General features: G+C 40.4%; 5 protein-coding genes and 1 long non-coding RNA gene across 13 annotated transcripts in view; 2 read left to right on the top strand and 4 right to left on the bottom strand.

The window, feature by feature from the left end:
• Positions 1 to 7,644, top strand: part of crip1 (cysteine-rich protein 1) — a 9,037-nt gene extending 1,393 nt beyond the window's left edge. The window contains exons 2-5 of the mRNA XM_066694905.1: positions 3,528 to 3,622; positions 3,833 to 3,890; positions 6,296 to 6,348; positions 7,402 to 7,644. Of these exons, the coding sequence (XP_066551002.1) occupies positions 3,528 to 3,622; positions 3,833 to 3,890; positions 6,296 to 6,336 (194 nt within the window). The 3' untranslated portion in view covers positions 6,337 to 6,348; positions 7,402 to 7,644. The remainder of the gene's footprint in view (positions 1 to 3,527; positions 3,623 to 3,832; positions 3,891 to 6,295; positions 6,349 to 7,401) is intronic.
• An 8,981-nt stretch (positions 7,645 to 16,625) lies between these two features.
• Positions 16,626 to 19,583, bottom strand: LOC136717219 (uncharacterized). Of its 2 annotated transcripts, XR_010805202.1 has the most exons (3): positions 19,249 to 19,583; positions 18,734 to 19,008; positions 16,626 to 16,892 (listed from the first exon to the last, which is right to left on the bottom strand). It is a non-coding gene; the product is annotated as an uncharacterized LOC136717219 (long non-coding RNA). The 2 variants fall into 2 exon arrangements; XR_010805201.1 differs by having other exon boundaries at positions 18,734 to 19,583.
• An 8,618-nt stretch (positions 19,584 to 28,201) lies between these two features.
• LOC136717370 (uncharacterized) lies at positions 28,202 to 30,027 on the bottom strand. Its single transcript, XM_066694988.1, has 2 exons — positions 28,792 to 30,027; positions 28,202 to 28,678 (listed from the first exon to the last, which is right to left on the bottom strand). Exons 1-2 carry the CDS (start codon positions 30,025 to 30,027, stop codon positions 28,202 to 28,204), a joined length of 1,713 nt encoding a protein of 570 aa, XP_066551085.1.
• Positions 30,028 to 49,537: 19,510 nt separating this feature from the next.
• Positions 49,538 to 98,284, bottom strand: mideasb (mitotic deacetylase associated SANT domain protein b). Of its 6 annotated transcripts, none has more exons than XM_066694837.1 (13): positions 98,170 to 98,284; positions 87,347 to 89,024; positions 81,191 to 81,478; positions 78,198 to 78,531; positions 77,327 to 77,393; positions 73,447 to 73,622; positions 71,460 to 71,563; positions 69,619 to 69,694; positions 65,990 to 66,078; positions 63,273 to 63,422; positions 61,994 to 62,134; positions 60,631 to 60,851; positions 49,538 to 52,405 (listed from the first exon to the last, which is right to left on the bottom strand). In XM_066694837.1, the coding sequence occupies exons 2-13, from the start codon at positions 88,772 to 88,774 to the stop codon at positions 52,183 to 52,185; spliced, it is 3,297 nt and encodes a 1,098-aa protein (XP_066550934.1). In that variant the 5' UTR covers positions 88,775 to 89,024; positions 98,170 to 98,284; the 3' UTR covers positions 49,538 to 52,182. The 6 variants fall into 6 exon arrangements, with proteins under 6 accessions (XP_066550934.1, XP_066550933.1, XP_066550932.1 ...); XM_066694836.1 differs by lacking the exon at positions 98,170 to 98,284 and adding an exon at positions 97,867 to 97,972; XM_066694835.1 differs by lacking the exon at positions 98,170 to 98,284 and adding an exon at positions 94,482 to 94,937.
• A 1,533-nt stretch (positions 98,285 to 99,817) lies between these two features.
• Positions 99,818 to 113,257, top strand: ptgr2 (prostaglandin reductase 2). 2 transcript variants are annotated; one of them, XM_066694605.1, is made up of 9 exons: positions 99,818 to 100,027; positions 100,134 to 100,252; positions 100,801 to 101,020; positions 101,744 to 101,914; positions 106,131 to 106,340; positions 107,818 to 107,939; positions 111,724 to 111,811; positions 111,915 to 111,954; positions 112,800 to 113,257. In XM_066694605.1, the coding sequence occupies exons 3-9, from the start codon at positions 100,838 to 100,840 to the stop codon at positions 112,874 to 112,876; spliced, it is 891 nt and encodes a 296-aa protein (XP_066550702.1). In that variant the 5' UTR covers positions 99,818 to 100,027; positions 100,134 to 100,252; positions 100,801 to 100,837; the 3' UTR covers positions 112,877 to 113,257. The 2 variants fall into 2 exon arrangements, with proteins under 2 accessions (XP_066550702.1, XP_066550701.1); XM_066694604.1 differs by having other exon boundaries at positions 99,823 to 100,027; positions 100,829 to 101,020; positions 112,800 to 113,251.
• A 225-nt stretch (positions 113,258 to 113,482) lies between these two features.
• On the bottom strand, positions 113,483 to 143,600 carry tmem62 (transmembrane protein 62). The gene is made up of 14 exons (XM_066694053.1): positions 143,111 to 143,600; positions 142,807 to 142,918; positions 138,464 to 138,601; positions 131,827 to 131,872; positions 130,457 to 130,598; positions 129,898 to 130,022; positions 129,046 to 129,168; positions 125,654 to 125,809; positions 123,278 to 123,437; positions 121,116 to 121,229; positions 119,779 to 119,863; positions 119,335 to 119,439; positions 118,548 to 118,666; positions 113,483 to 118,119 (listed from the first exon to the last, which is right to left on the bottom strand). Exons 1-14 carry the CDS (start codon positions 143,426 to 143,428, stop codon positions 117,793 to 117,795), a joined length of 2,070 nt encoding a protein of 689 aa, XP_066550150.1. The 5' UTR covers positions 143,429 to 143,600; the 3' UTR covers positions 113,483 to 117,792.
• Positions 143,601 to 144,179: the final 579 nt, after the last annotated feature.

Below are 144,179 nucleotides of genomic sequence, written 5' to 3'. Positions count from 1 at the left end.
TTGCTTGCTTTCTTTCTTTTTTGTATATGTGGCGTTTTGAAGTCACAGTTTATTGAGCTTTGCCCCAAACACACTTACATTTTATTTTCAACATTCCTATGATGCTTTATCTAGGTACATTCAATCTACAATTCTACTCTACAGAATATTCACAGATGGAGTAGAAAGATGAACTACAATACTATAATAGTTATTTAGGTAGATGATGCTATACAGTTTATTCATATGACCAAATGTCAAACTTCTATATAAATATAAATACAATTAAATCCTGTTATAATGAATGTCTTGATCCTTTCCTTTTCAGTTTTTGAATAACATGATGCAACTATATATACATACACAATAGATGTATACATATTTATTCTATTACAAATATATCACATTGCACTCTGTTTTTAAGGTATGTCTTCTCTCTTACATTATATCACATAAGACAGACAGTGTGGTGTCTTACGGGATATAATTATGCATTTTTATTCTTTTATAGTTTTAGATGCTCAGAAATACTACTTAAAGTAAGTTGTTGTTTATTTTTTAATTATTTATTTTTTATCCAGCCTTACCTTTCATTTAATTTTAATTTGCCCTTCCCCTCCCATAACAATCCACACCCCCATACAAACTATATTACAGCAAATATGCATCTGGAAATAATTCTGCTACTGCATCAACTTCTGCTATAGGGAGCTATCTACAGTCTAAAGTCAGAGGCCCTTAGAGAATAGATGTCAGACCCTGGTAATATGTGAACAATAGCACACAGTGTAAGCAATGAAAGAAAAGTACCACAATTCTTACCACAAGATTTCTAGCCTTTACTTGGCAATGCGCTGTAAATATTTCTGAAATTTCCCATTACACCATCAATTTAAAATAAAAATAAAAACATAAGCCTTAGAGAACTTTTTAAAAGATATATATATATATATATATATATATATATATATATATATATATATATATATATATATATATATATATATTTTAATACATTTCATTGTAAAGCAATATTAATTTAGGATATTGAGTACAATTGCTGCTATATATCTTACTGATCATGGATGTAATGTTTATATTTGTACAGAAAAACAATGCAAATAATGAAAACAAATAACATTTGCTAAGTCAGCTAGCCAGTTATATGTAATAAACAAACGTGTACCAGTTCTTTAGTTAAGTAGTCTCAGTGCTGTTATTATGTCTGATAATATTGCAGTTTCGCCAGATCTTTTTTAACGATCTTTATGCAAACTGAGCATCTGCTTTCTTAATCAACATTGAATAAAGCAGATTGAATTTAGAAAAGAAGGAAGTCTTGTGAATTCCTTATCATTGAGTACATAAGCCCATCACTGAATAGGCTGCAGCAGTGCATGTTAAACTTTAAAACACAGTCAAAGAATTGCATTTTGTAGTATCAGTAGTGGATTATATTACCTCATCCTGAAAATCTTGAAGCTCAAAATATTTCTGAATTATGCTTCACACTTCTGTTTATAGCATTAGTCGCTCTGTGGATTTGTGAAGCCTAAGGGGGGTTAAATGGTTTTCCATTTGATTTGGGTAATGTCACTTTTGATAAGGTTCTGGTCTGATTTGGATAACAGATGCATTTCTTTGCTGTGTCTCAGTGTCTGTCATCCACTCATGTCTCAATAACAACCACAATAGGACCATTGTTAAGAGAATGGGGAATGCCACTAAGGAAAGAAGATACCCTTTCACATTCAATTTTCCCAACAAATATACAAATTAGATAGAACATGGAAACATCTGTGTTTAATGGCAGTATTTGAATATGTTCAGTATGGAAGCAATTGGCCACAGCCATGAAATTACACAGATGAGCTCCAGACTGACCAAATTACAGCATAATCGATACTTTTAAAACAACAAATTCTGTAACTGTTTGGTAGCACAGAAGAGATTTTTCAAAGTTGATGAAACTTTTGCACCATGAATCAATTGTCCTCGCCTTGTCAAATATGTTAGTATATTACATTACTTGTCATTTAGCAGACGCTCTTATCCAGGGCAACTTACATTTGTACCCATTTATACAGCTGGAGCAATCTAAGTGAAGTACCTTGCTCAAGGGTACAACAGCACTGCCCCACTGGGATTTGAACCCACCTTCGAGTTATGAGTCCAGAGCCCTAACCACTACTCCACAGTGCTGCCTATGTTAGTAGATTGAGTTGGAACCATCTGGGTGTTTGGAAATCATTCCAAATCAATCAGTCTCCTCTGAAAAGCCTACTCCACCCTATATTCTTCCATAAACGTGTGGTTAAACTGTAACCAGTACACATGAGCAGCCAACCAACATAAGGTCAATGGTATTCAAAGCCCTGCAACACTCAGCACAAAACAGTCAGCTCCTGACCCTGTACACTTAGTTTTTAACAGAACAGGTTCAGACTAATATATATCAATTTACTGATTCTGACAACCAGGTCACAACTGTACTCAACTGAGGAAATCAAAACATTTGAGGGTTATATGCTTATGTAGTGATAGGGGGCTAGGTGGCTCTGTTGGTTTGAATATGGTGCTATAACCACCAGGGTCTGGGTTTCCCTCTCCAGTGTACTGACCAACAAGTGTGGCTAATGTGGAGAGCAATGGCTGATAGAAGCAATTAAGAGACTTACTGGTGGATTTACAGTGGATGGAGATGTTGATATTAAACAAAGAGTGATTGCTTCTAAGCATTTTCAAGAAACACTTCATTCAGTACATGGTCACATTCAGTTGGAGCCGGGGCACAGGGGGCGCTAGGCAGGGTAAACCCTAGATGGGAAGCACACGCACAAACTCAAACCTACACACCAGAGAAAACCAACACAGCCACAGGGAGGCACAGGCACATACCCAAGGCAAGAATCAAACCGGGATCCCAGCAGCGCTAAATAGTGCACCATCGTGCCTCCCTATTTTAAAAGGAATAAAATACATTTAGATCACTTTCTATTCCACTTTATAAGTGCAGACGCATGAGAAATTGTCATGTCTTGCTGATCGCCAAAAACATGAAATGAAAGCCTCCACCCTCTTCCTTATCAATACATTTTGAAAGCTTTGCAAATCTTAACAGGACAAGATTATTACATAGATATGTATACATCTATAAAACAACAATTTTTTTATTATTTGATTACAACTTCCCATGTTATTAAATTATGTCATAATGGCAAAAGCCTTCTTTTCAGTACCACACCACTACATTCCAGGCTATTAACTGAAGTACAAAAGTAAATAAATTAACAAAGAGGGTGATAGCAAAGGATCCCACCAATAAGTCACAAGAGTGATGCTGTGAATTAATTAATGTTAAAACTTTCCAACAGCTTATCAATTTCAGTTTTAAATATATTGTCATGATATTCATTGCAACATTATGCTATTTAATAGTCCACTAAGTGTGTCCTATTACATACAATTAACATTTTTCTTTTTTCTCTGGACGTTTGCAAGGCAAAGTCTATTAAATATTAATCTTAATTCTTGTTATGTCTTTTCAGCTGAGAGAGTGACTTCCCTTGGAAAAGACTGGCACAGACCCTGCCTGAAATGTGAGAAGTGTGGTAAGACCTTGGCAGCAGGATCACATGCAGAGGTAGGCCTTCAGAATCCCAGACATACAGCAATGAATCAGTGTCCAACCAACAATATAACAAGTATATATTATACAGTACAAGTATTTTTTATGTAACAATATTTATAAAACAATGAATCGTTGAATATCATTGTTTCAAATTAAGGTTGTGAATACTTTATAATGTATAATGTTGAGAAGATGCTCATTGCTTTTTCAAATTTCTTCTAGCATGAAGGAAAACCCTACTGTAATAATCCATGCTACTCTGCACTTTTTGGACCCAAAGGTTGGTTGTTATTCTTATTATTAATTTATGAAAGAATTAATGCTTCAGCAAGTAAGGCTAATTCAGATGTAAAACGTTTAATTTATAGATGTATTTTAAAGCACTGAAAATACACCTGGTATAATATGCACCTGGTCTGTGTTCATAAACTGACAATTATTGCATTCCTTTTGTGAAATTTCTGTATGAAGTGCCAAGTTAAACTAAAGATCAGGTACTGAAAAATATGCGAGTGGAAGTTTCTATAAGACTGGTCGGTCAGTCGACTGTCTGTCTGAGTGACTGACTGTCATCACAGCCGGTAGAGAAATCTTTCTGCTAACTGTGATGTTATAGAAGCGCCTGAGAGGACAATCCCCCTGTACATCTGTAAGCTGACATCTTGAAGGGGATATGTTTGAAAACAACTCAGGATGTGAACAATGAAAGGAAAAAAAATGTGTTGCTTTGGCTTGTTAAGCAACATGACAAGCGGATGGTATGATGCTATCGCTTTTCTCAGATTTTCACTGTACTTTTTTTTGCATGTTTATAAGCATTTCCTCAAAATGTGGAGGAATTGTAGGAGCTCCTTCACTTTTTTTGGTCAGGATCTTTTTAATGATAAATGCAACCCCCTACCCCCAGCTAGAGGGGGAAAAAAAACAAGAACAAATCGTTTTTTTTATGTGAAGTAATCAACAGAATAGCTGGCAGCCTTCTGACACCTACACTTCCTTCAGGACATAACAGAGGCATTTTACAGAGGCTGCAAATAAGCAGCTAATGTGTTAGAGTTGCACTGTGGGTAGAATAGACAGAGGCTGATGGTTATTGTGCAATAGGCCTTTCAGTAAATACAAGAATCCCACATACATGTAGTCTAGAACTGTGTAGCCCAACATAGGGTTTGATGTGCAGTAGAAAGCATGACAGATATGACTGTTTAGATACTTTCAACATTCCAATCTAGGGGTAAGATTTCAGCTCAACGTGATCTTCAATTTGAGAGTAGGCAGAAACCAGATCATTGTCTTCAAGTCTCAGTGTCTATCTGGATTATTTTCAGTCAGTGACCCCCTATCCCTAGATTTCTACCAGCAGACTTCTTAAGCGCTTGGTCAATCTAGGTCCTAGGTTGCTCCAGGGTACAGCAGCAGTGTCCCCCACCTGGGACTGGACTTGAGACCAGAGACCTTACCACTACTCTACACTGCTTCACGACTTTAAAGAATGATTTCACTCTGCAATCTCCTTTAAGAGTACGTGTATAAATGTTTTGTCCCCTATATTGTACAGTTGTGCCAGGGTAATTCTCCCTTGAGCAGTCACTCAAATACAGTGTAATACATGTACTGCAATACTAAGTAAGCTAATATGAAATAAAAACGGCATATATTTACATGGAATGTGAAAATTCTAGAAGAATGAAAACCCACAGAACACTGCCACTTGCCAGAAATCAATAACATCACATTAACATCACATTTTCTTCCAACCTCCATTACTGGCTACCTGTAATAGACAAAAGCAGAAACTAAGCAAACCAGAACATAGTGACCTGGTTATCCGAGTGTGCCCAACACGGATTATAATTAGCTGCAATTGTCAAAGTCTCCAGTCATTATATCAATAGATATTAGTCTGATAACATGACATCACCTCTCTAAATGTGCCATTTCCCCAGTGCTCTGACTGGGAATTATGACTGTTGGGGTTCTGAGTGCAAAGAACCATTCTTCTAGTCCAATGATAACGAGGTCAGGGAAAGGCGCCACCATTTATTCAGTGCCCAGTATATTTCCAAAACAATGTGACGTCAGTGAACTACCATCATACTTGCTTTTTTCCACACCTCTGTAGAGCCAGACTGAGATTAACAGGACAGGTGGAATAGCTAAAAATACACTAGAGCATCACATGCTTTTGGATCCCCTTCTAATGCAGTCTGATGCCCTGTTAACACTCACTTTGTTATGGGACAGTATTGCTAGACCCATGTAGAAGAAAAATACTAAATAAGTTAGGATTACAATTGAAAGGTAATAGGCAATTATAGAAGGTGTGGGAGCTTCATTTTCAAGGACAGGAGTTAAAAGTATAGCAGAAATGTGTAAAACAATGAAAGGATGTCTTGACAATTATGGGATTGTACGCTTCATAAAGAATGTGAGCATTTTATTTAGAATTTGTGATATTTCAAGTGTGTGGGTATAGGCTAACATGACTAATGGTGCCATGGTAACAGTGTTGTTGCCACCACAGGACTGCCATTTAAAATAATTCCAATGACTGCCATGAGGAAGCAACAGAGTTTCCATTGTTTTGGGTGTATTTAAATAGCAGGCACTTAGACATGAAGCAATACCCATAGCGTATTTTGAGTCCAAAAATATATAAATGTAACCTCTTGGTTTTCTTTTCAGGATTTGGACGTGGAGGAACTGAAAGCCACACTTTCAAATAGATTACAATGCAGGTAATAAATGGGTTGTGTTATTAACAGGCTATGTGCCTTTCTTAAATTATTTGTTCTGTGGGTCATGTTTATAGCAAGACCACAGTATCAAACTCACTCATTCATTTCTTCTCAATAACCACTTCATCCATCACAGTGCAGCACACACAAGTTAGAGTAGCCAATCAATCTAAACAGCATGGCTTTGCATGGTAGGAGGAACTGGAGCACCAGAGAAAACCTACACAGACACAGGGAGAACAGGCAAACACCGAAGGCCGGAATCAAACCTGGGTACCAGGAGCTGTGATGCACAACCTTGCAGCAGTATCAAATTGCTTAGGTCAAAAGGAGACATTTGCAGAGTTCTTATACATATCTTGCACTCCACAGTCTTTATTACAAACATGGTTTATAGTCAAGGTTTCACCACATAGATATCTGACAACCTAACACAGCAAGTCAAACATGCATATGAGCTTTGCACTAAAGTTAGAATAAAAATCAATGGGAAAGATTTTAAAGTGACGAGGGCTGATATCAGAGAATGCAAGATCATAACGTATTTATTTTTTATGATTAAATAATAATTTATTTGAGAATAATTCTTTAACCCAGGTCTGTATTTTGACCAGAAATAAACAGGCAACAAACAGATTGCAAAGACAGCAATAGTTATTGGATGTCATGTGAAGCACAGAGGACATCTCCAGAAAATCCTGTTCTTAACTAAGCCTGACCAACAGCACACTCATTTACAGGGTAACGTGGCAGTGTACATTCAAACATGATCAACCTGTCACATATCCTTTAAATCATAGACCGCTTTTTCCAAGCTCATATGTAGCTACCATCTGGTGTAAGCTTTACAAGTATCTTATATGGACTGATTTCCACATACAAAGTGACCACAGATGCACATAAACAAAAGGACATTTTTTTAGGGTCGACTCATAATTGATACATGATACAGAATGTGATGAAGTGTTTGATTTCCTTCTGACACAGAACACACTGAAGTAAAACAGATTTGTAGTAATGCACTCAATGTTAAACATCCTTCTCTTTCTCCAGGTTATCCATCTAACATGTAATGGAGGAGGAGAGAAGGTGGCATTCATGAAGCCTTTTGTTTGTTTTATATACCTAGTAATGTAATGCTTTTAATCTAAAACACCAACAATAGTTTTGTTTTGTTTTTTGTAATTGAAATATATCCCTCAACTTTACAAAAACATAACACTGCTGTATCTCGATTACCATGAACTGGTTTGAAGTGTATACAATAAAGCTTTAACTTTTTTTTTTTCCTGTAAATTGAGTTTTTAGACTGTTATTGTGTTTTCCTTTTTCCTTTCTGAAAATTGAAAAGAGATTCAGACTACACCTGGATATTAAACAACTGATTTTGAAAACGGTTGCTCTAGTGAACAGTGAGAGCCTGTTGTCATTTCACATGCTAGTGTTAAATCTACTTTAAACCACCTAAGAATGCTTTTAAATCCTCTTTTCAATACAAAGGGACTGCTTTGTTATTTGCAAATGGATCATTAATTGTATTATAGAAGAAACCCCACTGTTTACTCCCACCTCAGTGGCATTACAAAATAGCTGAAGATGCTAGTGCCAGACTCAATCTGATATTTATCCATCCAGTGGTGTCTTACATAATTACTCAAAGAATTAAAGGTACCAAGTACACCTGCAGAAACCCAGCCCTGCTGTAGACTTAAAGATACAAGATACCTAATGAAATTATAACTTTTCAAATACTGGGCTTATTCCTTAAGGACAGATAAATGCAGAAGACAAGACACACAATGGGAGAGGGGAGTAATGCACCCACCTTCCAAAATGTGCCTTCCATATTTCTTATATTATTTGGTTTTTACAATCTCAGTCGTCAGAGGTATAACACATTGTGTTTTCTACTGTTTATTCTGAGAGAAGCATCAGTTTACCTTGTCCCAAATGTAAACCCAGATTCCCATTATTTCAATGGGTGTATGTAAGAATGCCTTAATTAGCCAATTTATCCTCATTGTGGAGGCTGAGAATAAGACAGAAATACATGTGTGAATCAACTCAAATGCAAAACGTGCACAAGTAAAACATGAAAACAAGAGTACTATGATTGTTACATTGCTACAGTATGTATTTTCTTCTTTACAACTAGAAACATGAATGCCTAAGCGTCTGGACGTGTCCGGACGCGTCCGTGTTTTGTGGACGGTTAACTTGCTGGTGCTGGACGTGTCCGTAAGCGTCCGTCCCCACTGAGGACATGATTCACTTTCAGAATTGGAGGTGTGTGCTTGACTTGTAGACACAGGGAAGAGATCAGATACATTGTGTCGGAAGATATAATCTCAAGTGCCGTGTGCGATCACGAAGAAATTACAAGTTTATTAGCAGCATGGAGTGAAATCCACGTACAGAAACAATGACTGCTTACAGTTAATATCCGAGTGTATTAAAAACTTGGATTTCACAGGACCGGTGCAGTGCCCTGACTAGTTAAAATAAACTGAAGGATAATAATCGGAGCGGTAGCAGCCGATGTTATTAATATTTTATGGACAGCTGGACGTGTTTCAGGCTGTGTTTTTGGAATGGTGTGCAGGACAATCCGCAGAGACAATTAGTATGAAGGCGAACACGATTTAGTTAAAATGCATGTTTACAAGTTCAATTAATACATAAATAAATACAGCAGATCTGGGTTTCCCTCTAAAACATTAGGGACTGGTTTAATAAATGCGTCCATAACGCCATGACTGAAACGTGCACACTTCAGTTAAATTATAACCTGCTATATTGTATCTGGATGATTAATCATGAAACGTGTGTATTTTGTTTCAATTGTAACCTGGTTAAGGACGTCTGCTAAGTAAATTATAAATAATTCGGCAAAAAGTGTCGTTTGCAGTTACAGATCTGTAGTAAGAGTAATAAATTAAGGAGTCACGCTGTGCCGTTTAAAATACATATATACTAGCACAAATTATAACGATAATAATAACAATACATATTCGCTATTTATAGTATTATTGTTGCACATGGAAACGTATTCTTATGGGGACGTGCTTGTCTGAATATAATGTTGTCTACACGTTTAGCTCTTCCTAATATCTCTCAACAGAAACGTGTGTTTATTACGCTGTCTTCAATTATGTACAGCACAAAGAATAAAACACACACAAACTCCACATCAGGCTGTATCGCTCGTAGTGTTTCGTGTCTGTTTTTAAAACGAAACACAAACCACACCCACAGTCGCTGCTGCTCCCATCAGAGGGACGGACTTCACATCGGCCTGCTTTTGCAGAAAAAGCTCTGGGACGCGTCCGGAATGGCATGGCACGGCAGGACGCTTAAGCCAGTGGAACTGAGGCATTAGTTGTATATCACTACTTTTAGTGATATAACCCAGGTTTAGAAAACCAGTCAATAATGAATGCCTACTCAGGAACAGAAAAATAACAGCCCATGAAAATACCATTTTGTACCAAAAAAAGAAAAAGCCAAAGGGGAAATTGACAAGAGACCTACGGATCAATGCAGAGCTGAGTGTGTTGCTGTGCAGTGTTGCTGCTCTGTTTGTACACACAGGACACAAGCTGAAAACAAAATGATAATGTGCCAATACTATTTTTATAATGTAAACATCCATCCATATTCAATCATTGTTTCATCCAGTACAGGGTCGCAGTGAGACGGAGCTGTGACAGAAGCTGTGAGGCAGATAGATAGATAGATAGATAGATAGATAGATAGATAGATAGATAGATAGATAGATAGATAGATAGATAGATAGATAGATAGGTAGGTAGGTAGGTAGGTAGGTAGGTAGGTAGGTAGGTAGGTAGGTAGGTAGGTAGGTAGATAGATAGATAGATAGATAGATAGATAGATAGATAGATAGATAGATAGATAGGTAGGTAGGTAGGTAGATAGATAGATAGATAGGTAGGTAGGTAGGTAGGTAGGTAGGTAGGTAGGTAGGTAGGTAGGTAGGTAGGTAGGTAGGTAGGTAGGTAGGTAGGTAGATAGATAGATAGATAGATAGATAGATAGATAGATAGGTAGGTAGGTAGGTAGATAGATAGATAGATAGATAGATAGATAGATAGATAGATAGATAGATAGATAGATAGATAAAGTAGGCTGAGAAAGCCATTCTGCTAGGGTTATAAGTGGTCAGTATTTCCAAAGCATAATTTCTGATGTCAGGTGTTTAGCCTGTCTAGTGTGTCATGTTGAAACTATGAAAACCCTAAAACCGGTTCAGGTTGCTAAGAAAACACCCACTAATGGAGGATTACATGTCACACCCATGTTCTCATTCTCTTTGAACCAGGTTTTTTTAATTAATTATATTTACTTTTTTACCTTAGAAAATGTCTTAAATGTATCCAAATCTATAACCAAACCTTTGCATCTGTACCCTTGAGACAGTTCAGCTGCCCTCAACATATTTTAATTCATGATTTGCAACTAGGACTGAAATCTGTCAGCTGGGGGAATTATCACACACTGCTTTTTATGTATCAGTCTGAATAATATTCAGTTTGGGAAATTCAAATTAAACTCCACATTGTTCTGCATAAAAGAGGAGTCCATGTTCACAAAAAATGATTGAATCTTGCAGCTCATTTCCATAGGTCATGCCCCAAATTTCTATCAGTTAAGATGCACTTTACTCAGCTAAGTACCTTCAAGTAAGGCAACTCATTAGTGTACTCCAAAATGAGTGGTTTGTAAAACAGTACACCACCTACAGTTCGCAATAACAAAAGGCACAAGTTGCTCAATGGCAGTTTGAGGTATTTCAAGTTATGTGCCATTACTAATGCCTGCTATTACTGAATGTCGTTTAACTGGCCTCCTGTTCTCAAAACATGAACCGCAGCTGTTTCAGTTCTCGAAGAAGCAAAATACCCTGCAATCCATAAGGTCTGTGCTTCCGTTCCCACTTCATTTTCACTCCTGATTGAGCTCAGAGTGTGAAGGCCCTTGACAGTTCCTGCTAGTGGCATGACTGCTCGATCACGGGACTGTAGAAACCATGGTAACAGACCAAAACAAGGCTCAACAGACGCACTGCTGTCCCCCGATGGTGACATTATATACACATACACATTATATAACAAAGCACTGCACTGTGTGCGCTCCTCCAGTTGAAGAAGATGAAAAACTACAATGGATACCCATGGAGCATAACATAATAGAATTCAGGAAACTAACTGTCATTACAGGATAAAAGGCTCTCTTACCACTCTTACAGGCAATGTATGTAGTCAAATTTTAAGCATAGACTGAACAAAACTTGATCTGTTGTAAGGCAGTATTTTTGTAAGTTTCATCGCATACTTATAAATAGGCCACAGTGTTACAGGAAACAATACAACAGCACCACATTCTTATTAGACTTTATAGTAGTGCTAAAAAATAAGTAAAGTGCTTATACTTCAAGATATTCCTCCACATGACAGTCTGCAACAATCTGCCTATCAATTTCTGGAGCTACACCTCAAACAGACTGTAACATGATTACATGTACACAAAATGGTCATTGCTATGCAACTTCACTATATATATATATACACCGATCAGCCATAACATTATGACCACCTGCCTAATATTGTGTAGGTCCCCTTTTGCCACCAAAACAGCCCTGACCCGTCGAGGCATGGACTCCACTAGAGGTGTGCTGTGGTATCTGGCACCAAGACGTTAGCAGCAGATCCTTTAAGTCCTGTAAGATGTGAGGTGGGGCCTCCATGGATCGGACTTATTCCATTGCTCCATGGTCCAGTTCTGATGCTCACGTACCCATTGTAAATATCTGGGAATGAGTGAGAGTGTAATAAACTGCTAATAAACTCTGCTCAGAGGAGTGAGGCAGAACAAAATTAGAATGTTTTATAAAAACCCAGTGAGGTGCCTCTATCAGAGATCAGGGATTAAAAAATAAAGGATGCTATACAAATGCAAGGCTACACATCACATTTAAAAACAAAACTGCTTATTTCAATTAAATGGTTGTCAATGATATTTATATACATTTGAAAATATCCCAAAGGCCCCTCAGCATAATACCTTATTTTTATGCCTAATTGCCATTGCGAACAGGGATGGCAAGATATATCAAGCCATATAAACCACTTGTCAGCTAATTTAATTTGAGCTAAGAACAGAATTCTCAAACAGTTCAACATATCAGTAGTCTTCAAAAGCTGAATTTTCTCCAACAAGTTCTGTCTCCATTATAAACTTTTTCCCAGTGCTGAGCTCTTAAGATAAGTGATATTTGTTTCAGAAAAATAATCACACTCCAGCTCTTTATTTGCACTCTAGGCTTCACCCCACCTGGTGGTGCAAATACCCGACCCAGCTTAGGCACACTGATAAAATAAAACCAGGTATGCATTCAGTTTAGGCCAAGGACACCCATTAATCCCCAATTCCCTATTTTCTATGTTAAATCTTAATAGCTTGTTACAATGTAACTCCTCACATAAAGCATGCTAGACTTCTACATTGGATTCTCAGTAATAAGAAGAACATAAGAAAGTTTACAAACAAGAGGAGGCCATTTGACCCATCGTGCTCATTTGGTGTCCATTAATATCTAAGTGATCCAAGGATACTATCCAGTCTATTTTAAAATGTTCCCAAATTTTCAGCTTCAACCACATCGCTGGGGAGTTTGTTCCAGATTGTGACAATTCTCAGTGTGAAGAAGTGTCTCCTGTTTTCTGTCTTCAATAGCTTGAAGCCCAATTTGTGTCCCTGGGTGTGTGTGTCCCTGCAGATCTGGAAAAGCTCCTCTGGTTTGATGTGGTCGATGCCTATCATGATTTTGAAGATTTGAATCAAGTCCCCACGTAGTCTCCTCTGTTCCAGGGTGAAAAGGTTCAGTTCCCTCAGTCTCTCAGTAGGACATTCCCTTCAGATCTGGAATAAGTGTGGTTGCTCTCCTCTGAACTGCCTTTTTTATTGCTTCCCCACATTGTTTGGATGGAGAGTGCATTGTACAGTCTGAACATTACTGCCCTTGTTCTCGATTCTACACTTTTGACAATATACCCTAATATTCTGTTTGCCTTTTTATTGCTTCCCCACATTGTTTGGATGGGGAAAGTGAGGAGTCCACGTAGACTCCTTGGTCTTTCTCATGCGTTACTTCATCTAGTTCTATTCCTCCCATAGTGTAATTATAGTGGACATTTTTGTTACCTGCATGTAATGCCTTGCACTTGTCCACATTGAATTTCATCTGCCAGGTGTCGGCCCACAACTGAATATTATCTAAGTCCCTTTGAATAGTCTGTGCTGCCACCTATTTTAGTATCATCTGCAAATTTGACAAGTTTACTAACTATCCCAGATTCCAGATCATTAATATAGATTAGAAAAAGCAAAGGCCCTAATACTGATCCCTGTGGAACTCCACTAACAACCTCACTCCAGTTAGAAGCAACTCCTCTAATCAACACCCTCTGTTTCCTATACATCAACCAGTTCATAATCCATCTACTTACATTACCCTGAATGCCTACAGCTTCCAATTGATGATCAAAGGATTCACAATGCAGATAATCGATGCTGCCAATCAGACGAGAGAATTCTCCCCTTTATTTGTTTCTGTGTTCGGCAATAGATTCCTGCAAAGCAAAAATGTCTTTAAATGCTCAGTAGAGAATAATCATTAGTAGAAGTGTGTTTTAAATTACAAAAAACTGTGCCCTGGGACTTGTAAGTAGCAATAGTAAAATAAATTATGTTGACACTGCCTTTAAATGTGCAGTTAACTGAAAAAGCGTATCAGCTTTACATATTACAAAAACAATATCTGAATCAATGGGGAAAATTAAATAATGTATCTAAAGTTATTTAAAATGAAGTATTAGTCAATTAGCCCTAAAAAATATGCTTTACATTGAAGTAAATCGCAAATTGTTATATTTGTGTGGATGCCTGATCCCATTATTATGTGAATCCCAGCATAATTTGTATACATATAGTGTTTATAGCAGTTCTTCAAGATTAATCTCGCTGGGAACAGTGCTATGTTAAACCACAAAATGTACTCAGTTGGAAACGTGCCTTTACTGTGTTGAGCAGGATGCAAAGAAACACCAACTGTGACCTGAGAATACACCAATATGCCCTGTATATATTCAGCTCCTAAAATCATAATTAAAAAAAACGTTATTTTCCACACTTTGTTACAAAAATAATGTTTACATATACAGAAGGCCTTGTCTCCATTCATACTCCTGATTAAGCCAATGCTTGATATAGCAATGAAGCACAGATGTGCACTTAGTATCAAACAAATAAATCAATCAGTAAATCATTGTATGACTGTGTTTTGTTTGAATTAATAGGACATCTGTCAAAAATACAAAAATTGTTACATATATTACTAAATACACACTTCTTTGGCTTTGATAACACGGAGGAGGAACTTTTTTTTTCCTTCATCAACTTATCAGGATGAATATTCAACTACTGAATAGCAGAAATAAATACTTCACTGAACATTTGTCCACTGGTAAACAAAACAATTCCCATCCCAAGTAATTAAATATGGCGAGAAAAGCTATTAATTTCCCATGATTGTATCAATGATGCTCTGGCATCTCATTCTGGGATTAATAAGCTAATAAGAAAGCATTGAATTGATGGTATTGCATGATGGATACGTATCTGCCTGTACTTCTCAGCATTGAGGAGACCAATAATTCTGACCAAATCCCCAACTCCATTTGCAGAAATGCAGCCCCAGACTTGCAAGGAACCTCTACTGTTGCCTGCAGACACTCATTTGTGTACCGCTCTCCAGCCTTTCAGCCAACAAACTGCCTTCTGCTACAGGCAAATATTTCAAATTTTCACTCATCAGTCCAGATGACCCCAGCTCCTGTGTTTTCGTGAATAGTTGAGTCACTTGCGGCCTTGTTGCCACATCGGAGGTATGGCTTTTTGGCCGCAAGTCTTGTTGCTGTGCTCAGTCTTGCCATGGTGTATGACTTTTGACAGTAAACTATCTTCAGCAACCTCCCCTTGTTAGCTGAGTTTGGCTGTTCCTCACCCAGTTTTATTCCTCCTACACAACTGTTTCTGTTTCAGTTAATGATTGTGTTGCAACCTACATATTGAATTGATGATCATTAGCACCTGTTTGGTATAATTGTTTAATCATACACCTGACTATATGCCTACAAAATCCCTGACTGTGTGCAAGTGTACCTAGAAGAATTGATGCTGTTTTGAAGGCAAAGAGTAGTCAAACCAAATACGGATTTGATGTAAATTTTTCTTCTTGTTCACTCACTTTGCATTTAGTTAAATGATAAATATAATTTATTAACATGTCTATTTTTGAAAGCATTGTTACCTTACAGCATTTTTTCACACCTGCCCAAAACTTTTGCACAGTACTGTATGGAATGCCAACTATTGTCACACATATCATGCAAAATACATACATTATATGTACAATCTTCCAAATATAACTAATGAGTTCTAGGGTAAAAGTGGAAGTAATAAATAAATTAATTAAAAGTAACATAAGAAACCTTTTTTTTTTTTTTCTTTTTTTTTTGTCCTTTAGCTCATTGGGTGTGATACTAATAACTTATACAATATCCAAGGATTTCATTCAGTGGTTTCCTGAAGGATGCTAGTGTTGTACACATCAACAGGGCATGGTAAATTGTTCCAGATTCCCCAAAATCCTTTTTGTGTTCTTTTTTCAGTCTTAAAAGCTCTTCCTCTAAATTTGCAATTGGGTAATTTCAGCCATGTCACTTTTCATTGGAAATAAAATGGGTTATATTAACACAGAGTTACAGATTATGTATTCATGCCTTTAAGATATGGTGGTTGAGAAGGCTCAGTGATTTAGCAGGCAGGTGCCCTGCCAGGACAAGTGCCAAAAGTGGCCCTCTCCTTCTGAAAGGGGAAAAGAACAAAAGTTGCATTCCTTAAACTTCTCCCAACCTGTAAGTACCCGTTCATGTATGAAGAGTGTGATCACAGACCCACATGTACAGAAAGGAAATAGTTTAACAAAATAAAACAAATTAAAATAAGATATTCGTTCATTGATGGGTGTCACGGGACGCTCAAAATATTTGAAGCCAACTACACCACCTAGTGGTTAGGGGCACTAGGACCCAAGACACCGGTCTACAACCTACTGATGTTTCCACGCTCACAGGTTCTTTAAGACAGTGGGATGTAAAACCAGCAACCAGCATGACCCAGGGACAGACAGCACCAAGTTGCAAGTATGAAAGACAGGTTTATTGCTCGACAATGGGGTTAAACAATTGTAAACCCATAAGTAATTAAAAACAACACTTAAAATACACCCACTACTTTGCTAGGGTGCAAAGTAGCAAATAAAATAAAAAATAAAAAAAACAGAAGGGAGAAAAGTGTTGCGGGCACGTTGTCCGATGCAGGACCAGGATCGCCTTCCAGGGCTGCAAGGGGAGGGCTCACGTCAGACTCTGCAGCCTAATGGTCTGGTCCTGCGCCTCCAGTAGCTATATAAAAGAAATTACAACCGTGATAAAATCCTATATATTAAAATCAGCCTTGCCTCACTCTACCTCGTCCTTATTTCCCCAACGATAAAATGCTACTTTAAAATAAAAGCCAGATTAAAAGGTTAAAAAAAAAAAAAAAAAGTTTAAAATACTAGCAATTAAACCATAAAAGAACTGGGAAAGCAGTGATTTGAAAGCAATCTCTTTGCGGGTGAAACCAGAAAAGAGAATAAACGGGGTTATTCCCCTGTGTAGATTTTTAGTTCAATGATGTGCCGTTCAGCGACCCGTCTCCTCCTGTGGATATTGCGGTCGTTTTACAATGGCTGATCCAGTCCTTTTCTTCTACCCCTTTTGCCCTCTGATCCACAGTCCGCACTCGTTTCCCCTCACTAACGCTCGCCTTCTTATCTCTCTCTGGCTCCTGCACTGTAAGCTCTCCTCCGAGCCTTTCCCGCAGCTCTGCTCGATTGTGCTGCATGTCCACTGCACAAGCCTTCCTCAGCTCTCTCCGTTCTCCTAGTCACCCCGTTCTCTCCATTCTTCTCCTATAAAAGGCAGAGATCCCCCCCCAACCTTTTCCCTCAGTTATCCAACCACAGGCGTCTTCCAATCTTTGGTTTAAAGGTTATTAACGGGTTCTAAATCAACTAATTAACTGCAGGCGTTTGCTTCTTCCGTTCTTCCGAGAGACCAAAGACTATGTCTAGCTCTTCGGGTGGACCGGCGGCTGCACCCGACTCTTCCAAGGGGCCGGGATCCACGTCCGTCTCATCTGGAGGATCAGCGACACTGGGGACTTCAACCTGAGGGAGAGCAGAACCGTAGGTACCTCCAAAGTGCATTAACAATGGGTCCTGGTTAATTTGAGGTTGTACCTGCCCGTCTGGCTCTATAGCTCAAGGGGGAAAGACGCATACCCGGAGTAGATTACGGTGGATAGTCTTTATGGGCTCGTCACTTCCTTCTAGTCGTACCTGATAAGTGGGCATATCAGGTCGGGTCTGGCCTACTGCCACCCAAGGCCGGTCGTAAAGTTTGGGGCACAGTCCAATCTCACACACTGTCCACCTTCTCATGATCTGGGGAAACACCTTCCGCACCCACCATGTCCCAGGAACTTCACCTACTTCTGGAATAGGCGGCACTTTTCTGGTTTCAGTTTTAGCCCATACTCCGACAGCCATTTGAACACAACAATCGCGGAGATGAGTCTTAGAATCTGGGGAGAACACAATGTCATCCAGGTAAACCAACAATGTTTCAGTCACTAACCCACCCAAACAGCTTTGCATGAGCCATTTGAAAGTTGCATTGGCATTACATAACCCGAATGGCATTCGGTTAAACTCATAAACCCATGGGGGTGGCAAAAGCAATTTTCTCCTTGTCATAATCATCCACCACGACCTGCCAACAGCCACTGGCTAGATTTAGGGTCGTGACCACAACACCTATACCAGGAAGTTTAACTTCCCCAACCTGAATGTCCATAATAGCATACCCCACATAAGGAATATCTACACCATTAGCAGCTCTCAAGGACAACCAGCCTACATCCCCCTTTGAACCCAAACCCTGTTTAGGGAACACCCTGTGGTAGTATCTTTCAGTCACCCAGTGTCCAATAAACAGCACATTCTCTCGCCATTAAACTGTACTTATAAAACCTGGTTGATTAACATAAGGAGGGTCCAAAATGGGGCTCCCAGTCACTTGACCAACAGTGACTGGCCCCTCCAGTAGGACAATACCTAGCTATGTCCCACATTGCCACATTTATTACATACTCAAGCGACCTTGATTATCCCATTGGAAGATAGAGGGTCTAGAATTACCTGAGGGGCCATTTCTGGATGATGGTTCCGCTCTCACCTCAGGTGTTGTACATCTCCTACAGTCCAGTACAAGTTCTTGCCACGTGCAAAGCCCTGCCCACTACTTTGCTAGGGTGCAAAGTAGCAAATAAAATAAAAAATAAAAAAAAACAGAAGGGAGAAAAGTGTTGCAGGCACGTTGTCCGATGCAGGACCAGGATCGCCTTCCAGGGCTGCAAGGGGAGGGTTCACGTCAGACTCTGCAGCCTAATGGTCTGGTCCTGCGCCTCCAGTAGCTATATAAAAAATTACAACCGTGCTAAAATCCTATATATTAAGATCAGCCTTGCCTCACTCTTCCTCGTCCTTATTTCCCAACGATAAAATGCTACTTTAAAATAAAAGCCAGATTAAAAGGTTAAAAAAAAATACTTAAGTTTAAAATACTAGCAATTAAACCATAACAACTGGGAAAGCAGTGACTTGAAAACAATCTTCTTGCGGGTGAAACCAGACAAGAGAATAAACGGTGTTACTTCCCGTGTAGATTCTCGGTTCAATGATGTGCCGTCCTGCGACCCGTCTCCTCCCATGGATATTGCTGGCGTTTTACGATGGCTGATCCGGTCCTTTTCTTCTACCCCTTTCGCTCTCTGATCCACAGTCCGCACTCGTTTCCCCTCACTCACGCTCGCCTTCTTATCTCTCTCTGGCTCCTGCACTGTAAGCTCTCCTCTGAGACTTTTCCGCAGCTCTGCTCGATTGCACTGCCAAAGCCTTCCTCAGCTCTCTCTCCATTCACCTAGTACCTCCGTTCTCCTAGTCTCCCCATTCTCTCTGTTCTTCTCCTATAAAGGCAAAAATCCCTCACCCTTTTCATCCAACCACAGGTGTCTTCCAATCTTTGGTTTAAAGGTTATTAACGGGTTCTAAATCAACTAATTAACTGCAGGTGTTTGCTTATTCACACACAGACGTGCCCAACTTAAACTCGCTTTTTGATAGTGATAACTCAAAGTGTCAAAATAAAAGTGCAATACATAAAGTTTCAAAATAGGTATATAACAAGTGATTATACAAAAAAGTAATTAGGTATAAAAAAAAGTGATCAACAGAAATAGTGCTTATAAAAGCTGTGCGTGTGCAGCAATTGGTCATCCTGTGACATCTGCACAGTTTAAGAATTCCTGTGTACACAATTTTAATAATATATTTTTTTAATTCATGACCACGCTGTAGTCAACCATGTACACAAATTATTTTATTTTTAATGGTTAATAATTCATAGGCACTGTCTATGTATTAGTGTGTATGGTTTTTTAAACACTGGGGTGTATGGACTGGTAAACAATGTGCAGGAATTCATCTTGTTCATATTGTTAATTTTTCAACAGTGTAATCTCTTGAAGAGTTCGCTTTTTTCTCTAATTAAGTGGGTTTTTCGAATAGGGCAATTTCTAAGCACAAAGAGAGACTTAAATGTCCAGCATTCTTCAGAAAATTCAAGCCATGTCAAGATATTAACAGACTGAGATATATTCAATTTCCTCAGATAAACAAGATTCTTGTGACCGTTACTTACTCCTCAAGTAACCAAAATCTCAAGATTAATAATTTTACTTACCACAGTTTTATAACAGGCTATAATACAATGTGAAAATTAAGGTTAAGCGGGAAATAAAAAGAAACATAGCACTTGGAGCTAAAACTAATGCAAAGAGCTTTTTTCAATAACAGTAAGAGGTCAATAAAGGAGGAAGTGAAACGGGTAAAGGTTTAAAATGGAATTATCTTCGAAAAGGAACAAGATGTGGTAAATGTTCTAAATGAGTATTTTACAGTGGTGTTTACAAAATAAAAAACAGATAACACGCCACAGGTTAACAACCAGTCCAGTCAAACTCTAAGAGAGATCAGGATAAATGAGGAGGAGGTATTAAAGGGACTAGCAGAATTAAAAATTAACAAATCACCTTGGCAAGATGGTATATTTCCAACAGTACTTCAAGAAATGAGGGAAATTATTTATAGGCTGCTAACAAAAATATTCCAATTGACACTTATAACAGTGGATGTGCCAACTGGTTGGAAAACTGCAAATTTCATACCAATCCACAAGAAATGGGACATAACTGAGCCAGGAAATTACAAACCAGTCAGTCTCAACTGTATTACTTGTAACGTTTTGGAATAAAGGATTAGACAGAAAATAGAGCAGCATCTTAATGAAAACCATATTCTTGGAGATGGCGGGAGTGAGGTTGTTAGTGGAGTTCCACAGGGATCAGTATTAGGGCCTTTGCTTTTTCTAATCTATATTAATGATCTGGTCTCTGGGATTATTGCAAATTTGTCAAATTTGCAGATGATACAAAAATAGGTGGCTCAGCAGATACAATCTCGCCAGCACAGGTTATTCAAAGGGACTTAGATAATATTCAGTCATGGGCCGACAACTGGCAGATGAAATTCAATGTTGACAAGTGCAAGGTATTACATGCAGGTAACAAAAATGTCCACTATAATTACACTATGGGAGGAATAGAACTAGATGAAGTAACGCATGACAAAGACCTAGGAGTCTACGTGGACTCCTCACTTTCCCCATCCAAACAGTGTGGGGAAGCAATGAAGGCAAACAGAATGTTAGGGTATATTGTCAAAAGTGTAGAATCGAGAACAAGGGCAGTAATGTTAAGACTGTACAATGCACTAGTTAGACCTCATCTGGATACTGTATACAGTTCTTTGCTCCACACTTCAAGAAAGATATCGCTGCTCTAGAGGCAGTTCAGAGGAGAGCAACCAGACTTATTCCAGGTCTGAAGAGAATGTCCTACTGAGAGACTGAGGGAACTGAACCTTTTCTCAGTGGAACAGAGGAGACTACGTGGGGACTTGATTCAAGTCTGCAAAATCATGATAGGCATCGACAACATCAAACCAGAGGAGCTTTTCCAGATCAGCAGGGACACACACACCTGGGGACACAAATGGAAATTGGGCTTCAAGGCATTTGTCACGGTTGCCTCATGAGAGGACCGTAAAGCTAATAGAGAAAGGACCCAAGTGCAGAGCTACTACACTGAGTGGACAGAAACCAAGGAGAATCCAATAGCGAGTTCGAGGTCACAGGCAAAAGGTCGAAGTCCAGGAGGTCAATAGAAACAGGTACAGGACAAGGGGCTAAGGAGAACAAGGAACCAGGAGAACAAGGCTAGGTGAAGCAGGTAGAACTGACAACACTTTGCCCAGAGTGAGGGCAGTGAGGGGTTTATAAAGGAGAGCAGAACCACTTAGAACAAAGGACAGAAGCAGAAGTGCACAAGGGTGAGGAGGAATGTTAATTGATAGAATGAAAAAAGGAAAGCAGTGAAGGGAGCAGGAAAAGGCAAGAGAACATTGGCAGCCTCTAGTGGAGGAAGAGGGTCAGGGCTTGGGAACTGTGACAGTACCCCCCCCCCCTCCACGCTCGGCGCAGCCGAATAAGACTAGATACAGCGGGGAAAGCCACGGGACAGAAGTAAAATACTGTTTTATTGTTTGTAGTATTTTACATTACATAAAAAAAAAAATTCAAATTTTTAATACTGATGATTAAAAACTTTTAAAATACAATTCTTAAGATCACTTAAAAATTTTAAAAATCTTTGTGATTTAACAAAACCAAGAAAAAACGTAACTTTAAATAAACAAGTGCACAAAACAACAAAACAAACGTGATTAAAGCAAAACTGCTAACCAACATAAAAGTCAAATACATTGAAATAACTGAAAATGCATTGGACAAAATAAAGAAACAATTAAAAAGGTAAAAATAAAAAACAAACAAAAAAGGTCCAATGCATTTAAAATTAAATCCAAAACGGACAATGTATTTGACAAAAATATATAACAAAACTAAGCCAAAAAACCCCTAAACAATTTGTGTTTTAAAACCAACTAAATCTTTAAAAACACTTAAAAATTCATTCTTAAAAGTCATTTTAAAAACAATCATCCATAAAATGGTTAAAAGATCTTGGACTCGGGCTCCAGCAGGGGGAACTGACCATCCCCGGAGGTGGGTCCCATCATGGGATCCTGAGCTCCCCCAGATCTTGTATATGCCAGTTCTTATAGGCTTCCTCCTTGCCCCTCTGATGGACCTCCAGATTGACGTAGTCTCTCACTAGCACCATGCCCCTCCGCGCGATGACAATCGGGTCCAGCTCCTGCTTATTGAATAAACAGATATTCCGTCCCTCCCACAGGGCCTGCTTCACTGCGCAGACGACACGCCACCAGCACCTCAGGGTGGAAGATGTTAGTCCCCTGGCAGGACCGTATAAGATCTGCTGGGCGGTCGCCCGCGCAGGAACGGCAAACCTGTGGAGGAACGGAGAAAACAGGAGCCAGACCCTGTAGGCGGAGGGGCACTCTCTAAAGATGTGAGCCTCCGTCTCCTTCCCCAGGCAACCCTTATAGGGGCAGGTGTCATAAGGAGCTATGCCCCTTCTGTGCATGAACACTCGGGTGGGGAGACACCGACTCACAGCCATCCAGGAGACATCTTTCTGCGTATTCGAGAGGCAAACGTGCGTAGCGTTAGCCCAGATAAACCGGCAGGTTTCGGGAGGGAAATCTTCTATCCGGCTGGTCTCCTGGGTAGATCTCATCTGGCTACAGATGGTCTTATAATCCCAGGAGGCCAGCACGACTTTATGGAGGCCTACTTCGAGCGCAAAGGCTCGGAGTGCCCTGTAGAACGGCGGGGGATCCCACGAGTGCGGCCTGGTGTTATCCATGGTGCAGAGGCCGAATGGTCTCAGGCTGCTGGCAAAATAAAAGCGGTTCATAAAACTCACTTTCTTGCCAGAAAGTGTTCTTGACCACATAGGCCAGCCGCACAACGTCCGGGACCCCCCTGCCTCCATCCAGGGTACCCTTCACCATCTGCACTCTTTTCAGCCTCTCCATTTTGCTCCCCCAGACAAACCGAAATATAATTCGGGTCACTAATTTTGCGATGACCTTGTCTGGGGGGAAGATCATTCCTACGTAGAGGAGTATCGGGAAGAGGATGGCCTTTACGACCAGCACCTTACCAGCCATCGTCAAGGTGCTTGTGCTCCAGCCGTGGATCTTCTTTTGGACCTTCGATATGGCCTCCTCCCAGCTACGGGTGCCCGTGTTGGTCCCGTCGATCGTGATCCCCAGAACCTTGATAAACGGCTTCACAGGGAACACGGTCGGCGGGCCCCGGCCGACAGGCCATGCCCTGGAGAGGTAGACCTCGCTCTTGGCCTTGTTAACAGCGTCCCCCGTCACCCTGCAGAAGCCGTCCAGCAGTTCCTCGACCCTGGCCACGGACGGAGCGTCCGTGCAAACCACGGCCACGTCGTCCATGTAGGCCAGGGCCTTCAGTTGCTCTCCGCCGGAACCCGGGAGATGGAAACCTGTCACCCGGACGTCCCGGCGGATCGCCTGCATGAACGGCTCCAGACAGAGGACGTACAGCAGGGCCGACAGGGGACAACCCTGCCGGACCCCCGACCTGACCGGAAATGGTTCGGTCAGGTGGCGGTTCACAAGGACCCTGCTGCTTAGACCGCTGTAAATGATCTTAACCCATTTCCTCAGGCCAAGAGCGAGACCCATCCTCTCCATGACGAGCTGCAGGTATTCGTGGCCCACTCTGTCGAAGGCTTTCTCCTGGTCCAAGCTGATTAGGACCAGGGGAAGCCCTCTCTCGTTCGAGTAGGCCACGACATCCCTGAGCAGCATGGCGTTGTCGGCCGCCGATCTCCCCCGGGCACCACAGACCTGGTCGGGACCCACGACTTGAGGGAGTGGCCACTGCAGCCGGAGCGTCAGTGCTTTGGCCAGTATCTTGTAGTCGGTGCACAGGAGGCTGACCGGTCGCCAGTTCCTCAGATCTTTTTGGTCTCCCTTCTTGTGAAGAAGGGAGAGGATACTCTTCTTCATAGACGGGGCCAATCTGCCCTCTCTGTACATCGACCCCAAGACCTGGGCCAGATCTTCTTTAAGCACCTCCCAAAAGATCTTATAGAACTCAGCAGGGATCCCATCGGGACCCGGTGTCCTTCCAGAGTTAAGACTCTTTATCACCTGGGAGAGTTCAGTGGTGGTGATCTCTGGATCCTCCTCCTCCTCCTCGTCCCCCTCATTGCGGGACTCCAACAGGGACAGAAAGTGATGGATCAGATTTTGACCTTCTGATCGTACACTCCCTGTAGAAATCCCGCACCACTGTCTCAACAGCCTCTCTGCCCTCCACCTCTTGCCCCGAGGAGTCGATCATGGAGGACATTGCAGGCCGCCTCTCCTTCGTTTTCTTGAAGAAGAAGCGGCTGCATTTCTCATCGTCCTCCATGATTCGGACCCTGGAAAGGACCTTGATCTTCTCTTGCTCCTCCCGATAGAGGGCGGAGAGACTCAGTTTGACCCGAGCCACCTCCTCAGCTAGGTCGAAGCCTCAGCTGTAAAAGACTCAGGCGCTGGAGGCGGGCGTTTAGATGTGAATATCTCGCCCGCCTCTCACGAGCTTTCCGTTTCCCTAGCTGGATGAAGTAGCCCTTGGTCCTTTTCTTCACCATCTCCCACCACTCTATGGGAGAATCAAAAAGGTCCTTCAGGGTCCTCCACTCCTCGAGGCGTCTGCTAAAGGTCTTAATAACACGAGGGTCATCGAGCAGGGAGGTGTTGAGCTTCCAGACCCCAGGCCCCGACTCCCGTGTGCTCGGGATGAGCACCTCTGTCGTCAGGAGCCTGTGGTCTGAAAAGAAGACCGCCTCCGAAGACATGGCGGTCCTCTCCAGTGGCTTACTGAGGAGGACGAGATCTATCCTGGAGAAGGAGGAGCCAGAAGAACTCACCCAGGTGAACAAGGGGACCAGGTCCCGACCTGCGTCGCAGAGTTCAAAGTCCTCCACGAATGCAGCGAGGTCCCTGCTGGATCTATCGTTGCGGGGCTTACTCCGGTCTACATCCCTCAGAGCACAGTTGAAATCACCTGAAATGATAACTGGTAAGGTGCCGATCAGGAGCGGGTGTAGCTGAGGGAGAAAGAGGACTCTCTCTCTCTGGCTGGTGGGGGCATAGACATTGACCAGCCTCAATACAGCCCCCTTGTATTTAAAATCGAGGCTGGCCAGTCTGCCCACCTCTATAACCTTAAATGCTTTTATCTCTATGAAGGGGTTTTTCAGGAGTACGGCAATCCCGTCCGCTCGGGACACAATGGACCCCGACCAGAAGGATTCTCCTAGGGTCCAAGTGTCCCGGAGATCTTTATATTCCTTTTGGAACGGGATGCCGCACTCCTGCAAACAGATGATATCCGCCTTCATTCCAGCCAGAGAGTTTAAAACATCGGTCCTCTTTTTCACCTCAGCAATGCTCCTCACATTTATTGATATAATAATTAATGCCATGATGGCTGTGAGGGCAATTACCCGCTCCGTAACAATGTAAAGAAACCTTTCTCTTCCCCACTCCTCTCTTCTGCCTCACCTAGCTTAGCACTAGCACCCATCATTTCAATAATTTGCCTCACCGCTTGATCCTCTAGGAAGACTATGGGGGGGGCTCGGCTCCCGCCACCCGATAAGGCTGGCGAAACTCCACTGGGCTCAGGGCCCGTGGTGCTGGAGGTTCTCCCTGGTTCCTTTGTGGCCGAGGCCCGACGAGCAGATGGCAGGGCAGAGGCTTTGTGTACAACTGGGGAGAGAACTGTGTAGACCCCGCTAGTTGTTCTTTTAACTAATGGTGGGGGAGGGGGTGGTCTCTCCCTTCACGGCTGTCTGCCGCCGCAGGCCTCCTCCCCCAGCGCCAGTGACCTTGCCATTACGTCCCTGAGGTCTTTATGGGAAAGGACACTGGCGCCGATTCTCCTCTCTTGAGGACCTGCGGCTCTCCCACTACTGCCGGGAGGGCATACCTGACCCCTCCCCTGGGAGAGTCTCAGTTGTGGGGCAGGAGGAATGTTATTTCTAGGGGGCCTCTCATCCACCAGGCTGCCCACTCGGGGCAGTGGAGAAGGCCCACTGCTCTCCTCTCCGGAGTCAGAGTGGGGCGTGTAGAAATTAGAGGGAGAGGTCTCTGCAGCGGGGGAGGAGCTGGCAGGGGGGGGAGAATCTGCAGAGTGGATCCTTTTATTCATCATACCCCCCCTACCCATGCTCCTCTTTTCTGCTCTCCTCCTCTTCCCCGCTACCACTGTCCACTCCCCCTCTGCCTCCACTTCTGACCCAGAGTCAGAGAGGGAGCCTATGAGGCTCCTGAGGACTGTTTCCTCTCTACCCCCATCTTGGGGTATCACCTTTGCAGGAGCCTCCACTTGATTCTCTCTCTCTCCACCACCCCCGAGGGCCCGCGCCCTATTTGCATAGGAGGAGGGACAATTCCTGAAGAGATGCCCTCCCCCACCGCACAGGTTGCAGGCCCTCTCCTGCTTGCAGGCCCTGGTCAGATGTTCTCCGCCGCAGACCTTGCACTTAACAACAGTGCAGGCTGCGGCTAAATGACCCATGCCTAGGTCCAGGCAGTTTTACCACACAGTTCAGCTCAGAAGGGGCAAAGCACAGGCCCCTTTGCAGCACGGACCTGCTGAACTCCAGCCGGGTGAGGGCCGCGGTCTCGGCTCCAGCCTCACGGCTGAAGCGCACCGCATTATGGCGCCTCACACCGGCGGTTCGCTGGGCCATGCTGCGCTTTCCTACCTGGGAGAAGGGTCCAGAGGCTCTCAATCCGGAGGTCGGGGCAAGTCCACCTGGCTGGGGAGCAGCTTCCACCTCCGGGGCTCTTGCAGGGAGCGGGCCTTGCGGGGAGAAGTCCGGGCCCTGGCTGCAGGAGGCCTCCCTCAGGGACGTTGCCGATCGGCCTGGTCGGTCCCTGGGATCCGAGGCCTCTCCTGGATCCTGGCTGGTGACGTCAGCAGGGAGCAGTCCTGGTCAGGCCGGGCTCCGGGTAGATGGTCGTCCGGGCTTCTGGATGGGACCCACTCCGTGAGGAGTCCGCCGACTCCTCTGGCTAGGTCCCCTGTCGCTCCCGGTCCGTCCCAATCTCCACTCGCCTCGGCCTCCGGACCGCTCCAAGGACCCAGGACTCTGCAGCTCTGTCAACCGGCACCTCCCCGTCTCGTCTGGTCTGGCCTGATGGATCAGCTCCCTGCAAGAAAAAGAAAAAGACTGTCAAATACAGTTCGATGCCCCCTGCTGGACAAAGGTTTCTCTCACTATTGGAGGGACAGAAGATCAGGACTAAAGGTAGTGGGGAAACAGAAGACAAGAAGGAGGGAAAAGGGCAAGATTTCTATAAGGTGGCCATAAGGCATGGTCGGGAGGTCTGGGAGGTGGCCACAAGGCAGGGGCAAAAGGTCTGAAGGATGGCCATGGGAAGGGATTGGGTTCTGGAGGTCTTGGAGGTGGCCACAGGTAAGGAACGGGATCAGGAGGTCTGGGAGGCGATCTCAGGACAGGAACAGGTTCAGGAGGTCTGAGGAATGGTTTCAGGTGGTCTGGGAGATGGCCACAAGACAAAGACAGGGTCTGGAGGTCTGAACGACAATTGCAGGACAGAGGTGAGATCCAAAGAGCCGGAAGGTAGTTTCCGGACAGCTGCAGAGTCTGGAGAACTGGAAGGCGATCTCCAGAAAGAGGTAGGGTCCGGGTCAGGCAGAGGAGGTGCTAGAGCTTTGGTGGACGGAACCGATGAGGCCACAGAAGCCGGGACCTGGGAAGGCGAAGCCATGGAAGCTGTAGGAAGCGGAGCCGTCGGAGGTGGAGTCTTGGAAGGCTTGGGAGATGGAGACAGGGAAACTGTGGAAGGCGGCGCTGCAGAGGCCTTGGGAGGCTGAGCTGTTGAAGCCTCAGAAGTCTCGGGAGGCGGCGGCGCTTTGGTAGTCTTGGGAGGCGACGCCAAGGAAGGTGGCACCACTGGAGGCAGAGCCGAAGGAGTTGCAGTCTCAGGGGACGGCAACCAGGAAGGCGGAACCACAAGAGGTGGCGCCAAGCAGTAGAAGCCTCATAAGGCAGAGCCGAGGGAGGCGCAGTCTCATGAGGCGATACGGTTGATACCTCGGGAGGTATGAAAGCCTCAGTAGGCGGAGCCATAGAAGATAGGGTTGTAAATGTCTCTGGGGGCGGAGCCTGGGAAGGTGGAACAGAAGGGACCTCAGGAGGCAGAATTTCAGGAACCATGGACAGCACAATTGCAGGAACTGTGAAAGCCACAGAAGGCAGTGCCGTGGAAGCCAGGGGAGTCTTGACGGGCGAAGCCGTGGAAGCCATAGAAGGCGGAGTTGTAAATTCCTCTGGGGGCGGAGCCTCGGAGGGCAGAACCGAAGGGACCTCGGGAGACAAAATTGCAGGGGCCGTTGACAGCATAATTGCAGGAGCCGTGGAAGCCAAGGAGGTCTTGATAGGCAGAGCCATAGAAGACTGAGCCATGGGAGGCGAAAGCGGCGACCGCTTGGCACTCGGGCTGGGTGGCGGCGACCGCTCGGCACTCGGGCTGGGCGACGGCGACGGTGAAGGCGGCGACAGCTGGGCACTCGGGCTGGGCGACGGCGAAGACGAAGGCGGCGACGGCACTCGGGCTGGGCGACGGCGATGGCGAAGGCACTCGGGCTGGGCGGCAGCGGCGGCGACGGCGAAGGTGGCGACCGCTGGGCACTCGGGCTGGGCGGCGGCAGCGGTGAAGGCGGCCGGGATCTGGAACGGGACCACTGGTTCAGGGGCGGCCGGGTCTGGGACCGGGATCGGGACCTCTGGATCGGTGGCGGCGGCCGGGTTCGGGACCGGGATCGGGACCTCTGGCTTGGCGGCGGACGCGGCCAAGGTCGGGACCTCTGGTTCGGTAGCGGACGCGGCCAAGGTCGGGACCTCTGGTTCGGCAGCGGCGGCCGGGTTCGAGACCAGGATCGGGACCTCTGGCTCGGCGGCGGCGGCCGGGTTCGGGACCGGGATCAGGACCTCTGGCTCGGTAGCGGACGCGGCCAAGGTCGGGACCTCTGGTTTGGCAGCGGCGGCCGGATTCGGGACCGGGATCGGGACCTCAGGTTCAGTGGCGGCCGGGTTTGGGACCTCTGGTTCAGCGGCGGGCGCGGTCGGGACTGGAGCAGGTACTTTTTTCTTTTCACTTTCTTTGGAACCTCTGGTTCGGCAGCGGGAGCGGCCGGGATGGGACCTCTGGTTCAGCAGCGGACGCGGCCAAGGTCGGGACCTCTGGTTCGGCAGCGGATGCAGCCGAGACTGGAGCAGGTACCTTTTTCTTTTTTCTTTTCCCTTTCTTTGGGACCTCTGGTTCGGCATTGGGAGCGGCCGGGATCGGGACCTCTGATTCGGCGACGGACGCAACCCAGGTCGGGTCATTCAACAAAAGAACAGAAGTAATAAATGTAACCAGGGACCAGTCACGTCTACCATAAGGGATCTGGTAGGATATAGACTTGTTGAGTCCAAAACGAAAAATGTCCTTTAGAGCGACCTCGTCAAATTGCGTCTGGTTGGCTAAAACGCAGAATTCCTTAACATATTCTACTAAGGGACGGTCTCCCTGGCGTAACTCAAAGAGGAGATCTACTGGGTCCATGATTAGGCAAAGTGTTCTGTCACGGTTGCCTCGTGAGAGGACGTAAAGCTAATAGAGAAAGGACCCAAGTGCAGAGCTACTACACTGAGCGGACAGAAACCAAGGAGAATCCAATAGCGAGGTCGAGGTCACAGGCAAAAGGTCGAAGTCCAGGAGGTCAATAGAAACAGGTACAGAACAAGGGGCTCAGGAGAACAAGGGGCTCAGGAGAAGCAGATAGAGCTGACAACACTTTGCCCAGAGTGAGGGCAGTGAGGGGTTCATAAAGGAGAGCAGAAACTTAAAAGACAAGAGCAGGACCAATGAGAACAAAGGACAGAAGCAGAAGTCCACAAGGGTGAGGAGGAATGTTAATTGATAGAATGAAAAAAGGAAAGCAGTGAAGGGAGCAGGAAAAGGCAAGAGAACATTGGCAGCCTCTAGTGGAGGAAGAGGGTCAGGGCTAGGGAACTGTGACAGCATTCAAGACGGAAAACAGGAGACACTTCTTCACACAGAGAGTTGTTACAATCCACACAATTTGAAAGAATGAAGACCTTCTAAATGCATCTTAAAAAATTATGTTTTTTTAGAAAGTGAATTATTTGCATGTCCCATTTAACAATACTTGTACAATTACTAATAATGGACAATGGCACACGATAAGCTGCAGTACTTATTTGTAGCCATTGAATACTGGGTTTACAATTTGCAGTTGGCATCTGGGTTGTATTTAATGTATGATGAACCCAGATCATGTGTACCACTATAAACATCTACTGCACTACACCGTAAAACCACAGTAAAGAACATTGAAATCATGCTAAAGCATGGAGAGGTATACCATGATACAAACTATAAAAAACTATGGCAAATGAAAGCTAATGCATGGTATTAACCATGACTGCAGTTTTACTTTGGTAAACCTTCATAATGCTTTGCGTACTTGAATTTATTTCCCAACTTATTCTTGAACACAGACCAAAACTATTTATTGAAGCATTTTCTATTGTTCGTTATCATCTTTGTGTTCACATCTGTGTGCTCACCACCTGGCATCAATTAACTGGTAGCCCTTTAAAGCTACGGTATACCTCTCCATGCTATATGTACAATCACATACCACCAACAGGTTAAATACTGTAAGTCTAGTCTTAATTTTCCATTGAGGTATTCGCAATAGCTAGACAAATCCTCATGGGCAATGGAAGGAAGAAGTCAAATCATGCCCCAGTTTTAGTATCCTATTTTCTGGCTGCTTCATGACATATGTAAGTGATTCAGCAGATGCTTTTATTCAAAGACACAGTCAGGATCTAGCGGTTAAGCAACTGTACTGTCAACACAACACACAGCTGTACTGTCAACAAAACAAGATCCTCTGGTTTTCCTACACTTTAAACTTTATACAATTACTACCATCTCATATTCCATGTAAGCCCTTATTGTCCTTTTTAATGGCAAAAGGGAAGTGTTTTGAAAGAGTGCCAGGGTGAAAGTGACAGGGAAATAATGAATACTGGACGAGGGAACAAGACTGTCTCTGCTGTCACTGCCATAACAGATTCAACAAACAGTAAGTGATGTAAAAAACTGAAATATGAGGGATAGGTGGCTTTCTTCCTTTGCATTGCATTTTGCTGTGCTTGGTTTCTTGGTTTCAGGGACTCGCCCATGCTTTGGAGCCAAGCACTACAAATCTTGGTGATGTTTCCACATGTGATTCCAAAAGCTTTCACTAAAATGGAGAGTTCAGCAAATGTAGATGTTTGAATAAGACTTGGCTGCTGTGCATGGGAGGGGTTTATTTAAACCCTATTACAAATTATGAAGCTCTGGGACAGATTTTGGTCTGATGTAGTCAATATACAGTATGTTTCTTTTAAGGGGGTTGGGTGGTATTATGAATATTATGATTATGATGATGATGATGATGATGATGATGATGATTATTAGAAGTAATATTAGTTGTAGATTGATTTTGTTTTGTTTTAACCACCTTAATTGAAGTTAATTCAGTACAGCTGCTGAGTTGGTGAAAGTTAATAGGTTGAAGGAAAGGTGATTTAGTCTAGGACTAGCAGGATTTCAGTTAAGTGACTAGCAGGATTTCAGTTAAGTGAGTTGTGCCAGGTGGATCCAGTTGGAGCCAGTTAGGTGTGAATTGGGGGCAGGTAGACAAAAGGGTACTTAAAGTTGCTGTTCACAGAGCTGTGCTGTTTCTCATGACAAAAAAATACAAAAAAAATAAAACATAAAAAATAAAACAAATTGTAAAATTTTGAAGCATGTGGGAACTGCAGTGTTATATTTGCTGAATGATTGCCTTCCTGGATGAACTCATCCAAGAATATTTCATGTGTGAAACGTTGTCAGCATGCTGAAATCCTAGAGATTAAGGTCTGTGATCCTGAGGCTTAGCTTGTTGATCTGTGCTGTATTAGTGATATAGAAGAATTAGTCAATCAGCCCATTAGGAGAGTTGAGACCTTAGAGCAGGAAAGTGTACAGAACTGCTGGGTTACAGTAGGTTGTAACAGCAGAAAAGAGCGGCGCGCACAACCCTTAGAAACATCCCTACAGGTTCCAACAGCTGGACACCAAGTTGGACAGTGACAGCTCCGAGGGTGATGGGAGGGCAGTTGAGCACCAGAGCACCATGGTGTCCACTCCCCCCCAGAACAGGGAGGTAGTTATAGTAGGAGACTTGATCCTTAGAGGTGTAGATCACACAGTGTGTTCTAGTGATAAGGAGACCTGCATGGTATCTTGCCCGCCTTGTGCTCAGGTTGCAGATCTCCCTAAACTAGTAGACGGGCTTCTGGCCAAAGCCGGTGGGAATCCACTGGTCATGGTCCACATTGGAACCAATCACATAGGAAAAGGAAGGGCAGAGGTTCTGCAAGACTAATTTAAACTGTTAGAAAAGAAACTAAAGAGCAGAACCTCCACAGTAGTTTTCTCTGAAATACTTCCGGTACCACATGCATGGCCAGGGAAACAGGCAGAGATTAGAAAGTTTAACATGTGATTAAAATCTTGGTGTAGGGAAGAGTTTTAGATTTATGGAGCATTGGTCTTTCTTCTGGGATAGATGGGACCTGTACAAACAGGACGGTCTACATCTAAACAGAAGCGGGGCTAATGCATTGGGAGAGTGTGTGTGCAGAGTAATTGAGAATCTTTTAAACTAGGGACCAGGGGGGCAGGGAGCTCTGACAATGGGAGATGTTCCACTAATGAAAGAAAACAAAGGGAAACTGCTAGTAGGAAAGTCCTGAAATGTTTGTACCTCAATGCCAGGAGTATAAGGAACAAGATGTTAGACATAGAAGCCACAGTGCTGGCGTGTGACTATGATGTTGTAGGAGTGACAGAAACATGGCTTATAGAAAATGATGGGGATCAATACAAGTTGAAAGGATACAGTTTAGGAGAGACAGGCACAATTGAAGAGGTGGTGGGGTAGCATTGTATGTCAGAAATTACATTAAGGCAGAAGAACTCAAATTAGATCCTAGTAACGAAACAGAATCTTTGTGGGTTAAACTTTTGAATAAAAGAACCTGAACCTTTTCACCCTAGAACAAAGGAGACTATATGGGGACTTGATTCAAGTCTTCAAAATCAGCTTTTCCAGATCAGCAGGGACACAAGGACCCGGGGACACAAATGGAAATTGGGCTTCAAGGCATTCAAGATGGAAAACAGGAGACACTTCATCACACAGAGAGTTGTCACAATCTGGAACAATCTGGTTGAAGCTGAAAATTTGGCAACATTTAAAAATTGACTGTATGATCCTTGGATCACTTAGTTATTAATGGACACCAAACGAGCATGATGGTTGAGTGGCCTCCTCTTGTTTGTAAACTTTCTTATGTTTCGTATGTTCTTAGTAGTAGTTATAGTAGTAGTAGTAGTAGTATCCATCCATCAATTTTCAATAATTGGTTTATCCAGTACAGGATCACAATGAGCCAAAACATAATTTGGCAGAAGAAGGGCACACATTATTTGGGATAATGCCTCCCATTCTGCACCACTCTGGAAGTATACTGTTAGCTGCATGTGCTGGCTGTGTGAGCATATCGCTGCATAAATTGCTGATATAAGAATACAGCACATAGTTGTGTCTTAATAAACCAGGCATTCGAGAACTAAAACTATGGCGTAGTCTCATTACCAAGAGAACCACTATCATATTTAAGTCTGTCATCCATATATTTATTTATATGTTGGAAATGTATTGCAGAAACAATTATACCTCACCGTATATTTTTGACATAGGCACGGTCTGCTGCAATAACTTGTACTGTGTCTAGGATTTGTACAGATTTATGTCACTGTATCTCCTGACAAACATAACCAGATAACAACCAAGCACAAAGAATCAGGAATTGACCCAAGTTCCACACATTAATTTATCTTAATGAACATCTTCACCTACAAGTTTAATTGAGTATTAACATCATTCAGTCAGTGGCTCAGTATGAAAGTCGTCTTTGTTGGATAGTCACATCCCCTAGCAAAAGTCTATTGATTATTATATAATTTCCTCTAGGGGAAAGGTGTCTGGGGCCACAGTGGCTCCTGGTTTTGTAATTAACTTCAGTGCAAGGCCCCCTGTGCATACTCCTTGTCTTTTGATGTAGAGATGAATGTTAACAACAGTGAATTCCATTCACGTTGCTCAATCCATTTATTTTGTGATCCACTTGAAACACATGGAAGGACATGGCTGATGCACAGTAACGTGTGATATAATAATAAAAAAGGTGCTTTGAATTCATTTCTGTTTCACACTTCATATGCACAAGAATGCTTTAGTTCCACATAGAGCCCCATTTATGACTGTATTCACACATTTTTGCATTAAAAACAAAAAGGTTCATGTGCTGAAGTGCCAGGTCTTAGTGGCCCAATATACCCAAGTTGTCAAAAATGGAATGAAGTCAAACTGTTATGCAAGAAGGAAAATATGTATATATTTATTTAAAAATAATATTTATATATTTACACTTTTGTTTGCCAATCATATTATGTTGCAGTTTGTGTTATTTCTTACTTGCTGCACATTGTCTTATATAGCATCCTCAACAGTATTGTTGCTATACAATCAATCGGTCTGATAATTTTTATAGCACCCTTCACAAAGGGATTGCCACAGATTGCTGTAATGAATGGCACTTTAAGATATTTCAGCAATCAAACTAATGACAATAATTTGTACTTCTCATCATCATCACCCCCTCATCGCTTCCCATGGTTTCTCCAACCACTTCTACGTTGATGATGCCCAGATCTTCCTGTCTTTTCCCTCTTCTGACCCTCTCATCCCCTCTCGCATCTCTTCCTGCTTGTCTGCTATTTCCACCTGGATGCACTCACACCACCTCAAGCTCAACCTCTCCAAATCGGATCTCCTGTTTTTCCCCCACTCTTCCTCACCTTCTGCTGACCTCCCCTTCTCGATCCCCTTGGAATCCACCACACTCTCTCCTTCTTCTTCCGCTAAAAATCTAGGAGTGACCCTCGATCCTGCGCGCTCCTACACCCAGCACATCACCACGCTGACACGCACCTGTAGATTCTTCCTGAGCAACATACGCCAGATCCGTCCCTTCCTCACCAACTACTCCACTCAGCTGCTCGTCCAGTCCCTGGTCCTCTCCACTGCAACTCCCTCCTGGCTGGCCTGCCTGCATCTACTACCCGCCCGCTCCAGCTCATCCAGAACTCTGTGGCTTGTCTGGTATTCTCTCTGCCACGGTTCGTGAGAATGGGCCGAATGGTTTGGAGTCCTGCTGTGAAATGTCTGGAGAAAGGGGCCTGTAGGTGATAAAAACTCTTTGAAGTGGACGAGAGCCGAAATCCCGACATAGAGCTACGAACCCGGGCCAACCGGCATTTCCAAAAGATGGCATGGATTGACATTAGTCATAAATCAAGCCCCCCTCCAATAGGACACTGGGGGCTGAATCCGAAATCCAATCTCAAAAATTCAAGAACCAATCACCTATTGATCTGACAGACTTTAAAGAACAGCGCACGGCCTTTATCTCTCTCTCTCTCTCACCTGAACCAGTAACTCGCTGCCACAGCTCAACCTGTAGCTCTGTTGCCAGAACCAGAACCAGAAACCAACTAAGTCTTTGCCGGCAACAGAAGAGTTAAACTGGGAGAAGGAGATTGAGCCGTACGAAGAATTCTTTTAAAGGACTTTATTAAATAAAGAACTTTACAGACTGCGCATGCCCGCCTGTGCCCACCTGATCAGTGGAGTTTTACAGCTGGACAATTGACTAAGTCGACTGTATACGAAAGTGTTCAGTCATTTAAATAGCTATTGAGTCTTAAGAAACTTGACCCTTGGAACAAACAGGGCCCTGCTTTCCTCAAAAACTTTGTCTTCAAGTAACTACGGTGGAACCCTGCTTACAAAGAAGATTTTGTGCACAACCTTGGAGCCTTCAAACCAGTGGAAAATCTGTTTGGAAAAGACTCTACATTCGCGAAACCCCAACTTCCAGGTGCATCGACTGAGTGGAAGTTCTTGGACAAAGCCGAACCGGACTGCCTTTGTTCCAAACCACACGGACCTCATGCCGTGTGCTGTTATCTGAGCCCGAAGACAGAGAGGCCTCTCTGCGACGAAGTTCAGATAAGTTTAACAGTTTGGAGTTCATGATTCATGACATTTGAGAAATCAATTAGAAATGTTAATCTGTGATTCATAACTCTAGAATGTGTAATATCATTTAGTTTTCTTAAATATAAATGTGTGTTGCATTAAACTGTTTTGTTGATAATTTTAGAAATAAAATCTGTCAACGCCGAGAAATATCTTCTCATTCCTGTTTAACTGTTTAGTCTGAAATTGACACAAGTTAATAGACATTAGATTATTGGTGGCCCTGCCTATCCTTAATCATTGAATAATAATCAGTTAAGGGAAATTGTGGTAACAAGTAATGATAGGATCTTTCTCGGCACCTAAACGTAAATGAGACTGATATATATATAACGAGAAGTTACCTGACATAAATACTAACCTGCGTAGTTATTTAATGTCTGACTAACAATACTAATGAGAGACTCACCTTCGTCTTACTAACCGGTATTGTAGTCAATGTGTTTATAACCTTTTTTGTTTAACGATTTGTGTTATCATATGCGATCCCATGGTCTTTGATTTGGTCACGGAAGTGATTTGTCTTTGATTTGTTGATCTAGAGTTGAATTTTAATTAGTTTTTCCCTTTTGTATAATTAGTGTAGTGCTACATTTAGTCTTTGTTTTTGAATAAATTTGACAATTTATATCTTTGGAATTGGTGTCTGTGTCCAATTATTACAGAAATTGAGTTCTACAAGATTCCAGGATTTGTGATAAGGTGATACTATAAATTCACTTCTTAAATTGAAATTTATAAGTGTACCTTACGCTACACTGGCATGCATTCAGTTCAAGACATTGACCCTCACCTACCGCTGTCTCGACCACACTGCACCAAGCTACCTTCAGACACTCGTCTCTCCATACATCCCCTCCAGACCACTGCGCTCCTCCAGTGCCAGAAGACTAACTCTACCTCCTCTCCACTCTCCTTCCTCCAGAGCCCGCTCCTTCTCATCCCTGGCCCCTAAATGGTGGAACGACCTGCCCACCGAAGTCAAAACAGCAGAGTCCTTGACCTCATTCCAGCGCTTACTCAAGACACATCTTTTCCGACAGTACTTGTAATATTAGTCCTTTTATCCCTGCTAGATAGCACTTCACAGTTTTTATTATGCTTCTTGCATTCTTGATTGTTTTCCTCCTTGCTCCCTTTCCCATAACCCCTGACTGTGACCCTACATATTGACAGCACTTAGCTTTCACCGTCCAGGATGTAGGACCTCACTTACTGTACTTGTGTAAACTGTAAATTGGAATTTGTAAAATGTATTATTTTGAATTGCTATGTTTTAGTTAAATTGAATTTGTAATGATTGATGCCTTGTACTTACTGTATTTTTGCACTTATGTTGTAAGTCGCCCTGGATAAGGGCGTCTGCCAAGAAATAAAAATAATAATAATAATCATGTGGACCCTATATGAAATATAACCATTATCCAACATCTACAGTTAGGTCCATACATATTTGGACAGTGACACAATTCTCATCATTTTGGCTCTGTACACCACCACAATGGATTTGAAAGGAAACAATCATGATGTGTTTTAAGTGTAGACTTTCATCTGTAATTTGAGTGTAGTTACATCCAAGTAGGGTGAACAGTGTAGGATTTACACCCATTTTTATATGTGGTCCCCCCAATTTTAGGGGCTCAAAAGTATTTGGACAAACTAACATAATCATTAATTAAATTGTGAGTTACAATACTTGGTTGCAAATCCTTTGCAGTCAATGAGTGCCTGAAGTCTGGAACCCATAGCCATCTCCAGATGCTGGGTTTTTTCCCTGGTGATGCTCTGCCAGGCCTGTACTGCAGCTGTCTTTAGGTGTGGCTAAATAATGTACTGGTGAGCTCAGCAACACCAAAAGGCCCGGAAGACCACAGAAAACAACTGTGGTGAATGACAGAATAATTATTTCCCTGGTGAAGAAAAACCCATTCACAATAGTTGGCCAAATCAAGAACAACCTCCAGGAGGTAGGCACATCTGTGTCAAAGTCAACAATCAAGAGAAGACTTCACCAGAGTAAATAAAGATGCCTTACCACAAGATGTTAACAGGAAACAGGAAGACCAGATTAGAGTTTGCCAAAAAACATCAAAAGAACCCTGTACAGTTCTGGAACAACATCCTATGGACAGATGAGACAAAGATCAACTTGTACCAGAATGATGGGAAGAGAAGAGTATGGAGAAGGGAAGGAACTGCTCATGATCCGAAGCATACCACCTCATCTGTGAAGCATGTTATGACATGGGCATGTATGGCTGCCAAGGGAACTGGTTCTCTTGTATGTATTGATGATGTGACTGCTGTCAAAAGCAGAAGGGTGAATTCTGAAGTGTTATGGGCTATCTTATCTGCTTAGATTCAGCCAAATGCTGCAAAACTCATTGGACGGCGCTTCACAGTGCAGATGGACAATGACCTGAAGCATACTGCGAAAGCAACCCAAGACTTTTTTAAGGTGACGAAGTGAAATGTTCTGCAATGGCCAAGTCAATAACCTGACCTGAATCCAATTGAGCAGCATTTCACTTTTTGAAGGCAAAACTGAAGCAAAACACCCCAAGAACAAGCAGGAATTAAAGACAGCTGCAGTACAGGCCTGGCAGAGCATCACCAGGGAAGAAACCCAGCATTTGGTGATGTCTATGGGTTCCAGACTTCAGGCAGTCATTGACTGCAAAGGATTTGCAACCAAAGTATTGAAACTCACAATTTAATTCATGATTATGTTAGTTTGTCCAAATACTTTTGAGCCCCTAAAACTGGGGGGACCACATATAAAAATGGGTGTAATTCCTACACCGTTCACCCAATTTGGATGTAACTACCCTCAAATTAAAGATGAAAGTCTACACTTAAAGCACATTGATTAACACTTGATTTGTTCGTTTCAAATCCATTGTGGTAGCATACAGATCCAAAATGATGACAATTGTGTCACTGTCCAAATATTTATGGATAGTAATCGATAATTGATAGTAATTAATCAATATGTATATGACAAATAATAAACAAATGCCATCTATTCAATTGCACTTATTCAGTATTGAAAAGTAATACACCTCTTAGAGTTCTATGGAGTTTTTGCATTACACTTCCAGTTCACACACACAATTCACTCACTCTTTGCCAGCAATGGATTGTAACACAGGTCACAAGCTGTGACAATCAGAGTTTGGTTCTGGCATTCTTCTGAGAATATTAATCAACAAATAAACCTTAATCAGGAATGTAGTTGTCAACAAACTTTCAACACTTCAACAGTCTGTATAAAAGGAAAAGTAGGTATCAAAACAGTGATATCTTGATTTTCTAGTCTCCCTGTACAGTATAAACATAAGGAACACATTGGCCTACAATATTACTGCTCAGCTATGTTTTATGTGGACTTCACTTGAACTAGAAGGAGCCGCTACTGCGATGGTCTGGTGTTTTCTTAATTGGAAAGATTGCTTTTCAACCTTGTACAAAGGGATATGAAACAAATAAGAATTTAAAAAGGTGTCACATGCAGAATCTATAAGCCAGTGTTTTCTAATCTTATTATGTCTAATCATTTCTTCTGGGCTCTTTATGGCAACATTATACCCTCAGTAAAAGGAACAGCAGCAGAGAATGGTTCCAAATCTGGATGGAGTTAACTTGCAAGGAGTGTGCATCAGCTGCAGAGTCTGGCAACGAGCACTTACTAGAATCAGCAGCTGAAAAGAGTTCCAGGTAAGGTGTCAAGAGTCAAATGCCCAGCAGCAACAGCATGGATGTGAGTGGAGACTTAATGATAAACTGTAGACCATGTCAGATCTTGTAAGGCAGGCCCTCTCAATTTGGATTGTGTGAATGACTTCTGGGAGAGAGTCTTTGCCAGTTGCACCACTGACTATAGGTGTTATACTATAGGTGTAACTATAAGTGTTGCTATATGCATATGTTTTTAATGTTTCACCCTTCACATACACTGATGTCTACACTTGCCTGGAATGTTGTATAAGATAAGTAACTTGGTGGAGACATGGCAGAGAATCATGGCTTATAACAGTTATAATGTTTGACTCCTTTCTGTTTTAATTTCTGCTTCAACAAGTTTGGGTGAACCCTGGGGACATGGATAAGAAATCAGGTAATAAAATAATAATAATAATAATAGCTCCAAATTCAGAAAAAATGAAAATGCATCAACAAAGGATCTCTAAAATGGTGCTCTGTGTTTATAGTCTGTGCAGTCAAAGCAGATCAAAGGATCATCACTTATTTAAATATTCATGATCTACAAGACCACAGAATACAGCATATTGCTAAGAAGTATGATGTTCTGATTAGAGAGTTCAAGGAGGGGTTCTGCTGCTGCAGAACTTGGTCCATTAACAAAACCCCTGTTTATGAATTGCTGTTCTAAATCATATATTCCATGTTAAGAACTACTGCTTTAAAACAACAGTCACTCAATACATCAGCCGTAGCTGATTAAATAGTTTTTTCAATACTTTTTTTACAAAGCAAGGACTTTAAATTAATTGAAATTTAATTTATAGAAATACAGAACTTTTGTGTTTGCCAAGAGAACATTTGAGCTGTGTTTCAAATTTGATTCCATTACAGTGAGCAACAGCCCTCAGAGAAACTGCACTGGCAAAGGCATGGGCTTGCCTGAGCCACTAAAGTATCTCACATGTGAAAGAAAAAGAGACTGAATAATAAGACAGGTCTATTCATGGAGACCAAGAGGTCTGGATTTCATATCAGCCGCTGCATATTTAATATTTATGGCCTCCCATCTCTCACTTGACAAAGGAGAATGTTAAATGATTAATCCTGATAGATGCATCTGGAATATATATATATATATATATATATACACTCACCTAAAGGATTATTAGGAACACCTGTTCAATTTCTCATTAATGCAATTATCTAACCAACCAATCACATGGCAGTTGCTTCAATGCATTTAGGGGTGTTGTCCTGGTCAAGACAATCTCCTGAACTCCAAACTGAATGTCTGAATGGGAAAGAAAGGTGATTTAAGCAATTTTGAGCGTGGCATGGTTGTTGGTGCCAGACGGGCCGTTCTGAGTATTTCACAATCTGCTCAGTTACTGGGATTTTCACGCACAACCATTTCTAGGGTTTACAAAGAATGGTGTGAAAAGGGAAAAACATCCAGTATGCGGCAGTCCTGTGGGCGAAAATGCCTTGTTGATGCTGGAGGTCAGAGGAGAATGGGCCGACTGATTCAAGCTGATAGAAGAGCAACTTTGACTGAAATAACCACTCGTTACAACCGAGGTATGCAGCAAAGCATTTGTGAAGCCACAACACGTACAACCTTGAGGCGGATGGGCTTCAACAGCAGAAGACCCCACCGGGTACCACTCATCTCCACTACAAATAGGAAAAAGAGGCTACAATTTGCACAAGCTCACCAAAATTGGACAGTTGAAGACTGGAAAAATGTTGCCTGGTCTGATGAGTCTCGATTTCTGTTGAGACATTCAGATGGTAGAGTCAGAATTTGGCGTAAACAGAATGAGAACATGGATCCATCATGCCTTGATACCACTGTGCAGGCTGGTGGTGGTGGTGTAATGGTGTGGGGGATGTTTTCTTGGCACACTTTAGGCCCCTTAGTGCCAATTGGGCATCGTTTAAATGCCACGGCCTACCTGAGCATTGTTTCTGACCATGTCCATCCCTTTATGACCACCATGTACCCATCCTCTGATGGCTACTTCCAGCAGGATAATGCACCATGTCACAAAGGTCGAATCATTTCAAATTGGTTTCTTGAACATGACAATGAGTTCACTGTACTAAACTGGCCCCCACAGTCACCAGATCTCAACCCAATAGAGCATCTTTGGGATGTGGTGGAACGGGAGCTTCGTGCCCTGGATGTGCATCCCACAAATCTCCATCAACTGCAAGATGCTATCCTATCAATATGGGCCAACATTTCTAAAGAATGCTTTAAGCACCTTGTTGAATCAATGCCACGTAGAATTAAGGCAGTTCTGAAGGCGAAAGGGGGTCAAACACAGTATTAGTATGGTGTTCCTAATAATCCTTTAGGTGAGTGTATATATATATATATTCATTTACAGATGGTCTATGTGTAAGAATAGCTTTGTAAGCACTAATATGAGAAACTGTAATAGGCATTGGTAAGAGTTTGGAGCTTCTGAAGTGAAATCCAACTTTCCCTAAAGGGTAATTATTGTTTGGTGTAGTTTCATAAAGATTGCCATCCCTCTTACTTTTATTTTTTTTAACTTCAGCCGTATTTCTAGGGACAGTTCTTGCTGTTTCACAAGGGGGGTTAGTAAAGACAGGAGCTAATACAAAATAAAAATGAATACAGTCAGTAAAAGATAATATCCCTGAAAGATTTGATTTCAGTATGAAACGTCCATGATGAATAAGAGGCCAAGCCAAGGATGCAACTTGTAATCATCACCCTTTGAGGTTAAAAGTCTTTCCCCTCCCTCTAAAACACAACACACTCCCTCCCACTTGGTACAATTTCAGTTTATGGCAACCAGTGTAGACAGGGCTGTAACCGAGTTAAATCATTAAGCAAAAATCTCCACAATAAAATATAAAGATCCAATGCAGCACTTGTTAGATTATTACAGTGCTAAACAGAACATGTTTTTATCAGCATGTAAACATAGCCTACGCTGGACATTGAACAGATCTGTATTCATTTACAAATTACCATGGGTACTGTAATAAGAGAATGTTTTTCAGATATTTCGGCAGACTGTACAATACTGTGTATGTTACTATTAATCTTTTCTCTTCTGATGATCAAATAACATTAACTTTACAGACCAGGGCAAAGATCACACCACACCACTTAGAGTGGTGCTGGGGAAACCTGGATCTAGAGGAGCTGCCGTGTCTTCTGTTTTTTGAGCAGTGTTAATTTCGTCAACGAAAACTATGACGAAAAATATTCGTCAACAACCTATTTTCAGTAACGATAACTATGATGATAACGACAGGAAATACTGTTAAAATAAGGATAACTAAAAATAAAAATGTCTTCTAATTTTAGTTGATTAAAATGTGACGAAACGAAAATTCAGCACAAGGACTAATGGACAAAAGTTGCAGAATTTTGTGAAGCGGCTGGACAAGGAGCTGTTTCATGGTCTAATCATAATCGTGCATGCATTGACTTGGTCATTGAGTTAGTGGATTCTGCAGATCTGCAACAGAACGCGAAACGATTGTACCCAAGCATGTGTTTCGCTAAACATTGAATGCGCTTGATGTGGTTTAATGTATTGGGCTTAACGTGAAGTTGATACAGATTGTGTGACGTTAAACGCCTGTTCTTTTGTGTATAGGACTGGTAAGTGCCAGTCTTGTAATTAGTAAAGTTAGAATCAAATTGGCTACAGTACAGAAACCTTCAAAACCTCCAGACCTGGCCATTCAGGACCAGGGTTTCCCATGCTTGATGTAGAGAGTCAAGGCATCAGAATCCTACCTAACCAATCACAAGACAATGCATCTCATTGAGCAGCTATGGACTATTCTTGACCAATCCCTACACAAAAGCCCCCTTTCCAGGATCCCGACCATATCGAATTTGTGCCGGTAGTGGGCTGTGGTCTCACACACCCCAGCTGCCCATTTCATCCACAGAATATTTTAGCACATTGTTGCCTTTATATATTAGGCAGTGACTGGCAATGACTGGAACTTATTAAAGCTGAGTGTGTCTCATATGAATCCTACCACAAATTGCTATATTTATAATTTAGATCCAGAGCTTTATTAAATGAGAGTGGGCTCAAGATTTTCAGGATGCCGGCCAAGTAAATCAGCGCAGGCCATGCAGCTCACAATCCCCAGCTTGTTTGTGATCTTGTGATGGTCTGCCTAGCATGACTAAACTTGCTAATTAAGACAGGCCGTTACTCTGCACTATAAAGCAGGGCTATGAGCTCCAGGCTTTTTGTGCGGTTAGCTCTCCTTTAATTTGCCAACAGCCCTGGAAGCATAACCCGTAATTCTACAGAATAATAGCATGTTAAAAGCAGATCTATGGCAAGGCAACAGGACCACCTACCCCTATAGTGTATTTACTAGTATTACCCCAGAGCTGTGTTGCGGGGTTCTTTACAAGTATGAATGGGGAAAATTTGAAATGATTTTGCTCAGCCTGCCACCGAGTCAGGGTCTTCAACAGGAAGTTGCTGAGCGATGTTTTGATTGTGCTCTGTCTGAGGTTTACAGTCTCTCCAATCACCTGCATCTTAAAGCCAGGATGCTGCCCATACAAATGCCAAATTTGTTTTCTTTTTGTGCCAAATATTTCAGGGATGAACTTGATGTTTGTGAATGCAGAACAGCCTGAGGATATTTCTGCTATAATAACATTAATGTTATAACATTAAACAAAACTAAAGAAGATGGGCCTTTTTGTCTCTTTCCCATAATTGGGCATATTATTTTTGGTTCCTAAGGAGAGGCACCAGTCAACTGTGCAGGTGATCAATATGTCTTCAGGGATCATGATAGAGCACTGAATTCAAAATCTGGAATTCAAAGAAATTGGTGCTGCAGCCTGAACAGAAGTATCTGGGACAGTAGAGGGAGTGTCATGACTTTGGTACGGTGGTACGGCTAGATTACAATAGAGCATTTGGGTTAAAACTGTATTAATTTCACAAATTCTTGCTTTGGACCATTGTTTTGATTTAAGTTTAAGGACTCAAACGTAAACCAAATCCATTTAAAACTGTAAGCAGCTATATAAACTTTACCTAAGTTATGATAGTATCCTAAAAGTCATGACTTTTATTGGCATGTATAACATCGTAGGGAAACCTGCAGAAGTCCACCCTATGATGTTATATGTCTGCTGTTTGCACCGAGTGGTCATGTTTCACAAATTGCATGTTAGCTGCACAGTATCAGTACAGTTTACAATGGTGTGATATTTTGTTCTGAAAACTGAAATGGTAAAAAATAGGAAAGAAAGGTAAGCATTTGTATTTATTCCTGTGCTTTAAATTACTTAAGTAATGTCATTTTCTATTCTCAGAAACAAGACACTGAACTACAGGCTACAGTCAATAGCCAACAGTTAAATTACTCCAGGAGTCAAGCTGATCTGTGCTCTGTGGTTGTTAAATATTTGCATTGGAAATCACACTGCACCCTAGAAGGGAGTGACTGTGCTTTTTGTGCTGTAGTGGTGTATTGGTTTCAATCAGCCTTCACAACATAAAAGACCACTGCACGCAATGTACACAATGTTGACACTGGCTCATGCACCACTGCTAGAAACTAAAAGGGATATATTAATTAAATTATGCAGGTCTATTCATTTTGTTTGTTTATTGGAAGGTTTGGATGCTTTGTTTCATACTTTATTATGACTGATGTCTTGTAAACAACTCAAGCCTACTTGGAACATTTCAAAAACTGACAGACAAGTGCTCTCTCTCTCTGATATAAATCAAACCATCTTACGCTATAGATATATATTTCCAGCAGATATTCTCACAAAATCTTCAGGAAGCTTACTGTCTCCCCCTTCACAGTGTGATTGGAGGAGCTCCAGGGTCTTCATGACACTGAGGTAGAATTATCATTATAAGGTATTATTATTATTATTTTTATTTCTTGGCAGACGCCCTTATCCAGGGCAACTTACAACATAAGTGCAAAAATACAGAGAAGTATAAGGCATAAATCATTACAAGTTCAACTTAGCTAAAACATAACAATTCAAAATACATTTTACAGATTCCAATTTACAAAATACACAAATATTAAATAAGAACTCTAATGGTGGCCTGCAGGTTTAGCTGACCTATGTCTGTATGATACTGATGGATGCCAAATTATAACTGGTCAGCTTTTCTCTCTCTCTTTCCTAGTACCTTGTTACTATATTTTTCACAAAATATTCTTTCAGATCTCTGTTTGTATGGAGTCCATTATGCCTGCCTCATATACCATATCCGTGAAAATTGATAACTTGACTTTGTTCAAAACTTGTGACCTTCTAATGTTCTTATGCAGTGTTAGGTATTGTGTTGGAACCTTCCACAGCCTTTTAAGATGGTGTTACTTTTGTTATTTTTCACATCAGATTTATAAACTACTTAAAAATAGGACTCGGAATGGTGCATTTATCATAAAAACTCCTCAGTGCCTATTTTTAGTAAAATGTTTGTCCATTTTGTAAGGTCATCATACAAGTGGAAAAGCAGTAGAGAATACAGATTCTCTACTAAACAAAGTGAAAGGATTATCACAGACAACATACTAAGAAAAATACACTTTCACAATACAATCCACATAAAGATAATGTAAAAAAGTTGTTTTCTCAATGTATTTCAGTGTGCACCAAAAATTATTCCTGAGAAAATACTGCCATCTTGTGGAAGATTTTCTGGTAACACTATTTCCCACTACAACTATACACACACACATAATAAAATTAGTGACAAAAAAGTAAAATTATAACTAAGAATTTCCCTGTACATTTATGCAAGTGTCAAAGACTAAAAGCTGGTCAGCCTTCTTGTTAATGATTACCTCAATATTATATTAATTTAGTAAAGTGCTTTTCCTAAGTAGACCACAAACGTAGCTTTTTTCATTTTTTTTTTGCAGAATTATTTAGCCTCTGTTGTTATAAAGCAGCATCAACAATAAGTAAAACAAATGCAGGCTCTAAAAAGAAATGAAACGATGTTGTTTGTTTTCTATTTAATGTAAATTACATTATTGTTCTGGAATGTGTCTGCAAGGAAAACATGATTTGCATGATTCATAAATAGTTTGCAGTCTGTATAATTTTAGTTCTTCCTCTCTCCTGTGTCCCTCTTTAAAGCAAGTTATTGCTACCCAGGAGGCATCACTTTCTATTTTCTGAATGCATTTCCATGTATACTTTAGATTTTTTTCCTTTCAATAAAGATAACCGTAATTGTAACTGTTAGTCAGATAACAGATCGAACTACACATTGTAGACATTAAAATAAAAAAACTTATTTTATTTTTTTTATCAAGTACAAAAAACCTGCTCAACTCATTCTTTTCAAATTATTTAAATTGCTCACAATACCATCAGCAATACATTGACAAGTACAGACCAGAACATCTGGCAGATGGTAAATACTTCTATTAAGTGAACATCAACCTGACTGTTGTATAGGATCATCGAGCACAAGAAAATACCCCACATCTATTCCCTACAAAGCCCCCCGTTGAAACAAGTGCTTACTGAAGAGAAGCCGGCCCTCTGTGGGGTGAAAGAGGCAGACACAAGTCAGACCATAGAGACAGTGTGGGCAGGAAATGCACTTTAACCCTAACATCACAGGACCTGCTGTGGAAGCACATTACCTCTTTCTCCTGAACTTGAAATCTGTTGGAAAGATGGGAAAGAAAAACAAAAAACAGAAGGAATGCTAAATGCTTTAGGTATTGTAGACACTATACTAAAACAAGACTGGAATTTCCCACAGAGCTGGGTCGTACTGTGGGTCCTACCTTTCTAGTTGACTGCAGAGCTTTGATTTTGTTGGATATGCATTTGTTGCAATGAAAACAAATGGAAATTAAGCAGACCACAGCCCAACAACAGCCACAACTGGCCAAGCACATTTTCCCTGGCTTTATGGCACAAATGTGATTAATAAATACATTAATTAATAAAAAATAATTAATATACATATATCTATAGGATCTTCAATCTCTGCCATTCTGATGCAATATGGTCTGCAAAAGTCCACCCACCCTCTGACTTTTTATTAATCTCTCCTGCTGGAATAAATGTTTATATTCTAATGTGCTTTATCACTAACATTCGACTATGTGAAGTGCTTAGTGGCAATGTTTAGCAAAGGGCACTATTAACTAAAGATTAAATTGGATGATTTTAAGTATAACAGGACTGACAGTGTAAATGAGGATGTTACAGCAACACCATTCCCTCTTGCCTTGATAGAGCATTCACCCCCTGAGCTTGTGAACCAATCTTTTGGTGTACTTGGTTTGTTGCTCTGCTGGTGAGGTTGTGGGCAACGGGAGTCACAGCTGTTCAAATCCGAGGAGCCGCCGACCACACAAGCTTCACGGGAAAGTGGATGGGTGTCTCTAGTTACTTTCCATAAGATGTTAACAAGAAATACTTGAAATAAGATTGAGATGCTAACCTCTCCAGGACAATTCAGTCCCAGATATAAATTTGCTGCAAATCAAGTACAGAGCCCTGTAAAATATTAGGGGCAGATTGAACACAACAGTGATGCAACACAAAGCACACACGATGCACACAAACAAATGTTTGGATAGCTTGGCCTGGTACTCATACAGGTCCTGGTGCAAATGATCGTGAAGGTACTATACAAAAACTGAACAATTGTAACACTTTGTGGGCACTGGTTTGAGTGTGGCTGGGATGTGCATTACCATCAATGTTAAAGGTTGCTTCAGTTCATTTTAATGGCTGTTCAACAACCACTGAAATGATCACTGACGAAAACCTCTTGCGTGAAATGGCTGAACAGAAAAGCAACACAGCTTAAGAATTTCAAGAATTTTAATAAAAGTGTGTTGGTTTTGTGTTTTTCAAAACACAAGTGAAAGAAATCAAATAATTCAAACATAAGTTACACTGTAGTAAATGCACTTGAGAAATTCATTAACATTAGTGTACATCTTTGTTCCTTATCAAAATAATATAGAAAATGTGAATATATTTTATATATATATATTTATATAAACCTTTGACTCTCAAATCCTTAAACTACTGTACAGAATGAAAGCTTTTAGCGTTCTCAGCTTAGCGTTCATTGCATTATTCGTTTTTCTTCTCTCTTAAATAAAAACAACTACGCTACAGTCCAACAATTTCATCACAACACGCCTTCGGGCGTTTCGAATTGTTCAATATCATTAGAGATTAAAACAGAACAAAAACTAAATATCAAAAAACAAGAATAAAATATTAAAAAAAAAAAAAAAAAAAGTCAGGCAGTTTCTTTTTCTCAAGTGGCTCTGAATTTGTTGGAAGAGGTTGGGCAGCATCGGGGTAAAGAGACAGACACACACTGTGCATAGACACTGCAGCAAGACAGACAATACTTTATACTGTTGCATTTGGATTCAAGCCCTCACCTACTGCGACTGACCTTAATTCCCCAGCATGATAAACAAACAGTGCAGACTGCAGGGGGCTCCTGTTTGAGTACCCATGGAAACAAGCACATAGGAGCCGCGGGCTGAAGAGGAGGAACTGGCTGGTAAAGGCCTAGTACAGGTCCCGAGACTGAAGGAGCATGCACAGGCCAAAATGCCATTACATAATTCCGTACAAAAGTGAAGCTCAGGGGATTGAGGTGTATTCATTTGTGGTGGGATAGCATTCAGAATCAGAGTGCAGAAAACAAACACAAATTTGAAGATACTAGGTTTTTTTGAGGGTGGCGTTTGTGGAAGTGTGTGCATGGCACTGTGACTTACTTTTTTTTTTTTTTTTTTTTAAACCACTGCATTCCCATTTAAGAATAAATTAAATCTGTAACTTTTCATAAAATACAATATGCCATGTCGTTATTTAATTTAAATAGACATAAAATTACAAGCAATACCATAATCATGTACACGCTAACATACACCAAGTGCCCGCTGAAAGCTTGTACATCAATACCGACATTGCTTTCGGTTGGCCACCTACGTTCACAGGAAGACCAGTTTGCAGACATCTTGTTCAAAAGACTCATTTGCAAAGAGGCAGACTCATATAATAACACCCACAAATCAGCTGAAAAATCAATATTTCAGTGCCTAAAAGAGCACCAAGATTAAGGGTGGGCCTATAGAAGGAACCTACATATACTTTGCCATTTAATTAGAGGAAACACAGATATGTTGTCTACTGGGAAATAAGTAAAATATAGTGCATGGGTTTGATTTTTAATGAACCGTTTTGGTACAGCAATCATATCAGGAACAGAAAGGGTTCCGTTTCTAATTCACATTTTAATTGGTTTTATAAAACAAGGGAAAACTTAAAATCTCACCATTCCCTAGATATCACATTGGAAAGATGGTGATGGCATGAATCCTTATGAATTACAAATAATAATGAAAATAGTAACAAAAAAAAACAAAAAAAAAAACACAAAGATTTGTAAAAAGGACACACAAAAGTTATATTGCACTGAATGAGTTTGATTCAGTTGTGTTTGTTTCCAAATTAAATTTTCAAACCTGTTTTCTTTAAAAGGAAAAAAAACTGCCTGATGAGAAAAAACTGTTAAAACAAATTTCACAAAATAACAATGATAATAGAATAACAAAAATAATAACAATAATAATAATAACAACAACAACAACAACAACAATATTCTTGGATATAAAAGAGCATTCAAAAATTGATTGTCTTATATAGATAAAAAGCAGTAAAAACATCCAAGGCATCGACAGTGAAATTAAATTAAAAGAAAAGCATGGCACTTTTTCAGAACACCAAATACATACTTTTTTTTATTATTTGTTGAACAGTTATTTTTGGCAGTCTTCCTGTAGAATGGCCACATTGCTTTTCCCATTCACTCAATTTTTTGTTGTCGTTGTTGCTTTGCATTTAAACGGGGGGGGGGAAAAAAAAGCAGCTCGATAGTCAACGAGTTACACTGTGTAGTCTAGTGATTTTTCCGCCAATGGGTTTGTCACATCTCCTCAGAAGGAGGGTCCAGCTCTGAAGATCTCGTTGGAGTAAACCATTAATTCTGTGTTGACGAGCAGACCGTGTCAAAGTGCTCAGTGGAGTGAAGGGCTTGTTATCTCTGGCTTCAAAGTCTCAGGAAAAGGGTGCAACTGTACCAAGCCCTATGGGAAAACACTGGTGGGGGAAGGGGTTTGTATGTGTGATTTGTTTGGTTTTTAAACTGCACAGCAAAAATGCTGTCCTGAAACCTTTATCTTCCAGCAGTAAGTTTGGAGAAGAGCAGGGCTGGAGGGCTTATATATATATATATTTTTTTAAATCCCCTGAACACCTGTGTTGGGAAAGTTCCACAGAAAGATAAATAAATAAAGCTTCTGGAAGAGTCAGCACTGAAAGTAGAAGCAACAGGAGGCAGGTATTCTTTTCTGTGTGCTATGTAAGAGAGGCAGATTCTCCGCATGGAAGCCACGCCTTCATTCCCCCGCCTCCCTGGGAGTCTCAGTGCCAATCTACATCATCCTCGTCTTCTCCCTCTTCAGAGGAGACCTCGCTGCTGCTGTCCTGCTCCTGTGCACCGTTCTGTCGAGCCGCAGCTGCCACCGCCGCCGCCTCCTCCGCTGCCTTCTCCTCCGCCTCCTTCTGCCGGAGTGCGGCTGCCTTTTTCTCTTGCTCGGCGTGACTCTTCATGTGGGCGCTGCGGCTCTTCACCTTGTAGAACACCCTGCGGAGAGAGTACAAATCCAGGCGTCATGCACACAAACACCCTGCAGCAACTGACTCTCAAAGCTCACTCCGTCTATCCCAACAGCAGAGCCTTCCAAAAGGAATACTTCACTTTTTAGTTTCACAATATGTCCCTTTTTATTTTGGACAATGAGAATCTTTAATTCAAGATCAATCATCAAATCAATCTTAACTGTATATAGTGGAACACCTTTCCAAAGCAGGTCGCAACATTAAAGAATATGTGCACATACAATAGATACATCATTTGAATGCATGAATCACATTTCATGACGCATTCAGTTTGAGGATTATAATGCTAAAGTACATTAAAAAAAAACCTGTGGAACGCGTACCCAGAATGGCACGCAGAGCCGTATACATTGGCACGCCAAGTGAGCGACTTATCTGCGTTTTTTTTTTTTTTTTTTTTTTTGGCTACCTGCAGGGGGCTCTAAACTGATTGGCACTTTACAAAACCAGTCAGTATATGTGGTAGTGATGGCACTGCCCGCAAGTAATTGAGCACTGCTCACGTTATTTTCGGAATATGCATGGTTAGGTTGGGTTCTTCTGCGCAGATTTTCTTAGGTTCTTAACAGTAACAATACTCACAGCATGCATATTGTAATCCTGACTGAGATACAATTGTAGTGTATTGTATTTGTTGTGTTGAAAACCTCCAGTTTCACATTGTCTGGTGGACAATATTTTTCTCCAAAAGGTGAAGAATATAATAAAATTGTCCGTTTAAAAAAAATAATCTAATATTAATAAAAGGATTTGTTTTTTTCTATGCATTTATGTATCACTTTTATAAATGGGACAACCAACTAGTAGCCAGTTGCATAACGCTGAAGTCAGAGCGTTTGCTGAAGTCAGTAGCAGCAATGAGGAACAAGACACAGTCGTATTCCTTAGAAACAGAAGTTTTGTTCATGAACAAGCAAACCGAAATCTTAGGCCTGTATCTTATCATACAAGAAACTTGAATTGGAACATTTTATGCTTAACTTGAACACCCCCCTTTAAAATGATTGGAAGGCTCGGATCACGCAAATTATTAGTTCAATTAAGTAATTGAGAGCTCAACTGGAACAAGAAACAGAATAGGTAGGGGGTCCTCCAGGATCAGGGTTGAGAACCAGTGGCCTAGCTACATGACATGTTTTTATTTTGTTTTTATTGCTAATTTTACGGTTAATGCAAAATTGTATTAAATAAATCCTTCAAGTGGTGTGCTAATAGCATGGTTTAATTTAGGAACTTAAAGTCAGACTTGCAACATTGATATGATTGATATAATCTTATACAGAAGTCAGAATCTGACGTCAGATTGTGGTCATATAATGGTTGTATGTGAAAGTTGGAATGACGTCAGATTCTAACATTGTAACAACGACATTATTCTAATGTCAATCCAACTTTCATATACAACCATCATATGACCAAAATCTGACGTCTATGTAATGTTATTCCAACTAACTGTGCCGGCTGGGTTGCTTTTCATTACGGAGCACTCGGAGTGGCCTGATTGGAGTCCCCCCCCCCTCCCCTCCCCCAAGTCCAACACAAAGTCCCACAGATTCCCCCATTGCCCTGCTATGACAATACAATAAGTAGAAGTTTGTTCATTTGGCTGCATTAGTAACCCTTCCATATTGTTTTGTTTTTTCGTTTGGACTTGCACTCAGTCATTACTAGTATTATCAGATGGAGTGGTTAGGATGGCATCAGATCAAAGCAGGAAAGGGCATTCAGAACTAGATGGTAAGAGGTCAAAGCAAAGGGTCAAATCACTAGTGAGAAAATATTCCAATAAGCCTTCTTATATATGACCATTAATAAGAGTTTATTTAATTTATGTTCACTGCTTATGTAACAGACAGACATCAACCAAAAATGAAGCTTGCAGCATTGGTTGAACCAGGGCATACTTTTTTTTTCTTTTTTACTTTTGAAAAAAATACATTTTAAAAAGACTAACCTTCCCCCCCCCTCCCCTAAGAAAACATTTTACCTTTGGGGAGGTTTAGACCGAATACTGTCACTGTGACATTGCACTTCCTCCTCCTCTTCACTCTGCTTAAAATAACTGCCTTGTACTACTTATACTTTTCCTTTAACCGTTTGAGAAGTTATGGGTCTCCAAGCTCTGCTGAGCTTGTATTGCAGACAGTGCAGTCATAACTTTTGTGTAATGAACTTTGACAGCAAAGGGAGGAATCAGACTTCTTTAAACCTAAGCAATTAAAATGAGTCAGTTTAATCGGTTTGAAATCTGAACAAAACTGAACTAGCTGCTGGAAACTGTAGCCTGAAAGTGTCAGGATGTAGAAAAAATACCGTCTAGTTGAGGAGCCACGTTACTTTAAAAATTGATCCCTCTCAGCTTTCACAGTTTCATTACGTTTCTTTCAATTAATATAGCCAGCAAAGTGGCTGTGCTGACATGCCATCCGGTTTCCTTCTTATGTGTTTGGGTTGCTAGGAAACTGATGTTAATAACAGGTTTGGTGCCCAGTGCTGGAACACCAAACACTCAACACGTCGTGCTCTATTCTTACAATGTTCTCTTCCCTCTGATAAAGGGGAACACAAACACTTTAACTTTAGCAAAGGAAGTGTCCTATTATGCGGCATTAGGCAGTGCTTTATAACAATATTAACAATGGATAAAAAGACAACTGCTTTTTTAAATCACTATGCAGCCTGATTCAGGGTCTTTTGATAATTATACATCAGAAAAGTAACTGACATTTTTAAAGGAATGCACTTCTTTTTCTCCTGCTGATCTAATACTAATTTACAGTGCATGCGGAAAGTATTCACAGCGCTTCACTTTTTCCACATTTTGTTATTTTACAGCCTTATTCCAAAATGGATTAAATTAATTATTTTCCTCAAAATTCTACAAACAATACCCCATAATGACAACGTGAAAGAAGTTTGTTTGAAATCTATGCAAATTTATTAAAAATAAAAAACAAAAAGCATATGTACATAAGTATTCACAGCCTTTGCCATGACACTCAAAATTGAGCTCAGGTGCATCCTGTTTCCACTGGTCATCCTTGAGCTGTTTCTACAACTTGATTGGAGTCCACCTGTGGTAAATTCAGTTGATTGGACATGATTTGGAAAGGCACACACCTGTCTATATAAGGTCCCACAGTTAACAGTGCATGTCAGAGCACAAACCAAGCCATGAAGTCCAAGGAATTGTCTGTAGACCCATGAAGTCCAAGGAATTGTCTGTAGACTGCCAAGACAGGATTGTATCGAGGCACAGATCTGGATAAGGGTATTGAAAAATGTCTACAGCATTGAAGGTCCCAATGAGCACAGTGGCCTCCATCATCCGTAAATGGAAGAAGTTTGGAACCACCAGGACTCTTCCTAGAGCTGGCCGCCCAGCCAAACTGAGCGATCGGGGGAGAAGGGCCTTAGTCAGGGAGGTGACCAAGAATCCGATGGTCACTCTGACAGAGCTCCAGCGTGTCTCTGTGGATAGAGGCGAACCTTCCAGAAGAACAACCATCTCTGCAGCACTCCACCAATCAGGCCTGTATGGTAGAGTGGCCAGACGGAAGCCACTCCTCAGTAAAAGGCACATGACAGCCCGCCTGGAGTTTGCCAAAAGGCACCTGAAGGACTCTCGGACCATGAGAATCAAAGACTGAACTCTTTGGCCTGAATGGCAAGCATCATGTCTGGAGGAAACCAGGCACCGCTCATCACCTGGCCAATACCATCCCTACAGTGAAGCATGGTGGTGGAAGCATCATGCTGTGGGGATGTTTTTCAGCGGCAGGAACTAGGAGACAAGTCAGGATCGAGGGAAAGATGAAAGCAGCAATGTACAGAGACATCCTTGATGAAAACCTGCTCCAGAGCGCTCTGGACCTCAGACTGGGGCGAAGGTTCATCTTCCAACAGGACAACGACCCTTAGCACACAGCCAAGATAACAAAGGAGTGGCTACAGGACAACTCTGTTAATGTCCTTGAGGGGCCCAGCCAGAGCCCAGACTTGAACCTGACAGAACATCTCTGGAGAGATCTGAAAATGGCTGTGCACCGACACTCCCCATGCAACCTGATGGCACTTGAGAGGTCCTGCAAAGAAGAATGGGAGAAACTGCCCAAAAATAGGTGTTCCAAGCTTTGTATCATCATACTCCAAAAGACCTGAGGCTGTAATTGGTGCCAAAGGTGCTTCAACAAAGTATTGAGCAAAGGCTGTGAATACTTACGTACATGTGCTTTTTTTGTTTTTTATTTTTAATACATTTGCAAAGATTTCAAACAAACTTCTTTCACGATCACATCTGCAGTAAATACAGAACACTTCCAATTAGGGCTGGGTGATATATCAAGTTTTTGCGATATACTCAAGGTTTTATTTTGGGCGAAATTCAAAATGCTTATATCATGAGTAGTTTTTGTAATTTTTATGCAAATTTATGTATAGATGCAGACCCGGAAACCATGGGATGTGGGAGGAGTAAATTTGTTTTATGCAGCCAATCACTTTGCAGGAAATGCTTGTCAATCTTTGTGGCCAATCACTTGCAGGAGACACTTATCAGTAATTTTTTATTTGGCCAATCGCCTACTTCATTTCTAAAAGTAAATAAAGGAGAAGGAATGAAGAGGAGGATGTAAATGTGTGTCGTGGTGTGTTACTATCGAATAATTTGTGTTGATGTTAGTAAATGAGTAGTTCTGAGGTCCTTAATCAGGAGATGCAACTGCTTATAAAGTTGCATGTTTATTTTACAAACAGAGGGGTACATGAAATTACGATCTTGAATGTTACACTCGCTACATTTAGATTTTTTTAAAGCAATGGAAATGAATGAAATAATAGTTATTAAATGTTTGAATTACACACCAAGAACAGAAGTGAATGTGGAGATTATATATAATATATATATATATATATATATATATATATATATATATATATATATATATATACACACACATATATACATACATATATACACATATATATACTCACCTAAAGGATTATTAGGAACAACATACTAATACTGTGTTTGACCCCCTTTCGCCTTCAGAACTGCCTTAATTCTACGTGGCATTGATTCAACTAGGTGCTGAAAGCATTCTTTAGAAATGTTGGCCCATATTGATAGGATAGCATCTTGCAGTTGATGGAGATTTGTGGGATGCACATCCAGGGCACGAAGCTCCCGTTCCACCACATCCCAAAGATGCTCTATTGGGTTGAGATCTGGTGACTGTGGGGACCAGTTTAGTACAGTGAACTCATTGTCATGTTCAAGAAACCAATTTGAAATGATTCGACCTTTGTGACATGGTGCATTATCCTGCTGGACGTAGCCATCAGAGGATGGGTACATGGTGGTCATAAAGGGATGGACATGGTCAGAAACAATGCTCAGGTAGGCCGTGGCATTTAAACGATGCCCAATTGGCACTAAGGGGCCTAAAGTGTGCCAAGAAAACATCCCCCACACCATTACACCACCACCACCAGCCTGCACAGTGGTAACAAGGCATGATGGATCCATGTTCTCATTCTGTTTACGCCAAATTCTGACTCTACCATCTGAATGTCTCAACAGAAATCGAGACTCATCAGACCAGGCAACATTTTTCCAGTCTTCAACTGTCCAATTTTGGTGAGCTTGTGCAAATTGTAGCCTCTTTTTCCTATTTGTAGTGGAGATGAGTGGTACCCGGTGGGGTCTTCTGCTGTTGTAGCCCATCCGCCTCAAGGTTGTACGTGTTGTGGCTTCACAAATGCTTTGCTGCATACCTCGGTTGTAACGAGTGGTTATTTCAGTCAAAGTTGCTCTTCTATCAGCTTGAATCAGTCGGCCCATTCTCCTCTGACCTCCAGCATCAACAAGGCATTTTCGCCCACAGGACTGCCGCATACTGGATGTTTTTCCCTTTTCACACCATTCTTTGTAAACCCTAGAAATGGTTGTGCGTGAAAATCCCAGTAACTGAGCAGATTGTGAAATACTCAGACCGGCCCGTCTGGCACCAACAACCATGCCACGCTCAAAATTGCTTAAATCACCTTTCTTTCCCATTCAGACATTCAGTTTGGAGTTCAGGAGATTGTCTTGACCAGGACCACACCCCTAAATGCATTGAAGCAACTGCCATGTGATTGGTTGGTTAGATAATTGCATTAATGAGAATTGAACAGGTGTTCCTAATAATCCTTTAGGTGAGTGTGTGTGTGTATGTGTGTGTGTATATACAGTTTCCCGCAGCACTATTCAAGATAACCCTACTAACACACAATGTTGCCACAATGTTGTAGCAATGCTGTGTGTTAGCTGGGAAGCGGGACCCCTGGCCAAACATGTATATGCGTGAAAAAAAACGAGAAAACCCCACCCCCCCACTCTCACGGGAGAAAACTCCTAATAACTATTTTGCATTGTCACATTATACAATGCTGTATGGTAAGCAGAATCGAGACGTGACAGTCAGATAAGAAATGTCCCTGTCTAGCAGATGTTAAATGTGCCTCTATAATCCCGGCTGTGCTAAATCTACCTGAATCTATACCATTTTACAGTGCATGTGTTGCGTGATTACTATCACTTGTGTTATTGTGATGTGACAGTAAATAAGTGTGTGTGTGTATATATATATATATATCCCATAACAACAACAACACAAGTAATGGTAATCACTCAACACGTGATGTAATGGGTTGCATTCTGCATGCTTCATGAAGTCTATTCAGCAGGCTTGAGTGTATTCCACGCTTTTTCGTCAAAATGTAGTTTGACAGCCAGTATTTGTTATTTTGCACATTGTTTATACAGGCATAATAGGCATTTTTGTCTTGTTATTTATTTATTTAATTTAATATAGACCTACTCAGGTATGTAATGTAAGTCAGGTAAAACAAAAATCATATTTACCATGATAGCCTGCATGTGATATTTGTTAGTTTTGTATATTTAATGATTAAAGACAGACGTTGTTTGAATGTCTTTGGTCATATTTTATAGCTTGATTGGAGAAAAACAAAGAAATATAGATATATATCGTGTATCGCCAAAACTTCTAAAATACCGAGATTATTTTTAAGTCGCATCACCCAGCACTACTTCCAATTGCTTCCTCCGTTATATTCTAAAGCACGTGAGGTCTAACCTCTTTTTCCTACACAAGAGCCTGACTGGTGCGGTTGACTTAATTTAATGATCAGAGCAAACTGAAACTTCTATATATGTTGCACTTTGTTTAGTAAGTCAGATTTCTGTTGCACAATGCCATTGATTTAGTCAGCATCTGCCACATATTTCTTATAGCTATAGAGCTCCAGTCCTGAACATTTGAGTTTAAATGATATTCTGTCAGAATGTATACAATACATCTAAATACATACAGGTCCAAGTCTTATTAACTTAAAAGTTGTTCTGGAATAGGCAAAAGGCAGAATTCCAACATTTAACACTGTTCATGTGAAAAGTGCCCATTTCTACACCAATGAGTTCCACAGGATTCCAGGATAATTTCCATTATTTTCCAGGAAAAAACTTAAAGTTCACACTAAACATTTTCTATATGGCAAGATAGTTTCCTGTTTGAGATATTCAGTCAATGCTCAAAAATAGCATTAATAATGTGCATAATCATCATATTTGTAGGCCGATTAACTGATGCCATTACTAAAGGTCTATGTAAATAGTTCTATGTAAGGTGCATGTTATTGAACTGATGCCAATACTAAATCTCTCCACCTCCACCCTACCAAATTACTTCAAAAGTACAGTAAGTGGGTCTTTCCATGTCAAATGAACACAGAAAAGTGGATTTCGACCCTCATCATCTCAGAGTTATGAAATTGATATTATAGATTTCCAGGTTTTTCCATGACCGTGGGAACCCTGGATGAGATATCCATTTTAATGATTAAAAACAGAAAAAAAATTGAATAAAAAATAGTGGAGAGCAGATATAAATCAATCTGGTACCTGCATTGAAAACAACATCGAACTTACATCTGTGAGTAAATCAACATATCAAAAAGTGCAAGCTTTGTTCCGATAATTTAATTTGCATTTTTGGACTGAAACATTTTATCTGCTCTACCCATTAACAACTGATATTAACTAGACATGAGGGAAACTGTGTGACGAAACAGAAGGCTAACTCTCAGAGAATGGGGACTCTGGGTATTTGTAGATGAGACGCTTACCTGCCACATTTTTTACAGGGGAAGATATTATCTTGTTCTTGGCCTTTGTTGACAGTGGGCGGGACTGGCTTCTTCTTGTCGCTTGTGGGTGGTTCCTGGCGGGGTTTAGGTGGCTGAGGGGGTGGGGGTGGCTGAGGCGGCTGCCTCACTCTTGAGGGCATCTCTCTCTTCTTCTCCTCGGGTCGCAGCTCTTGACTCCTCAACACCAGCATTTCACTAGACTGAAATGTGCAATACACAAAACAGTCAGACACACAGGGAGGTCAGGGGAGAACACTTACTCAAATTGTATCCAAGTAAAAGATCTTGTGGTCTCCTAAAATCAGGGAGTGCCGGATGTGACTCTGGACTTCACAAAGATCGAGTTCCAAGAAAGCAGAAGGGTCATGTGTGTGCACATCACTGAATATTGCATGCAGCTGAAGTCCATGAAACAAACAAGGTAAATTATATATAACTAAGGATAGGCCATGTTAACGTGAACTCAGCAAAGAATTGTACTTTAGAAGTGCAGGTGTAACATTGTGAGCACCTTGCGATCACTGCAAAAAGACCATCTTCAACCTACACATTCTACCACACTTTTGACTGCTCTACCTACTGCAGTTCTGAACAGCCAGCACCAGAGGGCAGTATCCTTGTGTATACAATAGCCAACACCATGAAATGTTTTCAGGTTGAAATTACCACAATGGCCAAGTGGCAAATTCAGGTGCTGACCAAATAATTTAACATACAAGTGCTTGCAGGCTTTTGTAATCGAAGAATATCAAAAGATGCAGAACAGTCTTCCCATGTCTGGCAAATAACCTTAGTGAACTGAGACTGTGTGATTTATACAACAGAGATTTCAGATTAAAGGACTGTGAAGTGTTTTATCTAGTTTAGATAATCGTTTCGTATTTCCCACGGAATCCACTCATATGGATGTCAGCATTTTTAATCACTGACAGACAATAAAAGGAGGAGCTCTGTATCTGCTAGTGTTCATTCCAACTGAACTCTTCATTGAACCTTTCATTCCTTATTTCAATCTTATCAGTCATATTCAGCTCTTAAATGGGTGGAGATTGTTCAGGTAACTAGCTCAGAACTGGACTGTAATGAACACCTGGAGACACAGGGATCACACCTGGAAATAGGAGTACAACATATATCACAACCTGTAAAGTACTGACAGCATAAATGTATTAAGCACGAATGTTTTGTTTTACTGCTCAGTATTCAGGCATGAACAAAAGCACTTTTCTTTCACCATTTGTTAATGATTAAATTATTTTTAGCAACATTGTCATGGTATTGGTTGCTTTTCATAGTAGGCTCTCTGTGATCCCTGCCCTCCAGCACCTGAACTCTCACTCACATTCTCACAGGCCTCCATTGTCTGCTTCACCTTTGGAGGACTGGGGCCCCGCTTCCTGTCAGCTGGCTCCTCCCACTTCCTATCGTTCTGTTCCTGTTCGTGAGGGGTATCCCGGTTGTCCGGTTCAAACCGCTGGGAGCTCTGTAGGATGCACACCATGAGGAAGCTTTTACAAATCATATCAAATTTACACAGCTGTACAAAACACATAATCCAACTGACATCTAGTTCTGCAGCATAAAGGAGGACAAAGTAGTAACAGTTATTCTCCTATCCAGCAGGTCCTTTACACTGGTCTGCACTTGATTACAAGTGTTGACTAGGTAGGAGACCAGCCTCCAGAGGGATGACCTGGTATCCCATCCATAGCACTAGAGGGACCAAGACTGACAACATACAATTATAATTTTTGCATCTTTTTAAAACTTGCACAGCTGTAACATATGTAACAGAGCTCACTGCATAGAAGGGTGACACAGTGATGGTACTTCCCTATACTGCAAAGAGTGAGGGTTGCTGCAACAACACCGAGCAGAATCAGAAGCAAGCACAGCAGTATCTGGGTGCCTGTTCTTGTGCATTTAGACACTGCAGACGCTGACTCAGGAAATGAAATGGGTGCATTGTCACAATGTCTATAAAGCAACAAACAGCAGACCACACACTTTTTAAGTGGTATCGAATAATTTATTTCTGCATTTAAAAAAATTGTAGAAAGCAAGTAACATTTGCCCAAAAATATACTAACAAATATCTAACAAAAACTGGCATCAAAATGTTTTGTTTCGTTTGGTTCCCTGGTCTTCTAAATGCAGAAAGTTTTCTGAACATGTTTAAGGCAGTGGTTGGTATTTGTGGAAAACACCTCAAAGTGTTCACTGCAATCTGGCAGGCCCATATATTTGTATTGAAGCTGCATAAGAAGGTTTTTTTCAGGGTTTTCCACCACAATTGTCCATGAAAACGACAAGTCTTTACCCTTATAACCTTTTCAATTTCTTTAATTAGCATATATTAACATATGAACCTGAGGTGTCCAGCTCAATTCTTGGTGGGCCACAGTGTCTTGTTTTCATTTCAACTGCAGTACTGACATGTATTTGTTACCTTTTGCATACTGGCTAAATGTGGACTTTTAGTCTCATCTGAAGTTATGACCTGAAACTATTTAAAAGTCATTTCTTTTACAGTTGATAGCTTAAAATGCGCTGTTGACAGCATTATTGATGGCGTATGTGGCCACATTACTCGTCATGCTGAAACTAGAGTGCAGACTAACCTTCACGTTCACCTCCACCTCGTCGTGCAGGCCCCTGCCCTCCTGAGGCTCCGTGTCCCCATACAGGAGTGTGCCATTGCGACCGATCTTCACCTGCTTCTTATAGGTGTAGTAAAACTCCACACACTGTGCCACAGTCTTCGTCCTCACCTGAGCAAGGAAAAATACATTCTATTACTGCCAAATGAAGATTCCACTTAGAAGCTTTTAAATTGGTGCAGATGCTCGATGCATCTGATCCAAAATGTGTTTTATTTCTTTTTTTTAATACTGCTCAAAAGCAAGTCAGTATAACCATGAACATCTATACAATCTGTCCCTAATGGGTGTATTGACTTCACAGGTCATAGTGACTTATACAGTGCATCTGGAAAGTATTCACAGCACTTCACTTTTTCCACATTTTGTTATGTTACAGCCTTAATCCAAAATTGATTACATTAATTATTTTCCTCAAAATTCTACAAACAATAACCCATAATGACAACGTGAAAGAAGTTTGTTTGAAATCTTTGCAAATGTATTAAAAATAAAAAACAAAAAAAGCACATGTACGTAAGTATTCACAGCCTTTGCTCAATACTTTGTTGAAGCACCTTTGGCACCAATTACAGCCTCAGGTCTTTTGGAGTATGATGATACAAAGCTTGGAACACCTATTTTTGGGCAGTTTCTCCCATTCTTCTTTGCAGGACCTCTCAAGCGCCATCAGGTTGCATGGGGAGTGTCGGTGCACAGCCATTTTCAGATCTCTCCAGAGATGTTCTGTCAGGTTCAAGTCTGGGCTCTGGCTGGGCCCCTCAAGGACATTAACAGAGTTGTCCTGTAGCCACTCCTTTGTTATCTTGGCTGTGTGCTAAGGGTCGTTGTCCTGTTGGAAGATGAACCTTCGCCCCAGTCTGAGGTCCAGAGCGCTCTGGAGCAGGTTTTCATCAAGGATGTCTCTGTACATTGCTGCTTTCATCTTTCCCTCGATCCTGACTAGTCTCCTAGTTCCTGCCGCTGAAAAACATCCCCACAGCATGATGCTTCCACCACCATGCTTCACTGTAGGGATGGTATTGGCCAGGTGATGAGCGGTGCCTGGTTTCCTCCAGACATGATGCTTGCCATTCAGGCCAAAGAGTTCAATCTTTGTTTCTCATGGTCTGAGAGTCCTTCAGGTGCCTTTTGGCAAACTCCAGGCGGGCTGTCGTGTGCCTTTTACTGAGGAGTGGCTTCCGTCTGGCCACTCTACCATACAGGCCTGATTGGTGGAGTGCTGCAGAGATGGTTGTTCTTCTGGAAGGTTCGCCTCTATCCACAGAGACACGCTGGAGCTCTGTCAGAGTGACCATCGGATTCTTGGTCACCTCCCTGACTAAGGCCCTTCTCCCCCGATCGCTCAGTTTGGCTGGGCGGCCAGCTCTAGGAAGAGTCCTGGTGGTTCCAAACTTCTTCCATTTACGGATGATGGAGGCCACTGTGCTCATTGGGACCTTCAATGCTGTAGACATTTTTCAATACCCTTATCCAGATCTGTGCCTCGATACAATCCTGTCTTGGCAGTCTACAGACAATTCCTTGGACTTCATGGGTCTACAGACAATTCCTTGGACTTCATGGCTTGGTTTGTGCTCTGACATGCACTGTTAACTGTGGGACCTTATATAGACAGGTGTGTGCCTTTCCAAATCATGTCCAATCAACTGAATTTACCACAGGTGGACTCCAATCAAGTTGTAGAAACAGCTCAAGGATGACCAGTGGAAACAGGATGCACCTGAGCTCAATTTTGAGTGTCATGGCAAAGGCTGTGAATACTTATGTACATATGCTTTTTTTTTTTTTTTTTAATAAATTTGCATAGATTTCAAACAAACTTCTTTCACGTTGTCATTATGGGGTATTGTTTGTAGAATTTTGAGGAAAATAATTAATTTAATCCATTTTGGAATAAGGCTGTAAAATAACAAAATGTGGAAAAAGTGAAGCGCTGTGAATACTTTCCGGATGCACTGTACGGTCTTTGTTTTGTCTTTTGTCTAAGTCTATGAATTTGTGCAAGTGCAGTTTGTTTACTTAGGGTGCTATAGCAAATAGAAATTGATTGAATGATTTATACATCACTACGTTCCTGCAAGTATTTTCTAGTGTTCATGCCCTGACAAGTTTTTTTAAAGCAGTTCAAATTGTGATTCATTCCTCAGCTTGCATTTGGCCATAAGGGGTTGTATTCTGCAGGCTGCTCTGTCTCTGACATCACTGGCAATTGTAGGAGAAACACCCCCCCAATAAAATCATGATGCAACAGAATCACCTATTGCCTGCATTTCTCTAGCATGTTGCACATGATGTCAGAGACAAAATGTTTTCAATGGTTTTCGGCTTGAGCCCACTGTGTGACGAAGTCTAGGTTGTGACATGGTGTGTTATGTTAGTATATGTACATCATCTCAATTCTGGCACTACAATGTTGTCCACAATAAAGTATGTAATTATGCATTGATGGGCACAATAATCTATATATTCACGCCATTATTCCATTTCTGGCCATTTGTTTCTTGTCATATTACTTTTGCCAATAGAATGCATTTTCATATATACACTATTTTAAGTGGTAACCAAAATACAGAAAGAATTGGTGCAGAACATAGCAAAAACAATGACAAAAGATGGGGTAATTGTATACAATTATGCATTCTTTAAATGCAAGTGAAAAGTTCTGTCCAGCTCACCAATTTCTGCACCATGAAGAAGTCTTTCTTGTATGCAGCGATTCCTTTGTTGAAATACCACTTTTCTGTGGACGTCCATTTGTCTGACCCTACAAGGAGATGGATCACACATCGTGGAGTTACATAGTGTGCCTGGTCCATTAGTAGAACACATGGCATAGTCAGGCCACACAGACCTTCAGCTCATCTGTGGAATTCACAATGCAGTCATTGTGTTCACTGCTGCATGTCAATTCAGCTCAACTGCCCCCCCTGCCAGCCTGTTCCCTTATCCCAACAGGGTTCAATAGCCTTTAACACAGCCATAACAATTAACAATTCTTTCACAGTGACACAAAGAGCCATAGAGCTTTGCCATGTTAAAATTAGCAACCCTGCTATAAACAGTGAAATTATATATTTTTTTTTCCTTCCCCAATCTAACCCCCTCACCCCACCCCACCCCACAGCAGTATTGTCACCATGGTATAAATGTCAGCCTTCTGCCTGAGCGTGTGTGTCAGACCCTGTGTGACGCATGGTGCCAAGCTAGAAGATACCACTGTGTTTGTGCGTCTGCTCCATTTGTTCTCGGTGATGATGGCATATACATCTTTCTGAGCCAAGGCATGAAGTTTTGGGACACAGCAGGGCTCTGTACTGAAAGACTGACGAAAAAGGAATGGATGCAGCCAAAGTCCCATTCTACATTGTGGTTGGGAAGGGAGTTGACTGCATAAAACTGATAACATTTCTCTGGATTGTGATACCCAGACTTTAACTAAGTCTTTCATGCAGTTCAGAAAGATTTTCTTGGGGGGTAGTGGGGGGCATGGTAGTTTTCCCAATAAGATCTGAGTCCAGAAAACAATTGCCTTCTGATGTATGTACTGCAGAATATTCAACAAGCCTAATGTGATCAGCAAGCATGTAGAACAGAAATGCTTTCTATGCCCAACTTCCTTATCTACATTTCTAGCCTCGATTACGTTTCTAATTCTTTACAATCAGATATGCATTTGTCCCTCCCCAACTCTGCATATATTTCTATTCATGATCAGAAATTCCACATGCAGCCAGTCCAAATGTACACAATATGTTCTGCACTTTTGATGGTAGCTTTTCAAGCTGGCTTTAGGCGGTTCAATACTTCAATGATTTGAAGGGTAATTCGATTTAAGGGATTCTACTTAACCCTCTGTTCTATTCAAAAGGAGCATACAGAAAAGCCATTAAATTTTAAGGTACACCAAAAATATATTTAAAAGGCAACAATGCAAAGATAATACTAATTAGAGCTGCCAACTTTCGGTTATTCCTATAACCTTGCCTTTAAAAGCATCTTGGACAACTTTACAATAAATCTCCCTACTTACTGTGCGTTTACATAGTGTGTACTCAGTAACTACATCTGTCCCATCTGCTCCCAATTTTCAAGCTTCAAGATCTCCACCCACTGGGGCATCTGGTAAGGATACCCACCGGGAGGCTACCTTTGACGCAATACCAGGCATGGCCCTCTGAGCAGAAAGCTCAAGGCTGACCCAGGAATTGCTGGAGGAATTATATGTCCCGGCTGGTTTGGGAATTCCTGGGAATCCCCCAGGTGTTGGAATCTGTGGTTGAGGAAAGGGAGGTTTGATTGACCTGCTTAGTTTGCTGCCACCTAGACCCTCTCCAGGATTAGCGGGTTTGAAAATGCATGGATGGATCGACATTTGTTTACATTTTCCATTCAATGAAACCACTGTTATACAACCGTAGTTCTCATTCTCAAAACATATTTCGTTTTTTTAAATGGAAAATTGAGACCAGACTATTGTAAAGGGTTACCATATCGTGCCAACTAATAACATCTAGACTGACTTCACATAAGCCTGAATTAAAAAACTAAAATTGTCATACCTAATGACAAACTGCTCCAACAGATGCATTTGTGACTAATTTAAGTTTAATTATGCAAATATGCATTGTCTGCAGGTTTTAAAATTGCCGTTTAACAATTGTACCCTACTATTGCAGTATATTATAAAAAAAACACTAAAATAATTGTAATTCAGCAAACTAAATTATAAATCGCTGCAGCAAACAGGTGTTTTGCTCACAAATGATACTGTAAACTACTCACACAGCCCTTGCAAGTAAAGCATTTCTTGCAAATGAAACAGAAAACCTTTACTTTGTCTTCAGTGTTTACTTAGTTGATTAATAGACCCGATTAAATCGAGGCAGCCCTGATATTTACCCAGGAAATAACAGTAAAATTTGATTGTTAAAGGTTTACTGTACTTTTTGTAACTAATTTGTAACTTTTTGACTCCATTACATGTAGCACTGATGTAACTAAGAACATTTTTTCTGCTCCTGCAAAATAGAATAGAATTGTGCTCTTTCTGTATGGTTTCCTGAAATGTATTTATTTTATGAGTTGCCCTGGGTAAGGAAATTAATAACAACAACAACAACAACTGGAAGCAGCTGTCTCCAGACAACACTGTTACTCAATTAAAAGAGTTCTGATTACATTCCCCGACAGGAAGATTAATTGTTTGTTTTATAATGAATGCACAGCGGAATAAATGTGAGATGGTTTCATCAATCATCACAAATAACATGATTTAATTGAGAAACAGACATGGTTTAAGGATTTTAATTACAGCTTTGAAGGCAAGAGACCAAAAGATAAATATTGATCATTAGATCATAATATAACCATAATTCTGCACGATCAGCAAGTTTGCATAATTTATGATGTCATATTAGCTACTAGTGTATAGATTTGAATGAAAATCCTTCTTTCAAATAATGCATATTCAGGTAATCCATATAAACAATATAAACAACTACAAGGGGATGTTTTATCTCAAACAGTAATCATGTTTTTATTTATATTTACAAGCACATGGTTTATGTATAGGTATTGATTTAACTTTCATGAAACATGTTAACCTTTCAGGAAAAGCACCTTACTCATAATAAACTATATGCATGTACACACAGGTCTCAGGAACTGAACACACATACCAATTCGTCGTTCTGCCTCAATTCACCACTTATGCCCTCTCCCTACTCTCCTCCCCACTGCACTGCCATTACCGCATTAACCCTTTTTTGAGTGTGGTGGCACGCTACTGTATTCAAAAAAGTGATTGTTCCATTTCATCCAAAATATCAGCGGAACGTTTTCATCCCTGTTACAGAACCCAGTCATATTCAAATCACCTGACATAACACAATTTAGACAACTCCCAGCATAAAATGGAACAAAGTTAAACACACCACTTATCTGGTACTTCAAGCCTTGTGCTTCATATAGGTTGAAAGGTCTAGCCGATACATTTACACCATGGATACAGGCGTCAGCTATTCTTTCAGATGTATGTTTAAACGTAGTTGGACTTTCTGGTTTATCCTGACTGTAGCGCCATGTGCTTTATGTGGTCAATCCCAAAAAACTTTCTAAAAACAATAGAAGTATTGTGTAAGATTAATCAATACACAATTGTATAAATCCATAATACCCTTTTTATTTGGCGGAGGCCAGGCACTATTCTTCAGTCTCTACTTTCTACTCAATCCTTAGGCAAACCAATGTTAAAAACAAAAACAAAATTAAAGGACTGAGTTAGTAATGAGTTTGGCTTCCGTACCTGAATAGTGATAGTCCCCCAGAGGGTGGTTCTTGGAGAAAATAGGCTTCTTCAGCAACAAATGTGCCAGGGCTCCCTACACAAAAAAACAACAACAATGGTTGGAAACAATGAGTGAAAGAGAATCCTGCAGTCTATGAGGAAGCTGTCACTCAGGCAAGTCACTCCTTGGGATTGTAATGAATGCTTCAAAGACCAGCTCTGACCAGCATTTAATGAAGAAAGTATACTTTGAACTTCTCTCAGTGATCCATACCCTCCTGGGTTTGAGCATTAATACATTTTAAAAAGCATGTGTAATCATTATAGAGGAATTGAACCAGTAATTTAAATAGCGTCTGCCAATATAAAATATCTTGTTTCCTGTACACCATAACTCCATTCTCAGGGCAAAATAATGCAGTTAACATTTCATTTAATTGCCACAGCCTATAAGTCATGTCATATTTGTACAATACAAGAGACAGGCACAAAGACAAAATAATTATAGAACACATGAAGGCCGGGTCCTATAGCCCATATTCAGCACCAGTTCGAATCTGTAATTAAGTACTCTTATCAGGATTCCCCGGGCAAACAAAGCAATGCCATAACACAGCAATCTCTCCAGTTTACTTGATGTCTGGAAACTCTGCAGTGTTATTGGCGAGAGTCGCCTCAGTCCTCCTTACAATACTCTTGGTGAGCGGTTTGTGCTGTGGACTCACAGCGTAGAAAGAAACTGATTGCCTAACAGCAAGTGATTCAGAGTGAGAACATGAATTCAGAGTGCAACATCGCTAAGCTAATTTCTGCTAAGTCATGAATCATATAGGAGCTAGACAAAATTCTTCAAGTAACAAGTCTGTTGAGGACAATGATGCAGCTCTTTTGAATTCACAGGCCCATACTTGTTAGAATTGAAGGGACTTAATGGACAAACATGGATTTTAAAATCTTTCAGGAATTTTCAAACCTAACAATGGACGTCTAAATGACTGAAGAGAGTCGTTTTTTCAAAAGGTGGGCCTAACATTGATTTGCGCTCTTCTACTGTACGACAGCACTGTAATTATATGGAGTCAACTCGAGGTTTCTTTTTGGCGAGATTTGAATGGAAGGCAGCCTCTGGGCAAAAAATCTCAAACTCTGCTTTAAGTTGAAAACTAGACTTGAGTTGGAGTTTGCCGTCACAGCACCTGGTGTTTTAGTTTTTTGGTTAGTTTTTTTTTTTTTTATAAACCTGAGACAGAATCTGCATCCATATATGAAAACCATTCAATTATTTCTGAAGCACCCTCCTTCGAAGCATCCCAATGGGATCTCCCCAAAAACAAAGCCTTATTATGTTGCACACAGACCAGAACTTTTTTAGTATCTGTAATCATAGACTTATCATAGAGTTATCAAATTCTTCCATAAGTTGCAAGCAAAATTACTATTTCTGGAGAGAATGCATTTCACTACAAATTTAACACATTTAATCCCCAGCATCATACTGGGAATCAGCATTATGGCTGTAGAATAAATTTTAACAAACTTTAAATCATTCTTGGATATATATTATTGAACACAGACTTTGAAAAAACATTTTCTTCTCCTCTGCATTATGACTGACATTTCTTGATACTGAGGCTAAAGGGTGAAAGCGTTGGTATACAACTGACCTTGGCTGTCTTGGCCACCATTTCTCATGTTTTAATTACACCCGGGTTCTTAACTACCTCATTTTCACCATTAGTTTAACCGAGACAAAAACAAATAAACAGCCAAAAAAAACCAAAAAAACATCCTGCAGTTCTACAAAAGCTGCTGGACTGCGTTGGACAGCACAGGGTTGAATTCCAGCATGCATCGCTCACCAGAATGTCTCCCTTGGCTTCATACAGGCAGTGCAAGGCCAGCTCTTGATTAGTTCCCCCTCCGCACAGCACACTGGAACAGGCCAAATTCATGAGGTTCTCCACTGCTGACACACAGGGGGGGAAAAAGCAATGCTGCCATCAGGACGCATCAAAACAGACACTTGGGGTGAAACCACCAAGCTACAGATAGAGGATGGAAGGCTGTTTAACAAACTTTTTATACTTGGGAAATTAAACTGCAGTACACAATAGCTTTGTATCAAACGCTGAGCCTTTTCAGTAGTAGAAGCTACCATCAGGCCCTGATTGGCCAACTGGTATAACGGTATTATCGGTGGACTGTTTTGGCTGCAGTTCTACAATTTTGAAAAATGCAGCTAAATTCCTTGCCAACTGAGCAGATTCAAAACTTAAGGACAATACACAAAGATTGAATATTCAGCCAAATAAAATCAAAAGTTAACCACATTTTCTACTGATTGAGAGAGGAAATACTGCAGTAGATTGACTTAGAATGCCCTATTTTACTGTCATGAGTGAATATTGTAGAAAAATTCCACACTAGTATTAATAAAGGTTTGCAAGGCCCCACAAAATGATGCTGTTTACAAAGAGGTGGCACTCTAATGAAGCGAAGGAATCAGAATGCATGACAATTGCAGTCAAATTTCACAAACAACTTTTTGTAAAAACATTTTGTAAACCAACTGGCAACTACACAATGTAAACAATCCCCTTCCCCTATAACTGCAAAGTTTGGACTTCTTTAACAACTGAACAGCATGCAAAGGCAACTTGCATAAATATTTAAACAAATAAATATCCTCCTGAAGCCATCTCTCTCAACGGTATTAAGCGGGACCATGTCTTTGGCTAGGTGGATAGTGACAGAGTTTGTAATCTCAATCCACCATTTGCTTTTCTTGTCGTAGGCAGTCCCTCTAGCAAACGCGTCTTCAAGTGACATCTGACTCGACTTTTCTTTTTCTTTTCCAGTGTTACCTGCTGATGTGGAGGATGCTGATCTTAGAGTTTCATGCATTCATTATATTCCAAGATATGTTTGCAGCTAAGGTGGTGGAGCAAATTGCTCGTGTTGCCGCCTCCAGCGACAACTTTAGCCCGACAACATTTGCAGAAAAGAGTTGTTTGGTCATAGTCGGATTTTTTGAAACCAAAGAACCTCCAAACAACAGACACCGCTCCTCTTTTTGGCACAAATTCTTCTGCGTCATCACGTTCTACTTGTTCTACAGCTTCAGTTTCGGAACTTTCAATGTCTATCCTATCCATCTTCGCCCTCACGCTTTGTAACACATACAGCCTGTGCCCTCACCACAGTGCAACAGTGAAAAGGGACGCCGCATTCCGAACGTTGTTTAAGCGACATACCCGGTATTGCGGTATATTAAAAAATCATAACAAAAATAAACACCGGTATTCGGTATGAACCGGTATACCACCCAGCACTAGTGCAAGCCAGTTTTCCATGACATGAAAAACCTGTCAAAATACCTGTGAATGAGATAACCACAACCAAACCTACAGACATATGACCTTAAAAATTTGTCCATTTAGTGTCAGAGCAAGAAAAAAAAAAAACGAATGTGACTATCATTTCAAAATTATAGCACAAATCCATCACATAAAAAGTCTCCTACACCCAGTAGCCTACACCTAATTAAGGGGGAAGTGTGTGTGTCGGGGGTAAAAATCTCCTGAAAATATAACTAAACAAACAGTAATAGTTCCAGCTACAATTACTTATACCTAGTAATTTCAGCTGTCAAGAAACCAGAAACCAGTAGTACAATAGCCCCCAAATGCAGGCCAACAACGTGTTCTAATACATTAATACCACCAGAGCCCTTCATTACACAATTTATTAGAAAACAAAGCATGAGGTTAAAGACCAATAAACCTTGCTAGGCCACAAGAATGGGATCTTGAGAAGCAATGCACTAGTGTCAAGACCATAGTTTACCTTTGATGTAGAAAACCAGCAGGCGTTCCTTACCGGTCTCCCGATGCGGTGGTGCTGAATGCAGTTCCTCCAGGGGCTTCCACACCAGATCGGCCTTGTGTTGGTCACGCTGGGTCGACCCCCGGTCTCTTAGCTCAGGGACTTCTGCCTGGTACCGTGGCCCAATGTTGATGCGTCTGTACAAGAAGCAGTTGATTAGTATTCATTAATTTTGGTTGATGCTTTTATTCAAAGGGACCTGCATGGGCAAACATTTATACAGCTGTGATTTTACTGGAGAGACCTGGGTTTAAGTAACTTGTATCACTTTAAGTATCACCTTGCTATGGTCATTCAGAATGGTGATATTAAACTGAAAGCTATCTTGATGAGGTGGGAATTTCTATTCCCTACTTTTAAAAGTGACACCTTTTGGAATTAGAAGTTTAAAACTCCAACATGGGTTGAATTGCTGAATCGAATACCGATTGCTTATGTTCTTATTCATGTTAATAAGTGAAATAGAGAAGAATGTAATGTGTTATTATTAACAGCTTGTTTGGAATAAATTGAGATTATTATTTCTGGAACGCAAACAAGGGCAATTTGCATAAACATAGGCTAAGTCTTTGTTTTAGTATAATTAGACGTCATACTAACAATAGACACGGGGATAAAACCACTGCATAAAACAGACTTTCCTTAGCCTAGTCTTACTTAGTCAATCTCGCAATGCATTCTGTGAATTGTAAGACATTTGAAGAAAACATGGCAGACGCTTCTCTAAAATAGCAACAATCCCAGTTCACAGTAACTGAAACTGCTTGTTATTGGAATATAAATGCAGAAAAATATACACTACCGGTCAAAAGTTTTAGAACATCCCCCATTTTTCATTTTTTTTTTAATTTAAGCAGTTCAAGTCCAATGAATAATCTGAAATTGTACACAGTTAAGCAGTAAACTGACACTTTAGGGTTACCAAAAACTGAAAAATAAATGTACATTTCAGAGTTCTATACTGTGTTACTACACCCTCTTAAGCATTATTTGGCAGTGTTATGCACAGCTCCTGTGCATAGAAGTTACACTGTATTCCTACTATGCGCACATCGTTTGAAAGCTTATTCACTTGACTGCCATCGCGTTTCATTCTCAAACAGAGAAGTTCAGATACAATTATGTAAAATCGTTGTGTATTAGTACACTGTAAACAGTTTTCGATCTTGACATTTTGAGCGCTCTATGGGTTTTTGTTGCTTCTACCAAAATGTGGAACATCTTGTTTTGATCAGTAGACTGTCTGGTTCCGTTCCAGAATATTGAGATTTTGTATTCCTACTCAGACCAAGTATCCCCCCACCCCCCATTCCAGAATGCAGGTGGGGGGGGGGTGGTGTAAAAGCGGGGGGAAATAATTGGTCTTAGAAGGAATACAAAATCTCAAAATATTCTGGGGGGGGGGGGAAATAAAAAACAGATTTTCACAGAAAATAAATGTGATTAAATAGAAGCGCATGGGTTTGTCAGTTTAAGAGGTTACATTTTGTAAAACAAAAAACTAAAATCGATGATTTATTTTTTGATCTCCAATTGTTTATTTGTTCTATGCTTTAATTTCAGAGTACACTGAGACATTAAACTGCATACAGTTCAATAAAAACTGGAACAATTTAAATGATTCCAAAACAGCCTTTTAATCAAATCCTACAGACACCTACAACACAAACACAGCCATTCTACACATTATCTGATCATTTAGCCAGTGAAAGCTGTTTCTGTTCAGTATGACTGAAGTCTGCTTTGCGCACCCACATAGCTCAAAAGTTTTCAAAACTTCAATGTGTGAGATTTGTTACATGAAAAAATGACAGAAACTGGTAAACCTGAGCGTGCATGTGTAGCCTAAAATGATCTAAATAGAGGATTATAATAGGAAAAATATGTCCTAATGTATTTTCCTGTTTAATCAGCTATAAGGAGTATAACTTGCGCCACAGTGCAGAGACCTTACTGCATCACTAAATGGTGAGCATTCATAGTCACTACAATAAATTATAAAAGAAAAGCTGGTATTGGCGGTATACTGTTCTCCTGCATAGTCCTACATTTCTTGGATGTAAAAACATCCTTTTTTTTGTATATGGTTTTAGAATACAAACCTGGAATATTTGGATTACAAACAACAAATGGAGCTTTACTGCATCATAAAATGGTACCGACACCCCCTAATGGTTACTAAAGAAATTCATTTTATTTTACTTAAGTTGTCTTATCTGTTGGGTACATTTTTTTAATTTTTTACATTTCTCTTGTTGTGAAGCAAGGTCATTTTAAATTTAAGGCCGTCTTATATCAGGACAATACAGTATACATAGTGAAAAAACACAGACAGGGAGTTTAGTGACATGCTTTTACAAAAACATTATTCTTGACAAAAGATTGTTACAGCACTATAGTTAGACTAGCAAGACTGTGGAATCATATGACCTGTGAGACTCCTTGGGTCTTTAAAACTGAGCGTCAACCAACCACGTCCGCTGTAAGGCCAGAAGCACAGTGACAATGCACGGTAGATTGAGCAGTTTAAATGGGATAACTAGCTTCCTATTGAATAAAACTATCATGATCCTAATTTGAATGACCTTGCCTGAATGACCCGAGATGTTTTTGCTTTTACACTGATTCCTGGCATGCAGTCTCCTTCATTCATGCCAAACACACTTCTCACATGACTGTCCAGAATTACCAATAAATAAAATATTCCCCACAAGCCAAAAATGAAATAAGGTTAGCCTTGTTGAATTACAGCAGCTATTTGTTTATGCTAAACAGCAGTAAGCTTGGAACCTTGGCTTACTTTTGTGTTCTCTGACAGCTCCTGTAGAGCTAGCGAGCTGAAGCTGGATGACTCAGAACACTATTCTGCACAACACATAGGATCAAACATGTTTTAAAGCCACTCCAGAGCTCAGTAACAATGGCTTGCAGGATGTGTCAACTGCCCAATAAATACATGTAGAACTTGTCCAACCTGATTGGTGCCACAAACAGGTTTAAGAGGCTAATCTATTTAGGTTTGGTTTTGCAATTACAGCAGTCACCCATTGAAGGAGTGAATCAACAAAAAGAAAAGCAGAAAATGCACAATTGGGTCAAACACGTGTGACTGGAGATCAGGTACACAGTTTCCACTGCTTCAATGTGATTTTGTGAGGCTGTTGACAGGCAAATAAGGGTTGCAGTGTTTTCAACAGGGAGTGCCCAAAAACCCAGATCAAAACTTTGCCACATGTGGGTTTCATGTCAAAGAGGCTGGATAGTGAAGCCATGTACTGTGGCAAAGCAATGTGCAAAGAATTAATCCATTATTAGAAAGTTAAGTGGCCAAGGGGCTGCACTTAAAAGCCAAAAGGCAGGGAAGGGTGACTAATCAAACGATTCCCGCAGAGTTTTTGAGACCCATTGAGAAACCGATTCATCTAAGAAAAAAGATTGAATGGAAAAAAGTACCACAAACAAGATACTGGAGTCTGACTGGTTATTAACATGTAAAAAAAAGCCTGTTCCTCAATCAAAACCCATAATACCATAGTTATTACATATCTAAAGTTGTTTACCATTGGTATTGAGTTACAAGCTTGTGTTTTTGTTAATTGAAAAAAGGAACCTTTGTCATCTCCTCAGGAAAGAACAGGCAATTTGACCTGTGGGAATAACTAGTTCAATTAAGTATTTAAGATGTAAGCTGGGATCAAGAAAGAGTGGATCCTGCTTTCGTTTAGGTCTAGATGTCAAAGGATATCATATACAAGTTACTATTATGATTCCTTGCTGCTATTGTGCATTAACCAAGCAGTCACACAGATAGGAGAGTTTAGATTTTTTATTCTTCACTTACGGTTCTATGCTGACAGGTGTGGCTTCTCCTATAGGAGGGAGATCAGGAGGGGTGATATCAGAGCTGTCTGCAGACAGGCATAAAAGGGAAAAAAAAAAAAGAACACATAAAACCTAATTCGTTCCATTCTGATCAATGAAGATGATCAGATAATTTTTGCTGAAAATGTTGAAGGAATACATCAATGGCCATAAATAGGACAGTTTCTAAATGGGTTCATTTCTAATACTGTATAAAAACTTTCATTATACTGTATTTATCTAAATACAGCTTTAAACATAAGACAAATGCTCATGTATACCAGCAGGCGAAAAAAATATTTCAGACAATTCACATCAATTGAGACATTGAGACTATTTAAATCCACAAGAGAGCCCTATAATAAACTATATACATAGACTGTCATATTTAGTTCTGACAAGGGTTTGAAAAGAAACCTTTAAAAACAACTCTAATATTAATTCAATACATCAATGCTTTTGAGAGGACAAGGGCAAAACAGGGAAATTGGAATTAAATGTTTCATAATCATCTTGGTTTGTCTCTAAAACGAAGGCTGATGTGCACAAAAGAATAAAGGTAAAATTGCAAACAATTTATCTAATTAATCTCTAGAGCATGCTTTTGTTTATAGCAGCACTGACTATTACAGCAGATGGTGCCAAAACAAAAGTATCTGGGGGGTGTAATGAACCACCACGCAAACCAAGACACCACATTATTTCAAACTCGATGGCTGGCATAACTTCCTAACTTCATACATCTACAAAGATAAACAGCTTCTCAGAAGGGGAAATTTCTGTTTCAGCCTTTGTTCCATTGTTGCATCTGAGGGCACACAGTCTGTTCAAGAACAGGAAGAGGTGCTTACTGGATCTAAGCAGGCTGCGAGTGGCTGACTTTGGGGTGATGGGTGGGGGTCCGGAGAGGCTGTTGGAGGAGGAGAGGAAGGTGGAGAAGTAGAGGCCGGAGCCCTCGCGCACAGGGCTGAGGATGGGTGGCGGGGTGTAGGGCGGCATGGTCAGGGGGTTATCGGCCAGGCGCACTGGGGAGCGCAGGTGGCTCTGGTAAGGGGTGATGTTAGAGTAAACTGGTGGAGCGATGAAAGTTCCCGCTTTTGGGGGAATGAAGAGGGGCTCAGGGCGCGGGCGGCGCTTGGACTTGGCCCCTGCCTTCCCGTCATCCTCCTTGATCCCATCCCCATCCTGGAGCAAAAGAAAAAAAACATATATAACAAATGTGATGCAAGACAACTCAAGTATTATTCCTCCCACTGTTTGCACGTTTTACAAAAGCTGTACGATATGAAACAAAGCTGTGCGGAGCTTTGGTTTATTAGAATGAGCAATCTTCACAGAGAAATGCAGTCACAGAACACCAAACACTTTGCCACTTTTCCACTGGCATATCCGAGCCGTGCCGGAACCTAGCCGAGCTGGTCTGGCACGGCTCAGGTGTGTATCCACTGCAATAACCAAGCCAGGTGAATGAAATCAGATGCTGTGGATGTCGAGAGTTGTGTGCCTGACGCTGAAAGATACTCCGGATATGCAGGAGTGTGATTGTACATGTAACTTTGGGTTTTTATTTTTTTTACTAAACGGAAATGAAAACCAACTAGCCTGGCTACCAAACAGTAATAATGAAGATGCAAAGACATCAATTAAAAAAACATGTGAAAGACTAATGATTTAATTTCATTTCTAGGCTACAGTATCGAACCCTGATACCATTGAACCTTGATAATATGGCATATTCCAGCATGCACTGAAAGTCTATTTATATAATTATGTATAAGTATATCGATCTATATATAACATTGTGAACATAAATATTAGCTTTTAACGGGAGAGTCTAAAACGCTTAATGTAGAAATTTCTTAACATGCCTTACTGTACATAAAATGTAACCATTATATCCAAACTTCACAAATTAAAATACTGTCACCATCAAGACTCATACACTAAAATTAAATACAAATCATAAGTATGTTGTGTAGCCAAGCTTGTGTTGGGCTTAAGTTTGAATGAGCTTGTTACTATATTGGGCTTAACATGAAGTTGATATTGATTGTTTAGTCAAATTGGTTATTGACAATAATCATCTTGCAAGTACAATAAACCACATAAGCAGGGCTTTACATCATTATTAGATTGTTAATGTCACTTCATAGGCTCCATCTTTTAAATGTAACATTAGGATTACAAACTTTGACAAGTAATGGTTATGTTTAAGCACTTGAAGGTACGTTACACGATACATTAAGCGTTTTCAACTCTTGCTTATTAGTCATATTAAAACAAATCTCTCACAATTAGGAAACTATGTACATATGTCCAAGTCCCAGCCCACTGTCAATAGTAACACATACACTTTAAACATTTCAGTACAATTAAATATTCTGATCTTCCCTTGTAGGTGGATTTGTCCTGTATTATTAGTTTACGTGTACAAATAATTGTGTTTTAAGAATCCATTAAAAACCTGTCTAACCAACGATGCACTGACTATGAAAAGAGCAGAGAAGCTTCTCAGAAAGAGAGACCTCACAATTTACAACTTGTCATAAACAACAACAGAAGGGAAGGCTATACATATTCTAATCTTAGTTATTTAAAAAACTGTGTTGCAACATGCAAATGTTTGGACTTATCCTTGTTACCATGGTTAAATTCGTAATTAAAAAGCTATCAGAGTTATGTTATAAACAAATGTATACATCATGAGAGGCGAGAAAATGAGTTTAAAAATGTTATAGGATGTTGGAGGTTAAAAACCTAATTTACAGATGAAGAAGGGCTATCGCTCACAACGCTAAAAATAAATAGCAGTAGTAGTTTGTTCCAGTCCAGTTTGTATCCATGGTGTATTGTATTAAATGTATTAATTATTTGTAATGTATGTAGACCTAGTAATCGGGTAGACCGACGCTACATGAAGACGAGTTCAGTTAACTCCACCGCCCCCGGCCAGCACAAGGTAAGTAGCAGGGCCGAAAATTCATGGCTTGGTTCCGAGTCAACTCGACAAAATTGTCAGTGGGTAACGTGCTGAGCTGCGCGGCACGGTTCGGATATGACAGTGGAAAATGGGTAAAAGTGGAGTAGACAAACTCTTTGCATCTAATAGTTTGGCCTTTTTACAACTTGCAGGACCCGTGTAAACAATCATGCACATTTACACCACAGGTATTCAAATCTAAATTTTAGGGATGCTCATTGTAATATAATAGTGTTTAAATGTGCATAATATCATAATATAATAAAATAGGCACACAAAAATATAATTTCAAACACAGTACATGAAAGTGCTTTTTTTTTTTTTTCAAATTCTAAATACGTCACTTAACAATACCTCTCATAATCCAGTATTCCTAAGATTATATTCAGTCTCTCTCAGAAATGTATGTACAATTTATTTAATTTTAATCTCAACATAAGAGGATAAATCATTTTGATGGTAGAACCACTTACAAGGCTATAGCATATATACAGCAGTTGTTTCTAACACTGCTATATTGAGATGCTTTCCCAGTAAATTAATTCTAGCACAAAGCCACAACTTCAGCTATGCTATGCTAAAAATATTCCACCCTTAAATACAGCAGGACCAAAATAATTTGCTTATCAGCAATTAGATATTTTTTGTGGTCCCAGAAACACAAGGTTGAATGTAATGAATGTCTCTACAGGTTCCAGGGCTGGTAAACACAAAAACAACACAAAAATAAAGCTGGATAAAAAATGAGCTGAAAACAGATAAAAGATAAAAACAGAGCTAAAGCAGGAATTATAGCAAAAACACTAAACCAGTGAGGGATTAACCAGTATTCCCCAAGGGGAAAGGCCTTTAAGTGGGTCAGACCTGGTTGTTGCTCTCAGAAAGGGAGTTCCTCAATGATCGCCGGCGGGTGACTATGACCGAGGGCTTGTGCTCAGGCTGGGCCAGCTCTCCTGGGCATGTCCTCTGGGCCCAGCCCATCTCTAGTTGCTCCCGGCTGGGGGACATGCGGTCAACTCTCCTGACTGGCACCGACACTGGGATCACCAAGGGCACCAGACTTTCATCTCGGGCCCGTTTTGCGTTAACAGGCTCCCCATCAGCCTTGACAGTGTTGGCCATAATAGTGGCGGCTCTGCCTCTCTCATCAGCCTGTGTGAAATAAATAAATGTCTAGATATGAACAGACATTGAGCTTCAGAGGACCAGCAAACATACATACATACATAGTATATTGGGATATTTCTGTCACGTCTCTTGCTTTTACATTTACATCATACTGGGTTCTTATAGGATTTAATGGGGACTTTTTTTAACTCGCTTAATACAAAACACATGCAGCTACAAACCATTAAATAATAATAATAAAAAAAAAAACTACCCCCCCCTACATACACCACTTCAATAAAAAATAATATTTTCAAGGCATTTTCTTGAAATATTTGACTCTGTTTTAACAAGTAAGCTTGGCTGATTTGCTCCAGACTCCCATAATTCTTTGGGTGAGGAAGTGCCTCCCAGTTTTAAGTTTTCCCAATTGTAATTCCTGTTGCTAGCAATTAAACATTATTGAAAAATCAATGTAAATAAACCTTTTCAGGCCATTGGTTTGTTTATATGAGAAGTAAACACAGACCAGGGATAATCTAGGACACAAGGCACAAAATTACTCTGGTAGGCCTCAATTTGCAGGTATTGTGTCTATTGAAATTCCATTGAAAAGTGCAAATGTATGGGTGGAATCTGATTGCTTCAAACCTTACACTCAGACTATAGAAGTAATAATTTAAATACTGGTCACTAAGGTACGAATCGCAACAGGCTTTATAATGTAATTATTTTTCCTCCATTTTATTGAATGTTTGTTTATGCATTATTTAATTTATATTACCTGTTTGTTTCATAATTCTATTTTGTAATTGCACCCTCTTGTTCAGAGGTGCACATTAGCGATTGCTTATGATTTGCACTTTATAAATAAAAATGATGATGTACTGAGAATATATTGGAAGGCCGCATTTGATTTTGAACCTTTTATTGCTTGAAGAGCAAAACACTAAAGTTAAGGCAAGGTCAGCAAGACGGGCTGCAAGTCCCCCTTTTGTTGTGCTGACTTGCATGAGAGCTGCTATGATTTACAGCAGATTATTAACATTCGCAATAATCCATTCTGTCTTCCAAACGATTTCTAGCCACTGGTGTTTGGATTGCACAAGGATATACTTCGTTCCATGTTTTGCTTTATTTTCTAGAAATGTTAACATTTCAAATGCAGATGCTAAGGAAGTTTGCAGAGTTGTTTGTTGTAAATTCCACATTTCTGCATTACACATTTCCCATTTTTATGAAATGGCTGATATGCTGTATGATCCATGCACTGATATACTACGTGAATAGTGTTATAGTGCAAATCCTTCTGTAGATAAACTGAAAACAAGAATGATAAATCTATATGTATACAGTAATTAGAAGACACCTAGATCCAGAGACAGATAATTCTGTCCTTGAAGATTATTTAATTCTGAAAAAGGATTTTGGCAAGAATAACAATTACAAAAAAAACTGACATGCTTCTATGTGTACAATACATTTTGAAGAAGTCTCATTTTTCCACAGTCTCACAGGTAGAGGGAAATTTTTTTTAAATAAAAGTACAGAGAGCAAAATCATTGTTGTGACTCATAAAAAAAAAAAGGGATAACTGAAAGTGAAAGTCACAAACTAAAAATGTAAGCCAGGTTCACTGACTAAACAATGCCAAAAAAACAGGAAAGAAAAGTGATTTAGTTAAAAAATGTAGCACATTCAGGTCTCAACTACACACCCAGATTCCACTCTGCACAAATTCGAGTCATGGGTTGAAGCCATACGAAAGGCAAACAGTCAAATGGAATTTCTGAGTGTGCAGACATGCTCTGCACTCAGTATGCAATGCTGCAAGACAAGCTTCCACAGGCCCATGCTTTGCAAAGTTAGGTTTTATCTGATTTGTCAGTTTTATCAATAGAAATTGAAATACTGTTAATAACTAATTAATTGGGGGATATAAAAATATGCATTTAATATATTAAATTAGCAATCATAAATAACTATTGCAGAACTAATAACCATTACTAACTAAACTATTATTTCAGTTTCTGGAGTCTAATACTGCACATTTCCACATTGTGGTAGAAATGTATCCTACAGTTAAATTAATTATGTTCCTTCTTAATGTTTCTACTTGGAAGCCCTATAGGGATATGGTATAGTCTAATTTTCATGAGGAAGATCTGTTAATACAAACTTTTATGACACAATATCTTTTAGTGCACTCAGTCTTACTATGAAAGGGGAAAAGTGTTAAAAATTTGACAAATGGTTTTGTAAATCAAGACTGCAATTTAAAATGCATTTCAAGAAAGATTCACTGAATATGGCAATACATATTTGAAAGTTCAAGAAACACGTGGAAACTTCCGTAGGTGTTATTAAGTTTAGATAAGTTTAATACAGACATATTAATATGTTGTATCAAATGTACTTGTGTATCATACACTTAAATGTTTTTATCTTTCCAAACTTTTTTCCTTATAATTGTTCACTCATTAGTAATCACCAACTAATAATGTGTCAGGGCACTGACAGAACTAGTTCAGGCTGTAGAAAAAATAATGCCCAAAAAAAGCCTTTATAATCCAAAATATGTTTTATTGGAGTTTCGGGGCTACCATGTGTAATGCAGCAGATTAAAAAAGCAAAAAGGGATTCCAAACTGGGACAGAAAGACCTTGAGAAATCTTATTATAAATGACCTGGTTTTCACACCTTGTCTTGGAATATTTGTTTATAGACCAGTGGTATTAGAATGGAATGGAATACTGTAGCACTTGAGGAAACGGCAGTACTTAACTGCCCCACAGTGCAGTTTACTACCTATATCTCAGTAATCTACACTGTCTTGCCTTACTTAGCACTAGATGTAACTGGTACACACCTGCTTGAACAACAACCTACAGATACCTCAACATATTTATAAACAATAAAAGAGAGAAACTGCCACACCTTATGAATGAGCAACAAAGATAATGTTATCGGCATTGTAGTTAAACAAATACGAAAGCTTATATGAAAAATAATGCATGATCAAATGAATAGACAATTAAATATGCGATGGCCATGAAAAATGCTTTTAAATAATGCATAAGCATAAGTTCTTGTCATGTAAAGGGGGATTGTATGCGATATGACCATGTAACATCCCTTTCATCAGAACAAAACAAAAATTCTGTCTGGTGTGTCAAAAAATGGATCAACAGGCCAGTGGATTACTTTTCATTATATAGGCTAGGGCTGGGCGATATGACTTAAAAGTAATATCTCGATATTTTTAGAAGTTTGGGCGATAAGCGATATATATCTCGATGTTTCTTGTTTTTATCCAATCAAGCTACAAAATAAGACCTTCAAACTACAAGTATTTCGTTAATCATTAAATATGCAAAACTAACAAATACTACATGCAGGCTGTCTTAGTAAATATATGCAGAATGCAACATATTACAGCGCAAGTGGTGTGTGATTACTATTACGTGTGTTATGTTATGAGATATATAAATATAGACACACATAACAACAATAACACAAGTAATAGTAATCCCGCAAGACATGAACTGTAAAATGCTATAGATTCAGGTAGATTTACCACATCCGGGTTTATAGTGGCGCATTTAACATCTGCTGGACAGGGACATTTCTTCTCTGACTGTCGCGTTTCGATTCTACTTTTCGGTACAGCATGTGTTAATGCAAAATAGTTAATATTATTAATAATATTATTATTATTATTATTAATAATAAAAGCTGTTGTACCATTTCACCATCTAATGAAACTTTGTTTGCATTGCTTTGCAATTTATTAAAATGCAAACAAAATATTATTCTTTAATTTTTATACAAATTAAATCCGTCTAAATTAGCTGGGGTGGGGGGGAGCGATCACGTATTGTCGGGGGTGCCTGCACATCGAGTTTAAACCGGCAAAGAGAGCGGTGCGGAACGTGTGCGCTTGCGCATTAAAGTTTCTTTAAGTTTGTCTATGTTGGTTATTGTGTGTCAAGTCACTCTCCCTGTCTGTTTGTGTTTCTGATGCACATTTCTTGTCGCATCCGACACGTGCGGAAGAACCGGGAAGAACGCAAAGCGTCCTAATGACGAAAAATACTTCCGTGAGTGGGATTTGCGACACCACGACATAAAGGATAGAGCATAATATGAAACGATAGACGTTTTTCCATCATCATACGATATATATCGTCATATCGCACAGCCCTAATATAGGCTTATAAAAAGGGACAGCAAATTGACTGCATAACTACAGAAAAATCTACAAGAAATGCTGAACTTCCTTTTTGGTTTCATGGCTGCAGACATGCTGTACCATGTATTTTTAATTTCTTGCTGGCAAATTAACATTCTAATTCCACTCACTGTGGAATTATCCGATATAGTTTTGGCACCATAAAAAGGGACATAATGTAACTGCCCAGTACATGTTACTGTAAATCATGAACGCGAATTCTGCTTGTTTTTCTGTTTTTTACAGTAATGCTAAAAATTATTGGCAGTTAATTCAATAAGTTAAGTTAATAATCAGAGATCGATTATAATATTTGAGGAGCCCTGTCAAATTAAAACAAGCAAGTCTTGACAAAGAATCAAATCCTGTGGAAGAAATATGAATCTAGGCAGTTTAGCAAGAGATAGTGCACTCTGGTACACAGGCTACTGCTCTCTCTCTTTAAGTCTGACATATGGTTTACTGTAATATTACAGATTTAAGAAATGAGATGAAAATCTTTATTTTGTTGTTGTTTTCTTACAATATCCTGGAGACAATGATGAAGCATTAAGCATAACAGCAGCCCACATCATCATCTTGTATTTTTGTTGGAAACTTGCACATTTCTGAAGTCAGCTTTGGGAACATGCAAAATTTCAGATTTACACTTTCCACTTTCACCGTCTTTAAGACTAATAAGTACATGAGCCATCACAAATCAATGACATTACCTCCCCCACAAAAGGTATTGAAATCAACAAATGCATATATACACCCTCCAACTATACAGCTTTTGTAGGTTGAGAGTCATATTCCCATAATACTTGCGAGAATGCTTCCTCTTTGTATAGCATGCTCATAAAGAGAAGAGGGTAATCATCACAGAAAACGTGATAACTGCCTAGCCAGAGGCTCACAGTGGATAATACCAGGACCATCAACATTCTACAGTCTTCACAGTTGTACCTTCCAATGGTCTACCCTGTGTTCACATATATAAACCTTTATTATGGCAACGTTCCCCCCACCAACTGCGAGTATTGCATGGTATTCCAATTTCATAATTATATAAACAAATCTAAAGCTGCAGTATAGTTTCATTTTGAAGTAGGATAGCCAGGTATACAAACAAGCATGTTGTCACACTCATGTTTACAAAATGCCTTATGCACAATAATCAATGTTTTGAAAAGTTCACTACTGTAATGAACATGTAATTTTTGCATAGCTAGAAAAATCTGAAAATCAGTCTAAATGCTTAACCACCTACAAAAGCAGATACTAGTTGACATCATTAAAGTTGATATTTTTAATGAATCCATGTTACAAACAAAATGCATTGACAAGTGTATTTTATGTGAAGATCAAGAAATCCTTACAATGACGACACATTGCAGGACAAAGGCCCAAGTTGTTGTTTTTTAAGCTCAATATTATTTACATTATTTATGAAAGATGCATCTGTGTTTACTAATCTAAATAATTGCAGAAAGAAAATGTCCAGTTTGCAAAGGATCAGAGAAAAGGCTGAAAACCATTTAAAGTTACCATAATCCCCATCACACTGAAGTATAGATTTTCCACAACAAAAAATGTAACAAAGATTTTATATATGGCCAGGATGAAACTAGATTTAAACATGTGATATTACTACAAATTAAACAATAAAATAATATATATAAAAAAAAGGAAAATGGTACCATGTCCACTCTTTGAGGTAAGGACTCCATCTCAGAAGCCTTCTGGGCCAGCGTCTCAAGGTTGACCTCCTGGGAGACTCTCCTCTTCCTTCGAGTGCTCTGGATTACTCCGGTGGTGGCTGCTGGGACATCTTCCTGCCCTGCAGCCACTCGGACATCAGGGGCTCCATTTTGGGGACCTCCGGAACCACCAGTGGGACCCTGGGGTCCCTGGGTTACCTGGTTCCAAGGGTTAAGGTTGCCAGGCTGTTCCCCCACCGGAAGCATACTCTCTTTAGACAAACGTCGTGATCTCCGAGGTAGGGGCTGCTGGGAGGAGGCCTCTGCCTGTCGGAGACTTGCCGAGTACTTCTGAAGGTCAAGGTTCATGCCTCCTGGCTGAAACTGGACAGTCGGCCCCTGCTGGTGAGACTGGGGTGCCAGGGATTGGGGGGCCTGTTGCTGCTGTTGCAAATGATGGTGGGGGTGATGATGGGCATTCTGGAAGTACGTTTCTAGGTAATGATGACTCTGTTGCTGTAGCTGCTGCTGTTGCTGTAATTGCTGTTGCTGTAACTGCTGTTGTTGCTGCTGCTGTTGCTGCTGCTGTTGTTGTTGCTGTTGTTGTTGTTGTTGTTGCTGCTGCTGTTGTTGCTGCTGTAGCTGCTGCTGCTGCTGTTGTTGTTGTAGCTGTTGCTGCGTTTTAGGCTGTCCACTGAAATTTAAATTTGGCATAGTCCTGTTGGTCTGAAAGACTGGAAAATACCCAGATGAGAGGTGCTGCTTCTGCTGCCCAAATGCCAGCTGGAAGGGCTGCAGGACTGACGCCGACTGCGTTAGAGAGGCTCCTTGCTTCTGTCCCTGCTGGAAGGCCTGAAAATGGGCCTGCTGTCGGGCAGCCGCAGCCTGTTGTTGCTGCTGCTCCCACTCCATATTCCGCACCTTGGCTGGGTCTCGGTAGACCTCAGCCGGGTTTGGCAGCTGCTTCTCCTGCCCCCTTTTGGGCTGCTGCATTGTCTCCTGACCAGGTTTGGGGAACACATGATTGCCATAATTCTGGAGGCCAGTGTCCATGTTAATACCACCAAGGAAGGGGCTGAAGTTTTGGCCCCAGTTCCCGATGGCGACCCCCTGAGGCCAGTTGGCAGTCCCCTGTTCCTGGTGTGGCCACTTCATGGAGACGGTCTGTTGGTAGTGGCCCCGATTCTGATCGCCCTTTTCAGGGCTGAAAATCACAGAGGAAAGGTACCTAGTTGGGCCCTCTGAGCTGGGAACCGACCCCAGTTCGCTTCGGGACGGATCTGGCACCTGAGGGCCAAGGGTGTAATAGGGCCCTTCTATGTGCTGCAGGGGCTCTTTCTGTGGAACTTGGCCACCTTGCTCATTAAAGAAAGAGATGCGCTTTCCTGTCCTTTTGGCTGTAGCTTTCGGCTGGGGTGGCAGGCTCATGGCTGGAACATGAAAAGAGATGCAGCTTCAATCAAGTCAAGATCCCGAGTCGGTTTTGTTTTGTTTTTCTGGAATAAAAGCTGACTGGCTGCCCACTGCAGGGGGTCTTAGGAGTTATCAAAAGAGGGGATCAAGTACAGATGGGAAAGGAATTAAAAGCCCCCCCTCTCTGACTGCCACCGAGATCCAAGGGCACTGAGGGATTGAGACGTCTGGGAGTCAGTCACACCCTCCATTCATGACTGGGATCCTGCAAGGAAATAAAAGACTGGGGTGAAAAGAATAGCCAGTGTGTACTTAGGAGACAGTGGGTGTCTCTTGTCTTGTGCTATTAGAGCTTGTAAAGATAGCACTGTTGGTTAATTAAAAGATGACATATAAATTAGGTGAATGTAATAAGAAATTGAAATGCTGCACTGCTCATTATAGATAGAAGTAACACCAGAGTCTGCAGCTCCACACACAGGATGCCCATACACAATGCACTGTAATTACTAATCAAAGCTTTATTAGATAGATTGTCAAAGTGATTAATTCACAGATAAATCACAATGCCCTAGTTAAAGGCCTTACTGAATTGCAAGTAATATATGCACATTTTGTTACAGTGTAGCCAGGTTTAACAATGTTTCATTTCAGAAACATATCCGCAGTCACTGCAATTCTACATGTTTTACATGCAATCTTTAAATCACTTGTTTGAGGCCTAGGGAAACGAATACATTACTTCAAAAACAATTTAACTAGAGACTGTGGATTCCTGGACTAGTTCGGTTTATTACATTTAGAAATAAACAGCAGTCTCCCAACACCCCTGCAGATTTCAGAGGCGAATAAATCAGGAACAAGCTAAAGACAAAGACTTGTTGAGCACCATATAGTGCAAGGGTAATCATAAATCTGAATGTACCCTTTTTTTCTACCTTCATTTGAGAATGTAAAGCTGTTGATTTGGAAAGGATATAGGATTAATAACAGGAGAATAAGGAAGAGTTATAAAAATGCTTAACTGTCAACCTTTGACAGTACATATGTCACCAATAGAAAGACATGCTGATCTTCTGTTCTAAACAGTTTTCAACCCACAGACAGCCGTTTTGGAAAACAGTCAATTTGAGATAATTTGGAACAATACAACTGAATAACCTTCAGCCATTTAGGGCTCTTAAATCGAACAACTGACTTTGTTTAACTGATCAATAACTCCATCTGTTCACAGTCTTTAGAAATTGAGGATTTAGAGTAAAGTGGGATGGGGGGCTCTGCAGGACCAGGGTTGGAGACCACTGTATGAGGAAAAACAGAAAAATTCAGGTCTGTTACATTGAATTGTGACCAATTAAGCAGGTATTTGAGTTTTTACATTATTCAGCACAGACATATGAATATCCTTCAGCCCTCAAGGAGCACAGTTCTCTTAACTGAACAATCCCTTTACTTTATCAGTGACTACGCCAAATTACATTTTCTGTGGTGACCCTACTTCCCCACCCAGCCTCTAAATCTACAACTGACAATGAGCAATTATATTTTTACAAAGCTCAAATATTCCAACACTAGCAAGCACATGATCACTTTATTCTCATTGTGAGGAGGGGGTGCTTTGCTCTGCGCTGCCAGCTTCATAAATCAAAGGCCATTCGTTTGAAGACACTTTACACATATTTTAAAAATATCAATACTAACCAAATTTAAAAATAAAATAAAATTGTTTTTATATATATATATATATATATATATATATATATATATATATATATATTATATAAACAATAAGAGGATGATATTAAACCAAAATACAGGTTTATAGATACAATGAATGACTGATGACAGTACAAAACATATATTTCAACCAGTGAAATAAAGTTGAACACATCTTGCCATTAAGAGGCTAGTTCAGACCAATTACAAAACAGACAAGGTACATTAATAAGTTAAAAGTCACCCGATTCTTCCAAAAACAGTTGTAATGTAAGGCACTGCAGATGACCTCCAAGTTTATCCTGTAGGTGATCAGCAAAGTCACCCACTGCTACAGAAACTAGCAACCATGGGCTCTTCTTGCACAACAGTGGAACAGGATATCCCTGGCATCCCTTCAGACACTTGGTCAATCAATAAGCTGCTGCTGCCCGTATAGCCTGAACTGCTACTCAAAGCCTTTCTGAAATTGACCCCTGCACTTTTCCCCAAGAACAGCAGTATAGTGCAAAACCTGCTGCTGCTGATCCAACAAATTAAGCTCCTCGTTCGTTAAACTGTATATCCACAATTACCAAGACATGTACACTTGCTCTAACAGCACATACTTCTAATGATGCCCACCAGAAACATTAATAAAAGGTGATCAGTCATTTTAGGGTTAGAAAAACTGCAGAAGAACCATGACAACAGAGCTAACCTTCCTGTCACCCTTCTGTAAACCACTGAACTCAACAGATAACGAGAACCATAAACACAGTATAGCGAGATGAGAAGTCTGTAATGCACACACATTCAACATAACTGCACTGAACTTTTTTTTTTCCCCCAATCACATCTTTTTCCATGTACTCTGCATTGCTTGCATTCCTACAAACTTACTCACTTTCTCCAAAGAGGCTATAAGGTGTGCTGCACAAATGCATTTGGAGGGCCTTTTGCAGGACTAAGGAAATGGACTTTAATTTTTTCAACTATAATTATTCATAATGACTGACTGATGATTCATAGACCATGAGAAAGAAAAAAGAAAAAAGAAAAAAAAAAAAAAGCACTGCATGGGACTGTAGTACATGACTGGCCAAGACAACTTCTTCATAATGCACAGTACGGTAATCTTTTAATAACACAAATGGATGTATAACAGCCACTGTTTGCCATCTAAACTACCTGAAATGTAGGCCAACATTTCATGTGGTGATCTCTACCTATGCTGCAGAAAAAGTACAGAATTGATTTAAGACTAATTTTAGGGAGTTCTGAGAATTCTGATACCTTATAGTAAACAAATTGTTTCTTTATAATATGGAAATTACTTCTTATAAAATGTAGATATAGGCTAAGGAATTCTATTAATTTAAAAACAAATTTAACATGCATATCTGATCTGAAGTCCCTGTGCACACTAAGACCGGTATTAAAACAATTTTCTGTCAGAATGTACATTCCTTTTAGGGTTAAGGAACATGCAATGAATTACAACTTGCCAGACAAACCGAACTATTAACGATTATGGAACTGCCAGTACAGCTTTCATGGTGCAGTTTTTAACAAGACAATACAGGACAACCCATTTGTAACATGGCTATTATTTCAGCATTAGTTCAATCATCTTTAAAGCCATGGTAACAGTGTTGCTAATGCATGATCTTCTGCAACCTTCAGTGTAATTAAGCATTTTAATACATTTGGACTGTGTACATCTGTGAAATCACAAGACAACTGAAACTAAATTACATTAGCTCAGTTCATTAGAAAAAGTAAAGGCAATAAGCATGGAAATGTTTTGAAATAAAACGGCTGGCACTCTGATCTTTGCAAAATGCATACTTTGCAAAATCTGAACATAATTCTTGGTATTGCACTGCATTTTGGATATTGTAGTTCTTCTGGCCTGGCATTACAGTTCACTGGGAACAATAAAACACTGTCTTAGTACTTTAATTCTACTTTATTATAGAATTTCCCTATATGGCTGTGCACTAGTTGTATTCTTCCTTATCACTGGCTCATATAATTGCTAAGGGCGATCAGATCTGTTGAGTAAATAAAGGTGAATGATTCTACTTTTATTAGGTGGAGAGATACAATACAGGCCAGTACCAAGACACTGGTATTAGGCTAAATTACTTGCAGATTTAATTATGAACAAAGCTTTTCAATGCCAATAACCATAATTTATTCTAAACACATACTTTTTTTAAGAAGTTTTTTTTACTCACAAGTGACTTTGAAGGACTGGTTGCTCTCAAAGAATTGGCATTTATTTGCGTAGTCATGCTGGCAGTGCAAAAGTAAACTAGTTATTTGGGATTGTTCCAGTATCTAATTAGTAGCTAATTATTTCAGTCCTGGACACACCCTGATATACAGCACCTACATGCATTTGAAAAAAGGAGAGTGGAGAGCTAAAATTTTCTTTAGGTCTTCAGCTCTGACACTACTCCAGGTCACAGGAAGAGAAACACAAAAGCAATGGGCTGACACAGAACATTTCTGAAATCTGATTCAGGATCTAATCTCTGGCACTGCACACCACAGTTCCTGCCTTAAATTTGTTGTACATTATAAATAATCACAATAGCTAGGTCAATGCAACCAAGTAATTCCATTCCCTTTCTCTGTAATGTGACAAACACACACACACAACCACCAAAAGCACACGTGGGTATGCATTTAAAATGGCATGACTAGTTCTCTCTGAAAGAATGTCTGTAGTAGAGGTTAAAGAAAGATGCCATCAAAACGTCTTATTGATTTAGACTTCTTACAAAAACAACTTTAAGTACATGTATATGAAACAAAAACTGTATCATTAGGTTTTAACACTATTGCATACAATAATTTCAGTTGGCAATTTAAATAAAATGTGAATAATGTTAGATTATGTAAAATACAATATAACTCGTCTGAACGATCGCATTTATGAATATTTAAAGATTGGTTGGCATAGGTTATACAATTGTTGGGCAGGAGACTGGAGTAAATATGTAGATTTATGTAATTTAAACAATAATACACACGTGTGCCTGCACACCTTAAAGCATGCCTACAAAGACACACGCAGCTCAAAATAGCTTGCCACCAGTTGCCCTATCAGATAATGCTACACAGCGATCCAAACGGCCGCATAATGCAACCTGAGAATAAGACCTTTCAATGCGAAGTAATGGTTAATGCTGGTGCTCTGCTGAATCCGAATATTGCACATGCACTTCAAATATAATCTCGTCTCACACCTCACATGCTCTTTATGCGTTGTTTTTTTTTATCTTTTTAATACTCCAACCTTGCACCGAATTTAGCAATTCGCGTTGCTTGTTGTGCAGTTTTGTTTGTTTAATACTGCTCTCCCGGAAACGTCAGTATTGTTTAGATGCATTACTTGTTTGTGTCCGTTTGCTTGCTTGCTTGTTTTCAGCATTATTTCCACTCCAGCAGCACTCGTTGTCACCGCCTGACTGCACGAAACTGTACATTATTTGTCTTCGCGGATTTCTCATTAGTGCACAAAGGCGTGATGAAGCATTACACAAGGTTTGATTTAATCCCACAGCAACGGTGTCACGTATAATGGACATGTAATGACAGCCCTGATTACCTAATCGCAGTGGTTTCTTAATTTCTAATTTCCATCCGATACTTTCGTAGGGCAAAAAAACAAACAAACACATTTCTTGGTTAGGGCAGCGCGATCCTGTGAAAACAGCTCGCATTATAGCGAGCATTTCCCGGACCCCCTCACCACAGCCAATTACACGCTATTTACGAGAACCCTTTGTTGCAGAAAAGGATTATCTCCTATTAATACTGTAACGCTGCGATACAGTGGGACAACAATGCATAACATACAAAGCATGTGCTGCAAAATAAAACGAGATGGTCGCAGCGTTTTATTTTTCAACTGTGCAACTACGTCACGCTAAGACATACAAGTATTTTTTTAATCATATTTAAAATGACATGCACGTCAATAAAGGAAGTTGTTTTGCAATATGAAACTGACCTTCGGCTCGACTTCAGGCACAAAACAAAAATGTTAGTAACTTTGTATCCACGTCCGTGCTTTTTTTTTTCTCTCTCTCACGCTTGAAAACGAAATGTTCCCACCGCGGTCGTCATTTGCACTCCTCCTTCCTCATGTCCCCCTTAACTATAATAAAAGGCAGGACTCCACGCACCCAGCTTGCAGTCAAATAAAGATGACTGCATGCATTGCCAAGGTTGACTCATGGTTTGGTGACCTCACGCTGTTATTTTTCTTCAAGTGAAAAAAAAGAATAATATCCGCGTTAGCCTTGCAAGCCAGCAAGGAAAGATGGCAGTAAAAAATTGAAGAAAAAAAAAAAAACTAGGTTAACTGGTCTGTGCGTTACGCGTTATTGCGTTGAGATTGCACAACTGTGAAGCAGCTCTGCAACTTCCCCCTCGCAGCACACCCGCTCGGCTCCAGTCTTGTGATCCTGCTCGGCTCGCCACACCCACTTCCACGGCCATACAAGGCTCTCCCGTCCATGTGGACTCCTGTAAATTACAGCGCGGCGTCCTTCACGGAAATTCCGCCATCCAGGAGGCTCCAAATGGGAGATTAGCTTACACACCGAGCAGGAAACATGCCACGATTTCGAGCACACTTTCTAGTTGTATGTTATTTAGCAAAGGCAATTCAAAATAATGAACAGGTGCATTTCATTACATAAGTCAATTCAATTTGTGAATGTTTCAATATGACTAAGGGAAGCTGCCAACAAATAACAAAACAACTTTTTTTTTTTTTAAGTAGCATCAAAGTAACATTTCTATATCTGACAATGTACATTATTTTAATTTTAACATAGATTTGAGTTATGCATTTTATCTGCCAGTTAGTATGCCTATTTCAGCATGATGCAACTAAAATATTATTTGAGGCAACTCACCCACAACAAACTGACCTAATACCCAGCCACTGCAGTTACAGTGCCACTTACTGCAGGAGATAATCGCACTAACTTACATTTATTATTTTATTTGTTTATAATATTTTTCATAACCTACCTTCCAAAAAACAAAACAATATAGTGCAAGAAGAGAATTATGTTTTACCATTAAGTTCTCCCTCTCGTTTTCTTTCTACTAATCTATGCAGGTAAACTCACATGAAGCACAATTTCAATGTGTTATTCTTACTGTGCCATTTAAGCACCTTATAAAATAGACCTGAACAGTAACAATAACAAATATGAAGCTGAAATCTTATGTAGATCCCCCCTTCCTGTCTGTTCTGTATTATTACTAGTATCTGTGTTCTTAACCTTCCAACTAGATAGGTCTACAGCCTCAAAGTTCAGTTAAGTCAGTTTAACACATTACAGCCATATGGTACTCTTGGCTATTTATTTTTTAAATACAGCTATACATTTCATTGTGCAAGAATGATCTTAACAGAGTATATCCCATTATAGTCTTATAATAGTATTATATATACATATCAGCAGCAGGAGCCTGTATCGATCCACTGCTGGATGAAGGTCTTTACAATATACAGTTACACCTTTGCTATGTACAAATTTAAATATTGGAAGTTTAGCTGAAATCCTGACTGCCAGTACTGTTCTTGCTCATTTTGATTTAAAACTGATTCAGAAATTAGTACAAGTGACTAATTCTGAAAGGCCGCAAGCTGTCCTTATACCCACTAAGCTTATCCTATGACAGCCACAGTGACTGCTACAACCAGGCAGTGGAGCTGCTTGCAAGACACTGCTGAATGTGACCTCCTTGTGTTACTGGTGCACAGAAGTTAAGGATTGTGCGGAAGGTAGTGGTTTCAAATTTTTAAAAGTGGTTAATGTGTTGGGCTGCTCGGATGAATAAGGAAAGTGCTTTTTCTGGTGGTTTAGCTAGTTAACTGCAGTTCTGGAAGCTGCAATAAGAATAGGCAGGCAAACATGTTGAGTCCTACTCTGAGAAAGGAAATCCTGTCAAAATCCTAATTTTGTAATAGCACTAATATGTACAAAATAAAAGGTGTGGCACTTTCTAATCTCTTATTCAATCATTCTGGGATTAGCTGAAAATGTCAATACATGCATCTCTTATATATGCTGTAAACAGGCTATTTCAAACACATTAATCAATTGTTACAGCTAATACATAATTCTGAAAAATACAGGTAAACCCCTTAGTTCAAGGAGGATGCTTTAAGTTAGACCTGTCTTGCTAATTTACTTTTACAAACCACACCTTTTCCCTTGTTTCAATAATCTCCATCAGTTATAAACTTAATTAACCAGCAAAAAGTAGATACATTTTCCTAAGGAATAGCAGAACTGAATGTACACATTCTCAAAATAAAGTGCATAGAGTCAATTTGGAAGATTTACATAAAAATGCAACTAGCCTTTTTGTGTTTGTTTTATCCTAGTAGTATGCAGACTAGGATCCGTATTTAATGGATGTTACTTAATTTATAGATTTGTTTCCTGCACATGCGGCATCCAGTTAAATGTCAAAGGGATTTTCAGGGACGTGCCACTACGGTTCGCGTATTGTAATCACGTAATTAATTGAACACATATTTAGATATGCTGTGTACTGAGCACAATAAACAAGAGGGTGAAATCTAAACCAAGACTCCAGTGTCTTAATGGTTTAAAGCTAGAAGACGTGTCTTGACAAGTGCACACAACCAGTTTCCACAAAGTTGTGACATGTACTGTAATGCGTATCCAGACCTTTTGAAAATCATAAAATGCATTATAAAGAAGGGAGATTCACGAGGTGTTCGCGGATTCGCAAAAAAAAAAAAAATCATCACATCCTGGTGTAGTCTGCCATTATTTATCCTCACCCGGTGCATCAGCCTCTTACACTTTGCACCACCAAATCCACACCGGTGCTGTGAATATCTACCCCAGCATGGGCAGCGTCGCAGGGCTCATAGATACCATCTAAAATAATGTTGAGCTACATAGTTGTGCACAAACGCCTTTTCTAATTCCCGGCCGCAGTATCGAGAGAAGTGAAACCAGCAGCACACAACAGTAAAGCGCCATTACTTCAAAACGACGAATGGGTAGGGTAACGTTTTCTGCAACGAAGCAGCAAACTTTGGCCTCCAAACGAATCAGTTAATGGCACAGAAAGTGACCGGTATGAGTGATTTAGCTCAAGGAAAGAAATACTAAACCATTGCCGTTTAATTGACACTTCCATGCATATCCTACTGAACTGAGAATATCTTCTGAGTGCAAGTAACCTCCACCCTTGGCTCGCAAGAAAACTGCGATAACCCTTTTTTCCTCTTAAAACGAAGTGCTCCTGCTGAGATTGAAACCGTTCACGATTGCGACACAATACACATAAAATATAGTCCGGTAACATTTTCTTGAGCCTAATTGATTCCCTACCTGCATCCCAGCCAGCTTGTTATGTTGAAAACAAATCAGCTGTTGTTGTCAATTAGGCTGCGCAGTGCATATAATTGCCTGCCTCTCTCTCTCTCTCTCTCTCTCTCTCTCTCTCTCTCTCTCTCTCTCTCTCTCTCTCTCTCTCCACCCCCCCGGACGAGTTCACAAATGTACTGAAAACAAAACTAAACTAAAAGCATCGCATCCATCGGCATTTAACGCCACCAAAGCAACACACATGCACATATATAACGCAAAAAAGAACAGAAAAGCAAAACGCTGCATGTAATTTATGCATACTACCTTCGTTGTCTGCATCGGGCGACGTAAAATTCACTTGATTTTTTTTTTACAAACAACAGAAACTTTTTCCCCTCCCAGTCGTCACTTCCTACTGTGCCGGCCTGTAACACTCCACTGTGCGCCGACTGTAACCACTGCTCTGACGTCACCCCCGTGTTTTCACTGGGATCTTGGGGAATTCACTTGAGCGCGGTTCGTTTTACAGTGGGAGACGCAACTTCAAATTAATATTGTTGATCAATAATCTTGTATAATCGTTTCATCAATAAAAACGTGTTCATATATTTGGCTTGTAGTTTGCTTTCAGCGCACTGTGCAATGTGGCAGGAGCTGATCTGTATTCAGTGAGCCCCGGCGCTGATGTGCAGAACTGGGTTGAATTAGAGAAGTGCGGGCGATGCAGAGCAGCTCGTCGCGGGCGGAGAGGGGCACAGGGGGGCTGTAGAGTTAGTGCAGAAGTACGGGGATTTCCAATTGAAATGTAACGGGTCCTCTGTTTCAGGGGGCAGGGGGATTTCCACGGACACCAGGGGGTGGGCAAAAGGGGCGAGTTACGCAGAGAGATGAGCAATGTTACAGACATCCAGTGTCACTCCGAAACTCGCGGAAAATAGCAGTGATAGATACTTGTCTGTTATGTTCAAGAGACAATACAATAGGAGTGAGCAAATCAATCCATGTAGTACTACTAGTAGTAGGGACTGTGCACCGCCGACCAAAGATCGCTTAGTCCTTGCGTCTGAAGGAAAGGATTGCATGCATGAAAAGGGTCGGAATTGAAAATGTCAGATAAAAGTACTGATTCACGCTGTCACTATTACTACCGCGAATGCAATGCACATTAGTGTGGCCTGTGATGCCTCATCACAGCTGTACTGTTCACTTACTTCAAACTTTAAATTATAAACGTGTTAATGTAAAATGAATAGTATCAACAATATAACACTAATGCTAACTATTATTATTTCAGTAACCTAATGATTTCAAGACATTTTAATATATCAAAATGAAGTATTTTAGACAGACTTTGTTTGCATAGGGGACTGACTACCTTCCATACAAATTTGTCCGAGTCTTAACAGATGCCACAAAGCTGGCACAAAAGTCCCTCTTACACAGGGTACAGCGCCTGCGTCCTCATAGCGCCAGCTGCGACCTTGCACGGTGGCACCTCTCAGCTCCTCAGTGTGAGCATCACGCCTCGGTGGGCTGGCCAGAAGCACTGCACTAAGCAAATGGGCTACCCTCAACAATCGGCGTCTTAGGATCAATTTATAATAGCCCCGGATCTTTTGACCCTCCCCCGCTGCTACCGGAGAAATCACTCAGTCCCGGGGTGAGCTGAGGTCTAGCGACGCCCCTGCCCTCAACGTGTCTGCAAAGGCTTTCATGTCTCCCACTTACACCAATTCCCACATATAATATAAGATAATATGCGCTGCGACACACGCTGTCGTCACCCGATGTGCTAACCTACATAAGTGAAGAAGCTTAGTTTTAAGCGTATTCATATTGCCAATGCAACACTTCAGAAACAGTTTTTCGTACTAAAATTGAAGGTCTGTTTATCTGTGTCGATATAGGTTCATCCATGATGCTTTTATTTGAACAATACCGGTAGAAACCTCCCAGGCGGCGCTCTCATGCTTTTCAAGATCGTATTAGTGAAAAAGAGAGGTCCGAAGTGCTCTGGTCTGTTCATGCCTGGAGGACTGGAGGACTCAGCCGACCAGGAACAAGACGCAGTCGCCTCGCAAAGGGCAGTAGTAGTACCTTCTGCAGATTCGTTATATGATTGTAATAAGTAACACTATAATGTCGACACGCATACAAAAAGTAATCTTGAATTCACGACCCGGTAGGTTGCAAAACAAGTTTGGGTTTCCTGATGAATTTGGACCGTAAATGCATGCACTGGTCAGAACTAATGCAAGTGTCGTATCTTTTTTTTTTTGCTTTTTAAGGAACAAATGCAGAACCAGTTCCAGACAATTTCTGCGTGTTAGATGACGATCTGCAAACAGCTCTGAAGCCGGGAGAGGTTCATGTGCAGACGCTGTATCTCTCCGTAGATCCGTATATGGTGAGCTCCGAAATGTGCACAACAGTGTAGGTGCCAGTATTTACCAAGAGGACACCTGTCGCCCTTTTGAACATCCATTTTTTAAAATCAGAAGCTGGCGTAATGAACTGTTAGCTATAGCCTGTTGTTGCCTGCTTAAGTCAAGAAACTGACCAGTGCGGTCCATGTGAACATACCGCCCATGAGATTCACACCTTAGTTTTAATTCTCCAATAAACCATGTGCATTCAGAAAGCATTGTTTTCAGGGTGCATGACATTTACTAGTGTATGTTGATACATTTGTATGAAAATACATACATGCATACAAACAAGTGTGGCTGTTAGACAACATAGTTTGGAAAGAAGTTTTGACAAATCGAATAGGCCTATTCTGTAGCTATAATATACACCATGCAATATTTATTTTATTTTTTGTAAAAGATGTGACATCAAAGTGCATTTAGTTTATATTATTGTTGATCTTTATTTGAATTTCAGGAAGTGGATTCAGGAAGGGATGGCAGTAGCAGGACTCTTTAAATAAAGACTATACATGCTGTTTTTCAGTACTAGAACCCCCCTGTGTGTATTTCAGCGCTGTCGAATGAACAAGGACACAGGCGCTGATTATCTGTCCCCCTGGCCACTGTCAGACTGCATAGATGGTGGCGGGGTGGGGGTGGTAGTGGACACCAAGTACGAAGCATTCTCCAGAGGGGACATGGTGACATCTTTCAACTGGCGCTGGAAAACTGAGGACGTTGTGGACACCAGTTCACTGCAAAAGGTGTGTTCAAAACAGGAGATGGCTATTCTTTTCTGGGCTCTGTTCCATCCCCCAAAAAACACCTGTAGGTCCACCCTTGGAAGCCCCTCACACTGAAACACAAGGTCCACATTTTGGTATAAAGGTTTCTCTTCTGGGGTTTTGCAAATATTTTTCTTAGCATGAAAATTTTGCTTAAATGTAAGACTTTGCATGAGTGTAAAGTATTGTTTTTATTTAACCTATTTCGAAAAAGAAAAAAACATTTTGTTTACGTAATGCATATATTTACATCAGTAATACTTATCTCTGTATGCTCAAGGGTAGTAACTCTTGTTCTAAGTTAAATACATTTACAAATAATGCTTAGATCTATAAGATTGCTTTGTATGCTTACAACTGTATGTATAGTAGTATACACAGTAAACTGCAGAGAATAATATGGAAGCAAACACCATAGCTGTTGCAGCCACATAGTCCATATGCTCACAATATTCTAGATGCCTTTGCTGCTTATTTACATTTGTTGTTTTGTAGGTAGATTATTATGGTTTGCTGAATGTTAAGGCTTGAGAACACCTTTAATGTGTATTCATAGATGTCCTTTGATTTTGTATTCTGAAATATCCAAAACAGAAATGAATGCTTGATTTTTTTTCTTCACCTCCTGTTGAGTGCCCAAATGATGCTGGATGGTATTGTGATCATATTTTGTTTTGGCAATGCTGCTCTCCCTCACACAAGCTGGATCCCAGTCTGGTAGACGGCCACCTGTCGCACTTCCTGGGTGCAGTGGGCATCACTGGCCTCACAGCTCTATTAGGAGTGAGGGAGAAAGGTCATGTGACACCAGGAGCCAATCAGACCATGGTTGTCAGTGGAGCTGCCGGGGCCTGTGGATCTTTAGCTGGCCAGGTAAGAAACATGCTCAGTGTTTGGTTCATGGGAAAGAATTCTCAGCCACAAAATTTAAACTTAAATCTGCTCCAAAATCCCTTGAATTTTTGATCCACCCTGACTTGTATACCAAATTATTTAATTAATGATTTAATTAACTCAACTGATTGATTTACTGATGATTTAGGTTATTATCATAACCCTGGTTCCCTGAAAAAGAAAGACAACCATTACCGAATGGGAAGAGGCTTCTGACCTGCCAATCGTGAAAGCATGTACCAAAGCTGCCCTATAGGGGCCCTGCTGGCAGGAGGAAGTCCCTCCCCCGACGTCTGTGAAAAGTCTCCTCCTGCCAGCTGCAACCTGCCAATTCTTCGTGTAGAAGGTCATCTGACCAAACGACGTGAAATGGTTAATGGCTGTCATTATTTTTCAGGGAACCAAGGTTATCATCATAACATCGATTTGTTCCCTTTCAAGTCGCAAACCATTACTGAATGTGAAGGCTATACCACAGATGTCGCGAAGTCACAATACCTAATTCAAGCCTCCTCCTATCCATGGCAAGCGCAGCAGAGCCTCATGCTGCTTGAGGGCAACCTGCCTGCAGTACTTGAGTGCCCAGCGCGGTCTGCAACATTCAGGTGGTAGAACTTTGTGAAAGTTTATCGACCAGTCCAGGTTGCAGCGTTGTACAGGTCCACCATAGAATCACCATGAAAAAGAGCCCACCCTGTCAACTGATGGAGTGTGCGTGTGCCCAGATCTGCCATGGGAACCTTTTCATTTTCATAGGTGAGACGGATTGCGTCCGCCACCCAGTGAGCCAGTGGTTGTTTATTCACAGCCCGCCCTCTGGTGGTAGTCCCATAGCAGACCAAAAGTTGGTCGGAGCTACGACAGTGTGCAGTTCTCTCCATATAACACCTGACCAGACACTGTGTGTGAAGTCTGCAGTCCTCATCCGACTCATGTGGAGGGGGGTGGAATGACTCCAGGAAGAAAAGTTGATTGCTGTGAAAAGCACAACCTGGGGTATGAAGGCCGGGTTCTTCCTCAGTGTGAGCTTGTTGTTGCTTCCTGAGAAGATCAAACAGGCTTTATCCACAGACAGGGCAGGAATTTCACTGATTCTCCTTGCTGAAGTTATCGTTAAAAGGAAGGAAACCTTAAGCGAGAGAAAGCGGAGATCCATTGTGGAAATGGGCTCAAAGGGAGCTCTGCTAAACTCTTGAAGCACTAGTTCCAAGTCCCAGGCTGTGCCCTTTAATGGTGGTCTCAGTCGCCTCGCACCCTTCAGAAATTGAGTTGCCAGGAAGTGGGTCAATCTTATCATGGCATGTTGATATAGCAGCCAGATACAGTGAGGGAAAAAAGATTTTGTACGTTTGCCCACTGACAAAGAAATTATCAGTCTATAATTTTAATGGTAGGTGTATTTTAACAGTGAGAGACAGAATAACAACAAAAAAAATCCAGAAAAATACATTTCAAAAAAGTTATACATTGATTTGCATGTTAATGAGGGAAATAAGTATTTGACCCCTTCGACTTAGTACTTGGTGGCAAAACCCTTGGCAATCACAGAGGTCAGATGTTTCTTGTAGTTGGCCACCAGGTTTGTACACATCTCAGGAGGGATCCCACTCCTCTTTGCAGTTTCGAGGCTGAAGTTTGGCAACTCGAACCTTCAGCTCCCTCCACAGATTTTCTATGGGATTAAGGTCTGGAGACTGGCTAGGCCACTCCAGGACCTTAATGTGCTTCTTCTTGAGCCACTCCTTTGTTGCCTTGGCTGTGTGTTTTGGCTCATTGTCATGCTGGAATACCCTTCCACGACCCATTTTCAATGCCCTGGCTGAGGGAAGGAGGTTCTCACCCAAGATTTGACGGTACATGGCCCCGTCCATCTTCCCTTTGATGCGGTGCAGTTGTCCTGTCCCCTTAGCAGAAAAACACCCCCAAAGCATAATGTTTCCACCTCCATGTTTGACGGTGGGGATGGTGTTCTTGGGGTAATTCCTCCTCCTCCAAACACGGCGAGTTGAGTTGATGCCAAAGAGCTCGATTTTGGTCTCATCTGACCACAACACTTTCACCCAGTTCTTCTCTGAATCATTCAGATGTTGGCAAACTTCAGACTGGCCTGTACATGTGCTTTCTTGAGCAGGGGGACCTTGTGGGCGCTGTAGGATTTGTCAGCCTTTTTCAGATGTTACATTGAATAAAGCCAAAACTGCTACGTTATTTGCCTCCTAATACCCTTCCATAATAAGTGGTGAAATAGGCAGCATACACTAGCCTTAGCCAAATCCTACTGAGCATCCTTTCATGCCCAAACGGGAACACACACTTATCCTTGACGAGTTAAATCTATCTTAACATAACGAGCCAATTAAATCCGAGATAATTGTTTGAAGAATGAAAATCCTAGATATCAGTTTGTGTGTTAGCTTAAGACAGGATTTTAACTTAGCCTGGATTTGTTAAACCACGTACGAAGAACAGACCCTTGGCAAATCCTCTCCTGTGGCAGTGAAAGAAGTGGCAGTGGGGGGAAGGTATATAGCTGCAACAGCTTTGGTGTTTGTGTACCCTATATGCCGATCCCTTTCCAGACTGAGTCCCAACCGGAGTTGGAGGCATCTGTCATGACGACTTCCCTTCTGTGAGGACAGCCGATTGGAGGATCTGAGGTGTAAGTTGATGTAACTGTGCCACCATTGTGTGGTGATGGCGGCCGTGATGTTTCGGTGGCACTCTTGCGGCTTTGGAGTCCTTCTCCCCTTAGGTCTCCAGCCGGAGAGCCTGTTCTTGTTCCTGGCCTGCATTTGGATACTGTGGTGGTCGAGTTGGGAACTGCTGGCCTGCGGCTGCTGGGGTTGTTTTGACTTCACCCGCTGCCTCACTTGGAACTGCGGGCAGGGCCAGTGGCACTGCTGTGGCTGTGGCCTCTTTTTGTGCTGCAGATCGGCATACTCGAGGCCATCTCCTTTGCCTTTACCGAGTGCTCATAAGGTCCACTGTCCCCCTGAACTTCTGCCCCGGTGTTATGGGGGAATCGAGGAGAATGGCCTTCTCGGCATCCTGCATTGTTGCCTGTATCTCGCCGCCAAGGACCACTGCATGGCCTTTCCTCCCTCTCGCAGGTCTTTCAGAAAGGCCGTCACAAGCTCGTCACATCTCCTCCACCTCCACTGCAGAGGGGTGCTCTCTTTGCTTTCTCACCAGGTGGGCCATGTACAAGACCAGAATGGCCTGGGCATTCGCCACCTTCACTGCTGAGTTCTCCACCGCGTATTCCTTCTTAAGCATATTGTCAGTGGTGCAGCACTGCTTGTTGGGGCAGAGAGGTTCTTTGCCCAGCAAAGCTCTGCACCAACCGTGCGGCGGAGTCTCCAAAAAGGGGTCCCATGCCCTGAGCTTCTGCCCCATCCGTGGGCCTGCCTGATGAGACATTGTAATGTAGTTCTCGCCGTGAGGTTCGAACTATCTGTCTCACACAGATGGAGGAAGAAATTGCAGGTTCCAGCAGGCAGGAGGAGACTTTTTACAGACCCTGGGGGCGGGACTTCCTCCTGCCAGCAGACCCTATGCCCTTTTCATGACTGACAGGTCAGAAGGCTCTTCCCATTTGATAATGCCTGTCTTTCGACTTGAATGGGAACAATTTGTCCAGGGCTTTCAAAGCTAAGGATGATAAAGTATGATATGTTTGTGCTGCCTCCAAAAGCAAATAAGACTTTCTTAAAACAGAGAGGCCTACATTTACATGTCTCATTTAGACAGTCAATATTTAAATCAATATGTAGGTGCTACTTGCATTTTGAGTATTTCCAACTGACTGAAGCTGGCTTGAATTCCTCCTTCAAAACATGCCCATGGAAACAGGCTACGATACAATACAAATCAAATGTATATTGTGCTTAAGTTAGGATTGACCAAAGAGGCTGGAGATCCAGTGAGCAATTTGGAGAGCCAAAATGAGTCTTCTCTCAGCCTAGACCCTAGACCTAGAATAGTCATGCTGTTGATTTCTGAACTAAGTTCTGTTTTAAATTAAAAATAGAGTTCTAAGCAGAGAGAATCACAAAAGTAAATATATGAGAATAACACAGGCCTACAAAGGCATGCAATAAAGTGGCTGAAGATTTGCTAATCAGACATGGTCCTTAGTGTTGCAGTGTTTCTCGCGTAGTAAAAGAAAGCCTGCTGTTTATCCCGGTGTACCCAGATTGGCAGATTGGATGGCTGTTCCAGGGTGGTGGGGATCTGTGGTACTGATGAGAAATGTAAAGTCTTGGTTTCTGAGCTGGGCTTCACTGAAGCCATCAACTATAAGCAAGAGGATGTGGCCAGCCAGCTGAAGAAGGCCTGTCCTGATGGAGTGGATGTTTACTTTGACAATGTTGGAGGACCAATCAGCGACACTGTGATCTCTCAGGTAAACAAAAACAAAACAAACAATCCCATGAATCTGTCAAATTAAATTATATTAAAAGAGACACATGTAATGCAGATTTTCACTGTACAGAGAACAGACTTCAGATAAAGCAATCCATAAATGTGTTCACTCAGTAGAACCTTGTACTAGTAGAAGTTGAAGAAAATGTATTTGAAATAAAGGTTAAAATCAATTTTATATGTTCTGAAATAAAAATATTAACACTGCGATACAAATTTTTTAAAATCGTTACTCAAAACTACATTGCAAAAACCTGATAATGGTGCACAAACAAAATCATTTTATTGTGCTTCTGACTGAATTCAGTAAACTGTTTCATTGTGAATGTTAAAGCAAGTCAAAAACCACAGGTATGGTTCTATTATAAAAAAAATCTCTCCACAACAACAACTATATTAAAAAATCCATAAAGTGCCATTACATTTTATTTTTATTTTTAAAATTGTGTATAATGCAAAATGTGGATTGGTTCTTGGTGATGTCAGAGACTCTCAGCATTCCTGTTGTTGTTTGACCTTCACTGTTACTAGAAAATCTCTGCTTACAAACTCATGCACAGCATTTCTTTCTGGGAAATGTGTTGCTGGGAGCAGTAAGGGAGATCACCAGTCGAGACAGGGTTGTGGACAAGATTAGTCTCTGCCTTGTACCAAGGTCTGAAGGAGGAGTTATACAGTGTATTAGAGAGCCAATAATTAAGTTATGAACAAACACCTTAGATGCCTCATGTTACAAAATTGATTCCTCTTTTGGTTGATAGAATGCTTCATCTGCATTTTTATAAACAGACATACAAAACCAAACAAAAGCCTAACTTTAATTTAACTAAACTTAACATGGGTTCCTCTCTATACAAATACAGTAATGAAAACAAACATGACACACACTGAGGAACAAATCCAATCTAAAATCCTTAGAGTCCATAATCCAAAAGCAGAAGTTTGTTACCAATGTTTTTTCTCTCCTTTGTTCCTCTCACTCTCTCTCTCGCTCACACTTGCACGCACACACACACGCAAACGCACACACCAGCAACATGTGCTCCAGCAATGATTCATCCCCCAGAAACATTTTATGCTCCACCCAGCACTGCACCACACTAATCAAAAACATTAGGTTAAAACAGGATTCATCATCGAATTGCATAATTGAATAACCTCAACACTTGAAGAAAGCATACCTCAATCGGTGATCTGTCCTCCATCAATCAGTCATGTCTCAGTCCTTCTACTAAAGCAAATCAAAACACCTGACCCATCATCTTGTGTAGATCTAATGAACTGAAAAGAAAAGGTATTTCAGCTTCATAAGTCTTCCCCCAACACACTCACACAGTCAATTAAGGCAACAAAGGAGAGGATGTATTGAAGACCCGCAGAGTATAGTACAGTGGATTGGAATGAGGTCTGTGTTTGTCATTGGCATGTGTGATAATTTTTTTTCTTTGCCCCCCAAGATGAATGAAGGAAGCCATGTGATCTTGTGTGGCCAGGTCTCACAGTACAATAAAGACCTTCCTTACCCTCCTCCCCTGACTCCCTCTACTCAGGAACTCCTACTCACCAAGAACATCACCAGGTATATCCTCACAGTTGTCTACCTCACAACACTTCCTGCATTGAGCCTTTTAGTTCTCTCTTTATTCCTTACTTCTCCATTTTCCAACACCCAAACAGTTCCCTTTTGTCTGCCAGTGTCCTGCCAGGCAAACACTATATGTAATGTTGAAGTAACCAGAAGTCAAATTGTTACTGAGAGTTAACACCTGGATTGTTTTTTTGGGAGTGCTGAATTTGAATTTAAAAAAAGATAAAAGATAAAAAATAAAGATAAAAGATAAAAAAAAACTACCCACATTATCTGAAATCTCAAGTCAAAAACATAATTAGCAATGAGGCTGTAGCATTTAGTATTAAAGGGGGCTCCATGTACCAAGAATAGCAAAAGTCCTGCCCTACTCAATGTTATTTTAGCTAGGAATCCAAGACTAATGTGCTAAATGAGGTCTATAAAAACAGCTAAGGTGTAATTTTTATGCAATTGGTCATTAGTCCAAGCCTTGGTAATCCAATAACAAGAGTTTATTTTTTAGGAGATTATTTATGACACTTAGAACAGGGGATGTGCCAACTGACTGGTCATACCAATCCACAAGAAAGGGGACAAAACTGAGCCAGGAAATTACAGACCAATCAGTCTCACATGCATTAATGTAAAATGTTGGAAAAAATGATCGACTGATAGACCAAAAATAGAGGAGCATCTTAATGAAAACCATATTCTTGGAGATAGCCAACATGGGTTTAGATGAGGCAGATCATGTCTTTGTCTTCTTTGAACAGGGAACTGCAGCTGTAGATCATGTGAAAGCATATGATATGATATACTTAGATTTTCAGAAAGCTTTTGATAAGGTTCCACACCAAAGACTGATCCTCAAATTGGAAGCTGTAGGCATTCAGGGTAATGTAAGTAGATGGATTATGAACTGGTTGATGTATAGGAAACAGAAGGTGTCGATTAGAGGAGTTGCTTCTAACTGGAGTGAGTTTGTTAGTGGAGTTCCACAGGGATCAGTACTAGGGCCTGTGCTTTTTCTAATCTATATTAATGATCTGGACTCTGGGATAGTTAGCAAACTTGTCAAATTTGCAGATGATACTGAAATAGGTGGCTCAGTAGATACAATCTCGGCAGCACAGGTTATTTAAAGGGACTTTGATAATATTCAGTTGTGGGCTGACACCTGGCAGATGAAATTCAATGTGGACAAGTGCAAGGTAATACATGCAGGTAACAAAAATGTCCACTATAATTACACTATGGGGGGAATAGAACTAGATGAAGTAATGCATGAGAATGACCTAGGAGTCTATGTGGACTCCTCACTTTCTCCATCCATGTTGGGAAGCAATAAAAAAGGCAAACAGAAAGTTAGGGTACAGTACATCTGGAAAGTATTCACAGCGCTTCACTTTTTCCACATTTTATGTCACAGCCTTATTCCAAAATTGATTAAATTCATTATTTTCCTCAAAATTCTATAAACAATACCCTGTAATGACAACGTGAAAGAAGTTTGTTTGAAATCTTTGCAAATTTATTAAAAATAAAAAACAAAAAAAGCACATGTACATAAATATTCACAGCCTTTGCCATGACACTCAAAATTGAGCTCAGGTGCATCCTGTTTCCACTGATCATCCTTGAGCTGTTTCTACAACTTGATTGGAGTCCACCTTTGGTAAATTCAGTTGATTGGACATGATTTGGAAAGGCACACACCTGTCTATATAAGGTCCCACAGTTAACAGTGCATGTCAAAGCACAAACCAAGCCATGAAGTCCAAGGAATTCTCTGTAGACTGCCAGGACAGGATTATATCGAGGCACAGATCTGGGGAAGGGTACAGAAAAATGTCTGCAGCATGGAAGGTCCCAATGAGCACAGTGGCCTCCATCATCCGTAAATGGAAGAAGTTTGGAACCACCAGGACTCTTCCTAGAGCTGGCCGCCCGGCCAAACTGAGCGATCTGGGGAGAAGGGCCTTAGTCAGGGAGGTGATCAAGAACCCGATGGTCACTCTGACAGAGCTCCAGCGTGTCTCTGTGGAGAGAAGAGAACCTTCCAGAAGAACAACCATCTCTGCAGCACTCCACCAATCAGGCCTGTATGGTAGAGTGGCCAGACGGAAGCCACTCCTCAGTAAAAGGCACATGACAGCCCGTCTGGAGTTTGCCAAAAGGCACCTGAAGGACTCTCAGACCATGAGAAACAAAATTCTCTGGTCTGATGAAACAAAGATTGAACTCATGTCTGGAGGAAACCAGGCACTGCTCATCACCTGGCCAATACCATCCCTACAGTGAAGCATGGTGGTGGCAGCATCATGCTGTGGGGATGTTTTTCAGCGGCAGGAACTAGGAGACTAGTCAGGATCGAGGGAAAGATGAATGCAACAATGTACAGAGACATCCTTGATGAAAACCTGCTCCAGAGTGCTCTGGACCTCAGACTGGGGCGAAGGTTCATCTTCCAACAGGACAACGACCCTAAGCACACAGCCAAGATAACAAAGGAGTGACTACAGGACAACTCTGTGAATGTCCTTGAGTGGCCCAGTCAGAGCCCAGACTTGAACCCGATTGAACATCTCTGGAGAGATCTGAAAATGGCTGTGCACCGACGCTCCCCATCCAACCTGATGGAGCTTGAGAGGTCCTGCAAAGAAGAATGGGAGAAACTGCCCAGAAATAGGTGTGCCAAGCTTGTAGTATCATACTCAAAAAGACTTGAGGCTGTAATTGGTGCCAAAGGTGCTTCAACAAAGTATTGAGCAAAGGCTGTGAATACTTACGTACATGTGCATTTTTTTTTTTTTATAAATTTGTAAAAATTTCAAACTTCTTTCATGTTGTCATTATGGGGTATTGTTTGTAGAATTTTGAGGAAAATAATGAATTTCATCCATTTTGGAATAAGGCTGTAACATAACAAAATGTGGAAAAAGTGAAGTGCTGTGAATACTTTCCGGATGCACTGTATATTGTCAAAAGTGTAGAATTGAGAACAAGGGCAGTAATGTTCAGATGTTCCTAGCACTCATCTGGAATACTGTGTACAGTTCTGGGCTCCACACTTCAAGAAAGATATTGCTGCTCTTGAGGCAGTTCAGAGGAGAACAACCAGACTTATTTCAGGTTTGAAGGGAATGTCCTACTGAGAGAGGTGAGGGAACTGAACCTTTTCACCCTGGAACAGAGGAGACTACGTGGGGACTTGATTCAAGTCTTCAAAATCATGAAAGGCATCGACCACATCAAACCAGAGGAGCTTTTCCAGATCAGCAGGGACACACGCACCTGGGGACACAAATGGAAATTGGACTTCAAGACATTTAAGACAGAAAACAGGAGACACTTCTTCACACAATCTGGAACTCCCCAGCGATGGGGTTGAAGCTGAAAATTTGGGAACATTTAAAAATAGACTGGATAGGATCCTTGGATCACTTAGTTATTAATGGACACCAAACGAGCACGATGGGTCGAATGGCCTCCTCTCGTTTATAAACTTTCTTATGCATCTTATGTTCTTATTTAGTTTTAAGTTCTAAAAATATATATTTTTGACTTGGAAAACAGGGATGAACTATTTCAGTTTTAAGAAGCCATACTTGTGAGTTATTTAGTATTTTATGTAATGCAATAACTAATCATGGGTTGAATCAAATTACTGTTGGTGGATCTGCAAGCCAGCATCTGCAAAACACTGCCTTTACCACCATGTAAAGATAATCAATCACATGAACTTTAATGTTCATTTTTCATTGATCTTAATAAACTGTGTTCATTTCTTCAGGGAGCGGTTTACTGTTCTCAACTACATGGATAAATATGAATGCAGCATACTGCAACTCAGCCAGTGGGTAAAAGCAGGGAAATTGAAAGTAAGAAGTATTCTCTCTCTCTCTCTCCCTCAAATGATTTTGTTTCTAATTCTAACCATTGCCTTTATTCAGAGATTCTTGAGTTGTTTGTTTAATCTTGCAGGCCTTAGAGACTGTTGTGAAGGGGATACAAAACATGGGAGGTGAGAAATGCTTTTTCCTCTGAACTTCACACACCTCATTGAGGGTTTTCTATATTACGTTATATGTTTATATTATTATATGTCAGTTCAAGGATGTTGTTGTTTTGGTGACCTGGGATAATATCTAACCAAGCTCAATGGAAGCATGGGCTTGATCTTGTCTTTCACATCCCAACAGACAGTTGGGAACACAGTTGGGAACAGTGTTCAGTATCTTCTCCAAACACAGATTTTTAATTCCAAATAATTTTTATACTGAACAACCCCGTAACAAATGTTCACCCCTCGAAATACCACAATTGTCCAGTTTTCCCACTGTACTTCCAGTGCCCTGGTCAAAATATCTTAAAGTCAGTGCTTCAGGCCCTGGCTGTATGATGCTTCTCAGTTCTCTGTCAACTCTGCTCCATTCCATGCTTGTTTTATCTTGTCAATATATTCTCTTATGTTAGGGCTGCCTGCGTCAGTTTGGCTCTGTGGTTGTCGTAGTGTTGTGCAGCACTGCTTTTGGAGGTCACTTTACATCCCCACACCTGCTCCCATCCAGGAAACAATGTTTAGTTAAGCAAATAGTTTGGTCCAATTAAGTAGCCGCTAATTGAGGTGGAATGAAACCCAGAAGACACTGTAGCTCTGTAGGACCAGGCTATAATCTGTAATCCTGGAGTGCAGGGGTCCCCAGCCCTGGTCCACAGTGTTATTCAGCCTTATTTCTCCTCAGTTATGAGAGTGTCAGTGATGTAAAGAGAGCTGGAAAGACTGCAGGACTGTAGCCTTCCAGGATTGGAGACCCATGTGCTGTAATGGAAAAATTGTTCATGATTTTTATATTTTTGTTTTTATAGTGGCTTTTCACTCCATGATGAAAGGAGGGAACATTGGGAAGCAGATAGTGCAGGTAACAGAGGAACACGGACACTGACACGCTGCAGTCAGAGGCTTGGAATACACACAAAAAAGTTGAAACGGTAAAATAAGAGGGATCTCTGGCCCGTATGTTTCATGATCACAAAACACAGTGGTGATGTGAAGTATAACTTGTATAACTTGTACCCTCTTCTGATGTTATTGATGCAGTTAATCAAACTGCCCAAATCTAATGGAACCTAAATTAAAGCTTTTTAATAATAAAAGAAAAGTTATCGTTACTCTGTACTGTTTTCACAAATTCTACCTTTACTTCACAGAAGATTGCTTTTTTTGTACCACCTGTGGGAAATCACCATTGACGATCTTGCAGTGTTTGCACAATGTATAATGGATGGTTTCACATGCAAAATTCTGTATTGCTCCTTTCTTCTACTTTACTGGCCCTAATCTACCATACACTTTCCCAATAGATTTGGATTATTGTGAGTTTAAAAAATATCTAGCCAGGTTCTGTGTTAATTCCAGCACTGTGCAATATCTATTACTTCTATTTTGCAAATATAATCCAAAATAAAGTTGATAAGAGTTGGTACTAAAAGGAGATAATATTGAAACACATATATATATTTTTGGTAAATAGTAGATTGGAATAACTGACCAGAGTGACAAGAATAATTTTATTTACCATTTTAAAAAAAAGCAAAGAAAATAAACTACAGTAGTGCATGACAGACTTTTTGTGTTTCATGCTATTCAGCATTTTAATTTAAATTGACAATTTTATGTTATGAAACAAGCTGAAAGATTCAGCAGTTACAACCATGTAGAGTTCACAAAAGCATTCCAAGCTTTAGGCAGAATAAGAAAAGTAAAACATAACAATAATGAAAAACATAAAATATTTATTCCAAATATTCACAGCACTTCATAAATGTCACAGTTGAAAAACAATTTAAATTGTCAAATCAGAAAATAAAAACATTTCACATAGTGCACAATTATGCCATAACATGAGTAGTATTCTTAGCTGTCTGGTGCCTGAGAGACCTGAACTTTTATTCCCTCTAGTGTATAGTGCTCAGATTATAAGCAAACTGGTTTTCTTTACATGTTCAAAATGGTTCATATTTGTTCGTCTTGCATACATCTAGCTTAAATTATGCAATTTTTTTAACTGCTTGTGGTGTTTGGATATATAACAATTCTGGTGATCTAGTTGAAGATTAAGGTTTTTTTTTAATAACAAAGTAAAGTGAACTGGTAATTACTGACTCCATTCTGGTAAATGGTGTCAGGATTTTACAGCAAGGGTACAAAGCAGCTATTTAAAGCTCTCCAGCTTCACACTCCCTGTCAAAAATTGGATTTACTACACTCCCAAGATAAGTGAAAAGTCCTTTAAGATATCAAGATCATGTTTACAATCAAGTGTAACTGCAAGAGTATTTTTTACCTAAGTGTTAAGTGCACCAGGCAAGTGGTATATTTCGAAATAACAACATTTCCTTGATTTGTAAGGCCTTTGTGTAGTCTGTTTCCTCCTGAACATCACCTGGATTATATGCAGACCACCAGCAGTTTACCTTGGGAGGTTAGTAATGCACACCCAACATGAACGAGGCAAGGTGAGCCATACAAGACCTAAAAAGTATTTCTGCTCTCCACTTAAACATGTCCCGAGGAGTCACCCCATCACAGAATTACGTTCAATGTGAACTTTTCTTTGTTCACTTCCTCTCTTTATTAACATGCACACAATAAGGACAATACAGATTAGTGTGGCAATGCATTGATTTTTTTTAAATATACACACACACACACGCACACATACCTACACATTAGCTATATTTAGGTTGTTTTTCTATACTCAAGCTTAAAATGTCAAGCTTCTTTTCATAAAATGACTTTTTATAGAGCTACTGTGAGGTGAATTTCAGCCTTTGGACATTTTTCCTGATAAGTCAATTACTGCAATAGCTTCCAGATTGTATTTTTACATTAATTAAATTAATGTAATGAACTCCTCGTCCCCCTAGCATATACTATCAATATATAGAACACCATTTTCTCTAGCAGTTCGTATTGCTGGCCTGGCCTCACTCAGTGTAAATTAAACAAAGAGTAGATTGCACGTTGAATACCAGGGAGAATTAAAAATATGCTTTTAGGTTGTGACCTTGAATTTACCAAAACACACTACTAGACTATTATACAAAAGTACAGTTCCACACAAAAAAATTATGATTTCCATGAAACACTGCATAATCTATGCAAAGACCAAGTAGATACTCAATCACAATACTTAAAAAGACAAATACATATGTACACACATATGCATGTACACGTGTGTGTGTGTGTGTGTATATATATATATATATATACACACACACACAGACGGGTGACAAATTAAAGGAAAAACCAACATAAAGTGTCTCAGTAAGGTGTTGGGCACGAGCCGCCAGAACAGCTTCAATGCTCTTGGCACAGATTCTATGAGTCTCTGGACTCTGCTGGAGGGATGAACATCATTCTTCCAAAAGATATTCCCTCATTTGGTGTTTTGATGATGGTGGTGGAGAGTGCTGTCTAACATGTCATTCCAAGATCTCCCAGCATATGATTCACAATTTTAATACTCCTCAAACCATTCAGTGAGCCCTCGTGCCCTGTAGATGGGGGCATTGTCATCCTGGAAGAGACCACTCCCTTCAGGATAGAAATGTTTCACCGCAGGATAAAGGTGATCACTCAGAATAACTTTGTAATGATTTGCAGTGACCCTTCCCTCTAAGGGGACAAGTGGACCCAAACCATAGCAGGAAAATGCCCCCCACATAATAACAGAGCCTCTGGACACCCTCACTGTAGGGGTCAAGCAGTCAGGCCTGTCCCGTTCTCTTGGTGTCGCCACACATGCACTCGCCCACTTGTCGAGAATATGATGGATGACTCATCTGACCATATCACTTTTTTCCACATCTCTGTAGACCAGTGCCTATGGTTTTGCACCACTGAACTCTCAATTGTGCATTTGTCTTTGTAATGAGGGTTTATGCACTGCAGGCCTACTATAACATCCCTCTCTGTGTAGTTCTCGATGGACTGCAAGCAAGAACAGTCTGATCACGTCCTGCATTGACATTCTCAGTCACCTGTTTTTCCTAACATATGCATGAACATCACGGTCATTCAATGTTTGCTTTCGACCACAATTTCCAACCCTATTTACTGATGTCTTTCCCATAGATCTAAATGCAGATGTAACTTTAGTCACTGTTCCTATTGAAACACTAACCAGCTCCTGCCATTCGTGCCCCAATAATGACCCCTCTTTCAAAGTCACTTAGATCCTTTCCTCTGCCATCTTGATCCAAAATCGTGGTCAACTGGGCCTGCTTAGCATTTTTATACATGCCACAGAGCAAGATAGGATGTTAATTGCATCATGCAGTACACCTGTTTGGAGGCATCTGCACTCATTATGTTCCTCCACTCATTTATTCAGGTTGTTCCTTTAAATTTGTCACCCATCTGTATATTAGTAATGCTTTTAAATTAAGATTACACTGGATTACACTGTAAAGTTATTATCAATGAAATTACATGACAATCTTTGTGTTTTAAGATATGCACACATTTAGAAAGTAGTATGACAATAGGAATAAAACAGAAAAAACTTGTGAGGTATTCTAAAATAAAGTCTTAATTTACTTTAACTTTGTGCTTATTTTGTGGCAAATATAAATCACTTCCTTATCTGGACAGTGAAGCAGAATGAAATATCTAAGCCAAGAAGTTGGCACTTGTTCGATCAAAAACGTGTAATCTTCACTGGCAATATTCAGACAAAGTAAGAACCCTAATTAGAAACCTGGGTCTGTATAAATAACTGAATGCAAAACAAACATTTGTAATCTACAGATGTGATATTTTGCCTTCCTAAAATGTGTAAGATGCATTTGATTCTACAGTACAATTTTGAAATGTGTTTTTACTGGCAATAAATGTGCAAAACAGGTAACAGAGGTGACTGTATATGTAGCATAAAACAGATGTCAGAACAGATAGTATAAGGGTGTATGGAGAAATTAAACCTTTTATGGTGCTGTACCTTACTTTTGATGACAGGTTTCTTATGCTTCATGAAGTTCTTTCAAACATCTGGTGTTTTGCTTTCCTCATACCACAAGGCCACATGAAAATGAGATCAGTATTCTGAGTACTTAGCATTGATTTCAAAAGAGAGAAATGTACAGGAAATTGCTTACCTCGACATGCAATCAGTGGTCTGCCTATCTACGCATGCATCTCAGAGTCTGGAAATACTGTACAGTTTTGCACAGACGCACACATACATCTTGTTTTGCCCAACATTCTTCACATTTAATTCCCAGAGAACTATTGACTGGTCATAAATAATGATTGCATGCCCAATGTATACATTGCATTTTAAAGGAGACATTCATTCATGTCCCCAATCATTCAGCTGATTCTGTTACTTTAAAAGCAGTTTAAAAGGATCATTATAGTATGTAGGACTATATAATTAGAAAAATACAAATTTAAGACTTTGCTTTGATCACTTGGCAGTGGTGCAGTTTAAGATAAATGTGATTGTTTCATATTACGAATGCCTTGTATTCCTGAGACAGCTGCAAAGGAGAAATTACTTCTCAGCTTAGGGATCAAATATATACATCTTGTTTTTGTTTTGTTTGTTTAAAATTCATTTTTGAGTTTACTTCTGCTCTGTTTAAGCATTTTAAGCCATGTAGAGAGGAGTATTTTGGGAGGGGGCAGTTATCAGGAATGTGGATTGTCACTTGTTCTTTCATCTAAACAAAATTAAACTTCTAAACAATACAGGGAGCTCTTTGATTGTTTCATTTTGTAAAAAATGCACTGAAAATAAACTAGCAATAATACAAACAAAATGTATATATATACACACATTAAAATGGGCAACTGTCAAGAGGTGGTGGTGGCCTTGGTGTCAGCTGTGTATTCTCTGAGGCGCAGAGGTGGGCAGGTCCAGGCTCGGTGGATGAGCAGCAGGCCCAAGCCGAGGGCCCAGGTGCGCACTGGAGACAGGAAGAAAGCAAGAAGGCCATACGTCTCCAATAGGAAGTAACAGGAGTAGGCCTGCCAGACCAGCAGGAGCAGCATAAGCAGGTTGACCGCCAGTGTCTGCAGCCTGCCTGCGCGCCTGAAATGTGAGCGGAAGCAGTTCCCGCGGCAACGCAGATTGAGGCTCCAGCATAGGTAGCAGGTCAGGGGCATGTTGAAGAAAACCACCTGAGAAGAGGGAGTCAGGGCAGGGGTTGGTTTGGAAGCTGTTATGGGAGCTGGATCAGGAAGTATTTCAGTGTCACTTTACATTAGTAATAAAGAACAAGTTACCAGTTCACGTTATAAAAGCACTTACATAATATAGGGTCTTGTTGCAAATATAATATTGTATACTGCCCATATTGTAAATTGCCTTTGCATGAAAGCATCTGAAAAATATATACATAACTGCTGTCACAGGCACACTTCTTAATGCCTCATACACACATCCAACCTCTGCTGTACACTGCCCTACACTGTTTTTTTTGTTTGTTTTGTTTTCCAAGCCTAGGGAGTGGTAGTACTACAACAGGTTTATGTACATAATAAACCCTATTCAACCAAAATAGCGATCCCTGCGGTGACACAAACTCAGTTCTGTGAAGCTCATTCACCTGCATGGTTCCCACCACAAACGTTAGGCTTCCCTCCAGGAAGTGTCCATCCACAAAAACCCCGAATGCAAAGCAGGCTCCACTGTGGCCGTCAATCACCTCACCAATAAACCATGGCCCTGCAACAAAACAAGGAGCGAATGGGCTCTGTACAGAGTTACATCATAAGGATATTTGCCAGTGAAGCAGACTGGGTGCGGAAAGCTGCATTTAACAAACTTCAAGGAGAGAATTTTACAGTTCTTCCTCATTTCCTTATCATTAAAGAAGCTGAGGACATAGTACACGCAACATAGCCATTGATTGGAGATGTAGACCTAGTGTGTGATCTGTAGAAGTAAGGGTGAAATGGAGAAAATATTTTAATTAAATTGAGTAATTCATGGTTACTGTTGGAAGAAAAAACAGAAGACAGTGCAGTGCTCCAAGACTGGAGTTTGACACCCCCACACTAAATCATGAATCGGTAAATCATTTGAAGAAATTAGCTCTGCAAAATTGATTCACAATGAATTCGTGTTTTGGATAAAACTAAAAGCAGTAGGCACTGTTGCTCTCCTGGACCAGGGTTCATACTCATGAAGGTCTAGCTGGGTGTGTGAAGGGTCTCCAACCCTGCTTTTGGAGAACCATGCAATTTTCAAGTTTGTGAAAGTGATTGCTTTAATTGGCAGGGAATCCTTTCCCCATTGATTGAAGACCCCTTAAAACACCAGATGGATCTCCAGGACCAGGTTTTGTCCTAATGTACATTATGGTAGAGGTGGGAGCTGGCTGTTGTTCTCACCACAGGCAGTGCAGAGGTTGAAGAGGACAATGGAGTAGAAGAAGATGTTCGTCTTACTGATGAGGTGAAGAGCGAGACACACCTGTGCAAACAAACCTGAAGATCCTGGAAAAGAAAGGGAAAAAGGAGCTTAAATGTAAAGCATTTTTATACACATAGCATGAGTAAACTTGTGAGGTCATGAAAGGCAGCAATCTGGTTCAGTTATCAGAGTTTAGGGGTAACTAGTTAGTCTCCTAATGACCAATTTTTTGGTTTGAATACAACTTGCAATTTTAAAATCAAATAGAGAGAAAGCGTATATTGTAATAAATCTATCCCACATTGCAAAGGAGTGAGTGCCGACGTTGCAATCATATTCACTGATGTGTATCACTTAGATGCTTTCCATTAGGTATCCAAAGGAAATAGCCAATGAGTCGAAGCTGAGAAGATGCGTCTTACCTCTTAGAGTAGGGGGACCCCGGAAACGGAAGACCACAATCAAAGCAATGTTAAATAGCACCAGGGACAGGAAGATGACTTGAGCCTTAAGGCAAACAGAGTAAAGACCACCATTAAATTTAGTGCAAAACTGATAGAGATTGATAGAGCTGTGTGGCAAAATAATTTTGCAGACAGAATGGTATTTGCATTACCACTCCCTTATATAACGGTCTGTAGTGGATGAGACCATACAATCATACACTTCCATGTTTGAGTTTGGTGTCACCTCCCATGTTTTCTCTGACAAAGGGGCTCAAATTTATCGCAGCAGGGCTATATCATTCAGATTTTTAAAATTTAAATAAAACTTTTATCCTCATGTTTTAGTTTTTTCCATTGATATTCAGAAGCTCCCCTTCTCCAGACTGATTTGTTGGTTATGGACAATTACTCAACTCAGCCTACTTCCTGTGATTTGTTCACAGTATGTTTACAAATGTGCATTTTGGGAGATGACTGTTAATCTAACAAAGAACAAGATCCAATCAGAACTTTGACCTACCTGTGAATAACAAATTACAAACTTTTAGACAATAACGGTTTAAATTAAAGATTGTTATCAATGAGATGTTACCAAAGAAAATCAATGAGATTGGGTATCAATTTATAATATGGTATTCGTGCGTCTAATTTTTTATTTCATCTAAGCCAATATGAGACTTGCACAATTTGTTAAGAACTGAGAATGAGAATGCTATTTGGTCCATTTCATGTGTTCAGTTGGTAGCAGTTTAGTGATTAAAGAATCTCATCAAGCCATTTCTTAATGGATGCCTAGAAATTTGTTTAATTGAGATGTCTGAGGAGTTTATTCCAGACCCCCATGACTGTGTGAGGAAGTGTCTGTTTTCTGTCCTGAATGTCTTTAAACATAATATCCACTTGTGTCCCTGGATTTGAGTCTCCTTGTTATACTGAAAAAATACAGCTCTGGAAAAAATTGAGACCACTCCAAGTTCAGAAATCAATGTTAAGTCTTCTATTATTTTTTTTCCAGAGCTGAATATATATTTTTATTATATATATTTTTAAAAGTTCACTGACATATGAAATTGATACCCGTTTGTATAGAGCAGGAGTCAATTCCAAACCAATTTCAGTCCTAAAGTGCGGAAGGAGTTTCTGGTTTACACTCCACCTACTATTGAAATCACCTATTGATTCTAGTCCTCAATTAGTTGCTAATTGAATAGTACCTATACAACTTACAGGAACCTAACACTGGAGGACTGGAATTGCCCATCACTGATATAAACACACAGACACTGACAGTGTTCGTTTGTTGGCAGGCTCACCAGGATGTAGTGGTCAGTCAGGAGAATGAAGGACTGGAAGAACCTGAAGCTGAGAGACACATTTTCCTCCAGAGTGAACTGGTGCTCCCTCACTGTTGAACGGCCTGCTGAGTCCTGTCAAGAGGGAGAGCAATAATGTTGAAGCTCTGAGCAACACACATCATACTAGTATTTAACTGAACAGTGCTGCCAACCATTGATATGGAGAGCCCCCAATGTATGGCTTTATAGGTCACCCTAAATCAGTGGTTCTCAATAGGCAGCCCGCGGGCTGTCTGTGGCTTTCAGAATGGCCCCCCAGTTGACATAAAATAATAAGTATTTAATGCATATTAATATGCAAAGCTAACAGATTATATTTACTACTGAATAATAAACAATATAGCTAATGAGTAGATTTGTCAAACCCTCTGGTATATTTCCACCACACCACTTCTGTAACCAGACTCTCAGAAACAACAGGAAGGTTTGTTATCAATATAGCCATGTTTACCTCATTCTATGAAAGTGGGCAAGGAAATTAGATGTTTTGAGAATGGAGTTTCTCTGTCTGCTACAGACTTCAAGACACAGAAAGGCAGATGCACACAGGCCCTGTATGAGCCAAACTGAATGAATTTGAATTAATCCAATATAGGTGCTGATCAATACTAGAAGTTCTTACAGGTCTGATTGGGTAATTTACTTCTTGAAGGCGGGACTAAGCACAGTAACAGCCCAGATACCTGGAATTCCGAATACATTACCCAATCAGTCACGTTACATTTGTCCTGTCAATGACAAGTATCAGATCAGACGTCAGAGCTTGTGACAGGTTCTGGAGTTTGAGAACGTTATGCAAGCAGACGACCAGCTGCAAAGATGTTCATCGTCAAAGTGAAATACAAGCATTACATTTGTGTGATTTGGAACTTATTTGGAATTGCATTATGCATTGAACTGTACTATTGCATGTTTCTATTTGCTTTCATATTTCATATTCACAAGTTGCCCTGGATAAGGGCGTCTGCTAAGAAATACATTTTTTTTTTATTATTAGTAGTAAAATATACCGTTTTATATATTTACATTTTGCATTGAATAAATACTGTCATTGATAACCGTACATATTGCATTTCCATTGTGCTTTCGTTGTTCCAATGTACATTTTTATTAGGCTACATAATATATGATACAGTATATACACCTGATATATCCACTAATAGGCTACATACCTACATAGTTAACATCATCATCATATTTGCTGATCGTACTGCATGGCATAATCTTGCATTTTAATATGATTATTAAAAAATACATAAGGAACTAATTGCCATTATTGCTAGAATATTGAGGAAAATGCATTATTATGATTATTACTGTGTTCAGTAAGTTTATGTAGCTTTCTACTGGTGTATTTATTCCATCTCTGTGGTAGGAAGTGCCGCAATGTTCCTCTTGTAAGATTGGGTTGGAACATTATAAAATACCAACGCTGCAATTGCATCAAAAATGTGCACGGCCCGCCCCTACATCATAAAATTCAAAAATTGACCCGTGGGTTTATCTAATTGAGTACCCCTGCCCTAAATGATCAGTTTCTAACACCAGAAACACATATACATACATCAAAAAAAGTGCAAAGTTGGGGCTAATTATATATATGTGTGTATATATACACACACACATACATACATACATACATACATACACACATATATTATATATATGTATATATGAATGCAAAACAATCATTAACCGCACAATTATGTATTATGCTCCAAAAGAGAAATGTTTTCTTAATTTTTGTTTTCAATGTACAAGAGATCTTCCCCTGGACAAAGGACATACACTCCCCTGTTTATAAACAAATCAGTTACAAAGTTATATTCAAGGGTCACCTGGTGTTTAGAAATCACCAAGTACACTCAATTAATATTGACCTCACAAAGGTCTGGATAATTAGATCCAGTAGATAACTTTGAATATTAAATTAATGTAGTCTCTATAAATACGTATTTACCTAAACACCCCCTTAATTGATCAGAATGAAAGATTTATAAATGTCATTATAAACTAGTGATGTAAAGAGCTATTAAAAGCTACTGGAATCCTCTACAACAGAAGAGAACCCCCCCCATAATCTACCAACACTAGAAGAGCAGTGCAACAACAGTGGTTACCTCAGCCTTGACCTGGATTGAGTGGAGTCCTTTAGAATAGCTCTGAGGGTCCCAGTATAGCACATAGAGGGGTGCTTTTAACGATTGAGCTGCTCCCAGAAGTGTTCCATCAATACTCACATAGACGGCAGTGACTGGGGCCTCCGAGAAAACCAAGATCCTAAAGGATTTAAAATGCTGACTCATCAAGATGGCATCAAGATGGCCATGGCTTTCCCCAGCTACTGACCTATCACATGCTTTTAGGATGCATCCATCACCTAATCATTCCCTGTAAAATCTTCCACCCTTTGCTTAAAAATGTGTTTAAAACCTTCATATTTTCTGAAGTACAAATCTATATTCCATTTTATTGAACCAATATTTAAAGTAGTTTATTCCTGAACTAGAAGGATGTACAGAGATATTTCCGGTACGGTGAAGCAAATAAGTGCAAACATTATCTCTTTTTGTGTCTCTTCAGGCTACTAGAAGGTGTTTAGACATTTACTATCAATCCAAAAAAAAAAAATATTTTGGAAACTCCAATTAATTTTCCATCATTTTTGCCCCAATTTGGAATTGCCAATTACTCAATATTTTGGAAATTTACTGTGTATTTTTTATTATACCACAATACATAAACTTTGACCTCCTTTGGAAACCCTGTTGCCTTGTTGAACTGCAAGTTCTCTTAGTCAGGAGACAAATACAGTGAGGGAAAAAAGTATTTGATCCCCTGCTGATCTTGTACGTTTGCCCACTGACAAAGAAATGATCAGTCTATAATTTTAATGGTAGGTGTATTTTAACAGTGAGAGACAGAATAACAGCAAAAAAATCCAGAAAAACGCATTTCAAAAAAGTTATACATTGATTTGCATGTTAATGAGGGAAATAAGTATTTGACCCCTTCGACTTAGTACTTGGTGGCAAAACCCTTGTTGGCAATCACAGAGGTCAGACGTTTCTTGTAGCTGGCCACCAGGTTTGCACACATCTCAGGAGGGATTTTGTCCCACTCCTCTTTGCAGATCCTCTCCAAGTCATTAAGGTTTCGAGGCTGACGTTTGGCAACTCGAACCTTCAGCTCCCTCCACAGATTTTCTATGGGATTAAGGTCTGGAGACTGGCTAGGCCACTCCAGGACCTTAATGTGCTTCTTCTTGAGCCACTCCTTTGTTGCCTTGACTGTGTGTTTTGGGTCATTGTCATGCTGGAATACCCATCCATGACCCATTTTCAATGCCCTGGCTGAGGGAAGGAGGTTCTCACCCAAGATTTGACGGTACATGGCCCCGTCCATCATCCCTTTGATGCGGTGCAGTTGACCTGTCCCCTTAGCAGAAAAACACCCCCAAAGCATAATGTTTCCACCTCCATGTTTGACGGTGGGGATGGTGTTCTTGGGGTCATTCCTCCTCCTCCAAATACGGCGAGTTGAGTTGATGCCAAAGAGCTCGATTTTGGTCTCATCTGACCACAACACTTTCACCCAGTTCTCCTCTGAATCATTCAGATGTTGGCAAACTTCAGACTGGCCTGTACATGTGCTTTCTTGAGCAGGGGGACCTTGTGGGTGCTGCAGGATTTCAGTCCTTCACAGCATAGTGTGTTACCAATTGTTTTCTTGGGGACTATGTTCCCAGCTGCCTTGAGATCATTAACAAGATCCTCCCGTGTAGTTCTGGGCTGATTCCTCATCGTTCTCATGATCATTGAAACTCCACGAGGTGAGATCTTGCATGGAGCCCCAGATCGAGGGAGACTTGACAGTTATTTTGTGTTTCTTCCATTTGCGAATAATCGCACCAACTGTTGCCACCATCTCACCAAGCTGCTTGGCGATGGTCTTATAGCCCATTCCAGCCTTGTGTAGGTCTACAATCTTGTCCCTGACATCCTTGGACAGCTCTTTGGTCTTGGCCATGGTGGAGAGTTTGGAATCTGATTGATTGATTGCTTCTGTGGACAGGTGCCTTTTATACAGGTAACGATCTGAGATTAGGAGCACTCCCTTTAAGAGAGTGCTCCTAATCTCAGCTCGTTACCTGTATAAAAGACACCTGGGAGCCAGAAATCTTTTGCTGATTGATAGGGGATCAAATACTTATTTCCCTCATTAACATGCAAATCAATTTATAACTTTTTTGAAATGCGTTTTTCTGGATTTTTTTGTTGTTATTCTGTCTCTCACTGTTAAAATACACCTACCATTAAAATTATAGACTGATCATTTCTTTGTCAGTGGGCAAACGTACAAAATCAGCAGGGGATCAAATACTTTTTTCCCCTCAATGTAACTATTTTCTAGGATACCACAACATCTGTAATGCATTGCTTATAATTATAATTAATTTTTAATTATAGAAATACAGCAGCGCTAATGGGAGAAACCTGATGTGTGTGGAATGCCGGATTCTGCCGACAGGCTCCACTCCAGGGTTGAGGTACAGAGCAGCTTTTGGGTTGGTGATGACAATAGCTGGCCAATCTTCAAACTTCAGGTCTGAGAAACTCAGGAGGTCGTGGTCAAAAGCCAGGACTCGATACCTAGTGCCAATGAGAGAGAGAAACACAACTCGGTACGTGTTCTAACAGTCGATAATGTCTTTAGACAGGACGTTGTCCTGGAACCACAGGAATCTCAGGAAATTCCTTGATTCTTCTTCTCTCAGAAGGAAACAGTAGAACATTTGTTATATATCTGCTATCACAGCGATGGATTCCTTGTGAAAGCGGATGAGCAGTCCAAGGAGCGTGTGATTGAGGTCAGGCCCAGTCAGGAGGACATCGTTGTTGGCTGACGAAGTCGATGAAGAAGGCAAAGGGGAAAAGGGAACTTGGTACTGTTGCTTATAGTTAGAGCCCAGAGAGATCCACTGCTCTTGTAGTCTGAAGGGCAGTTTCTGGACTATTGGGTCTACATATCGAGCTGTATCAAGACTAATCCGAAGCTCCATAAGCTCTCAGCTTCCATCTTTGTTGGAGATCTTGGGGAAAGTGTCAACTCATTTGAAGAGTGCACTCTTGTGCTGCAACTTTCGACCATCGATTATTTTTTCGATTAATTGAATAATCAAGATACGGCATTATTGAAGCTTTTAATCATTTTACTCATCATAGCCACCCCTTATTAATGCCATAATTAAAACCTTTACATGATGTGACAAAATACAGCTTTTATTATTTATTTTTATTATTAAAAGAGCACCTGCAAATATTGTGTTTATATATACAGATGTGTTGGTACCCTTACAGCTCATTTAAATAATGCTTAATTCCTACTGAGAAGTGATGAAATTAAAAGCTATTGCATCATGTATACTTAGATACATAGAATAAAGCAAAGAAGCTGTGAAAATAGATTAATTTTTGCTCATTCTACAAAGATATTCTAAAATGGCCTGGACACATTTGTTGGTATCCCTTAGAAAAGATAATAAATAATTGGATTATAGTGATATTCCAAACTAATTAGCTAATTAGCAACCTCCCTGGGCGTGGCCGCAAGAGGAAAATCGACCCCAGATTGAACAGAAGGATAGTGCGAATGGCAGAAATAGAACAAGGGATAACTGCCAAAGAGATACTCCAAGGTGAAGGTACATCAGTTTCTGATCACACCATCTATCGCTTTTTGTGGCCTCCATAGAAGAAGACGATTTTTGAAAGAAAAACATAAAATAAAGCCATGAATTTGCTAAAATGCATATTGTCAATCCGCAATCCTTCTGGGAGAATGCCCTTTGGACAGATGAGTCAAAACTGGAGATTTTGGGCAAGTCACCTCAGCTCTATGTTTGCAGACAAACAAATGAAGCTTTCAAAGAAAAAAACACCATACCTACAGTGAAACATGGAGGAGGCTCGGTTATGTTCTGGGGCTGCTTTGCTGTGCCCGGCACAGGGTGCCTTGAATCTGTGCAGGGCACAATGACATCTTAAGACTCTCAAGGCATTCTGGAGCGAAACGTACTGCCCAATGTCAAAAAGCTCTGTCTCAGTCACAGGTCATGGGTCCTCCAACAGGATAATGACCCAAAACACACAGCTAAAAGCACCCAAGAATGGATAAGAACAAAACATTGGACTGTTCTGAAGTGGCCTTCTGAGTCCTGGTCTGAATCCTATTGAACATCTATGGAAAAAGCTGACACTGGAGAAGGCACCCATCAAACCTGAGACAGCTGGGGCAGTTTGCTCAGGAAGAGTCGGCCAAACTACCTGTTAACAGGTGCAGTTTTATTATTTATACAATATTATGTTGAAAAACAAAATCAAAAGCAAAGTCTGATTTCTATTAAAATATGGAATAAACAATGGTGGATGCTAATTACTTTTGTCAGTTTCAAGTTATTTCAGAGGAAATTGTGCATTCTTCGTTTTTTTGTGGAGGGGTACCAACAAATGTGAGCACGTCTGTACATATACATATGCATATATTATATACATGCAGCACTGTGCCTAGATACTACATACAAAAAGTATAAAGATAGAAACCACTTACTATAATTCAAAGTACAAAATATCCAATAAATGATACATGTTGTTGAAAAACAAGCTTATAGATAATATTAACAGTCAAACTTTTTTTTTTTTTTTTTTTTTTTTTTTTTTTTAAGTAAATTGATTTTCAAAATACTACCTCCAAAATCTGCTATAAATGAAATACTGTACTGCATCATTGTAATGTATTCTAACAGGGTACGGGGCTGGGAAAGGCAGAATTGTGCACACAGGGAACTATTGAGTTCGCCCTGGACAAGGGTGTCTGGAATAAATAATTACATTGATGCCCCAAAAGACTCCAACTCCCACAATGCAACACCATAATAACAGGAAGCCCTGCTCTGTCAGTAAAACAAGATGCAGGCAACGATCATCTAGATTCTTGAATACGAACTGATGCCCCCCTTCATTAGCCCGCCGGACCTCACTTCATTTAAACACATTTTTGTTCAGATAATTATAAGACAAATCATTCAAATGTCCCAGTTTTGTTAAGCATAAAATGAGAGAACACCTGGGTCAGTTTAAATGAAAAGCTAACACAAACACAAATAAAAGATAACAACAGATGTGATTTTATCAACAACAATAATAAAAAAAACACAGCCGCGGTAAGGAAAATAGCGCTTCCATTTGCTTTATGAACCCCCACCCCGTAACTGTTTCATGTGTATGTGTGCTGTAAAATGTCTGTATAATACAACAACATTAAGATACATAGTAAAATACATTGCTAGCTAAAATTGATGCAAAACTCATCAAGTGAGATCTTCCTCCGAATCATTTTCGCTGCTGAAGACATGTGGATGTTTTCTTTTTAAGTGCTCCAACATTTAAATTGTACTATTGTGAAAAGCCAGCTCTTTCTTACAAAGTAAACAAGAGACTGTGTTGTTGATTGGCCTTTTAAAGTAATTCCAGATGACTGAACTTTTGTTTATATGGCAAATACTCAATTATATATTTTTTTTTACAGTCGACTAATTGTATTCCTCTATTCGTTGCAGCAGTAGTGCACTCTCGATCACCTCTGGCGAGATGTAGCATTCCTTGAGTCAGTCCCAAACCATCCTTAATCCATGTTCTGGGCGATTTACGTGGACACATCCTCTTTACGTGTTCAGCAGACTCTTTCCCAAGCCACTTGACTAGAAGAAGTCAGTCACATTTGAGTTCTCACCTGGGGAGTTTCGCCATGTGCGGCTAAACCGAGGAGTCGGCGGAAGATCTCCGATATTGTAGGCACTGTAAACTGCAGGGCACCAGTCAATTCTTACCTCCTGTTGTCCATCCAGTCCCCCAGCTCCAGCTCTAGGGTGCCCTGTTTGTGTCGACTGTGCAACACCGGCATCAGACCCCCGAGCGTGTGTAGATGCCCACACAGGTAAGCCACTGCAGAGCTAACAAAACCAGAAGAGCAGATCGGTAAGGATCAAGTGTAGTTTCAACTTTCCTCATCCATTCTAATGATTTTTTTTTGTTCTGACTGGGAATCAAATGAGTCTCCAGAGCAAGCCTGCACAGAAAGGGTATCACAATAGATGATAAAAATGGAAGGATTAATAACAGTTGAATGATAGACTTATAGTCCCTGCAATGGATTGCCAGACATTTATTGAACTCATGAAGGAAAACAAGTTGGACAGATTAGAAAAAATTGGGAGTATTTTCTTTTTTTTTCTTGTTGTGGTAAAGTGACCTATTGAGTGATTTTATTATGTAAATCACAACTGTTTATAGGCTAGGAAAGGTACAAAAAGCTAAATGCAGGCATATTTTAGGATTTCAATATTAGATACAACATTTTAATAAATGATCAATGTAATTCAAGCAAATTCATTCAGGACACATCACTGAGGGTCAGTTAAGGTCCTGTAATGCAAAAAACACGTGGCCTCCAATTATTTTGGGGCACACCATCATGAGTTTCACCAAGTGTCCCCCCCCCACCTCCATGAAATGCAGCTGCCCACCTCTTGCCCCCCAGTAACATTTCTGGTGACACCACTACTGCCTACAACACACCGATGCTCCTAACACCATGCTGGGGCAGTTGTTTAGGAACTTATGATGTAGAGGGGAGAGTGCCTCCTAGTCGTTCACATTCTCCACTTCATCTGCTATCTTACCTCATTACCTGACGGATTCCAGGGAAGGGAGAGATAATGGTGGATGTGGTGTAGTGTCCAAACCAGATGGACTGGTTACTGCTGTGGCTCTCCTGCTCAAAGCCTGCAAGCACATCCATTTGAGTCTGAAAGGGAAAAGAATGCCTTAGTGCTATTAATACAGTAAACTATATCCTTATCTTACGTTTGTGTTTTTTGGTCACTACTAATTTACCAAGACTTAAGCTGAAGCAAGAAAACAAACTGTATTAAATTCTTCATATCCAGAGCAGTTGCCTTTTGGTACAATTTGCACCCTTAAAATGTTAAAATTTCCATCAGAACAGCTTGGAATATCACACATTCAATACTCTTGGAATTGTGTAACCTTCTGAATGAAATATGATAAAAAAAAAAACAACAAAAAAAACTACCAGTTAAGTCTGATAAAACTTACTTTTTTTTTTTTTTTGCTTTCCTAGATTCTACAAACTGGCTACACTAAAAAAACATTTCCCATTGTAAACTCTTACAAGGGTTTGGATGGCTCCACTGAAACACAAAGAGAGGTTTGTTCTACCTGGTTCAAAATGCCAAAGAAATTGTAGGGCCTCTTTGGTCCTGGGGTGAGGGTGGCATCAGAGCAGATAAAGGAATAATTCCCAAAGGATGTCTGGTGAACATAGTGGAAGGAGCCCTCTTTCTGAATAGCAGAGTATTTCCTGCAACAATATACAGCATTTTACATTAAGGAACAAAAGAAAATGCCCTACTAAAGGTGACAATCCAAATGTAAATGCTATGTTGATGGAAGTTACTGAGCAAAATAATTGTACTAACTCCTACCTCCATGGATGAACAGTTTAAATGACCTATTAGTCAACATGTCAAAATTTTTACAATCAGACACCAATTAGGTTTGACAAGGATTTAGCTTCAAAGCACAATTCTTTTTGTAGAATCTACAGAGCAGGCCAATTGTTTCAAAGAGCAAAATCAGCATAATAAGGTTGGTTGTTTTCCTCTCTACTCCCTGGATTCCTCATATTCTTCTGTGCTCTGAACATAAACTCTTTGCACTCCAAGGTGTGGACTTCAATTTCACTGATTGTTAAAAAAATACATAGTTAGTGAAGAATGTTTGCTGTGTATAGACCTGTCACAATCTCACATTAACAAAGATACAAGATACAATTGACTGTAAACCCTGATAAATACTGTTTTTACGCTGTACGTGGGAGGTATGTGCAGAAATGCTGGCATGCTCCGATCAGCCCAATGGATAGATGGGCGTTAGCAAGCTTAACAAAACAGCCAGCGGGGCAAACCACTTCAGCCTCCACAGCAGCCAGACGCAATGGACCAACAGTCTGCGGGGCGGAATAGCCAGCTGACAGTCATCAGCTGATCATGAGGGAACGTAATCAAAAAGACTGCTTCCCTGTTCATATGGGACAAAGTACCTCAGGGGAAACACAAGGAGGGTGGCTGGAGAGCAATAGAGCAAGAGAGAAAGACAGAGTAGTAATACAACAGTATTGAACTTTGGACTGGACCTTTTGACCACAACTTTGGATTGTTTGCCTTCATATTTGTGAGTTACACACATGTGCGTAGTGAGGGAACAGTTTACACAGAGTTGTTAGACTCAAAGAGGAGTTAGGTTTCCTGTCTTTAGTCTGTCTAGTTTTGTTTATTCCACAAATTCAAGCCCTGCACCTGTCACTCTCCCTCTAGTGCGCCTCCTAAAACCCTCCGTACCAACCATGCACGGTGTCAGTGTGTACATACATATTCACAATTAAGTCATTTTGTCAGCTTCAATCTGTTCACCTCACTGAAGTACCTGATTGGGAATTAAATGCTTTCATTCACTCAGCACGGTTTAAGAGAGTGTACAGTACAGTACTAAGAACTGGGAATAAATCAGAGAATGAGACAAATGTTTACCTGTAGTAGTTGTTGACACTCTCCAGAGATATAATATTGAAAGCATCTTGGGAAAAAAAAAGACAAAATACATATGAATTAGTAGAAGACACAACATTAGTATTTGCAGAATGCACACACAGGATGGAATTATTACCGGAATGGAGAGTTGCATGAGGGACAGAAAATGCACTAAAATAGATTAGTGAGCAGAACAGGCTGTTCTTTTAGAAGGGGGTCCAAGTGATAATTGAGATTGAATGCAAAGCAAAACAGTATTTTACACTACTTTGTCCATCAAAGAAACAAATGCCATTTGTGCTTAGCAAAACACAATGTGCTTTCTTCCCTTTAGTGCACTTCGGTGTAAAGCAGACATATAGACAGTATGCAGTATGTGAGTCTGTGCATACTGACTATAGTAAGCAAAGTTGAACTGCTGAAGTAGTAGGTGTTTCAGCATCGACATCAGCGGTATGTGTGCAAGACAAACCAGATTTTTCTGGAGTAGTTGAAAAAGATGCATAGTTTTGCCATTAGCATTCTCTATAAAGGAATTCAATCACTAGAAAAAAGGCTGATTATCTTCTTTACAGACCATATTGATTTCAAAAACAGAAAAAAAAAAAAGATTAAGGATGAGGTTACAGTTCATAAAATGTCCTGTTATTACATTTGTGGAAAGAAGGTAGCAACTTTTTTTTTTCCTAAAGAGACGGGGGGGGGGGGGGTGGTTGGAGATGGAAAGAAGAAAAAAAGGAAAATGCCATCTGCAATGTCCTTGAAAATTCTGACCCTCCTTCACTAGAAGATAGAAGCCTCCGCTTAACACAGCATAATCGATAAACAGTCAAATCTGAGAAGGCCTCATTTAATATGGAAATATGACTTTCATTGTGGCCTCCTAAAGTGGATACTTTTTAATTAAAACTTGCTAATCTTTCTGGGGGTGTTTCTAGGTGCAATCATTAGTAATTATCATTAAGTCCTGAGTCAGGGACACTTGCTTAAAAATATAAGTTTCTTCTTCACAAGCATTGTTTGTCAGAGAAGTTATTAATGAAGGGACTTTCATGCATTTCAGATATGTAAATATCATGTTCATTTTCAGATACAAAACAGCATCTCTTTGAACTTTATTGGGATCATTACACTGATCCACTCAGCCTCAGCTACTGTAACCTACTGTTAGCTAGGCAGCCCACTTGTCTGAAAAGAAACCTCTTAACTGAAACTTAATTCAGTTCTTGAAGGATACCATTACAGCTGGAAATGTTGGATTCTGCCATTTTAACACCCCAGGGAAGAGTTGAGAGTGTCAGTAGATAGGTATTGAATCTTGGAACCTTGCAAAAACTAATGTAGTGTTTTTAATGGTAGATGCATCAAGATTGTATATCATTCAAAGCTAAAACAGATGGCATAGTCAAACTCTTAAGGAAAAAATATACCCAGAGGGTGAACATTTTTAAGTAACATTTCTGTACATATCAGCCATAACACCTGTCAGTGGTCATAATGAACTGAATAACACTGATAATCTTGTTATCATGGCACCTGTGGGTGGGATACATTAGGCAGCAAGTGAACATTTTGTCCTCAAAGTTGATGTGTTAGAAGCAGGAAAAATGGGAAAGCTTAAGGATCTAAGTGACTTTGACAAGGGCCAAATTGTGATGGCTAGACAACTGGGTCAGAGCATCTCCAAAACTGCAGCTCTTGTGGGGTGTTCCCGGTCTGCAGTGGTCAGTACCTATTAAAAGTGGTCCAAGGAAGGAAAAGCGGTGAACCAGCGACAGGGTCATGGGAAGCCAAGGACCATGGGCTGTGTGGTCTGATCCAACTGAGCTACAGTAGCTCGTCTAATAGAAAGGTGTCAGAACACACAGTGCATTGCAGTTTGTTGCGTATGGGACTGCGCAGCTGCAGACCAGTCAGGGTGCCCATGCTGACCCCAGTCCACTGCCGAAAGCACCTACAATGGGCACGTGACCATCAGAACTGGACCACGGAGCAATGGAAGAAGGTGGCCTGATCTGATGAATCATGAGGCAAGGTGTTGACTTGGCCTCCAAATTCCCAAGATCTCAATCCAATCGAGCATCTGTGGGATGTGTTGGACAAACAAGTCCGATCCATGGAGGCCCCACCTCCTTACAGGACTTAAAGGATCTGCTGCTAACGTCTTGGTGCCAGATAGCACACCTTCAGAGGTCTAGTGGAGTCCATGCCACGACGGGTCAGGGCTGTTTTGGTGGCAAAAGGGGGACCTACACAATATTAGGCAGGTGGTCATAATGTTATGGCTGATCGGTGTATTGCATGAATATGCGGAAACATTATTAAATCTAAAAGCATGCAAGAGGAATCTGTACTTTAATATTTCCTTTGTTTTATATTTTTATTCTTGGTTGATTAGCCCCTATTTTTGAGCGGTGTAATTAGTACTGAATGGCATCTGATATTGTGCTTTGCCAGAAAGGTCTTATATTTTGTAAGTCGCCCTGGATACTGGCGTGTGCTAAGAAATAAATTATAAATCTAAAGCCCTCTTCCCTACACCAGGATTTCAACCAAGTCATTGACCTTTCTAATCTCTGCCTGTCTCCCTGGCCTGGCACGAGGTACCGGTAGTATTACAGAGAAAACTACTGTGGAGATTCTGCTTAGGGTTGTGCCAATAGACGATGATGACATTAATTTGCACTTTTGCGTCTCGGGGGGTGGAAGCACATTTTCCAAATATTGTGCCAAAGTCTTTAGTATCTCATTTATATATGTACAGTGGAGGAAAAAAGTATTTGATCCCCTGCTGATTTTGTACGTTTGCCCACTGACAAAGAAATGATCAGTCTATAATTTTAATGGTGGGTGTATTTTAACAGTGAGAGACAGAATAACAACAACAAAATCCAGAAAAACACATTTCAAAAAAGTTATAAATTGATTTGCATGTTAATGAGTGAAATAAGTATTTGATCCCCTATCAATCAGCAAGATTTCTGGCTCCCAGGTGTCTTTTATACAGGTAACGAGCTGAGATTAGGAGCACTCTCTTAAAGGGACTCTCCTAATCTCAGCTCGTTACCTGTATAAAAGACACCTGTCCACAGAAGCAATCAATCAGATTCCAAACTCTCCACCATGGCCAAGAACAAAGAGCTGTCCAAGGACGTCAGGGACAACATTGTAGACCTACACAAGGCTGGAATGGGCTACAAGACCATCGCCAAGCAGCTTGGTGAGAAGGTGACAACAGTTATTCGCAAATGGAAGAAACACAAAATAACTGTCAGTCTCCCTCGGTCTGGGGCTCCATGCAAGATCTCACCTCGTGGAGTTTCAATGATCATGAGAACGGTGAGGAATCAGCCCAGAACTACATGGGAGGATCTTGTTAATGAAAGGCAGCTGGTACCATAGTCACCAAGAAAACAATTGGTAACACACTACGCCGTGAAGGACTGAAATCCTGCAGCGCCCGCAAGGTTCCCCTGCTCAAGAAAGCACATGTACAGGCCCGTCTGAAGTTTGCCAATGAACATCTGAATGATTCAGAGGAGAACTGGGTAAAAGTGTTGTGGTCAGATGAGACCAAAATCAAGCTCTTTGGCATCAACTCAACTCGCCGTGTTTGGAGGAAAAGGAATGCTGCCTATGACCCCAAGAACACCATCCCCACCGTCAAACATGGAGGTGGAAACATTATGCTTTGGGGGTGTTTTTCTGCTAAGGGGACAGGACAACTGCACTGCATCAAAGGGACGATGGACGGGGCCATGTACCATCAAATCTTGGGTGAGAACCTCCTTCCCTCAGCCAGGGCATTGAAAATGGGTCGTGGATGGGTATTCCAGCATGACAATGACCCAAAACACACAGCCAAGGCAACAAAGGAGTGGCTCAAGAAGAAGCACATTAAGGTCCTGGAGTGGCCTAGCCAGTCTCCAGACCTTAATCCCATAGAAAATCTGTGGAGGGAGCTGAAGGTTCGAGTTGCCAAACGTCAGCCTCGAAACCTTAATGACTTGGAGAGGATCTGCAAAGAGGAGTGGGACAAAATTCCTCCTGAGATGTGTGCAAACCTGGTGGCCAACTACAAGAAACGTCTGACATCTGTGATTGCCAACAAGGGTTTTGCCACCAAGTACTAAGTCGAAGGGGTCAAATACTTATTTCCCTCATTAACATGCAAATCAATGTATAACTTTTTTGAAATGCGTTTTTCTGGATTTTTTTGTTGTTATTCTGTCTCTCACTGTTAAAATACACCTACCATTAAAATTATAGACTGATCATTCCTTTGTCAGTGGGCAAACGTACAAAATCAGCGGTGGATCAAATATTTTTTTTCCCTTACTGTATATATATATATACAAACTGTATATTATAGAGGCATACTACTTTCAGCTGAAGTTGTTTCGAATCCATAGCTACCAAAAACATTGTGGTTCATAGCAAAAACATGTTTATAAGCTACAATGGAAAAGTCTATTTCTATCTCTGTCCTTTGCGTTCTGACCAGTGCCCCCTGGAAGAGCGTGTAATCTGACACCTGCCTTATCACCTGAGAGTTCCAGGGCTTTCAGAGGGTCTTTGGATTGGCTAGACATTCATAGAGTCACAGTCTGTGATTCGTTAATCAAAATAGATCTCTAGGCTGATGACAGATCCATAGTAACATCCTTTCCATTGGTCAATACCATCCCCGTGTTCTGCAGCTGCCCATTGCAGGAGCCAGGAAAAACGCGATATAAATAAATGGCACATGGTTCTTTTCAGCCAAATCTCAGCAGCATAAGAAAAACGCATGGCACTATCAAAAATGGTTTCCCCATAAATGAATACATGCTCTAATTTTGGGCAGAGGGTTAAAAGAATGATGTGTCACAGTAACAGATGTGTGCTTTCATTTTTGTTGTTTGTGGATGCTCCATGCCAAGAACTTTAAGTTCACTATTCAACTATTTAAAAATAAATATCTTAAATCACCATATCAAAATGTTGAAGCACAAAAAGGTGTCCTCTCCTATCATAAATATACTAAATAATTTTAGAAACCTAAAATAGCCTACAATCATAAAAATAAGATGACTGTGATAGGAGAAAAAAATCCCAAATGTATTTTCCTGTTCAATAGGATACAAGGAGTCAAACTTAGAATGACACTTTATTCTCGCAGCACTTGGACCATAATCACATTCTCAATTAGTGTATTTGACAGAAAAAGCTTTACCTACATAAGTTTTATATATTTTCCAATAAGTTGAAAATAAGAAGTAGCCCCACATAGTTGTAGGTGATACTTTTGCATTGAGGTTCGTTCACAGACAGTTGCTATGTCAACGTGTTGATGCTACAGCTGTGATCAACCTGACGGACACCTTGACCACTGTTTCACACCCCAAAGTTTTGCAGCTGCAGCGTATTAATTAAGCACAACTTTATATTGAAGAAAGAAACACACAGTTTGTCACCACACAAAAATAAACAAATTAAATCGAAAGAAACAAATAGCCATACAAGACATGTTACAATAGGTGCAACACTTAAAATCCCCAGTGGCTCCACACCTGTGCAACACGCATCATCCGCCACCCACCTCCTACGAGCTAACAATATCAGACATCGTGATGTTTTAACATCCATCATCGCCCAACCCTAGTTCTGTTCTTTAGTTTCTTTCCTAACTATTTACATTTGTCTTGCAGAACCTCTGCCCTTCCTTTTCCTATGTCATTGGTTCCAATGTGGACCATGACCAGTGGATTCCCCCCGGCTTTGGCCAGTAGCCCGTCTACTAGATTAGGGAGATCTGCCACCTAAGCACCAGGCAGGCAAGATACCATGCGGGTCTCCTTATCACTAGAACACACTGTGTGATCTACGACTCTAAGGATCGAGTCTCTTACTATAACTATCTCCCTGTTCTTGGCGGGAGTGGGCACCATGGTGCTCAACTGCCCTCCCATCACCTTCGGAGCTGTCACTGTCCATCTCGATGTCCAGCAGCTGGAACCTGTTGGGCATTTCTAGCTCTTGGGTTGTCTCTTCTAAGGTGTGTGCGCACCCTTTTCTGCAGTTACGACCTACTGTAACCCAGCTGTTCTCTATACTTTCCTGCACTAAGGGCTCAACTGTCCTTGATTTTGGCATGCACAGCATCTCTCTAATGGGCTGATTGACCAATTATTCCATATCACTAATACAGTGCAGATCAGCAAACTCTGATCTATAGGACCTCAACATGCTCATAACAGTCACAGAATAAATCTTGCTGGATGAGTACAAAATCTGAGAAAATATGACTTCTAGCTTTATTTTAACCCTGCTCTGGTACCATGAAAAAAGTTACATTGACAGCACCATTGGGGTGGGGTCACAGAGACCCCATGGTACCACAGCAGGGTTAAAGTGGAACAAAAACATTTACATTGACTTGGAAGCACTGTACAATTCAACTAGTTTAACAGAAAACAGATATTACATTATTTGGTCAAGTGACTATTTTTTCCCTTTGTGATTAAAGTAATGCCCAATGCTAAACTGAGAAGCACTGAAGCCGGATACTCCCCACTAGGCTGCAAAAATATCAAGTTGCAGCTAGAGAGATTTAGACTCGTGGCCACAGTAATTATTTGTCACGTGTCTTTGTTACCATGGTTGCCCCGAATGTCGATCCACTTGGTACGCTCCAGAACTCTGGACCTCTTCAGGATGTTATGGTAGGCCTGCCACTCCACCTCGTGTTGCAGGGAACCCACCTTGCTCTCCGTCTTTGCATCCGTCAAGTCCCCTGAGAAAGGGAAAACACATCAGCAGCAGTTATACAGGCAAAAGAAAGGGTAATTGAGGGTAATTTCCATAAGAGACCCTTGCAACTAGAAGGACAAAACCCAGGGCTAGACCAAAGCACACCTTTGACCTACCCACACATTCGAAATTACAGTATGTATGTACGTGTATATATATATTGCCTATTTGAATAGTATTATAACATAGTTTATATATATATTTAGTCTTAACAAATACGAGGGTTTTGGGCTTTTAATGGGGCATTTAAAATCTGCTCATTATGTGATATCTTAATGTTTCAGGGTTCCCCTAAGCAATATTAATAAAAATGGGTGCTTGAACATCGAAAACAAAGTACAAACTTGTAAAACAAGTTATCCACCTACCCCCACCACCCCCCAACACAGTTTTTTTTCCTTTTTTGGAAATATCCAAAATCAGGAAATCAATGTGCTTTTAAGTGTAGACTTTCATCTTTATTTTGAGGGTAGTTACAACCAAATTGGGTGAACAGTGTAGGAATTACACCTATTTGTATAGGTGGTCCCCCCAATTTTAGGGGCTCAAAAGTAATTGGACAAACTAACAGTCATGAATTAAATTGTGAGTTTCAATACTTGGTTGCAAGACATCACCAGATGTTGGGTTTCTTCCCTGGTCATGCTCTGCCAGGCCTGTACTGTAACTGTTTTAGTTCCTGCTTGTTCTTGGGGTGTTTTGCCTTCAGCAAGTGAAATGCTGCTCAATTGGATTCAGGTCAGCTGATTGACTTGGCCATTGCAGAACATTCCACTTCTTCACCTTAAAAAGTCTTGGGTTGCTTTTGCAGTATGCTTCGGGTCATTGTCCATCTGAACTGTGAAGCGCCGTCCAATGAGTTTTGAAGCATTTGGCTGAATCTGAGCAGATAATATAGCCCTAAACACTTCAGAATTCATCCTGCTGCTTTTGTCAGCAGTCACATCATCAATAAATACAAGGGAACCAGTTCCCTTGGCAGCTATACATGGCCATGCCATAACATGCTTCACAGATTAGGTGGTATGCTTCAGATCATGAGCAGTTCCTTCCCTTCTACATACTCTTCTCTTCCCATCATTCTGGTACAAGTTGATCTTTGTCTCATCTGTCTATAGGATGCTGTTCCAGAACTGTACAGGGTTCTTTAGATGTTTTTTTGACAAATTCTAATCTGGCCTTCCTGTTTTGGGGCTTACATTTTGTGGTAAACCCTCTGTATTTACTTTGGTGAAGTCTACTCTTGATTGTTGACTTTGACACAGATAAACCTACCTCCTGGAGGGCGTTCTTGATCTGTTACTGAGCTCACCAGTGCGTTCTTTCTTTTTAAGAATGTACCAAATAGTTGATTTGGCCACACCTAATGTTTTTGCTGTCTCTCTGATTGGTTTGTTTTGATTTCTCAACCTAATGATGGCTTGCTTCACTCGCAGTGGCAGCTCTTTGGACTTCATATTGAGGATTAACAGCAACAGATTACAAATGCAAATGCCACACTTGAAATCAAATCTAGACCTTTTAACTGCTTACCTGTAATTGAACTAATGAGGGAATAACACACACCTGACCACGGAACAGCTGAGACAGCTGAGTAGCCAATTATCCAATTACTTTTGAGCCCCTAAAATTGGGGGGACCACATATAAAAATGGGTCTAATTCCTACACCATTCACCCAATTTGGATGTAACTACCCTCAAATTAAAGATGAAAGTCTGCACTTAAAGCACATATTGGTTGTTTAATCCATTGTGGTGGTGTACAGAGCCAAAATGACAATTGTGTCACTGTCCAAATATTTATGGACCTAACTGTATATCAGTGACATTAGTTATGCAAAACAGTAAGGAAACATATTACTGAAGATGTGAGAAAGTTTAACAAAGAACCCCTTGAAAATAATGGAAACATGAAAATTGCACAAAATAACAGAAGAAAAATAGGTATCAACCCATTGCCCTGAAAAATGATGATGGCACAAGAATCAAAAACCAAAATGTGATTATCAGAAGAGATCTCAATGAACACAGTGAAATAGTAGATGTGACTCCAAAGGAAGTAAACTATGCCATAAAGAAGAAAAACACTAGAGAAGAAATGGAGAAGATTCTTGCAAAAGTTTTCACAAACAGTGGAACAACGCAACCATCAGTCTACTTCCCATCTTCTACAAAGCTGTATTAGAAGTTCTCTGTTCCTGGGCTATATTGACTGAGAAAGCATTTGATTCAATATATACAAACTCAGTCATCAGGGCCATAAGAAATCCAAACATTGAGGAAACCTATATCAATCTTAATAAATATACACTAATGCTCCATCAAAACTCCAACTCTACCAAGACACTGACAAGATCAAGATCTGCAAAGAATATGTCAAGGAGACAATCTCTCCAAAACTCTTCACAACAAGTCTTCAATAAGTATTCAAGACTTTGGACTGAGAAGAAAAAATAAGCTTGATCTTGATTAATTTAACAACTTACAATTTACCTTGTCATATTTGCAAAAACACTTGAAGACCTGCAGTTTCAAATTGAAGAACTCTGTAAGCAAGAAAACTGAAGTAAAAATGTACCTCAGTAAAATCAATATCATGTAACAATAACAGCTTTGTTAAATCTAAGTATACTGAAGTAGATCAATGGATACTTGAAAAAGTCCAAAGTTATGTCTACCTTCAACAACAAATCAGTGCAGACAGAGATATTATGGGAGGAATCAAAAGAGGATTTAAAATGGAATGTGTTGATTTTCTTTCAAATGCATTTGCCTACAGAGAAAAGTATTTGATGAATACATACTATCATTGCTCATATATAGCTGTGATATATGGTCACTAAATGCAGAAATGTTACACAAACTCTGAATGACAAGAAGAAACATGGAAAGATGTGTACTTGGAATAACAATTAATTATTCTGGGAACAAATTAAAATGTGACAATTGAAAGAGTGAAAATGTTAAAATGGCTGGACAAATTACTTGAAGAACAGATCAGAAATGTACAAAAGAAGCTATAAAATGTATCCCAGGGGAATAAGAAATGACCTAAAGATGACCACATAAAAGATGGGAAGATTAAATCATAAATGTTCCAGGTGTGACACGGAAAAGAGAAGCTATAGACTGAAGCAGGTGGAAACATCTTAGGGAGGTGAGGCTTTCATTCAGCAGTGGATTGGTATTGGCTGATGGTGATGATATATACAGTGCCTATAGTAGGTCTACACCCCCTTTCACATTTTGTTACCTTTTAGCCTGGAATAAAAATGAAATACATTTTCTTGCACATCCTACCCCACAACTTAAGAGTCAAAAAATATTCTAGACATTTGTAGAAAATTACAAATATAAATGTATAAATATCGCTTGGTTGGATTAGTGTCCACCCCCCATGTTATAACAATTGTAAATTAGCTCAGGTGTATGGCCTCCACCTGCGTAACTTACAGTGATGCATATGATTTCAGGGCAAATTCAGCAGTTCCTGTAGGTTCCCTCTGCTAGGTAGTGCAATTCAAAGTTATGACTCAACCATGAACATCAAGAAGCTTTCAAAAGAACTCCAGGACAAAGTTGTTGAATGGCACAGATCAGAGGATTGGTATAAAAAATGTCAATGGCAACTTTGCAAGAGCTACAGGCTATTCTGGCCAGAACTGGTCAAAGTGTGCATGTGACAACAATATCCCAAACACTTCACAAATCTAGTCTGTATGGTACTGTAATGGAGCAAGGCCCATCCCTTTGTTAAACACATACTGTTTGTCTGAAATGTATGGGTGGTATGTTGTGTATTTTGTTACAATGTGATGTAAAACAAAGCACAAATAGTGGAGACCATAATGTATTATACTTTTAAATCATGTATGGCAGTGCACAAAGGGGGAAAATATTTTTGAGGGGCAGTTTAATTACCATAATCCTCTTAAGAGTGGGCCCAATAAAGTTTGGGGAAGCACATTATTTGTATTTGCATTTTGTATTTAAGAAAAACCCTCCTCGAATACCGTTTAAAATAAGAAAAACCCAGGAGACATCTGAAAAAATAGTTTGTGGTTTAACAAAACTAAAATTTAACTTTTATATTAAATATTGAATCTGAATGTTTTGAAGGAGATCAGTAATGTTTACAATTTGTATTACAACATTGGAATTTGATTTATATAGCAAGTAATGTTTACCTGTTGCAAGGACAAGAACTGGCTTGATGATGTTTATTGTATCTGTGCAGAACTTTTCAAAATCAGGGGCTCGTCTGCGGTCATGAAAGCGGCTGATGTGAATGTCCGACACCTGTACATGGAACACAGAATCAGTCATAAAGGAACACGTTCCCCTAAATATAACGTCATAGACGCACGCCCAGTGTTCATTCCTAAATCGTGTTTTACAAATGTACATGGTAATATTAGAATTAAAAATAGAAAAAAATGAGTCATATTTAGCATTTTTGGGTCAAAAGTTTTGTGAGATTCATGCACTTACCTGCACAAACCAGAATATATTGTCCAGTTGCGCACCAGGGTACGGAGGCATGCTATTCCAGCTCTGCCCACGAACTGTTCTGCGAGTGGGCTTGATGATGGTGCTTTTGGGGTGCTGGGCGGTATCGTAGATTTCCAGAAGCAACGATATGAGGCAGGCAGATACCAGACCTGTGAGCACCAAGCTGCTGCATATTTTAAGCATCCTCGTCGATAGGCTCGGAAAGAAAGGGGAAAACAATGAGCGAGCGACAGGAGCTGCAGGTGAAATTAGTGGCAAGCTAATACTACTAGTCTGCGAAATATCCCCATTGCACATAATTTAGGGCATGCCCTTACTGGCCAGCACACTCCCAGCTTCACCCAGCGCTTCCTGCTTCCGCACACAGTCCAGCACCAAACACGCATGTTTGCATTTGCTTTGTGACAGCTTTATTGTAACATATTAAGAGAACATCTCAAGGGTAGACTGACTTCTCAGCGATTTACATATCTTACATTACATTAATGATATATGTATAGATCGATAGATAGGTTTATATCAATTGGTTATTTAGTATTGACTAGTATAATCCAAATTGATTACTATGTTTATCCGTATACGGTTTCATTCAAATAGTGGTGTGCATGTTGTGGTTCAATAACGTATATATATTTTTTAAACAGGTCGAAACAACACGCTTCGGCGTTTTAGGAATGTTTAATTGATTTCTGAAGTGAATTCTTTGGGGTGATACACTTTATCATGCGAGTAAATAATACAGTGGTTATTGTTTATATTAGCCCATTCATGTAGACTATATAATTTGATTTTTAATACTCACTGTTGTATAAATTTAGCTAAATGTATGTAGGCAACTGGGCAGTAGATCGGCGGACTGCGTTTGTGACTGCTGCTTACATTTACCGAATGTAGGCGTATTGTATTTGTTATTATTATTGTGTATTGTTCAATTGTGTTGCCTCGTCAGAGTGGGTGTAGTTTCGGTTTCAACAACAGTGATTTTAAATGCCCTTCTTTCTTTTTTAAGAGAGATGATATAGCAGCTCCTTCGAGGTTAGTTTAATAA

Source organism: Amia ocellicauda, chromosome 21 (assembly GCF_036373705.1).
Source record: "Amia ocellicauda isolate fAmiCal2 chromosome 21, fAmiCal2.hap1, whole genome shotgun sequence".
Lineage (NCBI taxonomy): Eukaryota > Metazoa > Chordata > Actinopteri > Amiiformes > Amiidae > Amia > Amia ocellicauda.
Note: the sequence above shows the minus strand (reverse complement) of the source record. Positions and strands in the feature narration are given on the sequence as shown.

Excerpts from the sequence above, each read along its gene's own strand:
- LOC136717370 (XM_066694988.1), bottom strand. The coding sequence starts at position 30,027 with ATGCCGAACCAGAGGTCCCAAAGAAAGGGAAAAGAAAAAAGAAAAAGG. Across the intron at positions 28,679-28,791 it reads AGGCTTTCATACCTCCCGAG|ACTGCAACTCCTTCGGCTCT; the intron begins GTATCAACCGTA and ends CCGTCCCCTGAG.
- mideasb (XM_066694837.1), bottom strand. The coding sequence starts at position 88,774 with ATGAGCCTGCCACCCCAGCCGAAAGCTACAGCCAAAAGGACAGGAAAG. Across the intron at positions 60,852-61,993 it reads CAATGGAGGCCTGTGAGAAT|TCTAGTGAAATGCTGGTGTT; the intron begins GTGAGTGAGAGT and ends TGCACATTTCAG. Across the intron at positions 52,406-60,630 it reads CCCTGTAAAAAATGTGGCAG|GGTGTTCTACAAGGTGAAGA; the intron begins GTAAGCGTCTCA and ends CTCTCTCCGCAG.
- tmem62 (XM_066694053.1), bottom strand. The coding sequence starts at position 143,428 with ATGTGCAATGGGGATATTTCGCAGACTAGTAGTATTAGCTTGCCACTA. Across the intron at positions 129,169-129,897 it reads GGAATCCGTCAGGTAATGAG|CTCTGCAGTGGCTTACCTGT; the intron begins GTAAGATAGCAG and ends TGGTTTTGTTAG. Across the intron at positions 121,230-123,277 it reads CAATCCAGGTCAAGGCTGAG|GACTCAGCAGGCCGTTCAAC; the intron begins GTAACCACTGTT and ends CCCTCTTGACAG.
- ptgr2 (XM_066694604.1), top strand. The coding sequence starts at position 99,961 with ATGATTGTAATAAGTAACACTATAATGTCGACACGCATACAAAAAGTA. Across the intron at positions 106,341-107,817 it reads GCGACACTGTGATCTCTCAG|ATGAATGAAGGAAGCCATGT; the intron begins GTAAACAAAAAC and ends TTGCCCCCCAAG. Across the intron at positions 111,812-111,914 it reads TAAAAGCAGGGAAATTGAAA|GCCTTAGAGACTGTTGTGAA; the intron begins GTAAGAAGTATT and ends TTAATCTTGCAG.